Source organism: Talpa europaea, assembly GCF_964194135.1.
Source record: "Talpa europaea genome assembly, chromosome: 2".
Lineage (NCBI taxonomy): Eukaryota > Metazoa > Chordata > Mammalia > Eulipotyphla > Talpidae > Talpa > Talpa europaea.
In genome coordinates this window covers 82,229,280-82,373,458 of record NC_140068.1, presented here as the reverse complement: position 1 = coordinate 82,373,458, position 144,179 = coordinate 82,229,280, and the positions used below count along the sequence as shown (strand labels likewise).

At 38.9% G+C, this 144,179-nt stretch overlaps 1 protein-coding gene and 1 pseudogene across 3 annotated transcripts; one reads left to right on the top strand and one right to left on the bottom strand.

The window, feature by feature from the left end:
• Positions 1 to 445: 445 nt before the first annotated feature.
• LOC311167269 (ATP synthase subunit g, mitochondrial-like) lies at positions 446 to 758 on the bottom strand (annotated as a pseudogene). The gene has a single exon. The product of its transcript is annotated as an ATP synthase subunit g, mitochondrial-like (transcript).
• Positions 759 to 52,686: 51,928 nt separating this feature from the next.
• TFAP2D (transcription factor AP-2 delta) lies at positions 52,687 to 107,252 on the top strand (the record flags this gene model as incomplete). Of its 2 annotated transcripts, XM_084227970.1 has the most annotated exons (8): positions 52,687 to 52,725; positions 53,739 to 54,236; positions 57,688 to 57,748; positions 67,858 to 68,023; positions 68,187 to 68,305; positions 83,819 to 83,960; positions 90,077 to 90,190; positions 106,732 to 107,252. In XM_084227970.1, the coding sequence occupies 8 exons, from the start codon at positions 52,687 to 52,689 to the stop codon at positions 106,949 to 106,951; spliced, it is 1,359 nt and encodes a 452-aa protein (XP_084084096.1). In that variant the 3' UTR covers positions 106,952 to 107,252. The 2 variants fall into 2 exon arrangements, with proteins under 2 accessions (XP_084084096.1, XP_084084095.1); XM_084227969.1 differs by lacking the exon at positions 52,687 to 52,725 and having other exon boundaries at positions 53,688 to 54,236.
• Positions 107,253 to 144,179: the final 36,927 nt, after the last annotated feature.

Below are 144,179 nucleotides of genomic sequence, written 5' to 3'. Positions count from 1 at the left end.
AGTGCAAGTGTGAAAGAAGAATCAGAGTACAAATGTGTCAGGACAGAAGTCAAGTCTTTAATAACCTAATCTCAAAAAAAAAAAAAACCCACAGGTTTTTCCATATTCTATTCTCAAGTCATTGGGTCTTAAGTCACACTTAGTGGGAGAGGATTACACAAAGAACTTCAGGGGCCATGCCATGATGCTGACCCCAGGTCTCAGGGAAGAGCCTAAAAACAAGCTGACTGGTGTATTGCTGCCAACTGCCTTTCTCAAAGCCACACATGAAAAGATGAACTCACTTTTGTAAAAGCAGGAATAAGAAAAGATCAGAATACTGGGGACTCTTTTTTTTTTTTTTTCATTTTGACACATTCATTTATTCAAACACCCTTCTGATCACCCATGGTCCAAGAATACACAAATAGTAACCCAAATATAATCATATGTTAAAGATTGGTCTTCAAACATTATAGCCAATGAGCCCACGCTTGCCTATGATCTCACCAACATAGAACCACATCCACACCTCAGTGGCCACCAAACTATTCAGCAGAGCTTTCTTAACCGTGAGCTGTTTGAAGCTACCAGGTTTAGCACTATTGATTATTTTTTTTCAGGCTCTGAATAGCTGCAGGGATCTCAGCAGGGGTTGCAGGAATCAGCTCAACCTTGGCATAGCTCCAAAACGTGGTCAGTCAAGGTTTCAAGTAAGTCATAGCAGCATTTACAAGCACCGGGTCCTTCTCCATGAGGTTACAGACAAATTGGGCCATGGGTCTAGAATAGAAAGTCTGTGGCCCCAAATAGCCCACTGAATGTCACCCTGGAGACTCTATGTTTTGAGAGATAAAAACGGAAACTGAAAAATCTTGGACAAGAAGAACGGAATAAAGCAAGGAATAAAATCACAAAGAAGACAAACAACATGGCAAATACAGATGCCAACATATCAATATTAACTCTAAATGTAAATGGATTAAACTCATCAATAAAAAGACACAGAGTAGCAGCCTGGATTAAAAAACAAAATCCAACCTTCTGCTGTCTACAGGAAGCACATTTAACAAAAAAGATAAAAATGGACTGAAAGTAAAAGGTTGGAAAACATTCATACGAGCAAATGGACCAAAAAAGAAGGCAGGCACAGCCACATTTATGTAAAATGAAATAGACTTCAAATTCAAAAAGGTAAAAAGAGATATAGATGGACACTGTATTATGATTAAGGGGACAATACATCAGGAAGATATAACACTTATCAACATATACTCACCAAAGGAAGGAGCACCAAAATATATTAGACAGTTATTATCAGCTCTGAAAATGGACATTAAAGAAAATACATATATAGTGGGAGACTGTACAAAACCAAACAAAGACAGCACAAAAATAGAAAATTACAGGCCAATCTCCCTAATGAACACTGTGCAAAAATCCTCAACAAAATCCTTGCCAACAGACTCCAACAATGCATCAAAGGGATAATACACCACAATCAAATGGGTTCATCCCAGGGGCACAGGGATGGTTCAACATACGAAAATTGATCAGTATAATCCAACACATCAACAAAAAAATACATTAAAAACCATATGATCATATCAATAGATGCTGAGAAAGCATTCAAAAAAGTCCAACATCCATTTTTGATGAAGGCCCTTGAAATTCTCAGGATAGAAGGAACATATCTTAACATGAAAAAAGCCATGTATGACAAACCCACTGCCAGTATTATTTTCAATGGTAAAAAGCTGAAGGCCTTTCCTTTAAGATCAAGAACAAGACAAGGATGTCCTCACTCACCACTGTTCTTCAATATAATACTGGAGGTCCTAGCCAGGGCATTATGACAAGAGAAAGACATACAAGGAATCCAAATAGGGAAAGAAGAAGTAAAACTATCACTATTTGAAGATGATATGATAATATATGTAGATAACCCTAAAAACTCCACAGAAAAACTACTTGAAATAATCACCCAGTTCAGTTAGGTAGCAGGATACAAAATCAACATACAAAAATCAGTAGCCTTCCTATGCACAAACTATCAATCTGAAAAAGAAGAAAATCAAGAAAACCATCCCTTTTATAATTGAATAAAAAAAATCAAATACTTGGGAATAAACCTAACAAAATAGGTGAAAGACCTATGCAAAGAAAACTAAAACTCTGTTAAAAGAAATAGAAGAAGATACAAAGAAATGGAAAGATATCCCCTGCTCATGGATTGGAAGAATTAACATTATTAAAATGTCCATACTACCAAAAGCAATACACAGATTCAATGCTATTCCAATAAAAATCTCAATGACCCCAATCCCATTGGGGTCAAAATGGGGGGTTGAAATTGTATGGGGAATATATAAAAATAAAATGTATTATTAAAAAAAAATCTCAATGACATTCTTCAAAGATATAGAACAAATATTGATGAAATTCATATGGAACCACAAAAAACCATGACTAAGCCAAAGCCCTCCTGATGAAAACAAAGGAGAAAAGAGATATCACACTTCCGAACTTCAAGCTATACTACAAAGCCATAATAATTAAAACAGTTTGGTATTGGAACAAAAACAGAAACACGGAGCAATGGAACTGAATAGAGAGAGAGTCCAGAAATAAAACCACACTTATAAGGACAACTGATCTTTGACATAGGAGCAAAGAACATACAATAGAACATGGACAGTTTGTTCAATAAATGGTGCTGGGAAAACTGGACCACCACATGCAAAAAAATAAAACTAGACCACTACCTCTCACTGTGCATAAAAATCAACTCAAAATGGATAAAAGAACTTAACATAGGGCCTCCCCGGTGTTGCAAAGCTGCCCGCAGCCTCTGCAGCACCGGTTCAATCTCCGGCTGCACCCTGGCCACCGGAGGAGGGTCCCACATGGTGCGCAGACCTCGCCTGCTGCCCGCTGCTCCCCTCAGCAGTGTACTTCAGTCTGACTGCTCTGCTCCCCGCTCTGGCTCTGATGAATTCTCTCACCCTCCTGCGCTTCTGACTGTACCCAGTATTTATATAAATAAATAAAAATAAATCTTTTTTAAAAAAAAGAACTGAACATAAGACCTGAAACTATAAAATATATAAAAGAAAATAGAGGTAAAACACTACATCACAATAACATCTTTAAAGACTCATCACCCAAAGCAAAGATAGTCAAGGAAAAGATAAACACCTGGGATTACATCAAACCGAAAAGCTTCTGTACAGCAAAAGAGATATTAACCAAAACAGAGAGACACCCCACTGATTGGGAAAAAAAATCTTTGCACACCATTCAACTGATAAGGGACTGATCACAAAGATATACAAAAAATTTACATGGCTCAACAAAAACAAAATAAACAATCCAGTCAAGAAATGGACAGAAGAACTTAAAAGACATTTCTCCAAAGAGGATATGCAAATGGCCAACAGGCATATGAAAAATGTTCAATATCCCTTATCATCAGGGAAATGCAAATCAAACCACACTGAGATACCACCTTACACCAGTAAGAATGGCATATATCAAAAAATCAAGAAACAACAAATGTTGGCGAGGATGTGGAGAAAAAGGAACTCTCCTGTATTGCTGGTGGGAGTGCAAACTGATCCAACCACTATGGCAAGCTGTCTGGAGTTTCCTCAGTCTTCTAAAAATAGAGGTACCATATGACCCAGCAATTCCATTACTAGGGATCTACCCAAAGGACACAGAAACATTGATTCAAAAGACCACCTGTACCCCTATGTTTATTGCAGCACTACTTACAATGGGTAAAACCTGGAAACAACCTAAATGCCCAAAAATAGATGACTGGATCATGATGTGGTGTATATACACAATGGAATATTATTCAGCAATCAAAAAAGATAAAATCATGCCATTCATAGCAAAATGGATGAAGCTAGAAGGAATTATGCTCAGTGAAATAAGCCAGAAGGAAAAAGAAAAATATCAGATGGTTTCACTTATAGCAGGAATATGCAGGAATCAAATAAGACATCAGTGTAAAAAATAATAACAGTACAAAACACAACAAAGCAAAAATGAACAATTATAAATCAGAGACATACTGCCGGGGAGAAGAAGGGAGAGGGATCAGAGGGATGGAGGGAGGAGCACAGGGGACTGAGGTGATGGTGCAAGGATGAAGGAAACTCTATCGGGACTACACCTGAGGGGGTGGGGGGAAGCAAATGTTGTTTAAAAATGAACAATGATGTAAAAAAATTTTAAAAACTAATAAAAAACAAAATTGGAAAAAATAATAAAATAAAATAGAAATAAAAAATAAATAAAAACAAACAGATATGGTATCACAATATTGTGTATTTCCTTCCTTTTTAAAATTTAATTGCCACATCTATTTTCCTTCAATCTGGAACAATTCAGCCAACAAGAAATAAATCTTTAAAACACTTTGGGTTAATTCCATATAATCATGTAATCATAGAATAGATTGTAAATTATTTCAACTGTAAGTAATGCTCTGGTTATTAATTAGTATTTTTCAGAGGTACTCACAAATTAATTTGGGAGAAAATTCCCACAATTTTCCTCACTGCCAAGTGAATGGAAAATTATTTTAAGTAAACATTTCTGCCCTATTTTATATACAAGCACATCATATTGCTTGTTTTTCAGTCCAAACTAATTTTCTCTTAAGGGAGATTTGGTAGTGTGTTAAAATAATCCATTACCCCAGATCATTTTTACTAACAATGTGGGAAGCAAGTACAATTAGAATAGACACATTAAAATATTTATTCTTATTAAATAATAGTATTCAAATAATTTATGTTAGAGTAGATGATCTAATATCATCCCATTTGGCTCTACTTTCAAACATGTAAAATTAATTCCTAACTATGACCTAGAAAAAGACATATAATTTTTTTTGAAGATTTATTTATTTATGTATACAAGAACTGGGATACAGACCAGAGGCGTGGGGGGTAAGAGGATTCACCAGAGACAGAGTGGGGAACAGAACAGGTAGATTGACTGAAATACACAGCCGAGGGGAGCAGCAGCGAGTCAGGAGAGGTATGCTGCACCATGTGGGTAGCTCCCTGGCTGGCTGAGGATTGAACTCATGCTGTAGTGGTTGTGGACAGCTCCATAGGCTGCGTCTTAACCCCTTGCACCACCAGGGAGGCCCAAAGACATAAAATTTAATCATCCTGGTAAGTCTAACTTAAAGGAAAAAATAAGATCATAGCTTCAAATACTATTTAAATTTTACTGTCAAACTCCTACATACTAAATAGCTGTAGTGTGATTTCTCTCTCATTTTCCATAGATAGCTCCAAGAATTTCCAAGGTATTTTCCTAAGTAGATCTTTTGTAGTACTTTCATATTATAATCAATTTTTCTTTGGTCCTGGGAGGTTACTATTGCATTGGTCTTAGCAATTCCACATTGATACATACATTTGCTACTGTACTCTGTCTTAGGGAAAAGAGGGATGCTCTTTTCTCTTTTACTACTCCTCCATACCAAGCTTGACTTAGACCTGTGTCTCAATTCCTCTATTAGGAGAGACTAGGTAAAATTTTGGTAGCAACCCAAAATTCTAATGGTTTAAAAGAGAAAGGAGCAAAGTACAGTCCATAGAACAAATATGGTCACCTGTCTGTTTTTGCATATAACATTTCTTTGGAACAGGTATAACAGCTTACTTTTGTATTTTATCTATATCTGCTTTCATACAAAAATAGTAAAGTTGAATAGTTATAATGGAAATCCCAAAGCCTAAAAGATTTACCATCAGAACTTCAGGGGAAAAAAAATACTGAAGCCCGGCTTAAAACAACAAAGCTTGATATTTCATCAAACCTATATGTCACACAACAGACTCAGTAGAAATCAAAAGAATAATAAGAGATTACTATGAACACTTATACCAAACAAATTTAACAACCTAGAAGAGATGGACAAATTCCTAGAACGATATAATCATCCAAAGCTGGACAAAGAAGAAATAGAACAACTAAACAGACCAATTACAAGCAGGAAAATTGAAGTAGTAATCAAAGCACTCCCCAAAAACAAAAGCCCAGACCCAGACAGCTTCACAAATGAATTCTACCAAATGTTCAGCAGTGAATTAGTGCCCATCCTACACAAACTCTTTTAAAAAATTGAAAAAGAAGGAATACTACCAAAAACGTTCTACAAAGCCAACATTACACTAATACCAAAACCCAACAAAGACAGCACAAAAAAAGAAAATTACAGGCCAATCTCCCTAATGAACACTGATGCAAAAATCCTCAACAAAATCCTTGCCAACAGAATTCAACAATGCATCCATAAGATAATTCACCACGACCAAGTAGGATTTATTCCAGGGACACAAGGATGGTTCAACATCCGGAAATCAATCAATGTAATCTAACACATCAACAAAAAGAAATATAAAAACCATATGATAATATCCATAGATGCTGAGAAAGCATTCGACAAAGTACAACACCCATTTATGATAAAGGCCTTTGAAATTCTCAGGATACAAGGAACATACCTCAACATCATAAAGGCCATCTATGACAAGCCCACAGCCAATATCATTCTCAATGGTGAAAAGCTGAAAGCATTCCCATTAAGATCTGGAACAAGACAAGGATGTCCACTCTCACCACTGCTTTTCAACATAATACTGGAAGTCCTAGCCAGAGCAATAAGACAAGAGAAAGACATATAAGGAATCCAAATAGGCAAGGAATAAGTCAAACTATCACTATTTGCGGATGATATGATAATATACATAGAGAACCCCAAAAGCTCCACAGAAAAACTAATTAAACTAATCAGTTTAGTAAAGTGGCAGGATACAAAATCAATGAACAAAAATAAGTAGCCTTCCTATACACAAACAATAAAGAAGAAGAAGAAATCAAGAAAACCATTCCTTTTATTATTGAAACAAAAAAAAATCAAATACTTGGGAATAAACCTAACAAAACAAGTAAAGTATCTACACAAAGAAAACTATAAAACACTGTTAAAAGAAATAGAAGTAGACACAAAGAAATGGAAAGACATTCCCTGCTCATGGATCGGAAGAATTAACCTTGTCAAAATGGCCATCCTACCAAAAGCAATTTACAGATTCGATGCTATTCCAATTAAAATTTCAATGTCATTCTTCAAAGAAATAGAAAAAATATTGATGAAATTCATATGGAGCCACCAAAAACCCTGAATAGCCAAAACCCTCCTGGAAAAAAAAAAGGGGGAATGGAGGCATCACGCTCCCAGATTTGAAACTATACTACAAAGCCATAATAATCAAAACTGCATGGTATTGGAATCAGAACAGACACATGGACCAATGGAATCAAATAGAAAACCCAGAAATAAACCCACAGACCTATGGTCAACTAATCTTTGACAAAGAAGCAAAGAATATGCACTGGAGCAAAGAAAGTTTGTTCAATAAATGGTGTTGGGAAAACTGGGTCACTATATGCAAAAGAATGAAGCTTGACTACTACCTCACACCATACACAAAAACCAACTCAAAATGGATTAAAGAACTAGACATAAGATCTGAAACCATAAATATATAGAAGGAAATATAGGCAAAACACTATATGACATGCACCTCAAAGACATCTTTACTGACGTATCACCCCAAAGCAGTGATAGTGAAGGCAAAGATCAACAGCTGGGACTACATCAAATTAAAGAACTTCTGCACAACAAAAGAGACAACAACCAAAACAAAGAGAAACCCCACCGACTGGGAGAACATTTTTGCACCCAACACTAACGATAAAGGACTGATTACAAAAATCTACAAAGAGCTGATGACATGCAACAAAAACAAAGAAAATAATCCAGTCAACAAATGGGCAGAAGAGCTAAAAAGAAACTTCTCCAAAGAAGAAATACAAATGGCCAACAGGCATATGAAAAAATGTTCAACATCACTTGTAATCAGGGAAATGCAAATCAAAACTACAATGAGATACCATCTCACACCAGTGAGAATGGAACATATTAAAAAAACTAGCAACAACAAATGTTGGCAAGGATGTGGAGAGAAATGAACTCTCCTGCACTGCTGGTGGGAGTGCAAACTGGTCCAACCACTATGGAAAGCTGTGTGGTGATTCCTCAACCTACCAAAGATAGAGCTTCCATATGATCCAGCAATTCCACTCCTAGGTATTTACCCAAAGGACACAGAAACATTAATTCCAAAGAGCACCTGCACCCCTATGTTTATAGCAGCACAATTTACAATATCTAAGCTTTGGAAACAACCCAAATGCCCAAAAATAGATTACTGGATCAAGAAGATGTGGTACATAAACACAATGGAATATTACTCAGCATTCAAAAAAGATAAACACATGCAATTTGCAGCAACATGGATGGAGCTGGAAGGGATCATGCCCAGTGAAATAAGCCAGAAAAATACTGGATGGTCTCACTCATAACAGGAATCTAGAAAACCAAAATATGGACCATGAAAAAGAATAACTATAAGAAAGAAAAAAATCAAAATCAACAAACAACTATGAACCAGAGACACTCTTTGGGCAGGGGGGAAGGATGAATTGGGGTCAAAATTGGGTTTGCAATTGTATGGGGAATATAAAAATAAATAAATAAATAAAAAGATTTGAAATTCAGGATACCAAAAACAAAACAAACAAACAAACAAACAAACAAAAAACCTATATGTCAATAACAAGTCATTTGACAATTCAGGTGCTCCACACCATCCACACTGCTGGGGTTGGTGCAGTTGAGCAGTATCTTCCTGGAGGCCCAGGATGTTTCTGACAGGTAAGAAAAAAGAAAAAGTTGGTAGTCAGGATGCAGCTCTCATCACCTCTGCTTGTACATACCTTCCAGTAAGATAAAAAGAGTAACACTATTTAAATTTGATTCATCTGTGTGTATCTATCCCTTGAAATAAAATTCTAGCAACAATAGTCAGTTATTCTTTTAAGAAACACAAAAGCATCAAAATTCTTGATGACACAGATGTCAGTGCTGTTTGAAAAAAATACTAACACTGGCAAGCCTAAGTTCAAAAGTGAGCCCAACTAGAATAACCTCTGAGAGTGAAACAACTTTAAGAATATCTGGAACAATTCATTTTATTTATTTATTTTTCTTATATGTTGTTCAAGTGTGATAAAATATAAAATTTATGTCTAAATAGATATCAAAACCTATTTTCAATATGTATAAATTAAGAATTTAACTAGTAAGAAAGCATTGTATCATCTATAATCAGCATCATTTTATTTTCTTTCTTTACCATACATAAAATGAAGGGGCATCTTATCAAAAGCATTTCAGATACAATGAGATATGGTATATGTAGGGTAAGCAAAGTATCAAGCTTTTTTGCCCTCCCACCATCAGCATTGATGATGGATCCCTGTGGCCCTGAATGCATGCCTGACGGCGGGCACCTGGAGTAGGGTGTGGGCATGTGTAGGTGGGTACACCTGGGTGGCGTCATGGGGATGCCAGTAGAGCAGAATGGAGCCACGAGAAAGAGAACCAGCAGAGAAGCAGAGGCCATGAGAGAACGCCAGAAAGCCCAGAAAGAGTAAAGCCCGCGAGTCTCCTGGCCCCCCCAGGCATCCCTGCCTGCCCTGTACTTGGTAAACTCAATAAAAGCCTGAAAAGCCACTGAGGGCTCCAGGACTCCTCCTTCACCCGTCTGCTCGGGTCATAGAGAAACCTGCCCTATGGCCTTCCTGCCGCTGCAGTGTATTACTGGATAACCCATGTCTATTGAGATATTTTCCTAAAATGTTGATATGCATGCCTTCTGAAAAGGGACACATTTTCTCAAGATGAAGATTCAAGACTAGGATTGGTCTAGAAATGGCTGAATTAGGAGTCTCAAACTTGACTTCACTAGTATTATACTCACCAGTGATAAAAATCTTTGCTTCTCACATAAAAAGCTGCTCTACCAAATTTATTGTTTTTATTTTATTCTTCTCGGTGACCTTTAAAGCAAGGAAAACATGTGGACCAGGCTACTTAAATAATTGATAAAATGACTCCTTTGCCTTGCCAGCAAACCCCTTAAGCATAAAATTTTGCAAAGTGAGAAGAAAAGAGAGAGAGAGAAAAAAAACAAAACAGTTAAATGCAATGCCTCAAATAAATACCTAACAGTGAAATGAAGCTAGGTCTTTCTCTTTTTTCCCATCAAAATAGTCATCTTTTTATTACTGAGTTGACTTCTATAGGGTAAAGTATCAGGCTTTTCTGCCCTCTCGCCATTAGGATAGATGCTGGATCTCTGCGGCCCTGAATGCATGCCTGATGGCGGGCACGTGGAGTAGGGTGTGGGCATACATTGGGTACACCTGGGCTGAGAGACTGGGCCCATAAAGGCAGTGTCATGGGGACACCAGGGGAACAGCGGAGTGAAAGGAGCAGAGGAGCAAAGGCCACGAGAGAACGTCAGAGAGCCCAGAGAAGGTGAAGAATTGCTGGGGGCTGGGAGGCCAGCCAGCCTCCTGGCCCCCCAGTATCCCTGCCTGCCATGTACCTGGTAAACACAATAAAGCCTGCAAAAGCCACTGAGGGCTCCAGGACTCCTTCTTTACCCATCTGCTCCAATCATAGAAATCTGTCCTGTGGCCTTCCTGCCTCTACAACTTCCCAATAATATACCTCAATATTTCTTGAGACACCAGCTGTGATTATTAACAGTATGTCAATGGAGAGTGGGGGTGGGGATGCAAATGGTGAAGTCTGGGTACCAGCAGTAAGAGATTATGTTGCTATAGGGGGCAGGACTGGACCAGTGCAGGTTTTCTGATTCCATGCAGACTGGGTAAAGGAGGAGTCAGAGCCCTCAGTGGCTTTTTGCAGGTCTTTTATTGGGGTTCAGCGGGTACGTGGCAGGCAGGGGGGCTGGGAGGCTGGCAGTCCTTCCAGCCCCCAGCAAATCCTCACTCTATCTGGGCTCTCTGGTGTTCTCTGCTTCTGCTTTGGGCTTCTTCTCTTTCGGCTTCTACTGGCATCCCTGTGACGCCGCCCTTAAAAGCACAGTCTTAGCCCAGGTGTACCCACTTCAGGTGCCCGCCATCAGGCATGCATTCAGGATCACAGGGTTCCCTCATCTATCCTGATGGCGGGAGGGCAGAAAAGCCTGATTTTTGACCTGACCCTACAGTTGCCTATAGAAAATCTTAAAACAGTGATAAAACCAACTAAGATTTGGCCTGCTCTTCTTATAGGCATGGACCAACACTTCTGAAAAACGTAAGTAATACTCTCCCGACGAGTGGGTTACACATTGTTTTTCCTTGATTCCAGGATTATTAGAGGGGGGAGAAAACGAAGTTCATGTGAAGAAGTATGGTATGGTAAACGATGTTGGAGAAGGAGCTTTTCTCATTCCAGGGGCATTAACTTTTCAGGATATAGAACTTCAAATATTCATAGAGCTACAGCTTCCTACAGAAGCTTACTTTAAAGGTTTCCCTACCCACCCCCAATACAATAAGACAATCATGAGAACAATTTTGTATAATTAATGAATCAAATTAAAATTGGCATTAGCACACTTCCTTCTTGTTCTTTTCTGTCATACACCCCACCCTAAGGCGGACGGGAACGTCACAAAACAACAGTCTCCATAGCCTGCAGGACCGTTTGGCCTGGTTTGGATAATGAGGCAAAAGCAGTACCATCCAAGCTTTTTGAAGCTATACAAAGTGAAGAGTAACAAAATCATTGCTCAGAAACCAAGACTAGTGGATAAGTGGTGATCTTTACACATCGTTTGTGTTCTTCTGGTCACTGGGGTTAGGTACACAGTAGGCAGTTGGTGTCCCAGGGTCTTGTGTGCTGGTTGCATAGGAATACATGTGGGCTTTATTGTTTTACTTGAAATTTACCCCCCTGGAGCCATGTGGGTAGACAGGTGTTAGGGTTAAAAATTCATATGGCATGTGATAGGATTTTGGTGAGGAAATAGAGCAGAAGGGATGGGCATTCTAACAGCTTGTGAGGTTTTAGAAGTAAAAAGGGAAGGGAGAGAAGTATTTTTCTATTGAAAAAAAAAAATCACTGAAATATACAAGTGTGCATACTGAGATGTCAAAAAGGTCTAGCTCTAAAGTTAGAGAAGAAATAAGAAGTCGAAGATCGTTAATGAGTACTAAGAGACTATGTAAAATGGGGATATTTTTCTCTGGAAATTTTTTTAATTAGCCAGAGGACAGGTTAATTCCATTATTAATCAATAAGTCAATGTGAGACACCGAGAGAAAGAAAGAAACGGATTCCTGTTGTAATTCTATTTCTTAAGAGTCTGACTGAATCTTTTCTTTTATTCAACAAGCAATTATTGTGCTCTTAATAGGTGCAAAATAACTCCACTAGCAGATGTGAAGAGATTTTTTAAAAGACTAGTGATACCTTCACATAATTTATAAGTAGAAATTGATACAATAATAACTATATATTACATATATACTTTTTTAAAAAGATTTATTATTTATACAAACACTGGGTACAGTCAGAAGCACAGGTAGGTGAGAGAATTCACCAGAGCCAGAGAGGGGAACAGAACAGGCAGACTGACAAAGTACACTGCTAAGGGGAGCAGCGGGCATGGCAGGAGGTCTGCCCACCATGAGGGACCCTCGCCAGTGGCCAGGGATGGATCCGGAGCTGCAGAGGCTGCAGGCAGCCTCACAGCCCAGTTCTCAATCGCTGTGCCATCAGGGAGACCCTACATGTATATTTTTGGGTAGGTGTTTCACATTGGTTATTTATAATACTAATAATAAGGACATAGCAACACAGTATTTTTAAATAACCCCCATTTTAAAGGAAATTGATGCTCAGAGAGTCTTAAAGATCATAGGATAGGTGCATAGTGGAATCAAGATTTGAACCCAAATGCATTTTAAAATATGAAAACCCATGTAGAAAATACCAATATCAGAATATGAAATAATTAACAGTGTAAAGAAAAGAAAGAAGCTCTTTTTCTCTTTAAGATTTATTTTTATTTATGCATACAAGAATTGGGGTGTAGGCCAGAGGTTCAGGGGGTGAGAAGATTCACCAGAGACAGAGTGGGGAGCAGGATAGGCAGATCTACTGAAATACACTGCTGAGGGGAGCAGCAGGCAAGACAGGAGAGGTTTGCTGCACCATTTGGGTTAACTCCCTGGTCAGGGATCAAACTCATGCCTCAGTGGCTGGCGATAGCTTGGTAGCACTGAGACTTTAACCCCTGCGCCACCAGGGAGGCCTGAGAAGTACATTTGCAACCCTTCTCTTCTGTCTGTATCCTTTCACAACTCTCCATATCATTGACATCAATTGGTTTTTCCCTTAATTTAATATTGAGTAGTTACTGTATATCTGTACTATTGTTGGGACTTAAAACTTACATTCTAATGTGGGAGTCAGATTGGCAATAAACAGATAGTGAAATGTGCCATGAATTTTAACAAAGCAGGGTGAGAATAGACCAACGATACTATTATGAACCATTTAGAACAATTGCTCAAGGGAGGCTTCTCTGGGAAGAGGATACTGTGATAGAGTAAATCACGCAAACACCTGGAGATGGGCATAATGAGTAGAGGGAAACTGTAGCTTAAAGGCCTGTGCAGAACACACTTAGAGAGGTCAAGGGACAGCAGGGGGCCGGTGTATTGTGGCTATAGTAGAATGATTAAGGAAAATAATCACCAAAGATGAGGACAAAGATGAAGTCAGGTTATACATGAACCAGATAATGTAGGTTCTTGTGGGTTGTGGGTCCTTTAATTTTATTTAGAATGTGATGGGAAGGGCCTCCCTGGTGGCGCAGCGTTTGAGCGCTGGGCTGCGAAGCTGCCCGCAGCCTCTGCAGCGCCAGTTCAATCCCCGGCTGCTCCCCGGCCACTGGAGGAGGGTCCCACATGGCACGCAGACCTCTCCTGACACCTGCTGCTCCCCTGAGCAGTGTACTTTGGTCCTTCTGCCTGCTCTGCTCCCCCCTCTGGCTTTGGTGAATTCTCTCACCCTCCCGCGCTTCTGACTGTACCCAGTGCTTGTATAAATAAATAAATAAATCTTTTTTTTTAAAAAAAAAAGAAACTCTTTAATCAAAACTACCATGAGATACCATCTTACACCAGTGAGAATGGCACATATTAAAAAAACTAGCAACAACAAATGTTGGCGAGGGTGTGGAGAAAAAGGAATTCTCCTGCACTGTTGGTGGGAGTGCAAACTGTTCCAACCACTATGGAGAGCTGTGTGGAGATTTCTGGACCTACTAAACATAGAGCTTCCATATGATCCAGCAATTCCACTCCTAGGTATTTACCCAAAGGACACAGAAACATCAATTCCAAAGAACACCTGCACCCCTATGTTTATAGCAGCACTGTTTACAATAGCTAAGCTTTGGAAACAACCCAAATGCCCAAAAAAAGATGACTGGATCAAGAAGATGTGGTACATATATACCATGGAATATTACTCAGCATTCAAAAAAGATAAGCACATGCAATTTGCAGCAACATGGATGGAGCCGGAAGGGATCATGCTCAGCAAAATAAGCCAGAAAGAAAAAGAAAAATACCGGATGGTCTCACTCATAGCAGGAATCTAGAAAACTTAAATAAGGGACCAGGAAAAAGAATAACTATAAGAAAGTGAAAATCAAAACCAATAAAAAACTATGAACCAGAGACACTTTTTGGGGGGTGGGGGCCGGGAGGGGAGGGATTGGGGTCAGAATGGGGCATGTGCAGTTGTATGGGGGAATATAAAAATAAAATTTATTATTTAATGAAAAAAAAAACTCTTTAAAAAAAAAAGAATGTGGTAGGAAGCTATCTGAGAGTTTTCAGCATGAAAATACTGCTATACAATGCAAAAATTTTTTTTAATTACCCTAGCTGTTACATGGACATCAGACGCTACAGGTGACAAACTGGAGGAAGATTGTTTCAGTGTAATTGGGAAAGGATGACCTTTCAATCCGTCACTGTGTACATGGGCATAGGAAATACTGACTCAATCTCTAATTCACATCATACACAAAACTTAATTTGGGAAGGTTCATAAATCTAAATGTGCAAGCTAGAAATATAAATGTCCACAAGAAAACATGAGAATACATTCATAACCCTGAGATAGTAAACAATTTCTTTAAAAGAACACACACACACACACAAACCACTAGCCATTAAAAAAATCAATAAATTGTTCTTAATTAAAATTAAGAACATTCATCAAAAAGGAAAAAATAAGTAAAAAGCATATGTATACATAATTCAGAAAATATAAAAAAATCCTATACATTAATAAGGCAAAGAAAAATAATAAAATTGTAGATGGCATTCCATTATCTTTGTCCTAATCTATTAATTATAAACCAGAAGAAACAGTGGAAAAACAGATTCTATTAACAATGGCAAAATGAAAATATCTAAGCAAGAAGTGGGTAAAAACTATTATCAAAAACTATAAGATATTCTTAAATAACCTAGAAAGTATATGTGAAGAAGGAGAAAGTTATCCCTTTCTACTGTATAAAACTACTCAACATTTAAGGACATCCTTAACTGACAAATGTGAAGCAAAATATAAAAATGATTTCAATTTTGTTTCTTTTATTTTGGCAGATAATTTTATTAAAAAGTTCATCTGGTTATAATTTGAATATATGTATGCTAATAAATTTAAAATATTCTTAAATTCTATTTTAGTGAATTATCTTATTTTTGTAGTGTTTTTATTATTTTTATTTTTCCAGATAATTATATTTATATTCAAAAGCATTTTATTTCTGTTCCCATTTATATGATACTGTTTTTCTTATCTAATTTTATTCACTAATTCTGACTTTAATAGCAGATAGTAGACATTCTTGTCCTTTAACTTCAGCAGACAAGAAAAGCCTCAAGAGCTATTCCATTAAAAAAGAGGCTGACTCCCTTGGGCTAAAGTATGTATGTATATATATCATCTGAATATAAATTAGATATATAGCCAGGTTAAGAAAGTAACTACTTACAATTGATTTTGTATTTTTAATATTGACAACTGTTGGATTTTGTCAGATTTTTTTTTACTTGTGAAACATGGTTTTTCTCCTTCACTCTATTAGTATATTGAATTATATTGATGATGTTCACATTTTGGAACAAAACTTGTGCTCCTGATCTCCAGGAGGATAATTAGCTTTGGGATAATTTTATCTTTATGTGTTTCTAGATTTTTGTATTGTGCAACTTATACCTAGATTGGAAACTATTAAGATGTGGTAGAAAATATAAAGTTAGATTTCGCTAGCTACATTGGTAGGGGGTTTCAAAAAAGGAAGACATTTCAAACTGATATATCCCTTGAAAAGAAAGAAGGTAACAGAAAGAATCTTTGCACTATTTATAATAGGTAAAATCTGGAAACAACTCAAATGCCCAAAAATAGATGACTGGCTCAAGAGGGTGTGGTATATATACACAGTGGAATATTACTCAGCATTCAAAAAAGATAAACTCATGCCATTCACAGAAACATGGATGGAGCTAGAAGGAATTATGCTCAGTGAAATAAGTCAGAAGGAAAAAGAAAAATATTGGATGGTTTCACTTGTAGGAAGAATTTGGGGGAACCAAATAAGACATCAGTGTAAAAAAATAACAGTACAAAACACAACTAAACAAAAACACACAATTATAAATCAGAGACATCCTGCAGGAGAGGAGGAAGGAGAGGAATTGGAGGGAGGGAGGGAGGAGCACAGGTGACTGAGGTGATGGTGCATAGGTGCATTGGGGAAGGAAATTCTATGGGGGCTACACTTCAAAGGGGTGGAAGCAAATATTGTTTAAAAATGAACAATGATGTAAAAAATAAATAAAAAGATCTTTTCATCAAGAGTAAGAAATCTAAAATTGCTAAGGATCATGTTAATTGCCCATTAAACCCATTGAGCAATGCATACCAAATAAGTAGTAAACAAAAGCTAAGTGTGGAAAGGATAACTTGGAGAAAATTAAGTTGCGGTGTGGAAAGAGCCAGCGTATGGAGGGAGTATGATTCAACAGACCTTCTCAAGAACCCCCCTGCTAAGTGCTCCAGCCTGACAAAAGTAATAATTATCTATGTTACAAGCATCATCTATGCAGACCGAGAAAGACAAATACTATGTGATATCACTAGTAGGAAGAATCCTAAAAAAGCCAGACTCCTAAAAACAAAGAGTAGAATGGTTGTTTCCAGGAGATGAGTGGGTAGGGAACCATAGGAGAGCTATTGCTTAAGGGTACAAACATGTGACTAATAGATAAGTTGGTCTTGGAGCTCTCGGGCACATTTTAGTGAACATAGACAATAATATTATTATAATCATTAAACTTGCTGAGTCTGGGTCTTAAGTATTCCAACCACAAAAAAGAAATAAATTATATGATTGAAGTGCTAACTATCACTACAATGGCAATCATATTACAATATATAAATGTGTCAAATCAACATGTTTACACCTTAAATTTATGCAATGCTATATGCAAAGTAGTTCTCAAATAATAACACCATCCAAAGAGAAAAAGCGTAAAGGCATGCACTGCAGCTCTGTTCTTTCCTGTTGATCTAAGAAACAAGCAAAATCTAAAGCCTTTACTGGGAGGATTAGGGAAATAGGCAAAGTTCTGAAGTCAGTTGCTAAGAAACAGAAACTGTTAAGGGAGCTAAGGGGGGGGGGATTTTGATGGTAGTCTATATTCAAGGGGGCTAGATGAGAATACAGTGGATAGCTGACAGCATAGGAAAGAAATTCAATAAAAGAGAAGTTAGTGTTTTACAGGGTTTGCATTGTCAAAAAAGTCCAGGTCCATCAAAGAGAGACTTGTCATTGTTTATTCCCCGATCCTAGATAATTAATTCTCTGTGTTGCCCCACACCTCAACCCCACCCCAGCAACCAACCACACTCAACAGTGGGTGAGACTCTAAAGTGGTACGGCTCTGGAAAAGAAATCCCTCTCTATCCACTTCAGTTGTAGTCATGGAAAATGGTGAACAAGGCAGAGTCCTGTTCACCAGGGAACAATTTACCCGGGCAAGCAGAGATTCCTTGTCCTACCCAAGACAGAGTTTGAGACAGTTACATTTGTAATTTATTCAATGTCAAACCATGTGGCTACATCTGGACCCAGCCTCTAGGAAAACTTATCTCTGGAATCGGGACAGGACAAAGTAGCTAGATACTACCATCAACCACTTTGATAAGTAGTGACAATATGTGACACCCACTGAAAGGAATGAATACATTTTTTAGCTGTAACTAGAAAGATTAAAATCATAAATGGGAAAAAGCACACATGTATCCCAACATATGATTTAGGAAACCACTGTCTACTGTTATTTTTGACTGTCTAGGAACTCTTAACTCTCAGAAAAATTTTTTCCCCAATGGGGATTCTATTGTGCATTGTTCAAATAGGGCTTACCTCACCTTTTCTCTGGCCATGGTTCTGGGTACTGGGGATACAACAGTCCACAAAACAGATTGAAGCCCCATGGAGCTCTCCAAGCACCCCATGGAGCTCTCATTCTAGTCATTAAAGAAAATAGAAAAAACACATATTAAAGTGTCTGAAAATGACAAATGCAAAAAAAATAGGTATTAAAAGGATGGAAGTGCCTATTTATGAATTAATAACTGTTTTAAAAATAATTTTATTGAAATGTTATGCACAATATGCTCAATAATTTTGAAATGTAGAGAAACTCGAATGAAAACACCAACCACCCATGAGAAACTTTTGAAAATTTGTTTCTTTTCTCTTTATCAAAAACCTTATACTAAAGTTTTCTCCTGTATCTAAAGTTTATCTTGTCAGTACTGAAAATTTGAAGCTGATAAAATATAAGCACAAAAATACACCTTTTATTTCACTTATCAGATGTTAAAGGAATGTGCAAGTATTCCAAAACTCACTTTTCTTTGAGAGGAACTGCCAAAGCAGCATAAGTGACTTTAAAGTATTTTAAATCCATCACTGCAGACTATTTCTACTTTTTCAGAAATATACCATCATGCACAATCATTTGTCTATAACATGTGCAGAAGAAACAACAGAAGGAAGGGTTTGCCATGTAATCTTTTCTAAAGAACACATTTTAAACCATATCCACAGAAATTCATGAAGAAAAAAAGATTGTCATCAGCTTAGCCATACCAAATAAGAAAACTCATGCATTAAACATTGCAAAAGGAGTAATACAGCTTTAGTTCAATCTGTAATTTGTGAGCTATCACAGAAATTCTGGCTTGGCACTACTCAGAAATGTTCACTGAATGTCATTGTAAAGGTTTGAGAGGACTCTCCAAGGACCAATTAAAGGAATGGAGAACTAGGAAAGATTGTTCACCAGTAGGAAAAAAGCAAGAATAATGGTGTGCAATGGATGTGGTTTTCCAATTTTCCAGTTTTGTTTGTAAATAGTGAAATGTAAGTCAAAAATATATAGTAATAATTTGTTTATGGTCATTAAGAAAGGTTTTTTGTATATCCGTTCTGGCCTTGTTTCCTCTGATTTTCAGCAGCTTCAACTAAACTAAGTCATTGACTACACTGTTATTTCTCTTTCTGTTTATGTGCATGTGTGTGCACATGTGTGCGTATATGCACGCTTGCACAGCAATTGCAACTAATGTTTATTTCCTTCACAAGCAGTATGTGACTAAAAAGTTAGAAATCAAATATTTTTTTGTTTAAAGAATTTCTTTTTCAACTTAAAGTCATTACCAATGATCAGTTGTCATGTTTTGTGTGTGATGTATTACACATGAGTAACTGATACATGTATTTTAGCTGCTACAGTCAGGGCATATAAGAGACATTCAAATATTGATATAATAATTAGTTAGCTAATTGAATAATTGGACTGGTAGACTGTGTTGCTTGTCATGCCCTTTAGAAAAGAACCTTTCCTCTTTTACATATGTACTGTTGACTCAAATCTACTTGATATTTCAGAAATATAAGAAAAATGTTACTGAGTTCATTGCCTATAAAGTTTCTGTTCACTTAAGGAATTTCTATTAATCTTGAAAATGAATGGAGGAGAAAAATACAATAGAAAAGACAGAATGGGGAGATAAGTGGGCTCTCTCACTTTTCTCAAAACTGAAGAACTTACATATTTTTCTGTATTCTAACCCTGTCTGATGAACAACAGTAAATCTTTACTAATACATCTTTAAAAAGCAGAAATTTAGAGAAAATTTAAATCCCCTACAAGGACTATATCCCTTCTTTCTTTTTTCTTTGCCTCTTTTTCACCTCTGTGTTACATTAGTTTTTCTCATTTAATCTCAAATAAACCAAAGTAATTTCTGTTCTCAGGGTGGATAACCTTGAAAAGTAGAAAAGTCTAGTACTCAGTCCAGACAGAACAAGTAAGAATTAGAGAGTTTGGGGCTGGGTGAAGTCCTGGCCTGGAGATAGTGGGGCGGTAGAGCAGAAATAGCCGGGGTGGAGGGGAACTGAGCACGTCCTTCCAAGCAATTCACCTTCCCGCTCAGAGACCCAGGTTTTTTTACTTGTAAAATTAAAGTTTGAATTATGTGTTTCATTCCAGCTCTGGATTTCTATGACGCTACCAGTTTCCCTAAAGCATATATTTCACAGGCATTTACAAATACTACAGATGCATTTCACGTAGACACACCAAATACCAACATAAATAAGCATGCCCTGAAGGTCTTTTTTTAATTTTGCTATGACCAATTGGTACGTATTAAGTACTATTCAGTGTAAATACACTTTGTACAATTATTAGAGAAATTGTCACAATACTTTTTCTATTATCAGCTTATAGGCCCTTCAAATTCAGTAGACCATGATGTCCTTTGGGGCAGGTCGTATTTCTCAGTCATTTTTATAACCCCAGTGTGTGATATTTAACATGAAAAAAAAATTAACCTAAACAATCTTATCCAGGTTGGAGAAAAGCACTAGGAAGAAAGCATACTGACTTGGTCTTCCTCCCAATGAGTGACCACAAGCCTCAAAAGTATCCCTTGGAGCTGCCTAGATGTCACACTGCATTTCTCTGGTTCATCCAGACATTAGTAGATGTCTACTTCAGATTTCATTTTCTAGCCTCAATCCACCTACCTCAATCCTCCTTGATTTCAAACAAAACATTCCAGACCTCCATAGGCATTCCTGTTAGCTCCTGTACCCATATGATATGTCCTTCTGCTCTTATTAAGAATGAATTGGGGCCTCCCTGGTGGTGCAAGGGGTTAAGCACCACACTATGAAGCTCTCCACAGCCTCTGCAACATGAGTTCAATTCCCGGCTGGCCAGAGAGAAACCCACATGGCGCAGCAGACCTCTCCTGTCTTGCCTGCTGCTCCCCTCAGTAGTGTATTTCAGTCAGTCTGCCTATTCTGTTCCCCACTCTGTCTCTGGTGAATCCTCTCACCCACTCTCATCTCTGGCCTGTACCCCAGCTCTTGTATGCATAAATAAATAAATCTTTTTTTAAAAAAAAATGAATTGGCTATGGTAATGGGCAAGTCAATTCCTCTGCTGGCACAATAGATCCTGTGCTCTCACACCAACACAATCATTTCCCCCACTCTGTTGGATCATTTCCCATCAGTGCGAAGACATGTTATTACTTTTCTCATCTTATGAAGAAAATTCTCTCTGACCCACCTTTTACCTCTAACTGCACCCCTATTTCATTTTTTTGGAATACACTCCTATCAGACCTCCAACTTTTCTACTGAGTCTATTCTTACCAAAGTCACCAAGGACCTCCACGTGCTAAGTTACTGTTACCAACTCTCAGTCCTGACCCTGCTTTTCTGTCTGCAGCAAGAAGCTTGTTCCATCATTCTGTCCTTCTTAAAAAACTCTGCTTATTTATCTTCCAAGACACAGAACTCTGCCAGTTCTCTTCCTATATCACTGCATTCCTTTGCATATTTTCACTGATCTCATCTTCCCAAACTCTGAAATAATGGGGGACTCCAGGGACTGGGCATTGGAACTTCTCTTTTACAATCTCTTGCTGTCGGAGCCAGCTTCATCAGTTTTTAAATCATCAAAATGCTGAGAATTCCAAAATTTATACCTCCCTATATCCAAGCTTGTATACACAGTTGCCTACTAAACATCTCCACTTTGAAACCAGATTGTCTTCTCAAACTCAATACATTCCCAAGTCAAAGTCATAAACTTCTTCTTCATCTGTCCTTCTCTCAGGCTCTTCCATCACAAATAATGACAATAAATCCAGTTACTCAAGTTCAAACTTTGGAGTCATTCTTGATTTCTCTTTCTCTCTTTTTTTTTTAAAGATTTATTTATTTTTGCATATAAGAGCTGGGGTACAAATCAGAGCTGTGGTGGGGTGGGTAAGAGGATTCACCAGAGTGGGAAACAGAACAGGCAGATTGACCAAAGTACACTGCTTAGGGGAGCAGCGGGCAAGTCAGGAGAGGTCTGCTACTCCATGTGGGTTGCTCTCTGGCCAGTCAGGGGTCTAATGTGTGCTGAGGTGGCTGCGGACAGCTTTGTAGGTTACATCATAACCACTTGCGCCACCAGGGAGGCCTTGATTTCTCTTTTTCTCTCTCATCCCAATCTGTAATCAAATTCTATCAGATATACCCATAAAATATATACAGAATCAAAACACTTTTTCCCACCTCTGGCCCAAGCCATCACCATCTGTCACCTAAATGATTGCAATAGCTAATTTCTTTTGCCTGTGCTTGTCCAAAGAAAATCATCAGCACAGGAGCCAAAATGATCTACTATATCAAATTTGGGCAAACTGCAATTTTTTATCAATTTACTCAAAGGAAAAACACAGGAGAGATATCTTCATCAAAATTAGCAGGACTTTTATGGATTCTCTGATTCCTGCATTCACCTTGCCATCACTGCTCCAGCTACAGTCCTTGACTACCCATGATATATTCTTATTTCAGTCATTACACTTGCTGTTTTCTTTGCCTATGAAATACCTCTCCCAAGAGGCCTCCCCTGGTGGCGCAGCGGTTGAGCACTGGGCTGCGAAGCTGCCCGCAGCCTCTGCAGCGCTGGTTTGATCCCCAGACCCCAGCAAGGGTCCCACATGGTGCGCAGACCTCTCCTGCTGCCCGCTGCTCCCCTCAGCAGTGTATTTCATCAGTCTGCCTGTTCTGTTCCTTGCTCTGGCTCTGGTGAATTCTCTCACCCTCCCGCGCTTCTGACTGTACCCAGTGCCTGTATAAATAAATAAATAAATCTTGAAAAAAAAAAAAACAAAAAAAAAGAAATTCCTCTCCAAAGAGATCTTTACTCAAATCTGATTTCAATGTCCTGTCTTCCCTATATAAAATGTCAATCCCTCTTCATTAACTTCCAGTAATCTTTGTTGTTTTCATTCCTTAATGTTATTCTTTTTAAAATTAATTTTTTTTATTTTCTTAAATTATTGTTCATTATTGTACAGTAACTGATTTTCCCCTTCAGGGGTAGACACCCTAATTCTCCTGCCACCATATCACCAATGCACCATCACCATATTCTCTTGTGTCCTTCCCTCCCCTGTTTCGATCCCTCTCCCTCCTGTCCCCTGCTGTATGCCTCAGATCTATTGTTCCAAGAATCTTTATCCCCCTTCTCTGCTCTATTCTGGAACATTGTAAGATGTCGATGAATATATGATTAATGAATGAACTGAGATAAATGGAGTAACCATAATACAAAATCTATACTAGAGATAACTTTCTAAAAATGAAACTTATTTCAAATAAATCCATGAAGCATTACATAAGGGAGTCCTCTAAAGTGTTTTGTTTTGTTTTTTAATAAGCACTATTGTGATCAGTATATAAATCTTTTGGGAACAATTGAATGTTACTAATATACTTAAAATTGTTTTTATTTATTTATTTTTAGATTTATTTATTTATGCAAGAACCAGGGTACAGGCCAGATGTGCGGGAGGGTGAGAGGATTCACTAGAGACAGAACAGGGAGCAGAACAGGCAGATTGAGTGAAATACACTGCCGAGAGGAGCAGCGGGCAAGACTGGAGAAGTCTGCTTCACCATGTGGAATTCCCTCTGGCCAGCCAGGATTGAACCGGTGCTGCAGAGACTGAGGACAGCTTTACAGTGCGACGCTAAACTGCCTGCCTACCAGAGAGGCCCAAAATTGTTTTTTTAAAAAAAAAATGCATAAAAGAGCTGGGGCACAGGCCAAAGATGCGGGGTGGGGGGTGAGAGGATTCACCAGAGACAGTGGGAAGCAGAGCAGGCAGACTGACTGAAATACACTGCTGAGGGAAGAAGCGGCGAGTCAGGAGAGGTCTGCCGCGCCATGTGGGTAGCTCCCTGGCCAGCCAGAGAGCAGATGTTCAACATGTTAAATGTTGATGGCCTAAAAAACACAAGTCATTAACACAGTAATAGTTGAATTTAAAATTTATACTTCACCCTAGATATTAAGGGGTGAGAGGGTGGTAACTTGCTTGGCAGCTTCATCAGACAATGTAAGTAAACACTCATCATATAATGTAAGTAAATGCTAAATGAAAAGAAATGAAATCATTATTTTTTGAGGGAAGAAGATGCTTGGCCACCTTCTGATGATTTCTTAGCCTGGAGGGAAGCTTCCGAATATAAGCTGCTAGAATGACAGTGGAGAACTGAAGTTCAGGAAAGTCTGGAGAGATTTAGGAAAACAAAGAAATAGGGTTTTTTTAAAAAGAGAACTATAAAATTAGTTCTTAATCCAGAGGGCCAAACTCTCCTGGTTTCAAGTGAGCTCTTGAACTACAGTCGCTCAAAATGGGGTTGATTGAAATTTGGGAGAAGCAAAAAGTGGCTTTCTGCTTCTGTGTGTTTCAGTGATTCACCCTTCCTCCGGACATTATATCACTTTCTTTCAAAGATGCTGCTGAATCTATTGTTTAGTAGGCTGTTTGTTTTTGCTTTTTTTTTTTTTTCATTTACCCATCAAAGCAACCTCCCTCCTTCTTTTCAGAGTATTGTCCAGGGGTGTGTTCAGCAAGATGAAAGGAAGGATAGAAGGTCGATGGTCACAGGCAGAAATTAGCTACAGTTATAAAAATAAGTAGTAGATATCCAGTGGTTTTGACTTTCTACTCTTTGAAGGTCTCCCTGGAGAGAAGGGAAAGGGAGAAGAATGTCCCTTCAGTTCCTACAGAGTTTTCTTCTCTAGTTAGTCATAAACCTGAGTGACAAAGAAAAGATGATCCAAGGCCCCTGCTGTTCCTAGAAAAAGAAATCAGTATAAAAATGCTTTTACATAACCTTGCACAAAACCCTTCATTATCGCCGCATAACCTTAGCTCCACTAAAACCAATCCGCAATTAAAGTGCCAATTAAGTCATACTGACAGTCATTTCCTCAACCTCTGCAGAACTCCTTTCTCTGCATAGCAGAAATATAATTTCTTCCTTCTTTATTTGGTTATTTGCCTTTGCATTTCCATTAGTGGTTGTGGTAAAAGACGAGCTACTGTACAAGTCTCCATTCTATGGCAAACTGTAACATCCCCTGTATTTTCATAGGAAGTTGTAAGCTTTTCTTAAGAATGTAAAATAAGAAAAAAACAAGAATATAAAATAGGGCCTCCCTGATGGCCCAAGGGGTTAAAACACAGCTTATGAAGCTATCCCACAGCCACTGTAGCATGAGTTCGATCTCCAGCCAGAGAGCTACCCACACAGTACAGCAGACCTCTCCTGACTCACCAGCTGCTCCCCTCAGCGGTGTATTTCAGTCAATCAGCCTGTTCTGTTCCCCATTCTGTCTCTGGTGAATCCTCTCACCCGCCTTCCCCCCCCCCCAACACACCTCTGGCCTGTACTCCAGTTCTTGCATGCATAAATAAATAAATCTTAAAAAATATATATAAAATATTAAACATAAAATATGTGCCATTAAGATGGATGAAATTTTATTCTTCTTATCTGATAAGTCTGTTCTGTTTGTGATAAACCAAGAAAGGGGATAAAAATAAAACCTATCAAGAGTGGTATTATCACACAACTGGTCTTGATCTCTCAGACCCCAACTCAAAAGCTTGTAACTATTTGACTCAGGGAAAGAAACACCTACAGTTCTGTTGGCAGGTAACAGAGGCCAGCTATGCATTTGTGCATGTTTAAAAATATGTGTGCCTGTCTGTCTGTATCTTGCTACTTTCTACTCATACAATTTGGAAGGCCAGTTCATCAGTATGCAGACTATCCAAGGCTTCCCTGCTAAATGAATACAAAATCAAATAAATCATAATTAACATCAGATCCTATCCTGATCCAAATCCCAGTCTCAACATGATCAATAGGTTAAATATTATTCTGCTTTACATTTCATATAGTTGCTTTTAATTGTCCTGCATCTGACCACTTGGCATTTATCAGTCAGGTAAAAGCCTAGCACACTTTTTACTTTCACTCTACAACTCACTATCTTCACCAAATGTACACTCTGGCAACAAGCTAACAATCTTCTTATTACAGCTTCCCCCGCTTTTCTGCAGTTTCACTTTCCATAGTTTCATTTATCTGCATACATATTCCAGAATGTTACATACAATATTTTTTTAAAGATTTATTTTATTATGCACACAAGAACTGGGGTACAGGCCAGAGGTGTGTACCTCTGGGGTGAGATGGGTGAGAGGATTCACCAGAGACAAGTGGGGAACAAAACAGGTAGATCTACTGAAATGCACTGCTGAGGGGAGCAGTGGGTGAGACAGAGGGTCTGCTGCACCATGTGGGTAGCTCCCTGGCCGGGGATTGAACTCATGCTGCAGTGGCTGTGGAGAGCTTCACAGTTTGCGTCTTAACCCCTTGCACCACAAGGGAGGCCCTAATAAAGTATTTTGACAGGAAAGAGAGTGAAAAAGACCACATAACTTTTATTACAGTATGTTGTTACAAATGCTCTTTGTTATTACTAGCTATTCTTTAAATATTTTTTATTTATGCATACAAGAACTGGGGTGTAAACCAGAGGTACGGGGTGATGAAAGGATTCAACAGAGAGAGTAGAAAATCAGAACAGGGATACTGACTGGAAAACACTGCTGTGGGGAGCAGCGGGCAAGACAAGAGAGGTCTGCTGTACCGTGTAGGCCAATGGATCAGATCATACTCATGCTACAATGGCTGGCGATAGCTTGATAGTGCTGTGTCTTTAACCCCTGCAACACCAGGGAAGCCCTGTTATTACTAGTTATTGTTGTTAATCTCTCTCTGTACTTAATTTATGTGTTAATTGTTATGATAGGTATGTTTGTATAGGAAAAACATAGTATCTATAGGGTGTAGTACCATGCACAATTTCAGGCATCCACTGGGGGTCTTGGAATGTATGGTCTGTGGATGAGGGAGGACCACTGTAGGTGGCATATATCAGCAGTGCTTCAAAAGGAATATATAGATACTCTCAATATTTCCATTATGAAACCAACAAAATCTTATTATCTGATCATCTTTACCAGAGATGATATCAAGGCTATATTTTGATAGGAAATTTATTTTAGGAAAAATAAAGTATTACTGGTGAAACAAGGCCTAAGTGCTGTTGAATACTTTAGAAGGTCAGTTGAAGCCCCTCTGGAGAGTGCACATCCCTAAAGATAATAAGGGTCAAGGTCTGAAGGTTCAGAACACTTCTGAAGATCTTTCAGAAAGATAGTTAAGACAAATAGGAATTCTGGGCCCTTCCCTTACAAGTTAAGTACCTGCAGTCAAGTCATTTCCTTTCCTCTAAAATCACAATGGGTCTTCCCCTGGTGGCACAGGCTGTTGAACACCGCGCTGTGAAGCTGTCCGCAGCCTCTGCAGCGCCAATTCGATCTGGGCTGGCTGGTGAGAATCCCACATGGTGCGGCAGACCTCTCCTGTCTCGCCTGCTGCTCCCCTCAGCAGTGTATTTCGTCAGTCTGCCTGTTCTGTTCCCCACTCTGTCTCTGGGGAATCCTCTCACTCTCCCATGCATCTGGCCTGTACCCTGGTTCTTGTATAAATAAATGAATGAATGAATGAATAAATATTTTTTTAAATAAAATAAAATAAAATAAAATAGCAATGACTTGACTTACCTCTCAGAGTTAATGTGAAGATTAAATGAGATACAGCATTCAAAAAAGATAAACACATGCAATTTGCAGCAACATGGATGGCGCTGGAAGGGATCATGCTCAGCAAAATAAGCCAGAAAGAAAAAGAAAAATACCGGATGGTCTCACTCATAGGAGGAATCTAGAAAACTTAAATAAGGGACCAGGAAAAAGAATAACTATAAGAAAGAAAAAATCAAAATCAACAAACAACTATAAACCAGAGACACTCTATGGGGGGTGGGGGGCGGGGAAAGGAGGGCTTGGGGTCAAAATAAGGGGGTTGTAATTGTATGGGGAATATAAAAAATAAAATTTAAATTAAAAAAACAAATTGGAATGAAGCTAAGAAATATTGAAATATATAATTTTTTCACAGTAAAACAAAAAGATTAAATGAGATAAGACTTTTAAATCATTTAGCACAGTTCAGTCTCTCCAGTATTGAAGTCATTTAAGTATCTTCCAGAACACTGTAAAATCAGTTATTCACTCTCAAAATAATAGAGTGCTAGGCTCAGTGACTTCTTAATGATTTAATTATACCCTGGAAATTATACCCTGGAAATTCTTTATTCCTGTCTTGATTAACTATTACAAATTCTCGGATTAATGACTTTTTCATCTATGTAATAAGCTATTGCCACAATAGTTCTGAATAGCATATAACCTCATAATTTTGGTGACTTACATGAACAAATACTCATATTTCTTGTTCACAGGACTTGAAGTTTCACTGCTTTCATACAGACTCAGTCAGATCTGACTCTGGTACAAGGACTAGATCAGCCTGGTCTCACAGGTCTACTTCTGGGTAGGCTGAAGGGACAGTGGCCACCAAGGTGTGTTGTCATGATAATGTAAGAAAGAAGAGCAAGAGCAAAGTATTAAGTGTGAAAACAGTTTAGACTTCTATAACAATCCACGGGCGGGGGCCTCCCTGGAGGCCTACCATTTAAGTTTCAGCACTATCACCCCTAAGGCTTGCATTTGATCTCTGGCCAGGGAGCTATCCCACATACGGCACAACAGACCTCTCCTGTCTTGCCCACTGCTCCCCTCAGCAGTGTATTTCAGTAAATGCACCTTTTCTGCTCCCCACTCTGTCTCTGGTGAATCCTCTCACACACATACATCCCAACCTCTGAATTACAGTGCAGTTCTTCTACATACACACACACACACACACACAGAGAGAGAGAGAAAAATTGAATGGGCCAATGCAGGACACATGACTACAACCAACAACTGGGATAGTAAAGCACACCCTTGCTTCAGGGGGAGGAAAAGGGAGTGAATTGTATTGAGTAATAATCCTATCACAACTGTACTGAAGTTAAGCAAATAATGTTAAAAGAAAGAAGAGTGTAGGGATTGCCATTTGCAACAACACGGATGGACCTTCAGGGCATCAGGCAAAATGAAATAAGCCAGACAGAAAACAGCAAATACTATATGATATCAATGTGGAATCTTAAAGAGCCCAACTCATAAAAACAGAGCATAGAATGTTAATAGACGCATAGTGATTATAGTCAACAGTACTGTATTAATAAACTTCAAAGTTACTAAAATGCTAAATTTTAATTGTTCTCACTACAAAAGAGAAATGATAATTATGTGACAGGATAGAGGTGTATGCTAACACTACAATAGTAATCTCATTTCAATATATACATATATTGTCTATAAAATAACATTGTAGAATTGTATATAAACAATGGGGGAAAAAGTCCTTAATATGCTGTCATTTAAAAAAAAATAGAAAGAAGCAAAATTCTGACGGTGATAAAAAGAAACCAGGATCCTGTGTCCAGAAGCCAATGCATTGCCAGGGGTGCTGGTCAGTGACACCAGTTACTTTGTAAGTGAATTGGAAGCACTAATTTAGCTTTTGCTTAGAAATCTGATTATCCTAGTGCTTGTAAGAAATCAGCTTTAATCCTCTTTTAAATGTCATTCAACAGTTTCTCTGCTGTACATGGGATGCAAATGAATTTTCCCTTATCTGATCCTTTCTAATTCATTTTCCTTCCACAGGACATTCTCAGAAATAATTTAAGACCGGACTGTGAAAATTGTTCCAATCTTGAATAACATATGTTTGAAGCATATTGTCTCTCTAACCAGCAAATCACTCCTGAATCATTATTCAAAAGCTGAGCTCCTTGTTATTCCACATCAAAATTAAACATGAAAATTTTCCTACATATTATGCCCACATCTAAGCCATTCTTTGTATATTTCCGTGTCAGTTCAAAATGAAATCTTAAAACCTGAACATTGTCTACCTACAATTATTATGTGTTCAGAGCCTAGATTGCAGGCAGCTGAGAAAATAACTCACATCATGTCTTCTTCAGATAGAGAAAAATAGTAGATCAAATGCAAAATAAACATTGAAATGGAATCTAAGTGCTGATTTCAGTCCCAAATTTGTAGGATAAGATGGAAGAAGTTACAACTTCATAAATTATTTTGAACTGGAAAACAAATGAAATTCTGCTGGCATATTATCTCTTTGCTCAGATGTGAATATTCAGATAAATGCTGAACAATTTCATTTGCTTAATGCTACTATTCCTTTCTGGTCTTTTAGAAAGTTTTCTGATTATTGACAGATCAATATTATGTTCAGAGCTGTCTTCTTCCCTGAGACAGTTGTTTTATGTCATTTGGACATTATAAATACACACACACACACACATACACATATCTAGAACCCATGTGAATGTAACATGTATGACTTCTCAGTATTTTCATATCATTCCTATATCTTAAGAATTCTTTACTGTGTAGGTAGGAAAAAGGACCTGTCTCCCAAGGGGAGGGAAAACCTAGGTACCCAGACTTTTCTTTAGGATGATTGTTTTTGCCATCTCTTTAATAGCTTAAAATGACATTTGAACTAGGATTGGCCCATCTGCTACTCCAGATTTGATTCCCAGAGCTAGTAGAACCAAACTCAGAATTGGCAGAGGCCCCATGTGGGAGGCAGTGACAGTGGTCCATGCTAGCCTCCAGTGTTCAATCAGCAGAGGCAGTCACAGCCTCACCGGTATGGTTCATAGTATGACTTACATTTGAGTTTTACACTTCTTGGTCCCTTTACCCTGCCTGTTGTTCAAGCCAATTTATCCAATCTCCTGGCAATTCAGTGAGCCACTCAAAATCCTTTTAATAACTCCTTTGCATAATCAGCTAAAATCAGTTCAGATTGCTTATAGAAGGAGTCTTGACTAGTCACCATTCTGTGAGTGATAGAAACCCAGTGTTTTGCAGAAAGATATCAAGGTATGAAATAAGCTAGCTTTGGTATAGGGTGATCTTTGAAGGAAACATGGCACCCAATTTTCTACTTACCCTTGACTAGTTTATTTCACAGTCATTGACTCACACACTTCAACAGACAACCTGGAGCTTGCCTACCTCTTCTATTCAGTAAGGAGTGTAGATTTTAGGTAAATTAGCAGACTGAAATACATTCCTAAATTTATAGTCTGTCTACCCACACATATACATGATCATTGCCCCTCTGTTGCCTACCAAATAGATTCTGAAATCATTTATTATTTTCACTTGGTTTCCTGTGGGAACAAGATTATTTTCCACACTGCTGTGCCTGTCTCTATATCCCGGTAAGCTTACCTTACAGCCTGTATTGGTTGGTCTCGCCAGCCGCTTATTTTTTACATTTGGATTGGTTAAATGGATGGCAACAGAGGCACAATGTCTTTGGCAGAAGTTTTATCTCACCTTATCCTCGGCTCCTGCTTAGAGACACCTTCTATCTACTCGGCTCTCAACAAATTCTAATAATACCACTACATTGATTTACCCCTTTGGTTGATATTTGATGCAGATTTATTTATGCATATAAGAACTGGGGTACAGGCCAGAGGTGTAGGGGGCTGAGAGGATTCACCAGAAACAGAATGGGGAGCAGGCAGATTGACTGAAATACACTGCTGAGGGGAGCAGCAGGTGATACAGGACAGGTCTGCTGCACCATGTGGGCAGCTCCCTGGGGGATTGAACTCATGCTGCATTGGCTGGCCATAGCTTGATAGTGCTGAGATTTAACCCCTTGAGCCACCAGGGAAGCCCTGGGGTGCATTTGAAACTGTACTAGCTATTAAGTCTGGGAAGGTGGGGTTAGCTTGTGGGGGCAAAATAAAACACTCCATATTGGACCCATTTTTTCTATTTTTGACAGTACAACAAGCTAAATTGATCATCAAACCTGTGTTTGCTTATTGTGATTCCCATAAGCAAGAGGTACCATTTTCCTAATGTTCCACCTTTCCTCATGGAACAGCAGCAGCCAAGGCTCTGATGACATCAGCACAGGGCAGATGAATCATCATTGCCAAGAAGCCCCAAACAAAGGAGGAACCTGTATCCTTGACAAGAACTCCCTCTAGAAAATTGCATTGGCTGCACACCAAATCTGGTGTGGGGCAATGTCTTTCATCTTTAAGGTCTGCTAGTGATCAGGTCTGAAAGATCAAACAGCATTTTTGTCTGAAACTGGACCTCTCAATAAGTATATAAAAATTTTGGAAAGATGATACTCCAATAACTGAAATTTGGAAAATGATCTACTGATAGTGAATTATTTTGAATAACAAGATTGATACATGAAATCTCTGCCTAAAACTTTTGCTTGATGCCAAAGTCTCCAAGATTAACTGTACTTCTCTTGACATATTTTTTATACCATTCTAATTGAGATTCGTATTTCTAGTCTCATAGGCAGTAACCTCCACTTGTGCAACAACATTCTCCATGATAGCCATGTTAAATTACTGAAGAGGAAATGTGCTATATTTTCTTCTTCATGAATTTCCTCATGTGTTTTTCTTAACCTAGACTGTAATTCATTACATTTCTCAACCTCCCTTGGAGATAGATGTATTCATTGACCATGCTCTGGCCAGAGAGGTGTAAGCAAAAATACTGTTTCCTGATAGTGCTCTTAAAATGTAGAATATGTCTGCCTCTTCACTTTTCCCATGACTGAAATGTAGTTGAAGGTGAAGGTGGAGCATCCAATTTAGACCAAATGCATTTTAAAGATGACAGAGCATTACAAAGACTCTCTTTGATGAAATTTAGAGAGGATTCCCCCAAGTCCTTATTTTCAGTCTGCTTACCCTTTGTATGCCTTATGCTTTGACTGTGTCCTTGGCCTATCTAGTTCCAGTTATAGCAAGAATCATGCAGTCAGTTTAGCAAAATTCCCTCACCTTTGACGTCTGATCACACTTGCTATCTGACTACTCCTAATTTTTGATCAAATTTTTTGTTTCTATTACTGCCGATGTCACCTCTTTGTAATTTTTATCTGTTTATCTCTTCACTCTGTTCATTGGCTAAAATCCTCAACTGACTTCTCTATATTTGGAATTAGGCTTGGTCTTACTGAAGTCTCTCACCTAGTACAATAGTACTTTATAAAATTTGTCTTTACCCCCTTTAAATAGTGTCTGGCTCTACTTTTTTTCAACATTTTTTTATTTATGCATACAAGAACTGGGGTACAGGTCAGAGGTGCGGGGGGTTAGAGGATTCATCAGAGACAGAGTGGGAGCAGAAGGTGAGACAGGAGAGGTCTGCTGTGCCATGGGGGTTAGCTCCCTGGCCAGGGATTGAACTCATGCTGCAGTGGCTGCTGATAGCTTGATAGTGCTGAGACTGTAACCCTTGCACCACCAGGGAGGCCCTGGATTTATTTTTTTTTTTTTGACAAGCAATGACATATAAAGAGTTTGTTCCCTTGTGAATGAGACCACCATATCGATCTTGAACTGCTGAAACTTACCTAGAATTACTAAGTAAGAGAGAAATAAAATTTTACCTTGTTTAAGCCATTGTAATTGTGGTCTTTGTCACACTGGTTAGATCATTACCTTAATCAATGTTCTATTTTTAGCATTAATGATAATGATAAGAACAACTAAATTTTCTGTAAAAAATCACATTGACTATTCATAATTGAAATAAATATTTGGTTTTGAAGAAGTGTTTTATTGAAGTCATCTTCCATTTTAGATCCAGTCAGTTCATTTTAAAAGATGACAGTAGGGGGCCTCCATGGTGGTGCAAGGGGTTAAGAAGCAACCTATGAAGCTATCTGCAGCCACTGCAGCATGAGTTTGATCCCCGGCCAGGAGCTACCCACATGGTACAGGAGACCTCTCCTGACTTGCCCGCTGCTGCCCTTAGCAGTTTATTTCAGTCATTCCACCTGTTCTGACCCCACTTTGTTTCTAGTGAATCCTCTCACTCCCCACACCTCTGGCCTCTACCCCAGTTCTTGTATGCATAAATAAATTAATCTTTTTTTTAAAAAAGATGACAGTAGTGTAAGATCTCTTTGCAAGATTACTCCCACACACAAAGACTTGATTATAGAGTTCATCACTAGTCCTTTTTTCAAACCTCAAAGAAAAACCACGCACAGTGATCACTCAGTAATCATTTGAAATTCCTAATCTTGCCTCCTAAGATCAAAGTCATGAAATACCATATGAACTTGAAATTACTATGGAGTGTGTGTGTGTGTGTGTGTGTATTGCTTGACAAGACTCTAAGAAAATGAAACACAGGCAGTATCTGACTCTAGAATAAGATATTTAAGTTTGATTCCTGGCTCCTGACCCTTACTCTATATAGGTTACATTGAACAACTGACTCAACCTTTTTAAGCCAGTTTCCTCATCTACAAATTATGAGCAATAATGAGTTGAATTTTGAACTTTGGTATTATACAAATAAGAAAAAATATGTAAAGTATTTAGCACAATATCTGGAACATAATTTGTGTCGATTGATCATTTTTTTTTCTTTCAAACTGATCATTATTAAGGGCTAAATTTCTGTGGAACCTAAGTCAGACAAAGAATGGTCTGTTTATTTCTCAAGAAAGGCAGGTGACAGGGCCTCCCTGGTGGCGCAGCGGTTGAGCGCTGGGTTCTGAAGCTGCCCGCAGCCTCTGCAGCATCGGTTCGATCCCCGGCTGCTCCCCGGCCACCAGAGGAGGGTCCCACATGGCGCGCAGACTTCTCCTGCCGCCCGCTGCTCCCCTCAGCAGTGTACTTCGGTCCTTCTGCCTGCTCTGCTCCCCGCTCTGGCTCTGGTGAATTCTCTCACCCTCCCGCGCTTCTGACTGTACCGTGTTTGTATGAATAAGTAAATAAATAAATCTTTTAAAAAAAAAAAAAAGAAAGGCAGGTGACAGCGACACATGATTGTGGGCATCACCATGACCAGATATTGGACAGAATAGCTTCAAAGCATATTGAAGTCATAAAGATAGTCACATTCTTTTGTTAGCTCTCACTAACAGAGAATTATATCAGGAACTTTAATATTTCTAATGGAGAGCATCAATGAAAATTCAGAGACAGAAATATAAAAATAGGAATAAACAAAAGTGAAATGATTGCCTTGAGTCACTTTAAAATGTTGCCTAGAGAACATTATAAATATAGCTACCATTCATTGTTTCTTCTTGACTTAAAAAACTGTGGACACTGTAAGAATTCTTGGGACAAGACAATAAAAATCTCTAAAATGAGTATCCTAGTCCATAAGTTAGAAATTTTGCCAGTTTGGGAAATCATGCAGCATCACTTCCACAGCATCCTACTAATTAAAAAAAAATCACTAAAATCAACCTAGAGTCAAAGATAAGCAACACACACACACACACACATACTTCTTGATGGAAAGAGTGTAAAAGATTTTGCAGACAAGTTTTAAAACCTCCACATGCTCTGTATAATTATATTTTTGGATACAGATTCTAAGTTTTTATATGTATTATGAGAATGCAATACATATTTTGAAATCTAAGACTACAGCTTAAACATTATTTAAACAAAGTTATTATATAGCACATAGTAAATAATATTTTTTAAAATTGTGTAACAATTTAACCTAAATTCTCTTTTCAAGAGTTTGTAAATATGTATCAAATGTAACAGACAGAATATATTAGCAAAAAACAGTTTGTCATCACAAGAACTTTCTCAAAATAATTGTAAAAATACAAATTAGATGTAAATGCCATGTATTTTTGTAGACAACAGATGATATTAAATAGTCTTGTAGATAAGTTTCTCCCAAACTTCCCTCCCTAAAGTTACCAATGCATTAGAAATGATGTACTTGTTAAAAAGCAGTATCCTTAGACTAAAAGTTCATATAATCAGTTTTATTATTTATATATATCGATCATTATTATTTTATTTTATTTATTTTTTAAAGATTTAGTTATTTATTAATTTATTTATACAAGCACTGGGTACAGTCGGAAGCGCGGGAGGGTGAGAGAATTCACCAGAGCCAGAGCGGGGAGCAGAGCAGGCAGAAGGACCAAAGTACACTGCTGAGGGGAGCAGCGGGTGGCAGGAGAGGTCTGCGCGCCATGTGGGACCCTCCTCTGGTGGCCGGGGAGCAGGTGGGGATAGAACCGGTGCTGCAGAGGCTGCAGGCAGCTTCGCAACCCAGCGCTCAACCGCTGCACTACCGGGGAGGCCCTCAATCATTGTTATTTTAATTAGGAGTTATTTATCTCAATTTGTTTCAGATCAATTCTTATTTTGGAGTCTATAATACTCTAATTTATTACTTTAAATGAAACTCAATTTCTTTTCAAATTGACAAAAAAATATTATTCTTATGATCACATACAAAGAAAATTCACTACACTAGATTGTGGACTCATGTTTTTAGTTTGATATGATGTGACCTACACTTCTGCTCTAATGGAATTCTCTTTTCCAGTTACCAAACACACAGTCCTGTGGAAAGGCTCACATTATGCTTTGAATATATCATTTCTTTCTTTAGAGCAAAGAAAATATGAGCATTTTCTGAAAGAAAAAGACTATATGAAAGACAAAATGATCACCATGTTTTGGAATAAAATGGGAAATAAAATATCTATTAAAGAAGAGATAGAAATTGACAATATGAATAAATTGATATGATTCTGCAATTTTGATTTTTAATGCCCCATATCAATGCCTAGGCTAAGACCATGTTGTTTTAGTATGTCCCTCCCCACCAACTCTTAGAAGAGTAACGTACACTGCTTGCTGTTCCACATCATGACATTTTTGTAAACAACAGATGATATTAAACAGTCTTGTAGATAAGTTTCTCCGAAACTTCCCTCCCAAAAATTACCAGTACTTTAAAAATTATTAGAAATTAGACTGAAATTTCCCCAAAGACTGAAAATTATGTTTTTCCTATGTTTTAATGCCTCCCTCACTATCAAATAAAGTATTAGGAAAAAAATAATAGGAACCTATTTGTTCCTTAATTGTTTTAACTTGAATTTAAATAAAGTATTTGGAATTGACATGTTAAAACAAAACTTGGGTGATAAATAAATCAAGTTATGACCTGCTATTAAGAAAGCAACACAAATATTTATGTTTTGATAAAATTAATTATTCAGCAATGATAGAAGGGTGAAATGAGTAAAAAAAAAACTATAAATAGTAAGCTGTAAAAGCACAAACTATAAAAAGTAAACCCTAAATAGTCAGAGAATATAAATGTAAACTGAAATAATTCTGTTTAGCTTTGCTTATTAACTAAAATTTCCATACTATTTATCTCTAAATAAAAACAAAACAAGGGCTTCCTTGGTGGCACATGGGTTAAAGTCTCAGTTCTATCAAGCTATCAGCAGCTACTGAGGCATGAGTTTGATCCCAGGCCAGGGACATGACCCACATGGCACAGCAGACCTCTCCTGTCTCACCTGCTGCTCCCCTCAGCAGTGTATTTCAGTTCTGCTCCCACTCTGTCTCTTTTGAATCCTCTCACCCTCCATACCTCTGACCTACATACACCCAGTTCTTGTACACATGAATAAATAAAAATAAATCTTTTTTTAAAAAGTGACAAGGAAGGGCCTCCCCTCCTGGCGCAGGCAGTTGAGCGCCATGCTGTGAAGCAGTCCGCAGCCTCTGCAGCACAGTTCTTTCCTGGCCGACCCGAGGGTCCCACATGGTGCGCAGACCTCTCCTGTCCCGCCCACTGCTCCCCTCAGCAGTGTATTTCATCACTCTGCCTGTTCTGCTCCCCACTCTGTCTCTGGTAAATCCTCTCACCCTCCCGTGCTTCTGGTCTGTACCCCGGTTCTTGTATAAATAAATAAATAAATCTTTTAAAAAAAAACATTAAAAAGTGACAAAGAAGACAACCTTTAACTTGGACACAAATGTCCTGATAAGACTTAGAATGAAAAATTCAGGATTTGAAAATGAACATGTTCACCATCATGACTAGACTCATAAAAGTTGTGAGCATGAACTTGTCATCATAAGTGGACATTATGCATCATCATAACTTACAAAAAGAAAGTTATTTAAACCCGATATAGATGCATAATACACACAGTGTCTGTTCTAATTAATGGAAGGAGATTCACTGGGGTGGAAGAGAAGGTCAGGGAATGAATGGCTTCTCTAACTGAGTTGGATGTAGCTCTTCCCATGGAAACTCCTAAGATGAAAATAAGAATGAATTTGCAATTAAATCCTTTGAAGAGTTGTTTCACTGTTTCCATATAGACTGCTTTTGAATGTGGTATGTAGGACAGCATACCCAACTGAAGAGCAAAAAGTCCTTTTCAAAAAACGCATCTTCCTTATTACCGTAGGATCAAATAATAAATAATAATAATAAATGCAGCTTCAGGAGGAAAAGCCGCACTCCTACTTATTCTTTTTTGTGTTTTACCTTAAAAGAAGCTTTGATATTTTTATACATCAGTCAGCATCCAGTTCATTTCTGTGCTAGTGTGTTAAACTTCTCCCTCTGGACACTTGGGATATTAATATTATCCTCTGTAACAATCAGCAGAAGAAATAAAGCATTTACGCAAATACTGCAAATTAGATTAAACTGCAGTTCTGGTGTAACCCTGTGACATACAGTTTCTTGTGAATTAAGCCAAATGTATAAGCATTTAATGACTAATCCTTTTAGGTATTTTAATGCCCACATGAAGATTTATTGAGGAGAAAGGGAAAGCATATGCGGTTTTCCTTTAGAGCCTGCCTGCGGGCGGAGGATTGAGCAGATTGGCTTTTTTTAATTAATATTTCAGTTCTTTGTGTTTTGGCGGGCACGTTGCACGTGGCCATGGTACTGAACGGACAGCTCCTTTCTCTTAGGCTGTGTGCTGGGGGCGAGCTATCTAGCAGGGCAAGGGCAGACCCTGGAGAGGGAAGAGAGAAAGAAAGAGCGGGAGAGGGTTATCTGGTGGTGACTCCCCCCTCTTCTTTCTGCCCCACACAGCCATAGGCTTGGCTTCTTCAGAAATTAACCTACTGATCTATATTGGTTAAATTAGTCATACTAGAATCCTTCTCAGTTCAGCCACAAAAGGGGAGGAGAAAGCTTGTCAGACCCTCCTCCCTCCCGTGGGCTTACTACAAACAACTTTTCAGAGGCTAGGAGGAGACCTTTGAAGATAAGAAAAGCAAGTTCGCCTACATTTTAGGAATCCCTCCTGCAGATGGGAGGATTCTAACTAATGAAATCTCCAGGATCTCCCTTTGTTTAAATGTTATGAAAGCCTGTTGATTAAAGTGATACATGCATGGGTGGGTTTGTGTATTATATATACACACACACACACACATATATGTATACACACTATATAAGTGTGCATATATATGTAATATATATAGTGTATATATATATATATACACACACATATATACACATTGTATATAGCTGTAGATGTAGCTGTAGATATAGCTACAAATACAGACAGATAAAGGTAGGATAGAGCCTCATCAACCAACTTCAGAATCAATGATCTTGAAAAGTTTCTTTCTATTTAATCCAATTACATACTGTGTTTAAGCAAAGTTTGTACTTTGTTTTAAAATTATCTCAGTATGAGAATAAGATGTAAGGAAAGTGATTTGTTGGTAACCACACATTGCTAAGCACTTTGAAATATTAAAATATTATCAGAGAAATATAACTTAGGAGATTTAAGGATCTTTTTAACTGCTTGCTGGGCACTAGTACTGATGTCATAAGTTCCCTGAGTTCACTCACTGAATCCAGATGTCCTAAATAAAATACATTTGATATATATATGAAATCTGTGATACCTTTATGTTAGCTTAAGAGCTAAAACATGCATTTCTATTGACATTTCTGCCCTCAAGTGGATACTACTATTGTCTCCCATTTTCATTTTACATTTCTTCAAGATATGTGGGAAGATGACATTCTCTTCCTGCTCTGTAGTTAGGCAGAATCACATGATTTAATCAGGCCAACAATTTTCTGAAACAAAGGACTTGGTTACTTGTTCAAGACCCTTCAGCCCTCTTTTCAGCCTGCACCTTGAGATAATGGGGCTATAAAGATCTCTCTATTTCCCTGATCTTCCAGTAGGAGGATGGTGATCCTGGAGTATAAATGAAATTTCAAATTCCACAATGGATTGCATGTTTGAGAGAAAGAAACTTTCATTGTTTTAAGTAATAGAGATTTGAGGTTTGTTACCACAGTGCAACCTGTCCTAATCTGAGTAATAAAATCTTTTAAAAGAAAAATTAGTAAGTTGCTCTTGGTCAGAATTGTTAATGATCAATTATTCTTGGAACACGATAAACCAATGCTATTCAACCAAAGCAAATTGCAAACTACACACATAATTTTAAATGTTGCAGTAGTCACACTTAAAAAAAAGTTAGAAAATGTAAAATCCTGAATATTATCATTATAATAAACATAAATTTTACATTTTCTTTTCATACAAACTGTTTGAAAATCAGGTGTGTATTTTATATTTAAAGGACATCTCAATTTAGACTAACTTCTTTTGAAACTGTCAGTGTGTTTTAGTCAAAAACTACCAAACACATGCCTGCAATTGAAGAAACTGGGTCTAGATATTGTCACAGCAAGGAAGGATGCTCAACATGGGAAATCATGGGACATCTCAATAAAGAGTGTTAGAAAAAACTTATTATAATATTTGAACTTTGGTTAGGTAACTAGGGATTTTCCAGGGAAGCAAAGGCTCACACTTGATTGTGAACTCTCAAAAAGAGGGGGACAACTCTGTCTGGGTATCCAAATAAACTCCTTACTGGGAGGAAAGACTAAAGCTAAAGTTATTAGTGGTAAAGAAGAAACAGTCACTCATATTAGCTCAAAGTGGATTATGGCTAATATTTGGAGATTTAAACAATGTGCATATTCTGTCTGTGTTCAGACATGATTACAGAGTGGTCTTGTTTTCATGTTGCTCCATCATGGTCACAGAATGGCCCTGTTTGATGTTGATATTCTGCAGGGTTCTTGGTGTATAACAGAACACCCAGACCTCACCGTGAGCAACAGGTCAGCTGTTGCTACCCCTTGGCCACACTGACAATGCAAATCCAAATCCTGGTTGCCAGGGATTGTTTTATTTATTATTTTTTTCTCAAACTGCTTGTATTAGTCTTCTAGGGCTTACATAACAAACTCAGACTACATGGCCTAAAAAATAAAAATTTATTTTCTTATATTTCTAGAAGCTAGAAGTCCAAGATTGAGCTGTCCATAAGTTTGTTTTCTCCTGATGTCTGCAAGGCCTCTTGACTTCAAGATGGCCTCTTTCTCGTGGTGTCTTCACATGAGTTTTCCTCTCTAGACACACATTCCTGATATGTGTGCACATTTCTGAGGCTCTTCTTCTTCTTATAAGGACAGGTATATTCCTGGAGCTCTTCCTTCTCTTACAAGGTCAGGCATTATATAGGATAAAGGCCCCACCCTTATAGCCTCACTTAACCTTAATGACCTAAAAGACCCATCACCAGTTTAAGTCATATTAGGGATTAATGCTTTAAAATATGAATTTTGAAAGTATACAATTCTGTCCATAGTCATGCTCAATAACCACATATCGTTATAGCATAAGACAGCACAGTTTTGGACAATCTGAAATTATGTCTACTTGCCAGAGATTCCCATTGACTGGAAAAATTTCTCAGTAAACTCAAACAGTAAAGATGCTCTGAATTTTCTTTGGTCTTTCTTTTCATTATCTCCTTTCCCTAGGATTCAATGTATATTCTACTAACTAAGAGAGGGGTATGGTTAGTATTTTGGCGGTAGGGCAGCAAGGAGTTTTGTAATTGGGTGTTAAAATGAGACAATTTTCTGTATTGGAGTAGAGTTGCACAAACAGTTGAATAAACTGGATGAAATCTCTCTCTCCCTTTATCATGTTTTTTATGTCCAGTCAGTAAATCACTTCTTGAGAATAGATTTTATGGGAGGCCTTCCTGGTGGTGCAAGGGGTTAAGTTTCAGCACTGTCAAGATATAAGTAGCCACTGCAGCATGAGTTAAATTCCCAGCCAGGGAGCTAACACACATGGTGCAACAGATTTCTCCTGTCTTGCCTGCTGCTCCCCTCAGCAGTGTATTTCAGTTGATGTGCCTGTTCTGCTCCCCACTCTTTCTGGTGAATCCTCTCACCACCACCACCACCACCACCCCCTGTACCTCTTGTCTACACCCCAGTTCTTATGTGCATGAACAAATGAAACTTTGGAAAAAAATAGATGTTATGGAATCATAAGAACAATAACTCTGTCATTCCAAACCACCCACTGGCATTCCTTCCAAACTAATAAGCATTCTAAACATAGCCTGTCTTCATGTTAGATAAAACCATCTTGGGGGAGAACAGGTTAAACAGTCCATTCTTATTTTCTGATAAACTAGAAGTCATATTAATCTATGTGCATAAAAGCAGGTCCAAATTCTCTGGGAAAACACAGATTCTTTTAGTGATCATAGTTTTGTTGATTTTGAAAAAGCAGAAAAGAATGTTAGAGTGAACAATTTGAAATGTAAGTGCTCCCTAAAGCTTGAGTTATATTTAAGTCACCACAATCTACACAATGATGGTAAGCAAGCACATTGTCAAGGTATACAATTCCTACTTCTGGATTTTGAAATTTGTTGTCAACTCTAACATTCTGCCATACTCCTCCTCCTCCACTGCCAGAGTCCAGATAATTAATGGAAGAGCTTCTTCTTCTAAGTCAAAATTGAAGGTGCCAGGGAAGCGTATGTATATATGCTTAGTTTTGTCACCATCTAAATCTTAGTATTCAGGTTGAAACACACTCCTGAAAGACAAATGTGGTTTTAATGTATTTAACTAGGAAAAGAAACCTGTTCTCTGTAACTGCTGGCACATAAATATATAAGAGGTAGATAGTGTTCAATCATACAAAGAACCTTACACTGTATTATTTATCAAAATGTCTGCATTCATTACAGATATTTCTAATATATAGTACATATTTAATACATCACAGTCTATACATGCTTCCAGTGTCTTGTAATAAAGAGAAAACTCAATGCTAAATTTAGTCTCTAATTCCACCAAAAAGGCCCTGTTAGAAGTGTCATTTTCACATCTGAAGAAGGCAAAGCACAGATGCATACTCCCCTACCTCACTGAATTTCTATAAAGGGACACCCCATAAGATGACCTATTCCTAGTCAGTCTGGCATGATACCCCAAAGGGGAAAAGATTTCAAGACTCACTAGAGTGGGTTGCCTTCTTCTCTGTGGTAATTTCTTCAGTAAATAATATCTACAGAACACAGAGAAGGGAGAAAGTAGGTAGTTGAGTAAAGCAAAGGAAATTAATGGAGAAAAAATAACCAAAGGGCATGAGTGGTGATAGAATATCTGTGGGATTACAACTCCCATCCTTTGCAGAGAACATTGAGAGAAGAGAATCCAGAGGGTAACTTTGGGTTTCCTCAAGGTTTTTAATGGCACCTGAATGGAGAAGTCTGAACAAAAGCTTTCCCCTTCTGAAGCCTAGGCTTCCAGAACACAGTCCTCTCACATGAAAATCACTAAGAATGTCAACAGTGAAAATAGACAAACCAGACTTTGATGTCGGAAAAGATAGGTCATGGAGGAGAAGCAATATCATCACCACTACTAAGGGTGATGCAAACCCAATAAAGAGGCTTGACCTACTAGCAGGAAGATGATTTGCATAAAAAAATCTTAAAGTACATCAACAATTACAATGATGTTTAATCTATATTTACCTCCATTTACTGCACTGAGAGAGACAGAATGGTTTAGTGAGTTGTGTGAAGCCACAAAACCAAACAATGACAGAATAAGTGCATTCTTCACTATCATCCACTTACTCAAAGAGAAATAATAAGAGAGAAATACATCCTAGCAATTGTCTAATGCCCACATGATGCCTACAATCACAATTGACCTGGGAGGAAGGGGCATTGCCACAGGCCACCAAAAATGGTAGGGCCAAAGTAGGAAAAATTTTTGTAATGAAATATCTTGTTGGGTAATATGTATAATAAAGCAGAACTGATACAAATTTCTGGACAATATCCCTGTGCATTCCAAGCTGCAAATAGTAGGAAACAAAGGAATAAGGTAAATATAGATGGACCAGGAGTTTCAAAACAAAACTATTCAAGGGTAAGTAAAAGACAGACGTGAGGTCTAAACAGCATGCACAGAGCGTGGAGATTCGTCAAGATTACATAATGAAGTCAAGAAAGTGTAAAGGCAAACACTAGCACAGCCAAGTTGAAGAATAAAGGGACGATTGCACCAGAGATTAAGATAAATAAAATAATAAGGCATTGTTCCAGTACATAAGGAAGAAAAGGTCAATGGAAAAATAAAGGGGACCTCTGAGAGACTGCTGGGGTAATTGACAGAAGAGGCAGACAAAGCTCTTTTACTTTAAAAAAAAAAAAAAAAGAGTAACTGGAGGCCTTGGTTGCCTCAAAGCTCCCCAAGGCTATGAGGAAGGAGAAGTGCAGGGGCTTAGGGTCAGTAACCAGAGAGATCTACAGGGGTTACTTGGAAGGGAGGAGATGGATATGTACAAGGGTGACCAAAAGCTGAACTAATACAGATGGAGAAGTACACACTTCCCCATGTCTCTGAGAAGACCCTAGGATATTGTAGTAAATGTCAGACAGAAACCTCTGGAGATTTGAAGGGAGGGAGCTAAATCAGAGCAGAATCCCAGGAAGGCTTTTAGGGATCCTGGGGCAAAAGTGGGTGGAAAAAGAGAGAAAGAGGGGGAGAGAGGGAGGGAAATAAGGAAGGAGGAAGCGTAGGGGGATGGCTACAGAGAAAGAAAATATGAGAAGACATGAAATTCAAAAACTTGAAATAGTAAAATGTTCATTAATACTGGAGGAAATTAGCCATAAACAGAAAGATGGAGATTTGGGGGTGAGCTGCCCATTCTCTGGCTCCATGAGGAGAGTTTTTGAACAGAGGCAAGCATCTGGGCTCTAGCTCCAGCACTGATCTTGTCTCCTGCTCAGCTGTGTGTCTTTATCGTACCTCAGTAAAGAGTAGCATCTGATGGCCTCTGACATCTCCCCAACAGGATTTTCTTAGACACCATCTGTCCAAAGGAGACGAGGGACTCCAGGGGAAGCAAGGATGTCCTACTAAAGTGGATGTCCTTCTTCAACCTCCTTATCTATTTCCCCCCTTCCAAATACAATTGCCCAACATTAATTAAATGCAACCTTCAGTCCAGGCTGATCACAGTGTACTTCTGAGTGTTAGGTATTATTTTTCCTAACTAACAGAGAAAACTAACTTGCTCAAGTAGACTCAGGATTGAAGGCCAGGCCCTGTGGCTGAAGAGGCAGCCCTCGGTTACCAGAAGGTAACCAGGTTACCAGGCAGCCCTCAGTTCCCTGGAGGCCAGCACTGGATCCAGAAAATGGCAGTAGCTACCCAACTTGGGAGCACACAGGAGAGAAAAGCAGGTTCTGCGGCTCTCCCCTACAGCCAGGCTCCCCGTTGCTTGCAGCAGCCTCAGACCATCCAGCCGGCAGAAGCCAGAGTCACTGAATCTGGGATACAGGTAGAGACTGACCGGCCAGGGAAGGGACATGTTCTGGAAGCTGGAACTCTGTCAGGGAGGTTGGATTTGCAGTCAGAGGGAGTCTGGGAGACTTCCACTGGCTAGAAGGTGTCAAAATGACATGCCCCTTACAGAGGAAACCTGGACCTGGCCTCCAAGTCGGTCTTTTCTGTTATGCATCTGGAAAAGAATGGCAACATGGGATACAGGGGAAAATTAAAAACCTGATTGGAAAAGTTTAAATGCCATAGCGGAGACCAGAAAACATAGTAAGGAGCGGGGCGGGGGCTGGGAAGGTGAGGGTGAGGGGAATCTGGATTTGAAGTAAAAAAAAATCATTGAGTTCAAGGCACCCTGTGCCCTTGGCCATCCTTCTTACCTCCAAGTTTCTCACTTTCACAGCTCCCCGACCTGCTGTTGGGGCCTGAGGGAGGGAAGGAGCAATTGCCAAGTGCTTCAGTTTCCTCCTTTGCACTAATACCTACCTCCCAATAATCCCAATAATCCTTATCTTCTGGGGTTGTAAGGATAAATAAAATAATGTTTGCTAAGAATGAGTTTGCACGTCATCTTAGTTGTTACTGTTATTTTGCAGTCACTTTTTGCCCTGCAAAAAGAGAGTGATAATTATACACCTCCTCCCTGCTTAAGTTGTGGGGAAGGAGAGTGTTCTTAGGATCAAATGAGTCAATACTTGAAAAAAATGCTTAAACTGACGCGCGCTGCGCTCCCAGTTCAGACCGGAATGCCGCCAGCCAGGCGCACTATCAAAAACCCCTAGTGCGCTCCAAGGTTAGAAAGAGAGAGGACGGAGCACAGCCCTTTCTGAACTCACACATTTTCTTGACTGAAAGGGGCGCGTTTCCCAAGGGAGAGCGAGGCCTTAACCGGAGAGGCCGCTTCAGGCCTCAAAGCGCGCAGCCAGCTGTGAGCCCCACGGGGCGCCCTGCCCTCCGCGGCCGGCGCAGCTGCCAGGAGGTGAGCGCCCTCTGAGAGGGTCTGGCCCGGCAGGCCCCGCCAGCGCCAGGCTGCGGGGAAAGAGAGTCGGCGCCCGGGCTGAGCCCAGCTCAGCAGCTGTGACAGGCAGAAGGGCGAGGAGTCTGCCCTCTCAGATGAGGGCCTCCGCTTCAAGTTCCACTGTTATCAAAGAGAAGACTTCAGACGCAAGAGTTCTTCTATTTAATTTTCGACTAATACGTTCGCAAGGCTTTTTAATTGCTTGCAAATGCATTTTCTCTGTACGATTATGGAATCCGTGTTGCCTGTCGGCGGCAAGGCTAAGGCGGAATACAGATCCGCATTAGGCTTTTGACAAACAGCCCAGAGGGCGGGGTAGGGTCGTGCTGGAGGAGATTTAAAAAAAAAAATAGAAGAAGAAGAAGAGAAAGAAAAAGGAGTTTAAAAAATCAATGACATCCCTTAAACTGAAATGACTGGAGAGTCTGTCAGAAATGTTAATTTCCCCTAAATATCCCAAAGCTCTTTTAAAAGATGGTCTGCCTTTTCTCCTTTGCAATTAGGTATCGTTTTATGCAAAGTGGCCCTTCTGTTGTTGAAGGTGGAACGGGAGTGGGAAATGGAATACGGAGAAGAGGTAGCAGCGTTCTCACATCCTCACTGGAAAGGCAGAGAAAGACATCCAGGATAGGCATCAGCTAAGGCTATTCATTCTTGCTTTGTGGGTTCTGACCTAAAGTACCTGTGCATGAATATTCACGCCGCCAAACCCTTTCTCCAAATATTCTGGTCCTTGTAACTGGGTCAACAAGATTTAGATCCCTGGCTGCTGCCCAGAATGTGGGTATTTGGAGCACCCTTCTTTGTCCACCTCACCTAATGAGAAACAACGAATGAACCAGGAAAAGCAGACCGAACACGGTTGCCTTTCCACCACCTGAAGGGTTGCCCTCATCCACCCACCCACCAACAGTGGCAATAACTGGGAGAGGTTAGAAGAAGCTCACTAGAATAGGTCCTTGAGTAAGAAGAACTTTTCAGGTCATTCAAATCGTAAGTTACTGAAAATCTCTCTAGTTGGCTCTTGGAGACCCCAGACTGGGTTCCTTTTAGAAGCTTGTACAAGGTAGAGGCACTCAAAAAGCAGGGGGTTCACAAAGAGGTGGAGGGGTGCCTGAGGACAGGTAGATGCAGAGTACTACTAAGGTAGGACAGGTAGTCATGGCTTTCTTTGGATTCTCTAAAGGCTTTTCTGCTTTGTATATGGTCCTAATAAGGAATAGAAGAAAAGAAAGCTTGGGGCCTCCCTGGTGGTGCAGGGGCTAAGTTTCAGCACTGTGAAGCTATTGGCTGCCACTGCAGCACAAGTTCATTCGAATTGCAGCACCAGTTCGATCCCCAACCAGGGAGCTGATCCACATGATGTGCACTGCAGACCTCTCCTATATTGCCTGCTGCTCCCCTCAGCAGTGTATTTCAGTAGATCCACCTGTTCTGCTCCCCACTCTGTCTCTGGTGAATCTTCAGTCCTCCACTATTTTCCTGTATAAGTATCCTTCCAAGCCAGGGTTTTTACGTTCATGAAAATTTTGTCATACTGTGCAAATTCATGTCTGGATTATAGAACTGTACACCCCACTGAAGTAGAATTTCATTCTTTGACTGCGCACATGGGTTCTCTTAAAGTTTCATGGTTAAATCTCACCTCTAAGTTCCTCTAAAGAGGAAGGAAAGGATGAGAAAGGCAGATGCTATGGTTGATTAATGGGTGTGAATATATCAAAGGAAATGTTTTGGGTTGAAATACCTAAATAATTACAATCCTTAACAAATCCATTTGGAGGAGCAAGGAAATCCCAAGTGGAAATAGGAAGAAAAATAAGCAGGGTAGGAGGAGGAAGAAACATACACATGTAATACAGCTAGAAACAGGTGTTTGTTCACTGATAATTTTCCATGAAACTCAGTCATCCAGTTGATGGCAGACCCTTTAAATGGAGATGTTTGGGATTGGATAAAAACTAGGGTGAGTTTTATGGGACCATTTTAGAAGCTCAGGAAGGGACCTGATTTTCCCACATTAGCATCTGAGCTGTAGGAAATAATTCAGAATCCCTTTTCACTATCTCTGGATTCTAACCAAAATAGTACATATGTGTGTGGTTGTGTGTGTGTGTGTGCTGCATGTGGGCCATCTCTCAGGCAGGGACAAACACTAAGGGGTGTATGTGTGTGTGTGTGATTCTTAAAGTGACTGTGGCAGAACAATCCCTCCTGGAGTGAGGAGCATGGAATCAGAAGAAAGAACAGAAGCTCTGGGTGCTAAGGAAGACCTCCAGCATGCTGGGTTTCTCTGGTGATTGTATGAGTTATCTCAAGTGATTGGGAATCCTCCTGGCCTCTAGCTCAGGCTGGAATACTCATGACAGGGTTCCCAAGGGAGGGAGCCCCAGGCAATTGTCACTGTATCTCCAACTTGCCTTGGCCAGTTAATTCAATTAGCTGCCGCTAGAGAATGTGTGGCCAATCGCTCTCCGGGACAGGGGCTACGCAGAGAAAGAGGAATTAGCTTTGCTGAAAAGCCCAGCCTTTGGGTCAAGCAGGATGGCACTTATTAATTGCTCAAGACTATTAATTGGATGGGAAGGGGAGATGGTGGGGGGACTGTCTGACAGAAACAAATTCTGTGCATGTGGGCACATCACACACACACACACACACACCAAGCACAACACACACCTGCCTTGAGGAGTTTCTTTAGAAAAGGGGCGCGCTGAGCAACCCCAGAGCAGATGGAAGGGAGTGCTGACCAGTATGTGCATATGGCATGGATGATTTCCCCAACTTCTCTTTCAGGGACAAACAGCTTTTCCTATTTTTTTTAAGTTGGGATGAGGCAAGGGAAAGCAGTTGGCTAAATGGAGGTTTCCCTACAGTTCAAACACTGGTGTGAGAAGCTGGGACACAGCGGGGTAAGAGAAGAGCTTTCCAAAGCGGCTGCCTAGATTACTCACTTGAGACAGAATTTACCCTTCCACTTCATCTCATTTAAATACAAATACAACAATGGGTTTTTTTTTTTCCTCTCTCATCCTGCATGATCTTTAGTTTCCTCTAATTCCATAGGGGCTCAAGCAGCACCGTAAATGAAACCCTGGATGTCTTTTGTCTGGGTAGCGTGAAACCACAAGGGAAAATGAGGCATGGGTAGGAAGTGGAATGGAAAGGTCCCATGGCCAGTTCTTCTGGTGATATCCTCAAGTATTCATTGTGAGGAGACAAATGAAGGTCATCTGGGACAGGTACTCAGCTCAAAGAGTTTCTATTGGTGGGGGGAGGGGTGCTGCATGTGGGCCATCTCCCAGGCTGGGACAAACACTAAGGCCAAACTGTCAGTGCGCAGGCAGAGCAGGCATCCACGATGTCCTGAGCCTCTGGTTATTCCCAGGCGAGAAGGTTTTGGGTATGCTGACCTAAGTTGAAGAAAAAAGGGTCCCTTCGCCTTCACTGAAGTTGTATCTGACAGTGGGGCATTAAGGAAGGGTTTGCAGCTTGCCTGAGAAGAGGCCATCCTTTGCCATTTGACTTGACTAACTGGAAAACCAACATCATCCATTAGGGGGAGAAAACAGTCTGGTCATACCCATTCCTTGGGTCCCATCACATTCTTCTGGGGGAAGGGAGAGGATTGCACCTTGTCAGGAGCATAGGTTCCTAGTGTAAGGTCAAAGACAAGGGATGAACTCCCATCTAGAGTTATTTATTTCATCTGTGAGTAGAGCACAGAAGCCTCGCTAAGTCTTGGCAAACAAAAGATTCTGCGGCAATCATTTTGGGATTCAGTCCCTCAGTACCAAAGGCACTCATCTTACCCCTCCTATTTAAAGATCAAGTTGGAATTCTTCCTTTTCATCTTCTTTGGGGTCTCAGCCTCCTGTCTTCATTAGAACAAAATATGGAATTTCAAAAATTGGGGTGGGGTGGGGGTGGGGTGGGGGTGGGTGCACACCTTGAAAAAGGAAGCAAGTGTTGGCCGAGGACCCTTGCACTGGGCTGAAGCATCACAGATCTCCATTTCAGACAGTGCATTTCAATTCTTGTCATGTGCCTTTGTCCATTTATATAAAGCAAAGAGTGCTGAGTGACAGCCCCAGTTAGCCTGCATGAGCAGATCCTAATAAACCCTCCCAAACCCCGACCTAAAAAAAAGCCACATGCCTGTTTGCCTGCGGCTTATTATTAAGACACCTTCTCAGCTTAAACACTTAAAAGCTAACCAAATGAAATGGCAATTAAGACTAAATTACCCCTTCTATCTCTGAGATGAATCTGTGGGGCCAGCCAGTTCTTAGGAGATAGACAAGGTGGGAGAGTGGACAACGCAGAGACTCAGTATTGCCGGCATGTAGTCACCACCACCCGCTTCAGGCACTAGACCACTGATTGTGGGGAGCCACATTTTGAACAAAGTAGGGCTCAAATGCTGTTTGAAAGTGAAAAATCCACTGAAAAGATAGAAATAGCTGTGTGCTGCCTCCTTTCTCTCCTCTTTTTGTAAAATATTACTTTCAAACAGTCAAGGGTTATTTTGGGGTGATGGTACTCAAATACCTGGTGCCACTGCTAAGTGGTCTACCTCCTCCACCCCCATCCAGCACAATTTCTTGAAAGGGATGAAGTAAAACACAAAAGAGAGAGAAAATGGGTTGGGTTGGGGAGTGAAAGGCAACGTTTTACCTAAATGTAGAATCTTGTCACTCGTCTTTATTCTCTTGTATTTTTCTTAAATACATTGTCAGTTACACCATTTCTTTATGATGGTGACTTGGGACTGTCCATCATGGTTATTTATTTTAAAAAGCTGCTGAAAGTGTAAGCCACCACCGGGTGTTGCCTTTCAAAAAAGGGAAAAGAACCCAAATTTGATGTAAATATGGAAAGAGCAGTATTGTTTCCACTGGGGCAAAGGCAGACACCCCAATCTAGGTGAAATTGATTTGGGTGCTTGTTGGAATAAGCAGCTTTCAGCATCCAGGGACTGGAACCAATAGGAATGAACACTTACTCGTGTAAAAGGAAGCTTTAATTAATATATATTTGTCTCTAATATACACATATGGGACTAGATCTTTATCTTCACGATAAAATGTGTGCAAATGCTCTCTGCAGAGATGAGTCCCCACCTCAGTCGGTATAGAAAAGCATGATAAAGGTTGGAAAAAATGGATAAAAATGTTGAAAGAACCTCCAGTTCCTTATTAGGCGAAGATACAATATTTATTCCTTGTCTCCTGGGATAAATCTCTTCTGCCTATTGTCCTCCCAGTTCTCAGTGCTGATGCTTAATTTTCAAAACTTCTATATTACCAAGGGACCTACGACATCAGCCAAAGAAATACTCAGCAAGTACAAAATCTGTTCCAGGGAGCTGCTTTTGTGCAGAGGGAAAATTTTGTTCCTACAGGTTTTTAAGTGGGTACGAGGCAAGGAGCTATCTGATCCGGGCAAAGCCATTACCATTTAGATCTCTATCTATAGAACATTTTTTTTCCTTAAAAAAAATTGGAAAATACGAGAAGTTTGGATTTTTTCCCGATTCTTTTTTTGGAGGGGGAAATTGCATCGTAAGCTTTCGGAGAAACCCAACATGTCAACTACCTTTCCGGGACTAGTCCACGATGCCGAGGTATTATTACTTTTTTTTTTTTTTTTTGAGCGCGCGTGTGTGTGTCGGCAGCGGCGGTGGCAGCTTCTCCTGTCTCTAATCTATATTGGACCGTTACGTTTAATTATAAGCTGGCTTTCGGGGGAAGTTAAGGAAGAAAAGGGGAGAAAGTTCGTTATGACATCTGTCGCCAGGAAGGGCAACTCTCCGCCACGTTAAGAAACATTAGCCATAATGAGGGGGAAAACATAATCCTAATAATAAAGAATGGAAGGAGGGGGTGAGGAGAAAGAGATAGAGATGGAAGAAAGATACTCAGAAAGGCAAAGTAAAGAGATTGGGGGGGGGGCGGAAGGTGGACAAGGGGGGGTGGGGAACAGCGCACCCCTTTTAGAATAAGGTTTGTTCAAGGAAAGTGAAGTAGAAAGGGGGTTCATATTCCTTACCCCAAACGGTTAAGGGAGTGAGCAATCTGAGCGATTTGCACAGACTTGATTTTTTTTAATATATGAACAATGGTTTTGAGCAACTCCGACCGAAGATCTCAGGCTGAACAGCCGCGGAATCTCGGGGTTCGCATCTGGTTAGAACGGCTTGGCGTGGGCCCGCGCCCGGGACGCGTGGACCCTCGTCCCACTGATCGCGGCCCCGGAGTCAGTCGCAAACCTGGCTGCAGACACCCAGCTCCCTGCGCAAGTTGGGCAGGGGCTCTGTGTGTGCGCGTGTGTGTGTTTGTGTGCGCGCGCGTGTGTGTGTGTATGTGTGTGTGTGGTGTCACCCGCACCTATATAGGGTGGGGGATTTTTTTCCCCTTGTCTAGACTGTGAGGATGAGGCTCCCCACCCCCAGTTCGCCTGCTCGGGAAGGCTTTCTGGCCAAGGCGCTGAGCAAGAACTGAGTCTCGGTCCGAACCCCGCGCGCTCGCTCTCCTTGGAGAGCCGGAGAAAGCTTCTGGCTCCGGGGAGTGGCGCCTTGGTTGCAAAATGACAAACCTCAAGTTTTTCTGCTCTCCCTTTTCCCCCTCTTCCTTCCAGATACGTCACGACGGATCAAACAGCTACCGTTTGATGCAGCTTGGCTGTCTGGAGTCCGTAGCCAATTCCACTGTCGCCTATTCCTCCTCCTCTCCTTTAACTTACTCTACTACCGGCACCGAGTTTGCATCTCCCTACTTCTCCACTAACCACCAGTACACCCCGCTCCACCACCAGTCCTTCCATTACGAGTTTCAGCACAGCCACCCGGCCGTCACTCCCGACGCCTACTCTCTGAACTCGCTCCACCACTCGCAACAGTACTACCAGCAGATCCACCACGGGGAGCCCACCGACTTTATTAACCTGCACAATGCGCGGGCGCTCAAGTCGTCCTGCCTGGACGAGCAGAGGCGAGAGCTGGGCTGCCTCGATGCCTACCGCCGACACGACCTGTCCCTCATGAGCCATGGCTCTCAGTATGGAATGCACCCAGATCAAAGACTCCTGCCAGGGCCCAGCCTGGGGCTGGCCGCCGCGGGAGCAGACGACTTGCAGGTAAATAAGCATGCTGCGAATTTGTCTGCGCCCTCCCCTCTTATCCCTCCCCCTCCCGCTCCGTTAATGCTGGGTGAGCCTCTCTCTCTCTCTCTCTCTCTCTCTCTCTCTCTCTCTCTCTCTCTCTCTCTCTCACACACACACACACACACACACACACACGCACGCACGCACCACTAATGGAAAGTTATCAAAAACAATTAACAGGCGTGTGCCATTCTGTCCCTCTCATTGGATCAATTTCACCTGGACGCTCGGGAGTCCTGCTAACTGCCAACTGCCGGGGCCCCACTTTCAGTAGGTCTGCGCACAAGTCTTTGTGAATCCACATTTTTTGTCCCTGAGGGGATGGGACCGGGGAGATCAAGGATCCTGGGGTTGAGCCAACTGGACTCAGAGTAAGACCCGATAAGCTGATGACCAATCGCACTGGCAGTCTAGGAACGTGGCAGAGTCTCACTGCCTGACCCGGGCGTTTGTCCCGGGCTGAGCTTGCAGGGAGCTTCCTGTGAACGAGGGGCTTGTTTGTTCTGCTGACACTGTTGGCACCCTGAACGCTAGCAAAAGTTTCACTAAATATACTAGATTTCTGTGGATGTAAAAAATCACAAACGAAAAACCTGAAAAAATTCTACAATGAAAGGATCTGACTATATATATGCATTTCTCCAGGGTGTGGGGTTGAGCTGAATTCTCTCTGCCTGGGGAGTGTCCAGTCCCGCAACCTGCGAGAATGAATCACGACTTAGTGTTTCCTCTCCTGGTTATTAACTTTTACATAAGATTCAACTCCTTCAAACAGAAGGAAATGAAGAGAGTGTGGGAGAAAGAAATAGTAAAGAGGGGGAGGAAAAGAAAGGAAAGAAGGAAGGAACAAGTTGATTCAAATACAGTGGAAGCCATCACTCAGCCAGATGATCGCTCTCCTGCTTTCTTTCTTACTACGTTCTTTTTGCACATTCTTTGCCAATAATAGGATTTAAAATGATGTAAACATGTTGTCACAGCCACATTTCAAACAAATGAGCCCCCAAATGTCCAAAAAAGAACTCGGAAGACATAAATGTGTGACTTCTTTTGGCTGAAAGCGCAGCTTTACCTGTGGGTCCCTGCTTTTTTGAGTTTGCACAAAGCTGGCCACCTTCTCCACAGTATCCCCAACGAAAAGGAAGATACTCCAAGAGCACAAGTTGGAGATGAAGGAGATCCCTTGTTGCGCACAGAAAATCTTTTCCCCTCACTTACCTCTAAGCAAGGGATCATTTTAAAATTAAAGTAAAAGCCCTTACAGTCCCAACAAAGAACCAAAGCCACAAGATCAGCACACAAGAAAAAAGATTTGGCTCCACAAACCTTGACTTTCTACATTTATATTCACGAAATAATTTTATACGCTCAGGGTATTTTTACATTTTTCACAAGGATCCCTTATGTCTCAAGGGGGGGGAAATCTGCCATTCAATGCTTAGTTCAACTAAAACCTATTTACTCCTTTTAATAGCCGCGTCTGCTGCTGATTTTTTTGTATCTGTACAAATTTTTTTTCTGTGCTAGGCACAAAGCCGGGCATTTTTCAAAAGAGGGGATTAGAACATTTGCAAGCACCAGACAAAGAGCGAATCCCGTGCAAAAGAACACCGTAGTTTATCCAATTTTCAACTTAGTGCCATTCAACTGGTCATTTATGCAATGTCATCTGACCAAACAACATGTTTTACTTATAAGGGGGAAAAGTTTGTTAAGTGAAGAGACTAAGATTCATTTCTTCTAAGAAAATAAACATTTTAACAGTGCGCCAGAGAAGGGGAGGGAAGCAGTTCTCTCCCTAGGAGAGCTGTAATGTCCTTTACCTTCTACATTTCAGATATATTGGGATATTTTCTTCAGCCTATGTCTTTTTTATCTTCCTCATCACTTTTTCCCCCCATTAATCACTCATACTGATGGAATATTCATGCTAAGACAAATACTCCGAGACACTAGAAGAAATGAAGTATGGTATGCTATATATTTATGTATCTATATCTATAGAGATATATGTGTGTGTGCGCGTGTGCGTGTGTGTGCATGTGTGTGTGTGTGTGTGTGTGTGTGTAGCAAATCTGGCCAGTTATTTTCTTCCACTCCTCTTGGACTTAGTTGGCAGAGTGAAAAAGAAATAGAAAAAAAGTCATAGCTACTTTTAAAAAGAGAAATGGGGAGGGGATGTGTGGGAGAAACCCGTCTCTCTCCTTTTATTTCTTTCTTTTTAAAACATTCATCAGCATATGCCTCATTTCAAATGCAACAAATGTAAATATACTTTTCCCTGCACAGAATTTTAAGTGAAAGTCCAATGGTTTGGAGGGCGGTCTAAGTCTGCCTAACAGATGCAAACAGTCTTGTGGCTTCAGTTCCATCTTTGAGTCCCCTAAAAAGATTTGCTATGGCCAACAAAGGAAACTGTCACACCTTTTCCCATCACCGCTTTAATTTATGCTCAGTCTCCAAGTTTTTTTTTTCATATTGATTTGATAATCACTTTAAGGCAGAACATTTAAAATAAGAAAGAGCTTGTGAGTAGGTTGAAAAGGGGGGTCTTACAGGCCTGCCTCAATATGGTGAAAATGGGGAAGCAAAAGGGAGCCAGGGCTGTAAAGGTTGTTTTGTAAAGTGGGTTTTTATTATGCACCGACTCTCTCCGCATTTACTTAACTCTTCACGGGCTGTTGGGTAGGTTAACACCCTTCAAGGCCTCTTTCATGTCCAATACCTCGTTTGTTTGTAAAGGAAAATGAGCCTTTAACACATTTCAACTCAGGGGAAAAAAGACCGAGAGAGAGAAATTTTTATTTTTCTTTACCAAAAATCAGCAAACCCTTTCCATATTCCAAGCTCAAATGAGCCCTCCATCCATTAGGGGCCTGAAGATCTACTAAGAGTAGTCTGGCCCTGAAGGTGTGTTCCTCTAGGCCCATTTTGGGTAGCATTATGGGATGCTCCTACATTTGGAGTAAAACAGGACACTTATAAGATGTCTGGACTCTTCCATTTGAAATGGCTCCTCTGAGCTTCCAATAAAACCACAGTGCCACACTTGGCACTTTTGGTGTAATTTGCTCCAGGCAGAAAGTGCTGTGGATACTGTCCTTATATGTGTTATATACCTGAATGGGGACTCAAAGTGTTTCTCATTCTCTTATGCCAAGATGAAAGTCACTCAGGTGCTTTGAAGTATAATATTGTATGGTGTTGTGAAATGTTCAGATTTATACAACTTTTAGATTGTGGTTTTTTTGCCTTAAAATCATGTGTACTATCAAACTTGCTCCTGCTCATCATTGTTTTTAATGTCTATAAGAAGTTATAGGGATATATGGTTCAAGAATGGGGCAGATTGAAAGATTTAACTCATGTGGTCATACCTACTAGTATCTACTTGAGTGATTTTGTTTCCTTTTCTATTATTAAGGGCTCAGTGGAAGCCCAGTGTGGGCTTGTTCTCAATGGCCAAGGTGGAGTGATAAGAAGAGGTAAGTAACAACATGTTCAATGTAAACATATTCTCTCTGTTACTTCTATTTGGAAGTTGTGGTGATACATTTAAATATCAGATCTCTTGTCTGATGATTAAGAAAATAATTACTCTTGGTCATTACTCTTGTCACATACAGGCATATCCACATTAAAAGGTCTCCTTTCCTCCATTGAGTTTGAACCCAGCCTATCCTGAAGACTGTGATAGAAGATTTGCTGCTCCTCAAGGAGTAGTGACAGAATCAAAGTTAGAGGCAAATAAAGAAGGAGAGAGAGAGAGAGAGAGAAAAAAAAAAAAAACTTCTCACACACCCTTCCCCCATCACCACATCCACAAGCAGGATTTCTGATCTCTTTTAGTCCTAAATGTGCCAGCCACAGCCTGGGTGTTTGAGGTGATGGTGTTAGCTTGAGGCTTTGAAGGATTCTGTGAAAGGCTAGATTAGTTGAGGCTGTAGGAAAGGCTAATGAAACACCAATATTGTAGCTGCCCTTATTTTTCTAAGTGTCCAGAACATTTCTTTCTTTGAGGGAGGGTGGGAGGAGGAGGTGGTGTTAACTGTACCAGATAAAGCTTTCTTGTTCCCATCTGTTGAGGAAAACATCTGAATCCAGAGTTGTCCATGGAATTGGAAGGTGGGGGAAAGGCAAGAGTTGAGAGCTGTTGATTTTGGCTCAGACACTGAAGGGGGGCTGCATCTCAGATGTTTCATTTTGACAAAAGGTTTTGAACTATGACATTCTCAGGGCCTCAAGGCAGTGCAGATTTGCTGGCTTCCCCACTTAACTGTACTCAGAGCCTCTGAAGCTTATTTTCCTAGCAAGCTGAGTAACCCGAGGAACACACAAGGCAAGAGAGACCAGCTGTTATCCTAACTTCATATGAATTAATAAGACATGGCCTATTCACCGGACTAATTCCAGCTCCAGGGCTGTAGTTGTCTTTACTAACTGAACCACTAAAGATTGAGTCACTTCTGATGGCACCAAATAAATGTTCTCAGTCCTTCTCTATCCTTTTCAAAGTTTGTTGAAAGATGTCTATGCCTTTCCAGAGAAATAAATGCATTGATAGAAATAAATAGATTTTTTTCATGTTTAAGCTGCAGGTGTTACAACCCAATATCCAACGTGAAACTCCACCTAAATTGAGGAGTGCTTCCTTTTGGAACGAAACTATTGTCATGATGGATAACTGGAATTTTTATTAAATGTGAAATAGCTATTCAAACTTTCCTAAAAAATGAAATAACATCTGCGTACTGTTCGGGGGAGGGGTCTAAAAGTACACCGTGAAAGAGGGGTCAGGTTAGACGTGCTGATCCGTGCTTCTCGGGGCGGTCACCGGAAAGGTGAGACCGAGCACTCAAGGCGCACGGATATAACGGTGGTGCTGAAGGACAGCGCCACTAATTAGCGCCCAGAGAAGGCTCCTCCCAGAGCCGGGCTCGCGCTACTGCGGCCTTTGCGTTCAGTTCTGCATTTGATCTAAGATCACCTTCTCAAATGCTTGGAAATTGCATCCGATCGTACAGTAGCTGACAGGGGATGGGAATTATTCTTGACCGAGGGCAGAAACTGGCTACGGAGACGACTGTCTAATCTGTTGAATTTTCGGAGAGAGATTTAGGGGCACCCCTTCACCATACTCCCAAGAAAGGAGTTACCCAACGTTCTTGGGTAACTGTAAGAAGCAAGTTGCAGTTCTATTCCATGAGAGAAAGAGAAATTATGTTCCTCAGGTGATGTTTTATTGTTCTTGTAGAATTCGACGGCAGTTCCTCTCACCTAAAAATAAATCACCTAATCTTCTTTTGTAAATCAAATATTGATCTTTCAGGAGAAGGGTGTGACTCGAAAAAGAAGGGGGAGTTAACTTGGGGTTTGTTTGTATTGTTTGATTAAAATCTAATCTTCTAACCCTTTCCACACCAAACCACCTCACTCGCTAAGGAATTCAGAATTTAACTGCTGGGTGTATTCTATTTCCACGTGTTTTAGAAAAAGGCCAATTAACTTAGTTAAGCCCAGGAGACCAGGGTGTGCCTGTGTGTCTGTTTACTCTGAAATGATTGATGGTTCACAACAATTTACGAATAGAGAGTAAGAATAGCAAAGAAGTATTGTATTAAATTGTGGTGTATATCCTGCCAGCGCTCTTCCAGTCCCTTATTTCAAAACTCCCTATATTTTAAGAAATGCTGGGGTGGGGGGAGCCCCTTCTGTCTTTTGTTATGGTCATGCACAGGATACCCCATAATATCAGTTGGTCAAGTCATCTTTGTTTGTCAAAAATCGGGAGCAGGTTAATCCAAATGCTCTTTCTTATCGCCATTTTGTAATAGCTTAGTGAAAAGGGGGTCAGTCGAGATAGGCTGATCTGGGTTTGTTGGGTCAGATGTCTGTTTCTCTCCAAATCCGTGTTCGCCACATGAAACATGATTTCTTGAAAAGCACAACTATTAGCCATTTTCCCTCTCCTACTAGGTTCCTGGACAAACTTATATTTCTAATAATTTCCGGAATTTACTATGGGAGAAAAGAAATAGATTCCACTTCCAAAGACCAATTGAGTGTTCTAGAAGAAAGGCAGGTCCGTAAATAGCCTATAGGAGTTCACCAGGGAAAGGCTGTCCTAGTTCTAGATGGTGTGTATATTGAGGGGTGGGGGAAAAAGATTGGTTTAAATTTGGCCACTTCTATTTGCAAAGAGCAAAACATTTCTATGATTCACTTCGGTAAGTGGCAGTTACATTGTTTTTGCCTTTAATGAAGGTCCAATAGTCAAAGAAAGCACGGAAGAGGGGCCAGTGGTGAGGTAATTACCACCTAGATAAAATATTTGCCACCGCCTCGGAGGTGCAGCTCCCCGCGCGCTCACTCCCGGTTAATGGTGTGCGCGATTTTGCCCGCAGCTCCTCCACTCCAGCCATCAGAACCAATAATCTTTACTTTACCCTGTGCTCTCGTATCGATAGCTTCTCTCGCCTCCGGCGTGGGCTTTGATATGTTAATATTTCTGAGTAGCAAATTCTGCAGAGATCATATTAATGTTGTACGTACAGAGTGGAGCTTTGCCTTCGTTGAATATTCAGATACTGGGTTTCAAAAGGCATCTCTTGAAGAAATGAGGCTTCTATTTACAGGAGTCGTCTGTGTTTTTAATCATTAAAAAAAGAAAAGAAAACCCACTCTTCTTTTCCCCATGAATCTTCTGAGGCTCCCTCAAGGCCCCCGACCTTTTGTCAGACGCAGGTCCCTTTCATTTCTCGCTCTGAGAATTTAATAGTAGAAGAACAATGTTGATGACGAAGACGATGAAGATGATAAAGCTGATAATGAGTGGACCTAGATTGCAATTGTGGGGGTAGGGGCTCAATTAGGTATGGGGCTGAGACATTTGCACAGGATGGAGGTGAGACAAGACCCAGATTTTCCATATTTCGGTGGGAAGTGACACTTGACCCTAGTCTTTCTTTCTTTTTTTTTTTTTTTTTTTTTTTTGCGAAATGGGGATGGCAAACTCAAAAAAAAAAAAAAAAAAAAGGAAGAAAGAAAAAAAATGAAGAAAGTGGAGAGGGGTAGCGCCCTTGTTTCGCTTTGTGATCACTCTGCCTTGCAGCCCCAGGCTAATTTCAGAAGCTTAAATACCGCCATAGCCTCTGGGCCACGCGGAGAGGGAGCGGACCCGGCCACTGGCAGGCAGGAGCGCTTTCCGGATTGCCCGTGGCTACACAAAATACAAACTACTTTGAATCAAAACATTTTTGGGGAATTAATATGATCTGAACTCTGCACATTTTAAGAGAACTGGAGTTTGTCAGATCGCTTAGAGGTGACTGGCACGCCAAGGCGGAGGCATTGACGCTGCAGTACAAACATTGTCAGATCTGATTTAATTTTTAAAAATTGCTTTTGTGAAACAGAGCTTAGCTTTAATCACCCAGTCTGCCAATAACAGGGCAGGTGGGCCTGATCGCTCACCCCCCTTCTGCTGTCCTCTAGCTGCCCACACCCTCAGAAGGATGCTTTCCAGGCATTTTCGGTTTTCAGGAGGGCCCAGAGCCTTGGAATCCGATGAGTGAGTCTTCAGCTATTTTGCAGCTCCTTGAAGAAATAAGGTGGGGTGAGGGCAGGTGGGACTTGTTTCTCTTCTTTTGTCAGAGCCCCAGAATCTTATTTTTTCCCCAATCACCAAAACCCATCTCTTTGATTCTTCCATTATGAAAACAGGCAGAAATACAACTGGAGGATGCTTGCCTCCTTAATGGAAATTCTGCAGGTTCTGAAGTCAATCTCCTTTTTATGAAGTCTAAAATTCATATACCAAAGGACCTAGAAGTAAGGGACGTTGGAAACCTATTTTCCTGCAGCCTACTGCCTTCTCTCTAATTTCTTCCTTGCTTTAAAAATCACTTACTTGATGAGAAATTAGGGTATAACTTCCCTCACCCACACACTCCATTACACCCTCACAGCCACAGTCAACTAGAGGGTCTCCCAGTGCAGAGATCCTTTTCTTTTGTGCTTCCTGGAATCTGCATCGCAAGGAGTGTATTCAGACCTGATAATCCAGTTTAACCTAGAATGGTATATCTCTCCCCCAAAACCCAGTTTGATGTTATCACATGATCTGAGGCCTGAATGATTGCATTTGTGCCCCTATCTCTGCCATTAGATAACAATTAATATCTCCTGTCATGAGAGGCGCGAATTACAGGGGCCGTTTGGGATTGGAAGTTAGAGAGGCTAGAGAGAAACCAGTGGTGAATAATCCAACCCCCACCCAGTTTACACGCACACCTCCTAGAGAAGCAACTACAAGAACAAAAAGGGACAGGAAACTCCTGTAATCGCTTACACATTTTAATGTGTCAGGAAAAAAAGCAGGATCGCTGGAGATGAAGAAGTGGAGGGAAAAAATCCTGCCGTTTGTATTTCTTTCATTTGAATTGTAAACATCTGTTTGGCTATAAGGCGAACAGAACATTTATTTTGCTCTCAAGATTGGGTCTAATTATGTCAACACCGAAGCGGCGGCGGGCGGGGCGGCGCTACGGCTTTGGAGAGGCTGAGCGCACGAGTCCCGCGCCCGGAAGCCCTCCAGGAAGTATCGATCGCACCTGGAGAGCGCGCGGGGCCTCTAGGCATCACTCGCTTCTTTCTTAAAGGCGGGAGACACCCAGAGGAGCCACGTGGCTTAGAGGCAGCTTTGGGGGAGCTAGGGAGCCGCAGTACCTTCGAGAGGGCCGAGACTGTTTCCTCTGCCCTAATTGCCTGGAATGAGAAGAGGCAAAGTGCGGCTAGGGATTGGCACTTGGCTTGCGGATCCAGCTACAGCGCATAAGGTGGTGGGGTCTTCTTATGCTCCACAGCTCGCTCTTTGCCACGTCGTAGTTGCGCAACACAATGGTGAGTCTGGGTAGCCTTTACTCAAGTTTCAGAGCACGTCTGCATCCGTTTCTCGTTGCATTTCTTCACAAGTTGGAAAGATAAGTAGAGCGGGTTTTAGCATCCCCATTTTTCAGATGGACAGATTGAGACCTAGTGCTACTCTCCTAAGATCCCATGAGTCTCTAGTTGGTCAAACTCTTACTTGCAACCGCTACTCTTTCCAATTCCCCCAGACCCCCACCCAGACCCTTGACCCCCACTCCGTGCCTGCGGACACTGTGTCAGACATACGAAGAAACACAGAGCCTCAAGCTCATGATTCTTTCAGTTGCATGGGATCAAACAATTTCTGGGAGCTGAAGGTTCTGCTTCTATGTATTTTGTATCTGGTTTTCTTCCCCATACCTTCAGTATTTGACTATTTCCTGTAGCTCTAGCACAATTATTCCATTTGATAGTCCTGTCCTAGACAAGTGACCTTAAGTAGATAATCCCTGATTTCTTATGCTGTTACTATAGCTACCATTGGAGTTTTTAATATCACTGGAAATAAGCCCTGGCTCCAAATTTCATTTTTGAAAATAGTGACCTCCATGAAATTATTGTGTCTGTGCATTAGAAGTGGAAAGGAAATATATTATGGGGGACTTCTGCATGAGTACCCTATGATGGCAACAGAGACACCCCTAACTGGGGTGCTGGATGTAGAATACACATTGCGTAATTTCAGTAAGAGCAGACATGCAACACAGGTTCTGTGGGGAGCTTTACTAACACTGGGGATTAATACTGCAGATGACTTGGCATAGTTGACTCTTTCATGACTTTCCTTCTTTGAAATCTCATCATTGCATGTATAATCCAGATCTCCTTGAAGAAACCCCAATACCTTGAAACCTTCTTTCCAAACACAGAACACTGACCTGTTACTCTTTTCTTCCTCCCTGACAAATAAACAGCTGGGAAGAAAGATATCGGGTTCCCCATGCTGGTGTAAACTTTATAAGTTGCCAAATCTTTAGCCAGGACAAGAGTTCCCCAAGGCTGCAGCAATGCCAAGTATCAAAGCAACAGAAATTCCCTTTAAAGATGCTGTGACATAAAAAATAAAAGACTCTAGAGTTGATGGCTAATCCTGAATACAAAATAAATCCTCCAGGCAATTTGTGTGTGCATAAAGCATACTCTTAATATATAGCCTTCTAATTTTTCCTAATAAATGCTTATTTGAGCATAAGCTTGAAGCCCAACCTGGATGTAGGAGAGACCAGGGGAATTAGCACTTGGCTTGGTAGCAGACCAGTGACTTCTCAGTGGGGGGGCAGCATAGGGAGCTCACTTTGCCAAAAGAGAGCAGTTGGAGAATGCCTGTCTTAATTCCTTCCTTGACAAAAAATAATTTTCTTCTGCATCTCCCTAAATTATTTTTCTGGGGCACTGTGGAATAGTAAAGATACAAAAGGTCAAAATTCTGTTCTTCCTTTCCACTATGAGTTCAGGAAATCAGCAAATACACAAGCCCTTTTCTCTCATTCATAATAAACTTGACACTTAGTGTGTGAAAGTACCTTAAATTATGTGCAAAACAAGTACCTTAAATAATGTGCAAAACAAGGGGGGTTATGAAGAATATATAATTGATTCATTGTGACTGTGAGTGGAGACCCATTTTCAGGAGAGAGCTGTGTGAATTTTGATTATAGTCATAATGACTTCTTTCATAGTTTTGCTTCAGATGACTTCACAATTACTTAAATCCTAAATTGATCAAGGTCACGATTCTCACACTATGACACTAAAACCCAAATTCATTGATATCTAGCTAACTCTCCTGTTTATTTCCACTTTTGAGAAGGCACTTAGGAATTTATTTTTCAAATGCTTATTGCACTTATAGGTACAAAGTGAGAGCATAATGGAAATATAACGGTAGTCTCTGACCCAGAAATCTGGGAAAACTTTTATCATCTCATCATCATCATTGTTTAAAATTCTCTTTGAGAATGTGAGGTGGGAAAGCACAAATCAATGTGCACTTCTAGCTCCTGTGGCAGGTATTGCATGGTTTTCCACTAGGTTGGCCACAAACTTAACACCAAGAAAGGATTTTAACTTGATAGTTGAGATTATGACCTTTCAGATTTCAAGTTGAGGGCAGGTTCTCCGGCACTTGTTTAGGGAATTTATCTGAGTGTACAGGAGCTACCTTCCTCTCTGAAGATGGCTGGTTCTTTGAATTTCTCACATCCTCACTCCTTGCTTCTGTTTTTTGTTTGTTTGTTTGATTTTTATTTGTTTTGTTTTGTTTTGTCCGTTGGGGCATTCGGTATAATCACCAGCTTCAGAATGCTTAGCAGGAAAGACCTTGGTCCCGGCACTATCTGGGGCTATGTGGATGATTGCAAGATAGCCAGGAAGAATTCTCCAAGTACAGGTGTAGAAACACTAACAATGAGACAAGATTATTAGCCTGTTCTCTTACCCAGGGGCAGAAAGATAGCAATCTCCCAGGCTCCTGAGCCACATGCCCAGAGAACACACATGTATCTGAGTGTCATTGACTAGACTGACCTAATGTTCCATCTGAGCTATTTAGGAGGGGAGGAGCCACATGACAGCCAAGTGAAGAGTCCTTGACCAGTGATTCTCAGTCTTAAACATGCATGTGAGCTACTTGAGGGTTTTGTAGAAATTCAGGTTCTGACTCAGAAGGTCTAGGATTAGTCCTAAGATCATGCATTTCTAACAAGTTCCTAGGAGATTCCAGTATGAGTAGCTGAGGAGCACCCTTTCAGTTAAAAAAATTTTGGACAATACCCTCCTACCCAGATTTCTTCCTCCACCTAAATTTTTCTTTCATTTTGCTCATAGAACTTTACCCTTTCCTGGAAATGGGTCTTAGGATTGCTCATAACTGAAGCAATCAAAAATATGCTTAGAAAAGCAAAGTTTAAATTTGAACTTCCCCTGAACCTCCAAAGCTCTTTTTTTTAAAAAAAATATTTATTTAAATCTTTATTAAATTTAGCATACAAGATCTGGGGTACAGGCCAGAGACATGGGGGGTGAGAGGATTCACCGGAGACAGAGCGGGGAACACAACAGGCAGATTGACCGAAGTGCACTGCTGAGGGGGTCAGTGGGCGAGTCAGGAGAGGTCTGCTGTGTTGTGTGGGTTGCTCCCTGGCCAGCCAGGGATCAAACTTGTGCTGCAGAGGCTGCTGATTGCTTCATAGTGAGGTGCTTTAACCCCTTGCACCACTAGGAAGACCCCAAAGCTCTTTTTTAAAAAATGTATTTATTTATGCATACAAGAGCTGGGGTACAGGCCAAAGGTGTGGGGGCGTGAGGGGATTCACCAGAGACAGAGTGGGGAACAGAACAGGCAGATTGACTGAAGTATACTGCTGAGGGGAGCAGCGGGAGAGTCAGGAGAGGTCTGCTGCTCCATGTGGGTTGCTCCCTGGCAGGCCGGGGATTGAACTCATGCTGCAGTGTCTGCACATAGCTTCATAGGTTGCATCTTAATCCCTGTGCCACCAGGGAGGCCCAAGAACCTCCAAAGCTCTTGACATCAGGAGGTGGCCTCGGATTCTGCGTGTGTAGCTACCATATTAGTAGTGTAGGTGGGATTTTTGCTGTAGGGGAGGAACAGGGCAGCAGAAAAGTCTCCCCATTGGTGATCACCTATGGTTCTCAAGTCTACTTTAGTTGCCTGAGATTAGGGAATATGCACTGTTGTTCTTGGAGGAAGCAAAGCTCCAGGGATTTCTGGACCTTTGAGACCTTTCAGGCTTCTGGTCCAGGAGCCCCAGCCTGGAAAAATTTCTTTGATGACTTTGTTTTTGTTTTTTAATTAAATTATTTATTTACATTTTTGATGATTTTGTTATTAGCAGTTATCTTTGCTTTGTTCTCTGATAGTAATAATGATAATCACAACACACAATAATAACAATGATAATCACAATGATAATCACAATGATAATCACAATTGGTCATTAGTATTTTAGATGTTGCTCTATTGTTCAGGTGTTGTTGTGTTGTGCTAGATTATGTGTGCTGATTCTGAGGCTAGCATTGGGTAGGAAAATTTGCTCTACCATCCACCCACATTGGTTGGACATTTCTAGAAAAGGGAAAGTTATTTTTAGTAGCAGAATGAGTGACTTTGGTACCTGTAATTGTTATATGGCTAAGGGAAAGAAGGTGGTAATTCTCAAACATTTAAAAAAGAACTTTCAAGATGTTTATGTAAACAGCAAGTCCTGGGCAAAACATATCTACCCATTGTGTATATGTATACAGATACATACTCAGGAATACACACAGTCATGTGTAAGTAATATCTACTCATTTTGAGGTAAATAGTGGAGTTTGGAGGGTCAATTAATTGAGGTGTTTCTTGGTAGGGATGATCTCAAAATGAGCAATGGTGGGCCAGTGTTAATCCATTCCATAAGATGCTAATTTTCACTAAAAGTAAAATCAAACCCTCACAAATATTTCTGCATGATATTTGAAAAACCTTGTATGTCATTTGAAAGGACATCTTCACAGCAGCTTTCTGAGCTGAGCCAGGTGATATATGTGTATGTACAGCTGTTGCTGTGTATTCCCAAACCCAGAGTAGTTTCTTACTAGTAACTGTGTTTCATGCATTTGTCTTCTCCCACTGTCACTAATATGTAATATGCTTATTCCTCCAAAGGTGGCACCTGTGTGGTCAACCCCACAGACTTGTTTTGCTCTGTGCCTGGCCGTTTGTCTCTTCTCAGTTCTACTTCCAAATACAAGGTGACCATCGCAGAAGTGAAGAGGCGTCTCTCACCACCTGAATGCCTCAATGCGTCACTCTTAGGAGGCATTTTGAGAAGGTGAGAAGCTGTTTTCTGGCATGGTCAGTCTCTTAGCGATAACTCCTGATATCACAGCCCTGTGTCTCTTTCTGTTGTGGAATTCCCCATGTGATCGTGTCTTATCATCATTTCCCTCAGAATGAAAGCTTTCAAAATCTAGTTTATATTTCTTTTTGGACAGAGCAAAATCCAAGAATGGGGGCCGCTGCCTGAGAGAGAAACTGGATAGACTTGGCCTGAACTTGCCGGCAGGAAGACGGAAGGCCGCTAATGTTACCCTCCTCACTTCCTTAGTTGAAGGTATGACTTTTCAGCTCTGCCAAGTTCTGATGAAAGGTTAGAAATTCCTTGAAACTCAGGTGTGTTAGATTATGCTGTTCATTTTTGCCTATACGATTAAGTAAGAGAGTTAATGGTGATGCAAATTAATTATTTCCAATTGATCATGACAATGGTGGTTAAATAAGACTTAATAAATGCTAAGATAATACATAAAACACCAGTTAAATTACTAATCTTGGCAATAACAGGGAAGGAGACAGTAGGAGATTTTGGCACTTTACTAAGGAGTCCCTAAACAGGACATAGAAAAAAAACTGGCTGTGTACTGTCATTTTTATGATTGTTTATTTTAGTCACAGAAGTGACTAAATAAATCAGATTTATCTAGATAAGTCTGACTTTCCTCATTGTAATTCAGTGCAGCATGATCTTCAGAATAAATAATCAAACTTCATGAAGAGTTCAGAAGACTCCAGTCTTGATGTGCAGTCAGGGAGTAAATTATAAACCTAGACACATTGCTTCCAGAGCATTGAAGGCCCACCACTTTATGGATAGACAAGATCGGTCACAGAAACCAGCAGTATAGAAACAGGGGTGGAAATACATCTCCAGAAATTTTAGGTTCAAGTTAACAAGTGGTATAGAAACGAAGGTAAAAATATATTTCCAGAGGTTATTTTTTCCAGTTTACCTGTTGTTTCTTCTATAAGTAATTTTACATATTAGTCACATATTACTTATGCATTCAGTCCTCTTTTAAGAAGACATATTATTGGAGACTTATTTTTAACTTTGTAGGGAAACTTTTGAATGTTAAACCCATAGTGCTATTGTTTTAAACATGAATAAAGGGGCTTTTTGGCCAAGATTCACCTGAACATATCTATGACATTTTTCTCACTTGGGTTACTTTCTTGTCGCTAAGGCACTGTAGGACATGAAAAGTAAGTGAAACACAAACACAGACATCTTGGTTTCTTCCAGTTTGTCAATACATACAATTTACCATACAACCTTGTGAAGTAGTGTGTTCTTGATATTTGTCTTGCAAAATTGCTTTGGTGATTCTTTTTCTTTAACTGAAGTGACATTGGTTTCTAACACTATATGTAATTCAGGTGTATGTAAATTCTAAGGTGATCGCCATGATTTTGCCATCTACTTTTTTTTTAAAGATTTATTTATTTTTATACAAGAATTGGGGTACAGGCCAGAGATATAGGGGGTGGGGTGGGTGAGAAGACCCACCAGAGAAAGAGCAGGGAACAGAACAGGCAGATGGACCGAAGTATACTGCCGGGGGGAGCAGTAGACGAGACAGGAGAGGTCTGTCCCACCATGTGGGTTTCTCCCTGGCTGGCTGGGAATTGAACTTGTGCTGTAGTGGCTGTGGATTTCCTGAAAGGTTGCGTCTTAACCCCTGTACCACCAGGGAGGCCTGCTATCTACTTTTTCAGCAGCCCTCACCCATCTCAGAAGCACCCAACTTACATACTATTTGGCCTTTGCTCACAGAAGAATCACATCATCTTTGGCTGATGAATTATAAGATTTTATTCTTCCCAGGTACATTTTACTTTAATTGAGTGCCCTTGAAATCTTCCAGATCTTTATGATTTCACTTAGATAAATTCATCTTTTTGTTGTTGTTGAATTAACGCACTTTGTTTGAACTAACAAAAAGAAATTTAAAGGCAAAGAGACATTTTCCCTACCTTAACTCCCCATATGTTGCTTTATGATCCTCAAACACAAGCTAACACGCATGTTTTAAAGATGTATTATTCAAAAAAAAAGATGTATTATTCATAGCAGAATACTTTTCAGCCATAAAGATGGAATGTTACTATTTACAGTAAAATGGAAGGAGTCTGAGGGAATTATGTACAGTGAAGCAAGTCAGACAAATAGTGGATGTTTATATAGCAGATGATTTAACAAAACAAAATACTTAAAAACTAGTGGGCACTAATAAATGAAGTTAGGTTTCTGAGATTAAGAAGAGGTGGGAGGGGCACAGAGATGGTAGTGGGAAAAATGCAAGTTGAAAGATGAATATAGTGGCTAACTCTAATGTGTGTGATTAGTAATTAGAATCTTAAATTGTCCCCACATAATAAAAAAGTCATTAAAAAGTTTTATTACTATGTGCTTCCCACTCACATTTTTATTCTATTCCACATTTTGTGGTCTTTTTAAATTCCTGATTTTAAAGCCACCAAATTTATTTCAAAACTCACATTGACTCCTGAGTCATGATCTACAGTTTCCAAAACTCTCAAGTTGTCTTAGGACATGAGAATCTCTTGTTTGAAAAACAAGGATATCCCATCCAAATTGAAATGGAATTCATTTAACCCTAAGCTTACGAGAAAAGTGGTTTCATTGTTGAGATCTTTCCTCTCTATATATATATTCTTATGATTTATTTTATTTGTATATGAATACAAGAACTAGGGTGTAGGCCAGAGGTGAGGGGGTGAGAGGATTCACCAGAGACAGAGTGGGGAGCAGAACAGGCAGATCTAGTGAAATATACTGCTGCGGAGAGCAACGGATGGAACAGGAGAGGTTTACTGTGCCATGTGGGTCACTTCCCTGGCTGGGGATCAAACTCATGCTGCAGTGGCTGCCAATAGCTTCATAGTGCTGACGCTCAACCCCTTGCGCCACCAGGGAGCTACCAAAGGTCAATCTTCTATGATTTTATAGTACTTGTCTCTGTCCCTTTCTGGGGGAAGATTTGTATACAGATTTGGATTTGTGCTATTTTGACAGAATCTCAAAGAAAGAGTCGTTAATGGAGATCCTGCTAGGCATTCAATGCGGAGATATTTAAACTTTGTAAAGACCTAATCAGTGAAATTCTCCTATCACTGGCATAACAGGGTTTCATCATGATATTCCTAGATTTCCATGCTTGCCTTGGTTTTCAATTATTTTGTTTTTAATTGTTTTAAAGTCATTTCTCCCTCTATCTCTTTTAAATGGAGACACTCCTAATTGCTCTAATTTAGTTTGGTTCTCATTATCAACATATTAGAATTATTTAATGTATTATTTTAAGTATTTAGAAGAGAGTTCTAATGCAAATGTATAGTGTACTTAAATAATCACAACATTTCTCATACAAATGTCATTGCATGTGGAACCAGCTGGGATGAGTGATAAATATCTTTTTATCTGAAAAGGTTGTTTGTAAAGTGCACATTTTTGTAAGGCCTGGACTTAAGACTTAGACTTAATGTATGTGCATATCTATAGGAAAGGCAAATATAAAAATAGGAAGATTTTGGTTCATATAATATAGATGTATTTGACCTAGAATAAGAACTTTAGAATCCAGAGACCCATGCATGCAATATTAGATTGTATTCATTTTTTACCCATCTGTCCTCATCTAATAAGGCTTAAGTATCTAACCAACGGTTAGCACAATTTCTTGTATCTCACTCTATCATAAGTCTTTTTCTTTGTGAACCACATCGATATGCCTTCTCCATTGTCCATTCTGATAACTATAACATCACTCTCTGGGAAATATGATAGATTAAAGTTCCATAATCCCATCCTCTGATCATCCTGAGGAGATCTTGGGATAACCCAGATTTGTCTACAATGGAAAGAACTCTACCTCTGGAAAACATTAAGAGAATGTGTCCAACATTATTGTTATAGTTCTCATGCTCTTGCTGTACGTTTTTATATGTCAGTCACTTCTGCAGTTGCCTTCTCTGTATTTTACTCCAGAATAATCATTATAACTGGTGGTTGATATGACCAATATGAAGAGTCAATGATGTAGTCATTTCCACCCCTCTCCCCGACCTTAGACTTTCCAAAAAGTCTAGCCAAAGTTGCAGAGTGTTGCTGCAGGGAAGTTTTGTTCACTTGAGTGGTGTGCTTTCTGGGACAATTCTGCTAAATTTGTAAAAGGTCATATAACATTCTCAGGAAATGCCAGGAGTTTGAAAACAGTTTAAGTTCTTAAATATAAATGCTTTGGCTTGTAGTTTGTTGTGACAGGAGGTCAAGTTCTGTTATTATATATGTGTTTTTTAAAGTTGTGTAGGGTATAAATTTACAAATATAGTATGTGTGCATCTTTCACTCTTTTCAATTTTAAACCCTTTGTCATGTTTTTTCCTTCTCTAGTTTCAAAAATATAAGTTCCAAGACCGTGCCTTGTACTATCACCTCATGTGAATCAATGTGAATCAGTGGAGCCACTTGCAAAATTTAGTACCCTTTGACTTAGTACCACCATCCCCATCCCATATTATTTTTGAAATTTTGCCTGACTTTGAGCTGGTTACTTAATCTGACTGAGCCTCATTTTTTTAATATATAATCAGGATCATGATATCAATAATAGAAAAGGTAATGCTCGCTATTATAACAGTTATGCCCCATATTTTCAGTGACTTAACACAATAGAAGTTTATTTCTCACAGGTCACATTCGGATGTGGGAGTTCCTCATCAGGAGCCTGCCTGTCTCTCACTGTCTCATTCAAGGACCTTGAGTCCATCCATCTGTAGTTATTCCTTTCTCTGTAGAGGCCCTAGGAGACCTACTGACAGTAAGGAAAGACATGATGGTGAAAATATATGACTTCGCCCTCACGTGGCCATAGAGTGACCCACCTTACTGCACGTTCATGAGGATTTGTCACATAGTCACACATAATTCCAGAGGAGGATGAGGGTTTACTAGAAAATGTAATGTTTGGTAGGGCAGAGTCCTCATGGCAACAACTCTATAGTATGTAAAGACCATCTTTGATGGTCTAGCATCCATTTCTACCATAACATTTTCCTTGTGTATCCTTTTTTTTTTTTAAAGATTTATTTATTTATGCATAGAAGAGCTGGGGTAGAGGCCAGAAGTATGGGGGTAAGAGGATTCACCAGAGACAGAGTGAGGAGCAGAACAGGCAGATTGACCGAAATACACTGCTGAGGGGAACAGTGGGTGAGACAGGAGAGGCCTGCTGTGCCATGTGTGGGTTAGCTCGCTGGCCAGGGATGGAACTCATGCTGCAGTGGCTGCAGATAGCTTCATAGTGCTGAGATTTAACCTCTTGCGCCACCAGGGTGGCCCTGCCTTGTATATCCTTTATTGAATTAAATATATTCACATAGATTAAACACTTGGCGCCTTCTGATCCCAAAGCACTAATGAAGATTTAGTACCTGTCCTCTATCTTCCCCCTCACCAAACAACAATGTTGACTCAGAATCATAAAAGTTTAACCCCGGGGGGAAAATGAAAGATTGAGTAGACTATAAACACTAAGACACGGTAGTTAATCGTGCACTTCTGGAATCAAATAATTGTGTTTGAACTCACCTCTTTTGTGGAATTATTGTCAGGGGTGTCCCTTGTACTTTCAAAAGGGTGCCAATTTGATTAGTTATACTATAAAGCATTTACTTTCCACCCCAGTCAAACCAACTTAAGGTAGGAAAAAAGAACGCTATCACTTAGTCCTATTTCTATTTTGTCTTTAATTCTGAGCCTGTATGATTGCATTTCCAGGTAACAGGGAAAGAGAACAAACAACTTGGGATGAAATTCTTTCCTATAAATAAGGTATAGGGAGCATGCTTTCTCAATGTGATTAGTCCATGAATTTTTACTGTAGGCTTGCAAGTTCAAACAGCAAAATCCTTTTCCAACTATAAGTGATAATATGCATGCAAGGCACGCTCGACATGACTTGCTCTTCCCACTGAACCTAGGACTAAGCTGATAATGCCATTGCCCTCAGATACTACTGTGGGGTTTTATGAGCCTGTGGAGCTTAAGGTCAGCTTCCAGGGACTCATGGCATGATGTAGGTCTGAAAGCACCATCATACCAAAATAATTTCTTCACTGGACATTCAGATATCATATTCTCACATTAGTTCCACCTTTGGGATAAAGGTTTCCAGCTTTTGTCTAAAACTGTGTATGATATATTTTTAAAATGGTAATAAATTGTCTCCTTGTCATAATAACTCTAATTGGTGCTCACTTTAGTCAGTCACCTGGAAGAGCCAACTCACCAGGGGACCTGGTCTTCTCTTTCATACATGCACTCTGGCATTCACAGTGTCTTCTTGGGCACAGATTTGCATTTCAGAACTGCCAGTAGAATTGTGCTCATTAAAATAAATGTTAGCAGAGCCCATGCTAGTCATTCACTTTAATGTCTCTTTTGAAAAAAAAAAAAGTGGCTTTTTTTTGGTCAGACTAACAGGTATTGTCTTATTTGTCCATTTATTATTCTAAGTCATAGAAATTCTATCTGAGAGACTCTGCTTTAACAATTGGTAATTACAAATGAATTACATACTGTTGTCTTGTATCTAAGAGCTAGTGTTTATCAGGATTTTCAATAGCTGATCTCAATGAACCAAGAGATTATATCATACAACATTATGGAAAGATAAAAGCCATCATAGAGGATAGCTTCCTAATTTATTTATTTACTTCCTAGTGTTACTCCCCTACCTGACCTGCATCTTATGATTCCATTCATTTTTAGGATAAAGAGGATTATATGTAAAAGCAGAGAAAATAGACTACTACACATATACCTTTGGTCTGACAGTGTATTAGCCCGTCCTTGAGCTCCTGTTCTTCATGGTGACTATGGCACAAAAGGCAAATTTATCCAAGCCCATTTAGCTCTCATGCCCTCTGCCCTTTGGACCAGCTTATTACTCATTCTCTCAAATTGTAATGCCCACTTGAAGTCACATCTCTACATTACTTTCTTGGTGATTTCTCCCCCTTACTCTCTTTTTTAAAAATTTATGTGTCAACTAGCATGCTTTTTTTTTTTAAGGATTTATTTATTTATGTAAGAGCTGGGGTACAGGTCAGAGGCATGGGAGGGTGAGTGGATTCACCAGAGACAGAGCAGGGAGCAGAACAGGCAGAAGAACCAAAAGCAAGCACTACTGAGGGGAGCAGCGGGCGAGGCAAGTTAAGTCTGCCACGCCATGTGGCTATATCCCTGGCTGGCTGGGAATCGAATCCACGCTGCAGAGGCTGTGGACAGCTTAACGGCACTGCATTCAACCAGCTGTGCCACTAGGGAGGCCCTAATGTGATTTTTAAACACTTCGTTTCTACATTTCTCCCTTGTTTACATTTATCAAAATTCGTAGGTATTCTAGGGCCCCCCAGGTGGTGCAGCAGTTGAGCGCTGGGTTGCGAAGCTGCCCGCGGCCTCTGCCGCACAGGTTCAATCCCCGGCTGCTCCCGGCCACCAGAGGAGGGTCCCACATGGCATGCAGACCTCTCCTGCCACCCGCTGCTCCCCTCAGCAGTGTACCTCGGTCCTTCTGTCTGTTCTGTTCCCCGCTCTGGCTCTGGTGAATTCTCTCACTCTCCTGCGCTTCTGACTGTACCCAGTGCTTGCATAAATAAATAAATAAATAAATCTTTAAAAAAAAATTCATAGGTATTCTAATAAGATTGTAGGCTATAATTATTCCTGTTGATATCTAATTCCTACTGACTAGCAGTGGAAGTTTTGGAATTGCTATATTCTAATTTATGACAAATATTTGAGTTTATAATTAAATCTTTCTAAAGATGGGGATTTTTACTTTTTAATTGATATAATTTTAAATAGCTACTTTATAGAAATGATAAAAATATTACAAAAGAATATAGAGTGAAATATCACCTTTTTACTTTATTCTCCATTCAGTTCCCCTCCTAGAAGAAAACAAATATTATTGATTTCTCTATTTCCTACCAAGGACGTATTTGTATGCATATGTTTTTTTTTTTTTTTTTCAGTTTTTGAAAGACACTATAGTATTCTGTACACACTATTCTGCATTTTGGGGTTTTTTCCTCCTGCCTTATCTTAATGCTTTTTCCCACAAGTTGCTCATTCTTACATTCATGGTCTTTCATTGTTTGAGTGTATCATAATTTATTTAACCAATCCCCTAATGATAAAGATATTTTCAGACGTTGGCTATCACAAATAGTGCTACAATGAGTAACCTCACACTTACATAAATAATTCTGCAACTGTGCAAGTACCTCTATTCCTGGGCATATGTTGCAAGGTCAAAAGATATTTGCACTTGTAATTTTAGCAGACTATTGACAAATTGTTCTCCATGGTGATTGTAAATTTATCTCAAATTCCATATCTCATCAGTAATGAGGGAAAGAAGCATTGATGTGGTAGTATTTTCCTATACTCTAGCCCAATCAGGGTGTTATCAACTTTTTGATCTTTGTTAAATTGATTGGTTAATAAAACAACTATGTCTATTATGCAGGAGACCTAGTATATTCTTAGGAGAATTTTATGAGATTTTTCTGTCTGTTCATTTACTTTGTACATATGGGGTAATTTTTGATTTTGTTCTCATTGATTGTAAGTGCTCGTTATATATTAGAAAAATTGGCTGTATGTTTCTCGGTCAGTTGCTAAGTCTCCCCATGCCTGGCTTTAGTTTGTCTATTTAGTGTAAAGACAATTGTTTTGTTTGCTTATTTGTATAGGTGTGTCATGCAGAATTTTTTTATATTGATATGATCCTATATTTTGTTTAATCACATTTAGTTTCTTTTTTACAAGGTTTATGAAGGTCTTTTTAATACCAAGGTTATAAAAAATATTCTCCCATGTTATCTTCTAATTACTTTGTGGGTTCTATTTCTTAGGCTTACATCTTTGATCCATCTGGATTTTGTTTCGTTGTTGTATATATGTTAAATATCCAATCTTATTTGTCATTTTCCAGATGGCCACCCAGTTGTCCCAACACCTTTTATTGATAATGTCTTTTTCTTACTAGTATTAAAAGCAGCCTTCATCCAACACTAAATCTCCCTCTATAAATATCTTTCATTAGCCTAATGACTTTACTTCTCTTTTAATGATATCTCTACTTCTATCCCACATTTCCTTTTTGTTTCTGGAGTGTATATTTATTAGCCAAAAAAGGCAGAACTCATTATGTGAGAGCCCAAATCGACAGAGTCCTTTATAGTTTAATATCAACTCTACCTCACCTTGGCACGGTGGTTCTAAATTGTGGCTTGAGATTACTTCAAGAGCTCACAAAAATGCAGATGCCCTACCTCCAGAGAGTAATTGGTATATAGTAGAAGCCATAGAGATTTAAAAAAATAATAAAACTCCCAGGTTATGAGATTAGTATGGGTTGAAAAATACTACCTTCAAGTATAGTTTATTAAATGGTTCCTCTGATAAAATGATATTGTTTTTTTAATGGGTTTTCTGTATATGACATTTTCTTTATGGTAATGTCTTTTGCTGTAGCTTTTCACTATATTCTTTGGAGCAATTCTCTATCTCTTTTTAAATTTTTAAAAAAGATTTATTTATTTATGCATACAAGAATTAGGGTACAGGCCAGAGATGCAGGTGTGAGAAGATTCACCAGAATCAGAGTGGGGAACAGAACAGGCAGACTGACTGAAAATACAGTGCTGAGGGGAGCAGCAGGCAAGACAGGAGATGTCTGCTGCACCATGTGGGTAGCTCCCTGGCAGGGATTGAACTCGTGCTCCTGAGGCTATGGACAGCTTCACAGTGCTTTGCTTAACCCCTTGTGCCGCCAGGGAGGCCACAGAAATTCTCTTTTTCTCTAGTTTCCCCACCATATTCTCATGACCACTGTCTTAATTAATGATATTTAAAAGCTTTTCATTTAACAGTGTTTACTAATCACTTATTAAGAATTAGTTGCTATGCTAAGTGCAACATATGGACTGGGAAACAAAATTATTGCTTTGGAAAATAAAATGTTGATATTTAAAGAAAATTATCACTATACTAGGGTACTGTCACATAAGATTCTTGTCTAGCTCATACATTTATAATAGATTTTATAATAGATGATGCTGTGGAGCACATTCATTTCACAATAGTTGGGGAAATCTTTTTTTTTTTTTTTTTTAGTAACAAGGTAAGGGGTGGGGAAAGTAACTCTTTTATTTTATTTTATTTTTTTAAAGATTTATTTATTTATTTATACAAGCACTGGGTACAGTCAGAAGCACGGGAGGGTGAGAGAATTCACCAGAGCCAGAGCGGGGAGCAGAGCAGGCAGAAGGACCGAAGTACACTGCTGAGGGGAGCAGCGGGCGGCAGGAGAGGTCTGCGAGGCAGGAGAGGTCTGCGCACCATGCCACTGGGGAGGCCCAGTTGGGAAAATCTTTAAGAAATATCTTAACTTGGTGCTTCTCTTTAAACTATTCTGTAGCTTGACATTATGTGATGATTTATTTAATATAATATCTAAGCTTGAAATTATTCTCAAATTTGCTTTCTAATAGATACTTCTTAGAATAATCCCAGAGATAGATTTGAATGTGCTATTTCCTCATATAGCTAAGTAAAGTTGAAATCATAGATGTGTGACTGGAATTTAGCATAAATGAATTGTTGTTTTTGTTTAAGAGCATTTAGTATTGCAATACTTAGTTAAACCTAAATTGTTTTTAAGGCAATATAGTTACAGTAACATTTGGTTAGAATCATCTAGGGAACAACAAGTAGAAGTTTCTTTTAGTACAATTTAGTATTAATATTGAGTTTTAGTTGTCCAAAGTACATTTTTCTCCTAAAATACATTAATTTTAAAGGTAGGAAAAATTCCCTCTTTTAAAAAAGATTTATTTATTTATTTGTTTGTTTGTTTTGCATAGAAGAGCAGGGATCTACTAGGCCAGAGATGCAGGGGGTAAGAAGATTCTCCAGACACAGAGTGGGGCACAGAAAAGGTGGATTTACTGAAATACACTGCTAAGGGGAGCAACAGGTGAGACAGGAGAGGTCTGCTGCACCATGTGTGGGATAGCTCCCTGACCTGGGATTGAACTCAGGCCTCAGTGGTGGTAATGCTGAGACTTATCCCCAAGGTCACCAGGAGACCCCATACAGGAAAAATTCTTAATGACTGTATAAATGCTTGAAAATTTAGTTTACTTGCATTAAGATCCCCTTTTTGGGCCTCCCCGGTGGCGCAGCGGTTGAGGGCTGGGTTGAGAAGCTGCCCGCAGCCTCTGCAGCGCTGGTTCGATCCCCAGCTGCTCCCCGGCCACCAGAGAAGGGTCCCACATGGCACGCAGACCTCTCCTGCCGCCTGCTGCTCCCCTCAGCAGTGTACTTCGGTCCTTCTGCCTGCTCTGCTCCCCGCTCTGGCTCTGGTGAATTCTCTCACCCTCCCGCGCTTCTGACTGTACCCAATGCTTGTATAAATAAATTAATAAATAAATCTTTTAAAAAAAGAAGAAGCTCAATTGAAAAAAAAAAGATCCCCTTCTTTTAAAATAATGTAGGAACACAGATTTCAAGAATGATTAACTATCTTTTGAAAATATTTTCCCATTAACTTTCTATTTTGGTACTACATGATAATTACCATTTAAATTTTTCCTAATATTCCCCCCCTAGTTTTATATATTTTGCTTTTGAGTATGAAAAATGAGCACACAAAAATCAGGGAGTATATTCGCTTTCATTTATTTTATGTATTTTTATGTAATTTTACTTGTGCCAATCTTTTGAGATTTTCTCAGTGTAAGTTATCAGCTGTTACTGTTGAAAAATTGAATATCCCTTAGCTTTTCTACTTTTTTAGGAAAGGGCAGTCATACTACTTGGCTTATAGAGCCCAAAACTTTACATGTAGAATATTCCTGTGAAACACCAACCCCACTCCTCAAAACTTGCATGGATCTTACTTCTAAAATACTAATATTGAAATGGCATGAAATAAAGTGGATATATGTGCCAAGTTGGTGTGTTGCCTCAGTTTTGCATAAAAAGGGGTGAGGCAGGGCCTCCCTGGTGGCACAAGGGGTTAAGCATATCACTGTGAAGCTATCCGCAGCCTCTGAGCATGAGTTTGTTCCCTGGTCCACCAGAAAGCTACCTACATGGTGCAGCAGACCTCTCCTGTCTCACTGGCTGCTCCCCTCAGTAGTGTATTTTAGTGAGTCTGCCTGTCTGCTCCCCACTTTGTCTCTGGTGAATCCTCTCACCTCCCCCCAGCCTCTGGCTTATACCCCAGTTCTTGCATGCATAAATAAATAAATCTTTAAAAAAGGGGTGGGGGAGGTAGAGCCTATTTGTCAAATGGAATAATACACTAAAATAAAGGAATAGCTTAAACTTTTTCTGGGGGAAAAAAAAATCCGGGCATCCTACCTGATCCCTCACAGAAAGGAGGTAACAGCAGTCATATTTGCTATATGAGAACAGAAGACCCAATGTTCTCAGTACTTCCAGAATCACTCCTTCTACCATAATTGCTATACCTAGTTTTGTTCACATGGCCATTTTATCCCACCAGAGACAGAGAAGCCACTAGATTTTTATTTCACAAATCAGTATTATTCACACAATTTTTCTGCTTCCAAAGTCTCTATTTTTCTTAAACCTGTTGACCCTAAGATATCTGTTGTTAGAGTTTTACTCTACCTTTGTCATTGTTACTGAATATCATGTGTATTTTAGTTCATGGATCCATTAATCATTCATTTTGGGTCCTCACACACAAAGCTTTTGTGGAGTGTTATACACATTCTAACTACATATCAGAGTGTCTTCACTTGCCAGTTCTTTTGATGTAGCATCGCTATACATCCAATAACAATGTTACATTGCACGCAGGAGAAAGCAGTAAACAGAACTAAGGGAAGGAAGGAGCTGGTTGTCAGTGTAATGTAAATAGCAGCTGTTCAATTCAAACTGTTTTTAAAACTACCACACGGTGAGAGCTTTGCATAAAATGGGCCAGATCCTCAAGAATCAGGTTTTAGCACCAAATTTAAGAGGCATGCTGCCACCCTCCTGTTTATACTGTTTCACTTCTCTCACAATTGCCCAAATAGTATAGGAGCGCATATATAGATAGACAGATAGATATAGATATAATTTAAATACTATATCATATATAGCATATATATTATAAATAGATAGATATATATGAGTGTGTGTCTGTCTGTCTCTGTGTGTGTATGTGTGTGTATTCCAGAATCACTCTTTCTACCCATAGTTGCTATACCTCGTTTTGTTCACATGGTCATTTTGTCCCCCCACCACATATATATAGTATTTATTTTTTTTTAAAGATTTATTTATTTATTTTATACAAGACCCTTGGTACAGGCCAGATGCATGGGATGGTGAGAGGATTCACCAGAAACAGAGTGGGGAACAGAACAGGCAGACTGACGAAATGCACTCCTGAGGGGAGCAGCGGGCGAGACAGGAGAGGTCTGCAACACCTTATGGGAGGGACCCTCACCAGCTGGACAGGATTGAACTGGCGCTGCAGAGGCTGTGGAGAGCTTCACAGCACGGCACTCAACCACCTGCGCTACCAGGGGAGACCCATATATATAATATTTAAATATGTATTGTATTTAAATATCTGTTTTTCTGTGATTATGGCAATATGCAGATATACCAATATATATAACTCAACCTAGTATATACAGATGACTTCTATAAATGATGATTTGTATTAGCTGCAGGAGACTTGAGGTTATATGAGTATATCCTTTGGTAGAGTGCAGTAGCCACGATTTTGTGGGTCAACTTTATGACTTTTACAACTAAATTTGTGATTTCAAATTTGAAACTTGTCATTTTTTTTAGCAAATGTGACCATCCTATGTGACATTGCAATATCTAACTTTATCCCCCTAATTTTAGATCATTTCCAACATCCCCAAAAGAAACCTTTGGGTTGTTTAGAATAAAAGTCCTTTTAAAAAAGTTTTTATGCCATTTCTTTTACAAATGTACACGCATTTTCTTTCCTAATTAATTAAGGTCATAAACTGCTTCTAATAAGCCCTTTAAAAATATAGTTTTTACATTGAAACTTTATACAAAATTGTGAATCTCCAATAACTAGAACTACACAGACTAACCAATACAGAGAACCTTTCCATTTAGTTATATCATTCTTTAACTTGAAGTGAAGGAAAATGATAACATTTTATACTACATGCACATAAAAATCTTAACTAAAAACCTCCTGTCACTTCTTTGGAACAAAATGTTTGAGTGTATAGGGGGACCATGATCAGACAGTTCACTAATCTAACCTATATTACTTATTTATTTGTATGTCTATACACTGTTCCTCCTCTATACTATTATCCATTTTTCTTTCTTTCTGCTATTAATTCATTGACTGTTCTGTTAAACTATGAGCATAGAACAGGATCAAATCTGCCCCTTCTTAGACTGATACTTTGACCAAATAAGTAGCTACTACACCAAATAAGCATCACATGATTTGGCTATTAATAATGATTTTTTATTTCTTCATAACAAAATTTGACCAACTTTGTGGCTGTTGGAACTCTTCACCATGATTACCATCTTCCCCTCTTTTGAACTCATGTACAATGCTTTATCTGTAGCCTTTATCTGATACTTATGATACAATAGCTTTTATTATATGTATTTTCAGCATAATATCAATGAACACGTACAGATGTAAATAATGCTTACACATACACAATATAAATTACAAAGCACTATTAAGGTATTTTTGCTGTTGTCACTGCTATTGTTGACACAATTGTCATTTTACTAGAAACAGAGGTGATCTTTGGTGCCCTTTTATATACCCCCCTTTACTCCTACATAGCACTATTCTTTGAACAAAGTAGGTGCTTAGTAAATATGCAGACCAAGCTTGGTGTTCTAAAGTTTTAAAACTCAGGTAAGATTTGGCTTGGTCGAGTTTTTAAAATACTATTGTTTCCAGATTGAAACACATCACCAAGTCTTACTTTTTGCCAATTAGCCATTTTAAACCCCATTTCTTAAAATGTTGTACAGATTTAAGATTTTGTGAAAGAACAAAATTCATTCATAACTTTATTATATTTAAGAAGAATTATGGTTTTATAACACACTTAAGAAATATTATACATAGTGCTAAAATGTACTAAGCCTACCATAGAACCTGGTAATGCTAATACTATAATCATGCAGTATATTCTCTTTAGTAACATAATGTTATGAAAATATTTTTTCCCTTCAATGTGTTCTACTCCTTAAAAAGTTATTTGGGTTGACATTTTGATAGATCTCATGGAAAACACATCTAAATATTGATTTGCTGAGGGTAGATTGTGGGTTGACCAGCAACAAAATCACAAGTCTATGGAGGTTAATGCCAAGGGTATTAACATGCAGGATCTCAGAATCACTCTCGTGTAATGGCCAGAACCATGAGTGGAATCAGAATTCCTAGATTGTGGGTCTGGTGGTGCCATTCAATTTTCTACCTACCCCTGCCTGGTAAGTAGCTTCTCTGTTGCCCAGTTTCTTTTCATCCTTCCCTACCCTATCCCTGAAAAAGTCTTTCGCCTTGCAGTGTTTAGAATAAAAGGGAAAATAACTCACCTGACCACAATCAGGAATGAGACTTAAGGAAAATAGAGGGTGTTACTCTTACTGAGTTTGGACATTGGTGAGAAACTGACTTTTATTTTCTGCCAACAGGGGAGGCTTTACACTTGGCTCGGGATTTTGGCTATACATGTGAAACAGAGTTTCCAGCCAAAGCAGTAGGAGAACATCTTGCCAGACAACATATGGAACAGAAAGAACAGACAGCAAGAAAAAAGATGATCCTAGCAACCAAGTAAGCAGAATGGGAAAGCCTCTATGTGCCCTCCTCCTGAGGGCATCCATTCCTTGGAAAGATAGTAATAGTCTGGAAAGCACCAATTCTCTAAAACAAAGGAGTCTCACACACCAGTGGGTAGATATATGAAACAATGATCCTGCACCATCCTCTGTGCCAATAGCAAGATTTGTAAGTTGCTTTTGGTTAGTAATGGGCTATCATTGACATTAAAGTTCTTGCATAGCCTCTCCAGAATATGTAAGAATCCCTAGGAGGGAAAAACATGTATCAAAGATATAGATTCGGGGCAAATATGCCATTGGTTGAGAAGTACTTTTGACTAATCACTCACTGTGCATTCATAACTGAGGATAAAGATCTCAAAACACTATTTGTGTTTGGGGAATGTGACAAAAGATGAAGGCCCAGATCCATGGGGACCCCATCTTTTCTTGTATATAATGAAGCAAATGATCCCTGCCCCCGCCATGATAATGTTGATAAGGAAAATATGTAAGGTATGAAAAAACTTCTGAAAATTGTAAAAAAAAAAAAAAGTCCAATTAAAATAACAAGGGAAATGATGCAGGAAAGTGGAAGCTTGCATAGAATGATCTTTAAATTCCCTTAAACTTGAACATTCTTTGGTAGGAAAACCACCTTTTCTTGGGTGAAAACCCAGCAAAACCATACTGTTGCCAGTCATATTCAAATTGCTAGAGGAAAATCTTTCAGGTGGTAGCTAATTCTTACTATCTTCTCTTTATTAAAATAAATGATTAAAATATTAAAATAAATGATTGTTATCTGTAAGCCATTAATTTTCTTAGTTTCCTAATTCTACATGCAGATTTTAGAAATATTGGCTCTAGGTGGAAAGTACTCATTTATAAATCAGCTTCTTATTTGGGAAAATCTTTTAAAGAGATGATACAAGGTAGTGTTAAAAACATTGCTTCTTAGAAACTGATGGAAAAATGACTTTATAAGACATTGACAAAAATTTAAATAAGTTCAAAACGCATAAAATCAAAACTAACTACTACTTCTTTCACCAACTGTAATGTCATGTAAGTCATTTCGCAAATGTAGGGAATTATATGGAATACCTACCACCCAAAAGGCATGCCAAAGACTCTTGAATCCCTTATTTGTGATTTGCTCTGCTTATAGCAATCACACACATATATCATAATATCAAACCCACAGCATGTATTTAGGATACATTTATCCTTGCTCTTCTGAGAGTACTAGATGATGTTTTCATCTTACCTCCAAGAGAAGGGAAAAAAAAGGGTGATGACAGAAGAAGAAGTAAAAGGGCAGAACAAGGGGGTAAAGGGGAAGGAAGACCAAGAGTTAGGGAAGGAAAATGATAAGACAGGTATGAATTTTGTACTTGAATTTGGGGCATAAACTTTGTGTGGTGCAAACTCCTGAGAACTTGCTTGCAGAAAGCCCTAAACCTGTACTTTTTGCATGGTGTGTCTCCTGGGAATCTACTCTTCTACTTTGCTTGTATTCTTTCCTCTTTCAAATAATTTATTGATCCAAAAGGGACTTTATCAGTCATATTCAGTTTCTTCAGAATGAAGAAGTACATGTAGTTAGTTTCAATCCTCATACAATCTCAGGAGAAATGTGAAGACTTATTATAGATCAAGAGAGAGATATGGTGCTAGAAGTCAGGTAGTATCCTCCAGGGGTGCCCAAAGCATAATATGATTCTAGCTGAGAGGATCATATGGATTTCTCAATATGCATTCCCATGTGATGAGTCTGAATGACATAATCATCCCAAAATACAAATTACCCACGAGGACACCTTCATATTTTCTACTTCAAACTTTCTTGGTTATGATTTCATCACACATATTCTAAAACTTTTACCCCATAATCCAGAGAAATCCTTCTTCTTGTCCTCCCCTCAGGAATAGTTCTATAACATCCCACTACCCCCACAGAAATGCCATCATTAGCATTTGAAATGCTGAGTTACTGTTTTCTTAGGTGCTCCCATCATTCATTTTAAATGCTTCAGAGTCTGAGTACATTCACATCGATGCTGAGATTTCTTTTTCACAGAAGACTTAGAAGAAATTGAGGGGAATAAGAGAAATACTTCCATATTTGTCAAAGTTATGCTGAGACCTCTATTTTAGAGTAATTGTTTCAACTAGGGAGTAGTATTTTCCTTTTACTTGGGATCTAAGTAATGTATATTATTTTATTTTTTTTAAGATTTATTTATTTTATTTATATAAGCACTGGGTACAGTCAGAAGCGCAGGAGGGTGAAAGAATTCACCAGAGCCAGAGCAAGGAGCAGAACAGGCAGAGGGACCAAGGTACACTGCGGAGGGGAGCAGCGGACAGCAGGAGGAGTCTGCGTGCCAAATGGGACCCTCACCCGGTGGCCGGGGATTGAACCGGCGCTGCAGAGGCTGCAGGCAGCTTCACAACCCAGCGCTCAACCGCTGCACCACCGGGGAGGCCCAATGTATATTATTTTAGATGATATTTTGAACTTTGATTTCATAAAATATCAAAAGAACATGTAATTTTCTTTGGTTCCTCTGGGCATTTGTAGATCATTGAGTGTGAAGCAAGAATTAAGTTCACTAGTTCCAATTACCTTATATTATATAACAGTAATAAACATCTAGAAATTAAGAGACTGCTTTTATAATTTTTTTGTCTTTTTGTTATTTATATCCATCTCACCTTATTAGACAATGTAAAGCAAGAATTAAAATATCAAAGACTACAAAGTCATTGTAAGCAAGCACCATAAAAGCAGACAAGTTAAGAGATGTGTAGGAATAGCATGTTTTTTTTCTGAAATTTATGAATGGATTTAACACATGCTCTTAGCAGTTTCTAATTTTCCAAAGGTGAAGCCCTGGATATTTTCAATTAAAATGCTCAAAGGTGAAATTAAGTAGATGCTATACATATTTATCATATCCCAGTCAGCTCAGCTTTGTGACAATTGTTATCAAATACACACACCACACACATGTAAAATCTAAAGTTTTTTGGATGAGAGAACCAGTTACTGCTCTGTTTTGTTAGATTTGCTTACATATTTTTCTTTTCTTTTACTTCTAGCAATAACAGATCCAATTCTATTTAATTATATTGTCAATTATACAATAGTATGGATGATGCCATTGATTAAGTGCTTCCTAATTCCTCTTTATTCCTAATGTTTTGTTGATTAAGCAAATATTTTGTTGTTATTAGGTAATTAGGAGAGAGAATAGAACTGACTAAGAATTTTTTGTTCTAAAAATGTACTAAAAAAACATTTATTTGATTTACTGTAAACACATTTAAACCTCTTCATTGAATTCAGAACTAAATTTGCTTAATATTTGTTCTGCATTAGGGTAAAGCAGAATAGTTAACAAGTTTTAATTGTCTCCATAACATTGTCAAAAGGAGACACATAAAACTTTAAATTCAGACATCAGCTAAAAAATTTTGTCCTTAAAGACTATGACGTAAGTGATAAAGTTAGAATTTATGATTCATCGAACATCATCTTGTGTTACATAATTCATAATGTCACATTTTGTTTTGAGAAGTAAAAGTATTTCTTACTGTAGCCTCATAAATAAAAATTTAAATAAGAATAAAATTAGTTATGAAAATAATAACTCACTGTCATGACGAGGTGATGATGATAATTGCCTAAGGGGAGCTGTAGACTTGTCATCTGTTTTGATGCCTAAAAGTTGTCCTAAGTCAATGAGTTAAGAAATAGAATCAAATATCAAAGGTTGAGAACTCCGAAACCTGACAGTTTCATGTGTGGTACATATGAATTGTTTAGCATGAGTTAATTTTTTCCACACTTTTCTTTATTTCTTCATCATTAAGTTTATTATTCCTTGTATTGTTTTCACAGAATGGGATCTTACAAATTAGTTTATTTAGTTATATCAATAACTTTTGTTATCTTACCACAAAAATTAAAGAATGTTTCACATTTATTTTAATAGTATATTTTACTACCCTAGGTATAATGTTAGAAAGATAGATAAAATGATGAATGATAGCTCTAATGATAGAAAATTAAAAGACTAACCTGTGAACAACTCTAATGTTCCTTTGTAATAACTAGATCACATTGATGACCTACCACGTAGAAATTTATATTGATAGCTGAAAATGATAGCATGAGACTGTATTCATTTTTTGAGCTAGAAATTTCTTAAAAACAAAGATGGCAATATTACATTATTACAAACCCACATCACAGGAAATAAATAACAATGCCCACAAAATGGTATTGAACGCATACTTTAAATCACTATTCATCTCTTAAGATATAGACAAAACACCTGAAAGTTAGCCAACATCTATCTAACTCAGATCAGAACAGGAAAAGAAAGAAGTTCACATGAAATATTCTCAATGAAAGTACGTACATGGAGTTGTTAAAAGCATGCATTTAGATGCCACATCTCAGAGATTCAACAGAAACATTAGCAGGGCCACGTGGAGTATACTGTTGATATAAGCAGGTAAGGTTTTTTTTTTTAATTTAAATTTTATTTTCATATTCCCCATACAATTACAACCCCTTATTTTGACCCCAATCCCTCCTTTCCCTGCCCCCCCACCCCCCATAGAGTGTCTTATCTCTGTCTTTCCTCTCCAGACCACCCTCTTTGGCTTTAACCTGTGTTTAAAATGATTAAGGCAAATTCTTTAAAATGACACAATATTTCAACACTAGCAATAAACTTGAGGCTCAATGATCATGAAAGGAAATCACAAATGATTTTGTAATACATTTTAAACAAACTAATAATAAATGAGTCTCCAATGACTTTAACTTAGTAATAAACTATTTGTGCCCCTAGACATTTATGCACTTTTTAGTAGTTAATGGTTAAGATACAAATGTTTTAGAGAGGAATTCGTGGCTCAGTCTATGAAGTGACATTCCCTTAGAATAATTTGTATCTTCTGTCCTTGTTTTGATTGCGTTGATAGTTATAGACAGGGTCACGTGTTTGCATTTTGTGACTTTCTATTATAAATCTGGACAAAAACCTAATCACTATCACATTATCCCTTGAGTATGGAGTGTTCTTACTTTAGATAATGGATTCTTTTAAGCAATTCCTTGGTAGTCCTTTGCTTTATTCTTCAGCTCTGAGTCACCTTAGTGTTTGCTGTTTTTCAAAAAAATGGTCTTCAGATGTTTTGCTTTTTTAGAATTACATTGTTTGGTCTGTGTACCACAAGTGCTTTGCTGTTATCCAAACATCCACAAACATGCACAATAATGTGACAATTAGAACTGAAATCAATGACCAGAAATATAATTGTTTAACTTAAGAAAAGCAGCTGAAAAAATGTTGTTAAGGGGATTTTTTGTAAGAGACCATCTTACAAATAATGTAATTACTTTGTGAGGCTAGGGGCTAAATTGTGGGTGATTGTTTCAAATATCAAACTGCATATTTAGTCCACAATAGTCAGAATTATAGTAAACTATTGGGGAAAGGAATTTCCCACAGTCTATTTGACTTATGGCTCTAAAGTAAGCCTTTAATTTAAACTTGTTTATAAATATATCTCCCCTTTAAAAATCACATTTTAATTTTAAGGTTATTATTAGTTGTGATCTTTTCCTATGGATTATTCCCTTTTCCTGAATCATTGAATAATTACCTTAAAAATGAACATTGTTTTTGTGAGTGCTGATGGATGTTATTCATGTGTAAGTTTGAGAATGACTTTCTAGTAGTGGAGAGCAAAGTTGGCATTGTGAACTTTATGTGAAACTTTGGAGTTTGCTTACAAAATTTTATCTAACCCTGTTTTATTTTTTATTAATATTTTATTTTATATAATTCTTACATCATTTTTCATTTTTGCAAATGTATGCATTTTCATTTTGGTTATATCCCCCATACAATTGCACCGCCCCCTTATTTTGACCCTAGTCCTTCCTTTCCCCTACCCACTCCTCACCCCATAGTGTGTCTCTGGTTTATAGTGCTTGTCTAACCCTGTTTTAAAAGAGAAAACAAGTATTTGGAAAAATGCCCTGGGATGATATTAAAGCCCCATTTCAAGAGTACAACTTCAATTTTGAATCTTTTATTTTAGACAAATTTGTAAAGAATTCCAGGACCTCTTGAGCCAAGATAGATCACCACTGGGATCCTCCAGACCCACTCCAATTCTAGACCTTGACATCCAGAGACATTTAACACATTTCAGGTAAGACTGATTTTCCAATTTGCTTGATTTTTTTTTTTTAATTTTTAGGCTGTCTTTGCTAATCCAGAATTTTTTTTATCACATATTCATTTACAGATGACCTTTACATATCCATATAATGTTTTTTAAAAAACTGGAGATTTTGAAATTCCAGTTATCTAAGACCAAATTGTAAAAATAATTAAGGCATGAAGCATTTTAGAGGAGAAAATTGTCATATCTTTTTGTGGTTAACAGAGATTAGTGATTTTGAAAGTAAACCCTGTGATTTCCAACAATAGCATTTTTGGATGGGGATTCTGAAATCTTTTATTTTGGTGAAGTAAACTGTTGAACATCAGAAATGGATTATATTACAGAAATTAATGGGATATCATAAACTAATTTTCCAGGTGTGTGTTAATTATTTCTACCTTATTAGAAACTGCAAATGGTCCTTTAAGTTATTTCACACAACATATTTTATAGAGAATCTAGACTGTACTACTGAAAGCATATTTAAATTTCATTTTCTGAGATATTTGAGAGAACCCAGTTTTTTTTTTTTATTAATTTATGCCTTAGATGCAATGTGGAAGATTAGGTGATAATTACTCAGGCATCTTCTAGTTTTAAGATTCTAGAAATCAATGGCTACACAATAATTCTCATTAGTATAAAAATATTTTTTCCTTTTAAAATTATTATCATTCTGTTTAAAACACAAGGCTAAGGAAAGATAAATATACATTAAATTTAAAAATATTTTCAGTATCTCTCAGTGACTGTAATGCTGTTGAGTTTACTCCATTATATAAAACAATGGTATTTAAAATATTCTGAATTTTATCAGCAACATCAGAGACTTTTAAATAGAATATTTTATTTTCCAAAATGTTGCAGGGCTCCTCAAAATGTAATAGACATATCTCTAAAGACTAAACTTCTGATTTATTTTCTAAAATGTAAGATACATATTTATTTCACAGGACTTTTCTCTAACACCCAACTGGGTGATGGTGAGTGTAATAAAGCTCAGAGAAAACATATACCCAGAAGTTGAGTGGAAGACTCTGAAGTAAATAGACCTATTTTCATACTTAGACCCTCTCACATGAGCTGGGTTATTTGGAGTAATGTGCGTGCTTCTAAGCCTCTATATCCCCAGCTTTAAGTGGAATAAGAACTTCTCCATTATAGAGTGGTCATGAGCTAAAATGTGATAATATAAGTAATATGAATGAGTAAGCATTCAGTAGATTATGTATTGTTTACCACAGATCCAAGTTTAAAAGGTATGAATGGCTTAACTATCATAGCTATACAAATATTTTCCACATTTTAATTCTTTTATGAAAGTTACCTGCAACCAGCTAAAATTTTCCAGGCAGTTTTTTAAATTATAAGGCATTAATAGCTCAATCATTGTGCTACCTTTTCAAGAGTCACAGCAATTAGGTAAACCATATTTTCATTTGTATACACATTAAAGAGATATAATTATTCTAGTGTTCAACTCAGAATTTACTAATATTTATGTAAATTCAATTCTGGATTTAAGGGCATTGGTTAAGTTACAAATTTACTCAAGGGGAAACATAACTTAAAATACAGAGCACTGTCATGTATACTAGGTTTATTTCCAATTACAGATGCTGCAGCCTTTGTTGGACAATGAGCTGTCCTTTTTCAGGCTCAGAACGAAATAAAGCATCAATGTGTAAAGTGAATATCAACACAGTGTGAAATAAATAGGCAAACCATTTGTTTGTTCAGCATAGGCACAATTTGCTAAGTTGTTGATACGTTAGCTAGTTGCCAACTTAATGCCATAAAACTCCATAAAAGTTTTGGAGAAAACTTTCTAAATTTGAAGTGTATGTTGCCTCCATAGGCTTCAGAAGCTCTTATTTATATCCTACCTGCCCCTGCAGAATATGATAACAAGATTATACCTGGCTATAGATACCTAATCACAACAATTGGAAGCAAATAACCATATCTTAAAACATTTTAAAGTACTTCATTGTTTATCTACCTATACAATTTTTGTAGAATTATGTATGTATTGAGATTATATTTTGATATCAGAAACTTATGCCTTCCCATTTATTTTGTTTTTTTTAATGTTTGCCACATTTTTCTTTTATTGTACTTGAACTATATTATAGATTATCCTGGTGAAATCTGGTTTCCCAATATAAAGTAATAAAATAATTGAAATTACTTAGCCAAAATTCATTTTATAGCAAATCCCCTAACATCTTTTTTTTTTTTAAAGATTTATTTTTTATTTATTTATTTATTTATTTATTTATTTATACAAGCACTGGGTACAGTCAGAAGCGCGGGTGGGTGAGAGAATTCACCAGAGCCAGAGCAGGGAGCAGAGCAGGCAGAAGGACCGAAGTACACTGCTGAGGGGAGCAGCGGGCGGCAGGAGAGGTCTGCGCGCCATGTGGGACCCTCCTCCGGTGACCGGGGAGCAGCCGGGGATCGAACCGGCGTTGCAGAGGCCGCGGGCAGCTTCGCAACCCAGCACTCAACCACTGCGCCACTGGGGAGGCCCCCTAACATCTTTTTTTATTGTGGCAAATAAAACACTTAGCATAAAATGTACCTTTCTAATCATTTCTAAATATACAGTTCAGTAGTGTTAAGTATATTTACACTGTTGTGCAGGGTATCTTCAGCATTTTTTCATTTAGCAAACCTGAAATTTCATAATTACTAAACAATTCCCTATATCCAACCCTCCCAACCCTGGCAACTACCATTCTTTCTAACAATATGAATTTGCCTACTCTACATAGCTCATAGAACAGAATCATGCAGTATTTGTCTTTTTGTGACTGCTTATTTCTCTTAGCATAATGTCAACAGGTTGATTTGTATGGCAGTGTGTTACACTTTCCTCCTTTTTATTTATTTATTTATTTGTTTGTTTATTTATTTATTTATTTAGATTTAACAGCATTTTTATTTTTTTAATTACACTTTCATCCTTTTAACATTGAATAAAATGTGGTGTATATACCACCTCTTTCTTACTCTGGTTATTTGCAATTTTGATGTTGAGTTGTGGGAGTTCTATATAAATTCTGACTGATAACCCAATGTTAGACATATGACTTGCAGACATGTCTCCCATTCTGTAGGTTGCCTTTTTATTCTGCTGATTGTGTCTTTTGATGCACAGAAGTGTTGATGTGGTTCAGTTTGCCAATTATACTTATTGTTGACTGTGCTTACCAAATCCAATATCATGAAACTTTCCCCCTCTGTTTTCTTCTAAGTGTTTTATAGTTTTTGGTCTTGTGTTTTAGGTCTTTAATACATTTTGAATTAATTTTTGTACATGGTGTAAGTGCCTGACTTTATTCTTTTGTATGTCTTAAACTATATTCTTTTATTTAAAGATACATCATTGATACTTCCAATTAAATCTCATATTGAAGCCTTCTGATAAAGATCAAATATAATTATTTGTTTTTGCTTCTATCATACATTTATTAGAAGAGGGCTTGATAGAACATCTTAATAGGGCAGTCAAAAAAAATTAGCTTGTTGCCTGGCTTTGAAAAAGACCCTACACAATATAAATTTGCGCAACAATCTCTCTTAGAATGTTTTTAAAATCTCAAGTACAGCAGTACACTCTTGAAGATCTGATTCAATAGGTCAAGTCCAGGATTAGACTTGGGCATCTGTATTTATTTGCAAAACTCTGAAGTTGATTCTGACAAGTAGCTTAGGATTTTCCCAGACTATTAGGGTTTTTTTTCCATTTTAGAAAATAAACAGTTCTAATTCATTTTTTTAAAAGATTTATTTATTTGTACAAGAACTGGGGTACAGTCAGAGGCGTGAGAAGGTGAGAGAATTCACCACAGACAGAGCGGGGAGCAGAACAGGCAGACTGACTAAAGACACAGCTAAGGGGTGCAGCAGGCAAGGCAGGAGAGGTCTGCTGTGCCATGTGGGTTTCTCCCTGGCCGGCTGGGAATCGAACCTGTGCTGCAGAGCCTGTGGACAGCTTCACAGCTCAGCACTCAACCCTCTGCGCCACCAGGGAGACCCATAGGGCCACCAGGGAGGCCCATTTTTAAAGTGACAGGATTATGTAAAGTTTTGTCTTGCACACTAACATAATTAAAAGATTCTCCATCTATTTTTCTGGTGATAATCTAGGTAAAGTGTGTTACTTTGATGTGTGTCTCTTTCATAATTTCCTACTGACAGAGCTAACTTTAATTTTGACAGATGCATAAGCTCAAGAGAAAAATGAGTTAGAAAGGAAGCAGATCACATAAGACTTCGAAAACAGTCAGTCGGCACAATCTGATTTTCCATCATTTTTTTTACTGAGTGTTGACTGGAAACGAAGGAGAGATTATAATTGGCTAGACCTAGAGAATATACTTAATTGCTAGCATCGACTTGTGCTAACATTTCCTTTAGTCAAAATCTCCTTTCCAATGCAGACTACTTGAATTATACTTTATAGGGTGGCTGATTTAGTGCCTCAAAAACTGTGGCTTACAGATTGAATATGTGCAAGTAATGATATGGCCTTACAAAGCACAGATAACTACTCCCAGTTTCCTGTGGCAGCTGACAGATCAGGGTGCTCTGGGAGACCATGTTGTTCATAGCAGTGACCCTCCCCAAGCATCACAGCCTGAAAGCTGCTTTTTTCCATCAAAATGACAGGAGGCAGACTTATTCATTATTTATAATTTTCTGAGTACCATCAATAGTGTATATTGCTGTAGAGAACAGAGCAGACACCAAAACACCTTCTGGATGGGGAAGAGAAATTGATTGAAATCTGCAGAAGACCTGAGGACACTCTTCCCAGAAACAACTATGGCAATTAGATCTAGGTAGCATGGAGTTTCGTGGACAGAAATGACTCAGCTCAGATAGAAACTCAGAGCCCAATTTTCTGAAATGTTTGGAATTTTCCTGTTTGAGAATTTCAGGAAATCATGACAACTTTTTCTTTCTTTTTTTCATGTTCTTATAATGACCTTGAATCTGAAGTCAAGCAAAAGCATATCAGAAAATATAAATAAGGGGAGTAAGTTAATTATCATTAATGCTCAGTTCAGAGAAGAGTCTAACAGAAAAATGAGAAAGTTTTCTTTCTCAGCATCTACCAGAGGAGACTGAAATTTTATTGTTTCTTGCATTTTAGTCTGCTAATAGCAGCAGCATGAAGTAAAATGTTGTCCTGATCCTTAGAAACTTCAAATGTGGAGCACAGTTATATACAAAGACTTATAATCCAGGAGAGAGATTTTATCATAGAAGGTAATTAGATTACAGGTAATGACATGGAGTGACTGACAAAGACTTTTGCTTTTCTATTCACAATACTCATCACCTTATGTGCCCAATAAATATATGTTCATAAATATAGATTATTATAATATCTCTAGCAGGTGTTGGATGTATCCTTCACTGGCTTATTCCCAAGACTGTGATATTTTTATTAGATTTTGAGCTGGGGAAGTGTAACAATCAATGTGCTTAATTCTTCTAGTTGAGTCAAAAAGTATAACGATGCCAAACCTTACAAACAGATACTCCTACTACTCCCATAATGCTTTGTAAGGAAGAAATGTATAGGTTGAAAAAAAGAAAGAAAGAAATGTAAAGACAGTCCAGATATCTGTGTGTTTGTCAGTGATTAAATTTTCTTCACTGATTCTCAGTGTTGGGAGGCCTATTACATTTCCCTTCAATATTTAGATCTTCTCTCCAACATCCCTGTCAAGTTGTCATCCATTCCAGGCTTGAAAACTTTCAGTGATAGACTGCTCTTTTCTTGCTGAGGCCTCCCTTCTATCTCTGACAACTCTATTAGAAATGCCTTCCTTCCATTGAGGTAGCATCTGTCTCCCTAACATCCCACTCGTTGGGGAGCCTTACAGAGTTGGTTTAATCCCAGTTGCTAAAAGCAGCTCTTGTGGCTCTGAGTTTTGTCTTTCTGGGCTAATCCCCCCCCATTTTCTTTTATGTTCCACATATGACAAGCATTCCAGTCCATTCACCAAATACCTGCTGGGTGGTGTGCTCTTGGCTACATCCTGCAAAGAGGATGTGTCTTTTTTTTTAAGATTATTTATTTATGCATACAAGAATTGGGGTACAGGCCAGAGGTGCGGGGGATGAGAGGATTCACCAGACACAGAGTGGGGAACAGAACAGGTGGATTGACTGAAATACACTGCTGAGGGGAGCAGTGGGTGAGACAGGAGAGGTCTGCTGCGCCATGTGGGTCACCTCCCTAGCCGGGGATCCAGCTCCTGCTGCAGTGGCTACAGATAGCTTCATAACGCTGAGACTTATCCCCTTGTGCCACCAGGGACACCCCAAAGAGGATGTGTCTTTACTTAAATGTGAGCCTGTTTGTTTTTCTCCAAGGAGCCTAAAGTTTGTATAACTTTTGTTTGTGTTTATTTTGTGTTTATTTTCTTGGTCTGGGTAAGTAGTGGCGGAGGTAATCAGCAGTGGATGATTTGGATGATTTTCAAATTTTGAAAATTTGTTATAAAATTTGCTGATTGTTATAAAAGCATTTTTAGTGTTAGAAGATAAATTAAGAAATTTCAATGAAGTCCCTAATTCCAAGTGACACATCATGGATAAATTACACAACTAGGCTTAGCATTTACGATATGAAATGATTAAACAAACCTCCTTTAGGATGTACTACCAGTTCAAGAGGCCATCTAAGTACATTTTTCTAAGAATGTTGGAAATACCAGGCATGGATTGTGAATAACAAAAAAAAAAAATTCTGCATTTCCCAAACTTACATCCTTTCTGTAAGAGCAAAATTAAACTATAAAACTTACACTTAAACTCCAAAATTGAATGACATTGCTAGGGGCAAAGAAAAACATACCTATAAGTGATCATGTCTTATTCACTAGTTAGTAAGAAAGGATAACTATACTTACATAGGGGTAAAAAAGTTTTCCTAGAAGTAAAACTTTCAATAGTAAAAATGTAGACTGAAAACAGGGAATATTTTTCACTTCCTTTGCAGACAAGTGATGAACCGCTTGTATGACTCTACATTAAATTATACTTATTTAACATTAAACAGGAAATTAAAACAGTTGCACAAGTTACATAGCACCAAACCCAAATACTGCAGCAAATATATAAATAAAAGTTTCCTCTGCAGGTCATAGATGAATCTTTAATGCTCTCTCAGCTCAGTACTTAGGAGACTTGTACAGTAAGTCCTGACTCAGTGTCATTGATAAATTCTTGGAACTTCAAGCCAAAGGATTTATGCTAAAACTTATTTTAGCACAGGCTAGTTAATATAAAGAACTAAGTCCCTATGGTATATTTCTGCTCACAAAAACATCATCAAACTTCTAAATAAAGACCAAACCATTTCAAATACCAGACAATAATTTGTATCCATTCATTTTCCAACCACTTAATCCAGCTCAGGAGAACCTGGTGGTCTGAGCCCAGCCTGGCAGCCAGACCACAAGGAGGGAACCAGTCCCATACCAGACAATCTTCCAACTTCTGTCTCAAGGCATGTCTCACAGACACACGTTCAGACTGGGAGGATAAACACTGGATGAGTAACTTAATGTGTGAGTGTTCGGGATGTAGGAGGAAACTGGAGAACCTGGAAAAATCTCACGCAGACGTGGGGAGAACATATAAACTACACAGACAGTTCCCTGTTCAGAAATTGACTTTTTTAAATCAACATTATAAGAAAATGTTGAACTGAATGATGCTATCCAAGGACTTGCTGTAATTCAAATAACAATAAAAGCAGGGACAACTCTTTTCTAATAACAAATTGTATAGATGGGCTGGCATAACCCATGTGTGAGTAATTGACTTTGGAGAATGCAATAGTTTGGGAAAGAAAATTGGTAAATTTTCTAAAAAGTAATCTCCTCTATGATTAGAGGAGAGTCTTAGGGAGACAGTACAGAATCATGGAAGTACTGGGGATGGATGTTGAAGGGCTTACTTCAATCTTCTCTTGGTTGCCAGCTGGAAGTGTGGATTTAAAACAGACAATTCACATCCAGCTCTGCATGTTCATCCTCAAGTCAACACAGTCAAAATGCAGAATCTGTAAGGGTCCTCTAGAGTAGAAATACTTTCCCTCATTCTCAATTTACTGCTCCACTTTAAGCAATTATTTTTTCTGTGTTTCCATGTGAACTGATTTTTTTTGAATTGTTATCAACTTGTTCATTTATAAAAATCAATGATTTATATCAAACTTATCTAAAAAAATAAGAGTCCTAACTTTAACATTTCCATTGCCCTATTCCAAATAGAAAATACAAATTGTCTAATAGAAAGACATATAAGATGATTAATTTATTCCCCAAAACTATCCCCATATGTAAAAAATAGGGTGCAGTTGTCAAAAAATGACTTTTGCTTCAAAAAGTTGACTTGGATGTAATTGATTTTGTTCTCTCCTAATGTGTATGCAATGATTTTATCCTTAGCCTCTTTGTAATGAGCTGGATTGAAGTAAAATGGAATCACAAGGACCTATTCCCCTCTGGGACTCAAAATAAGTGGTAGAGAAAGAGCAGGAGGAATGTGACCTTAGGGCAGCACATCTTCCAATCTGACAGATATTCAGGGCAGTCATAAACACTTCTCCAAAATGAGTGTTGTAGAGCACTATCCCCTCAAGGTACACCTTGAAAATCTTTCTTGGTCAAATGCTTTGTTTCAAGAAACCATGATGATTAAACTCTTCTTGAAGTATGGGGGGTGCACATTAGCATATCAAAGGTTCCCAGAACCCTTTTTGAATGGAAAGAATCCTTAGTCCCATGTTTCAAAAATTTGATCACAGAAACTTTTTTCTCAGAATACCTCATAACATCCCAGGGAACTAAGGTTCTACAGAAGTTCTTGGGGGAAATGCTGAAAAAGTTCATCATCCTCCTTTTCCCCAACAGGATATCAGACATGGTAGTTAGATGTTATTTCTTGATCCCAAGGGAATGCATCCAGCTCCCTAGCCACATTTGGACCAAGTATGAACTGTTTTAAAAATACTGATATTTTGAACCTGTTACAGGGCAGGGTGAGGAGCACCCCAGAACCCCAAACCTGCTCGCTCTAAATAGGTTTTGCCATCTGCCACATCAAGACAAGATATGTTTTAGTGCATAAGAACCTTAGTGCATAAGGAACTTTAATACAATTAGTGTGCAACAAAGAAAAGGGAAAAATACAGTTTCCAAATCAAGCACTCGAAGTTACCCATCCCCTCATGGCTAAATGCCCAGCAAAACAGGGTTGCCCACAAGCAGAGCTACAGGGACGCGAAAGCCCACCACAAATCTAAAGTACTTCCTGGTGGGGACCCATAAGAAAGGGGCAGAAAGTGCTAGACAAATTTGGAAGGAAAAGAACAAAATCAGTATAAAAGCTGCCATTGTTAACCTCCCGAAGGGTCTCTCACCCACATTTGTTTTAACCAGTCCAAGGCCAAGAAAAAAAGTGCTGCTTCTTAACAGGTCTTTCTGCTCCATGTGCCTCCTCCAGGTGTCCTTCTGGCTCCATCCTGCTTCCTTCCTTCTCCAGTCTCCTCTCCATCTTCTTCTCCCTGCTCAGCTCCACCCTTCCTTGGGTAGGGTCAGGGACCTGGAACCTCCCCTTTAGTTGGGGAATCACCTTTACAAACCCATCCCAAACCAATTAAATCAGGATCTCTGGACTGGTACCCACACATTGCTATTTTTTAATAAGCTCCCACAGTGATTCAATAGATATCTGGGACTGAGAACCACCAGCTAAAGGTACCATGAAGTATTTGTCACTGCTGCCAAAGCCTTGCTAATGAATAGAGTTCAATGATTCCATGCCACCAGAGAACTATATACCGTAATTATGTGCTTTAATTAAATTCCATTTTAAAAGTGCTTGGGACCATGAAATAGTATAATCTATGTAGAATAAAACACATTCAGCCAGTTCCCTTTTTCTCTATTTCCCATCCAGTTAGTCTACAAAGAGTAGATGCCATCAAATTCTGGGTGGATAATCCCCAGATACATTCCTCAGGGTGAGGTCTCTCTCTCCATGGCCTGCATTCTGGGGTTGTGAAGCTTCAGAGAGATGAAGTGCCTTATCTTCACAATAAGGAAGGTAAGGTTTTGCAGAGAAGCTCCATAATCCTTTGCTGGTATTCTCCTGGGTCTCTCCCCAGCCTTCTGCCCCATGACTGTTCTCATGTGTGAAAGAAGGCATTTTTTCAGGCTGCCACCTAAAACTCTTGGAGGAATACAGAATGAGCCTCAGGCTACATTTGGACCTAAGAGCCTGTAGTAGCTGGAGGAAGGAAAAGGAGACCCATCTTCTCTTTAAATTTTGCAGCCTGCATGCCTCCCAGAGGCCAAAAGGCAGAACTGAAGCTAGTGACATTAGTATCTGTATGCAGTTTGAGAAACCGAAGATGCATGATAGCAAACACCCACTGGAATGATGTAATATAACAAAATAATAGAAATAATAGCCCAAGCTATTTAAACCTCATACACTTAACAAAGTAGGAGAAAAAAAAGTTTGATTATAAAATGTTTCAAAGGTAGAAAGTTGAAATTGACAAAATGAAATCAGCTTTAACTTTAATTACCCAAATGATAATGACAGGATATTTTTCTTGATTTTCAGTCATTTAGTTTGAAGCATAATCGTTTGTATTATTTTCAGCTCTTTATATCCCAAAAGAAAGCTAGAAAAATTCCTCCATGGTTAGCAGAAACTACTGAGTATCCCAATCATCAGTGTCAAATACTAATAAGACTTCTGTTTTCTTTTCAATACATAATAAACCAGTGTTTGTTTAGTAGGTGGAAACGATGTGCAGAACCAACCCTTGCCAAGATAGGAAGAATCCAGGGGAAAATTCCGTAGGAGTTAGCTTTAGGCTGTGTTTTAGAAAAACCGCTCTAGTGGTTTAATTTAAATGAGTTTAGATGAATCAATTAAAGTAATGAAAAAGCATCTCTGAAGGACTAGAACAATGTGAAAATAGCTTTGTAACATCTCTCTACCATACACAAAGCTAGTGAAATGTAAACCATATTTGCTTAGATTAAGGAACTAAATGTTCCTTGGGTAGATGTTCATTTAGAACCCTTTGTGAATTTGTATTCCAAGTAAGCATGAAGCTTTAGAGATTTTAAAGATAAACATGTAAGGACTTGGCCACAAACAGAAAAAAAGGACTTAACCAAGTATCACAGGGTGAGAACAGAAGTTTGTGAAATTCCTACTATGTAGACATTTCCTACTGGGTAAGCAATGTTAAGTGTTTTATAAGTGTAAGCCATCTGCTAATATTTAATAGCAAAACAAGAAAGGATTATAATTTATTCTCTTTCAAATAGTTGTCTCTTCTCTTCCATCCTCTATTACTGCTTTCATTTTTGGCCTCGATTTCTTCATTTCTAACCCTACTGATAGATTTCCTGTTTCTAATTTCACACAAGGAGCAGAAGTTTCTAATAACTAAAAGAGAATAGAGTTAGAACTGTTAAAATATGTTTTCCTTTTAAATGTTATAGGCTATGTCACTAGACCTTATACAGTTCAAGTCCATTGATTAAGGTTAGGTTGCTACCTTGTAGAAAAGATAGTAAAATCAATATACACACACAAACACACACACAAGCACACAAACGCATGCACAGGCACACACAATCTCCCTAGAAAGATTGAGTCTACCCTGTGGTATCTCCCCAATTGTGATTATATCCTCGCGCCAAGGTGGCAAGTCAAAAAATAGACATTCACTTTGTTAGGAGAGTGGATGCTGATGGGTCCGGGTGCGTACACCGATTGAAGAAACATGCCACACCAAACATGAGAGCAAGCAAGTGTGGATTTATTGAAGCAAGAGGAAAGAACTCCTGACAGCAGGAGAGGTCTAAGGGAGAATGTCCATTTACTCCAGCCCTGTCTATGACTATATCCTGTCAGGCTCCTGTTGTCCAGTGTACCAGATTATTGATTAGGCACTAGGTGGTCAGGAAGTTTCGTGGTGGTTGTTCTGCTGTTCCCTAATTATCCTCTAGCTGGATCTTACTCTAGGTGGTAGCTAGCTCTAGACAGTTCAGTAAAACACTATTTTCCCAGGGGCTCTTTTTTTTTCCCTCTGTTCCTATGTTGTTTAAAATCACTGTCCTGTGTCCCAGCCTTTCCTGTTCCCCAAGTCCTCCTGGCTCAGTTTCTCTCAACTTCAGGATCCAGCAAAGGGTTACTACCTTCCTAAAATGAATCAATTTGAAGAGATAGTTTATGTTGCACAAAGATCCTCTAGAGAATGTTAATTGGGAGGTCTAACAGAATAGGAGTTTTTAAAACCATGAATAAAATTAAGAAGATGCATGTTAAATATAACTTACATTTCCTCTAACATCAGGTACCATAAACTATAACTGTCTGGATTTTCTCAGCAGGTGATTAGATTGCTCACAATCAGTTGTTACAACCTTCCTGCTCTTCAGTGTGAAATTAGTAAAAAGAAAATGAAATCAGTGAGCTGGAATCTAGTTAAAGGAGAAGGGGTGGAAAGAGAGTTAGCTCAAGGTAAATAGAGCTTCTAAGCCTGACTAGCTATAAGCCAAACTAAAATTTTGGTCTTTGCTCCTTTTAGTTTCAACTTAACTGACTTGGTAAGCCTTTTGCCTAAGAATTGCTCTTGAGTCAGATCACTCAGTGTGTTGCAAGTGGACATGTTTTTCTTAGTCTCCCCTAAATTTCTCATCATTGATACTGGCCCACAACTGAGCTTTCTTCCACATTATGGTAGATCCAAACTTTGGTTCTGTTAGCCAATGTAGGAATTTTCCTTTCTATGTTGATGCCAGCCATTAAGTTACAAATGCATGATGCCTTCAGTCTCATTGTCATTAACATGCTGAGCACATTAACATGCCTTGCAGCTCTGCATTTGAGGTGGTCTTCACAATTGACGACTGCCTGAAATTCACACTCCCAGTACCCTTGCTCAACTGTGAGGCTACTCAACTGCTGTTGTCTAACTTACCTTATCCTCTAATAAGGGATAGGAGTTTCGTTCAAATGTGTTTCTAAAATTCTACACCAAATTGCATTGTTACTGCTTTAGTAACTCCTGGCTCTAGTTTTATATTTTTGAGTGGACTGTTGCTCATTTCTTCTTAGTATTCTAGTCATTTGCCCTTAATGACTGGAATATATTCTGAGAAATGCATTGACAGATGACTTCAGCAATGTGCAAATGTCATAGATTGTCTACACACCTTACTCACACTAACCTACACACCTTACTAAACACCTATGATACAGCTAATTGGGACCACTGTCATATGGTAGCCAGTCATTGACCTAAGCATATTTATGTGACAAATGACTATATTACATGATCTCATCACTTTTACAAGTTTCTGTCCTTTGACAGGATCATATCTTTTTCAAAACCATAATCAAGGGAACAAGAGAATAGTTTCTTTCTACATTATCCAAGGAGCTTTGAAGGGTGAATGGACTTTAGACTGGCTGAAAAGATTAGGGAGGGACAAACAAAGATATGCAAACATAGGAATTACTATCATAGGTTTGGGAATAGAAAAGAAGGAAGCCTGAGATAAGCCTTACCAAAATAAAATAATAGAACACACCATTACAAATAAAAATGAATAAAGGACACCTGGGAAATGCAAATACAATAAGATATCTAACATGACATTTGTATCCTCTGTCAGTGTTCTACAAAAATTTTCAAAATGTGGTATGGAGATGACACATCTAGCACAGGGCCAGTTGTCTCTTTTACTTATTTCCTTGAGGATAAATTTTAGATGTATTTGAATATAGAAGAACTTCTAGATTTCTACTATCTACTTCAAACCACCTTGACAACTATTTAACTATTTAACCCAGGTAAATAGTAGACCCTATTATTATCATAAGCAATTATGAAATGCTGTCTGATGTTAATCTAATGAAAATCTTTGCAAATGCTAAATATAACTTGAGTATTGAATCAGGAACTAAAACTAAAATATTTCTAAAGGCAAAAGTGATCACCATTATGAAATATAGAGATTTGATTCTAGTTTGTTATCTTGCAATGACTTTAGCTTATTTTCCATCTAGGACTGACAGTCAGCCTTATCATTTCTGTTATTCTTTTACTTTTCTGTAGACTCTACATTATTCTTTGTCTCCTTCCTATATGTCACTATGAATGAGATATATACCTTTTTTGTTGATGTTGTTTTATTTTTTGAATGATTGGGGTTTCCCAGAATAGCATGATGTCCCCAGAAATTATTTTTAATTACCCTGTGATTTCATACTTTTTTCTGTGTCATACTGATATTAGATTAATTATTTGGATTATGACCTCATTGAAAACTGCTAAAATAGGGCCTCCCTGATGATGCAAGGGGTTAAGACGCAACTTATGAAGCTATCTGCAGCCAACTGCAGCACAAGTTCGATCCCCCAGCTGGCCAGGGAGCAACCCACATGGCGCAGCAGACCTTTCTTTCCTGACTCACCCACTGCTCCCCTCAGCAGTGTATTTCAGTCAGTCTGCCTGTTCTGTTCCCTACTTTGTCTCTGGTGAATCCTCTCAACCTCCGCACCTCTGGCCTGTACCCCAGTTCTTGTATAAATAAATAAATCTTAAAAAAAAAAAGAAAACTGCTAAAATAGAGGCTATTCCTTGAAGTTAGTATCATCCTATGTAACAGGTCATGCATGTTTTTTGATATGCAGTAATGTTAAGAAAATTAAAATTTACATAAAAGGTATCATAGTTACTTACTGTTAAGTATGACCTAGGTATAGGGTAAGCTTTGTAAGATGAAAAACATTAGCAACCTGTAGTGTATAAATGAGGGACATTATGAAAATGCTAATCTTCCACAGTCAATGATAACTACCAAATATTCAGCACTTACTATAATCTGGCATCATCCTAAACCCTTTACATGGATTAATATAAACAACAACTGCATATGGTAGATTCTATTATTATCACTACTGCATTGTTTTAAAATCTCATTATGTGGGGCCTTCCTGGTGGCGCAGCGGTTGAGCGCTGGGTTGCAAAGCTGCTTGCAGCCTCTGCAGTGCCGGTTCGATCCCCGGCTGCCGGGTGAGGGTCCCACATGGCGTGCAGACTTCCTGCCGCCCACTGCTCACCTCAGCAGTGTACTTCGTCAGTCCGCCTGCTCTGCTGTCCACTCTGACTTTGGTGAATTCTCTCACCCTCCCGCGCTTCTGACTATACCCAGTGCTTGTATAAATAAATAAATAAATCTTTAAAAAAATAAAATTAAATAAATAAAATCTCATTATGTCTACCCTATAGATTTTGTACCCTAATAGTGGTAACTGGTTAGTTAACATATTTTGGAGGATAGTACTATCCAACATTGCTATCCAAAGTTGCTAATGTCATAACAACTATAATAACCTAGACTCTGTAAGCAGTTAATGGCTTCATTTATTAAATGCACAACATATATACCAAGTTGTACATATATATATATCAAGCATGTTTTTCTATATTATTATAAGACATTAGTTCTATAGAACAACCTGTAAAATGTCACTTCACTGACAGAGTGATACAAATGAACAACCTGGGCAGTTTCTGCTCACAAGAAAAGTGAATCTACGCTTGGGGATTAGTCCTTTAGAGATGATATTTGTCATGGTTGAAATGGTCACCTATGCTGAGTTTTCCACAACTCTCCCTACACTTGCTTATTAGTTATGATTAGCCATTAGTTATCTGTTGAAACCCAAGCACAGGGAGCTTACCTAAGAAAGAATTTTCTTTTTTTATTATTAAATAGACTAGAGGTAAGTAGGCTCCTCCATCTGTTTCTGTTCTCACCATCAAGGTAACTATCTTTATCTACATAGAAGCATGACTGTTTGGAGTAGAAGAAAAGGCTCGCAGGTTCTTTAAAGCAGGTGGGAATCATTAACATCGCTTTCCCTCATCTTCTATTATGGAGGTCAAACCCCATGTCCAATCCTAGATTCCTACTAGTGGGAAGTGGAAATGTAATCTCCAGCTGCATTGTTCTATGTCCAGATGAAACTCCAACACTATGACGAAGGAAAAATGAAGTTAGAAGAACAGCCAGCCATTAAGCACACCCAACCAATCCTGACTTCTCCCTGCCATCCTTAAAGAAATGATTCCCACACATAGAGAATGTATTTTCTAATTTTCATAATGAGATAGAGAATCAGGGTCATGTGCTAGGCACTCATCCTTGTTAATAATTAGTGCATATCAAGTCTACCAATAACAAATCTTCTTCCAAGTCAATCTTAAATTTCTTATGGTCAAAAGCAATAACCTGAATTGTGTTTCATCTTCTACAATGCTTGGTGCCACTTAGGAATATAATGAATGCTGTTTGGTTGAATGTTCTGGACGAAATGGGGTGGGGGAGAGGGGTTGTTCTACATCATACTACACATAGTTCATCCTTTTCCCTACCACTTCTCATTTCCAGTTTGATCACCCATGGCTTTGGGACTCCAGCAATATGTGCAGCCCTAAGCACTTTCCAAACAGTCCTCAGTGAAATGCTGAACTACTTGGAAAAACATACTACCCACAAAAATGGTGGAGCGGCAGATTCTGGCCAAGGACATGCCAACTCGGAGAAAGCCCCCCTGCGGAAAACTTCAGAGGCTGCTGTGAAAGAGGGCAAAACAGAAAAGACAGACTAGCTACATCAAACAGAATCTATTTCCAGAGAGTCTTGCTGCTGATATTTTTTCTAATATATATATCATTGAGGGTGATTAATCTTCAGTGGACCAAATCTCTACCCTCCCCAACCCTCCATAAAAAAAAAAAACAAAAATGGAAATGAAAAATGAAACAAAAAAGGACAAAACCAAAAAAAAAAAAAAAAGAAAAAAAAGGAAAACAGCAGTGTAACTGTGTGATGAAACTGTCACTTTTTAATTTTATGTTATGATAAACTCCTTTTGTGCACGTAATTTATTGTTCTGAATTCTATACATCACAGTTTTTAAGCACTTCTGGACTTTGGAGAGGCAACACATGTTTTTCACATCTAACTGACGCACTTTCTTATCCAACTATGTAGTTAGGGATCAGAAAGCATGACCAAACTGGAATCCACCACCAGTGCTTATAACTCCCCCTTTTCTGATTTAACTCCCTGTAAAAAAAAGAAAGAAAGAGAGAAAGTGTCTCTTTCCATTAGATAGACCAATTTGGCAATCACTCCATCAATAAATGCTTTGAGAACTGAAAAGAGCAGTCCTGAATCTTTGTGCCATGAATTGACAGCAATTCAAAAATTTTGGTCATCCCTAGCTCACTTCACTACCAGTGCCTTGGTGGTATTTAAAGATTCCAGAAACTCTGTTTCCTCTATCTATGATGATTCCCACCCCACCCTAGGTTCATTTTGTTTTTCCCAATAGCTAAGAAGAGACTCAGCATAATATTGAAGAGATAAGAGATGAACTCTCTATCCTTTCTCCTCACACCCCCAATCTAACAGAAGAAACAGACTGCACTCAGTGTGTTGGCAGGATGAATACAGGAAGGGGTAGCTTTGCTACTCTTCGGTGTCCAAGGGCTAGAAGTGGTATTGTCTTGTGTGGAAAAGCATGGGGATGGGAACCATGGTGGTTCCAGGAAGCCCTGCATGTCAGAGGCAGGAGAAGACCCAGAGGATGAGTGGAGGCCCCCAGAAGCATTGGTGGTCATGTTTGTCCAGTTAAAACGAGAGCTGTTCTTTTTTTCACCTTTGTACTTCTTCCACCTTCCCAATAGCTATGTTCTAAATCTTTCGAGGCACAGAGACATTCAGGTCTGTGTTCAATAAAGAAAACAAAAACAGAATGATCAGAGAAAATTTTTGCTTTTAAGATGCTTTCTTTTTCATAGCTAGTTCTTACAGTTCCATTTTCCTTTCGTTAAGATGCTGAAAACAAGAAGTTCCTGGCTGCAGAGACCAGGGGCTAATTGAATGAAAAGTTGGTCCATTTAAACCTGAATATGTCAAAAACACCTATTGGTAACACATTATTATAACCTTTCTACTGTTAACAGCTTTCAAACTTCTAGGCAAATAAAAATGTAGGTTATCATCTATGAGAAAAAACATTTTAAGATAAGTAGACTTCCAACACTAACTTTAGCATGAAAATATTTTCTCATCAGCATATTGCAATTACTTTGTATAAGTCAATGTCATACTATAACTCCTTGGAGAACATTGGTATTATTTTTAATTGAGAGGAAATTGCCCATGAATTTTCATGTAAAGATTGCACACTCATGAAGATTTTTACCTAATAACAAGTCTTAAAATTGTTTGACCTTTATCTTCCATCTTTTACAGAAAAAAAATTAAAATATAAATATTTTAGAATGAATTCAAGTAACAGAAGACACTATTAAGGAATTCAGTAATAAAGGGACATTATAGTCATACAGTAGAAGAGTTTAAAGAAATATAAAAGTATTGAATTGTGATTTCATGTGTTAACCTAGTTCCATTTTTAAACTTTACCATTATTCATGACTTTATGATCTTATGAAACAAAACAGAATAAAGCTGAGACTCAGCTGCAGTGCCAGATTTCATCACAAAATAAACTGATAACATTTTACATGAAAGTTTGTGTATTATAAAATATACACATAAAACAAAAAAGATGAATATTTCAGTTTAATGAGTAGTAGGGAAACTATTTACAAATAATGTTGGCTACTCATATTTCTTTAATGAAATTTCCACATTAACTTTCTTTTATTCTTTTTATTATTAACAATGCTTATGTATTTAATGTGGCATTTATGATATACATATCTGCAAAGTACCTAATGTAGTTATATACCAAGTCAAATATTCACCAATAATCAGATGAAAAATTAGATCTGGCGTATAGTACCAGCTTTCTTCTCCACCCATTGTTGCGACTAGTTGGGGTTCTTAACACCTCAATGGGGTATTATTATTAGCCTTGAAAACAAAAGTATTACTATAACTACAGTGCATATTATGTACCAGGATTCTGGGTGTCCTAAGTTTCTTAAATGGACAGGACCCATCATTTAACTTAACCAGCCATTAGGACATAAATGAAGGAATAGACTGGACATGTTTAGAGTCATTATTTATTATCATATTCTAATAGACATTGTTAACATACCAACTTTTGCCTTGTATATAATAGGTACTCAACACTTTTTAAATAAATGAGTAAATGAATGCGTGTGTGTTCTTTGTCCAAAATGGGTCAAAGGACATTTTACTTTTGATTTTTTGTCAATTCTTAGTGCTTCCATCTGCTATGTTTATTCTATGATAATTATGGATAATTCTTTTTATTTGAAAAATGGAACATGTTCACTCTAGCACATTAGTTGCATATAAACATATTTAATACAGAGCAATAAAGAAAATCAGGTAGGTGTCAGAATTTCAATACATGTTAATCATCATTAGTATCATAACTATAATCATCATTAGTATCATAAGTTATAGTTAAGGAAGGTATCTCACAAAAATTGACCTAATTTTGAGTATTAGGATAAGTAACACGACAAAAACTTTTGAGATTAGTACTTGCTCAGAAAAAAAGTCTAAATCTCTCCTATTTACCCAAAATTAATGTAAAATTTATATCTATGAAAGACTGAGTCCAATTCCTCGAAAAAGAAATAACCAATTTAAATGCCACCGCCAGCCTGTGTTATTAAAGTTATCATTTAAGTTCAGTGGCTCCAAAAAAAAAATGAAAACTCTGAATTACTCTGTTTTTTCCGTCTCTGAAAAGATCAGAGCAAGGGTCCAATTTCTCATCTATGTTACTGCTCTATTATTTTCAGATAATTTAAAACTAGGGATAATTCTTTCTGGCCTTGCATTTCCTTTTTCCTTTCCCTTTTTTGGGGGGTATGTTCTCTTCAATGTCCAAGAGAGAACACGACCCTTTAGCATCCATGAACATCCTGCCCACACTCTGACAGTGATATGTCACCTGATGCTTTTAAGGAAAATGTGTCAATAAATTACTCTTCTAAATAATGAATAAAACAGTGCAATTCCATTTTCCTAAAGCTTTTCCTTTTTATACCCCTTTTGAAACATTTTAGACCAGTGCAATTAAAAATATATATGAGTTCTTTATATAATGAGAGTGCCTTCTCCTTACAAAAGCCACCTCAGTATGTGAGAGGTGGCATGGTCTGCTGACTAAGAGCAGTGGCTCAAATGTCAAATTACCTAACTTCAAATTATTATAACTTCAAATTATCTTTCACTTACTGCTGTGAGACCTGAAACAAGTTGCTGAAGCTCTCCAAACCTCTGTTACACTATCTATAAAATTAGGATAATAATAGATACCTACTCCTAGGATGACTGTCAGAATCAGTGAATTGATGTATCTAAATTGCTAAGAGCAGAACAGGGGCACAGTTAGTGCTATAGGAACATTCATTGCTGCCTTTAAAACTTGCCTTTAAAACAAAAGTTTGGACAAATCATTTTTAAAATCTAGATATTAGTTTCTGCTCAGTTTATCGAACCTTTTCTATATGCAAGTTTCTTTCCTAGACATTGAAGATACAGAGTGGAACACAACATGTTTCGAGCAGGTTTCTCACAGTTTCCAAGGAAGATCACAGTCTAGAACATGGTAAGTGTCATAAAAATGTGCACGAGTTCCCCCAACACTAACCAGACCAGGGTCAGGGAACTGGGGGAGAAAGGGTTGGAGATTGGAGGGAGGATAGAAAATCAAGGAAGGGTGTTGAGATCAGGGAGAGGGAAAGACAGAAAACAGGGAAAAAAGGACTTTATGGTACCAAAAACATTGGGGCAGGATACTATTTTGAAAATGAACAGATGCACCTCATAATTCTGGTTATTCCTTCTTTTATTCCCCCTCCCCCTTTGGGTGCAGTTAACATTTTATCTGAACTGCCTCGGGGCAGTAATGTGACCCAACAGAGTGCAGGCAACAAAAGAATTGAATTCTGTAAGTTTTGGGTTTCAAAATCCTAGGCCCTAAAGAGGTCTCGAGGGTTAAAAACATATTAGTTAGGAGCTTATTTCTTTCTCCCTACACACATACACACACACACACTCAAAACCAGAAAATAGCCATTAGGTTGGGGAAAGTAGGAGAGGATAAAAGATTAAGGAAAACTTAATTACAATTGCAACTTTGAGACAAGTGATATCCTGGGATGAGGTTGGCGACAGAGGAGGAAGAACTGTCAACATAGCAGAAGTAGAACTGTCTCTGGCATGTGTCTAAGCAGAGGATTCTCAGCCTCACAGGGTTTCTCCCAAGAAGTTTCTCTCAACTTGACACAGGCAGATCAGGATGGTGTGGGTACACGTAGAAGACAAAGAAGCAGCAATTCCAGAAATCCGGAGGGATGTGGCAGCGAAAATCTATCTCAAGTGCACCCAGGAGCAGCTTAAGTAGTAGGCAAGAGGCAGATTGAAAACATAAAGAAACCAGAGACTGTGTCAATGAAAAAAAAAAAAAAAAACAAACAGATGGAACTCAAATATAGGTATATCAGATAGAGTCTAGTCGACAGATTAGAAATTTCTCTAGGGATTTCAAAAGGAAAGTTTAGTAAAGAGAACAGGCTAAACAGATGTGAGAGGATTCACAGCAAAAATGAGATCTAGATTACTAAAATATTAGCAATTTGAAAAAGTAACTATGGTCCCAATGAATAGGATAAGCAAGGGAAGGAGGTGAGGTTACCTGAAGGTGGGAGATTGAAGGAGGGCACCTTCTCCTTACAGCCTGAGATTGGCTGGACATCTGAGGGTGGAGAGCATGGCAAATGCTGGGAACACAAGAGACATTGGAAACTGGAACTTCCACCTTCTTCTGCTGCTCAGAAGACATTGACAAGAACTGGACATATGCGAGGGCATCATTTCCCCCTCCTTTCTTCAAATTCCCAAATATCTCCCTTGTCCTCACCTAATTAGAAGACAATTGGCAAATATGTTAATGTGAAATACAGTCTACACACTTCTGGCCCCAGCATCACATGTCACAGGACGCTATGTAACTCTCGCCACCCAACTCTGGGACAGAGATACAACTCAGAAAAGATCTTAAATAGACCGAGATCAATTTTCTACCACATAATAACAGGAAGGTTCAAATATAGAAATGATGTCACATTATAGAAAACAGTGACTTTTCGCATATATCCAAAATCAAACTCACATTCATGCCTACTATATTTAAAAAGTATATTTCACTACTCTTTACCTCCATCAAAGAAGATATAAAAAGACCAAGATTCTTAAGAAAATTTGTAAGAACTCAATAACCCCCATAAAAGACAGAAAAGAATAATAATAAATCTTTGTAAACATGTGAGTTATTAACAGTTAAAGCTTAATGTAGGTTTTCAGATCTATTCTCTTTTTGACATTTCATTCCCTTAATTATTTCTTTTATATCATGAGCTATTTGGAAAAAGGGCTGCAAAGATGAAATCTAAGTTTATGTTTAGTCTTCCTTTCAAGTCCAATTATGATGTTCTCACTGCTTATAAAAGCTAACTCTGTACATAAATACTAGGATCCTTTCTCTCATCACCCCACCCATTCCCCCTGGGCAATGTCATCTTCTATAATAACTTCAACTACCATATTTTTTTCTTGTGGCAAAAAACAAAAGTCATTTAACGAATACATTTTACCTTTGTCCTGGGCATGAGTATATATACATGCCTGTACCACAGGTTGGCATACGTTTAAAGAGTCAGATAGTAAATATTTTAGGCTATGCTGGCCAATATAGTGTCTATGGCAAATGCTCAACTCTGCCATTGTAGCATGAAAGTAACTATAGGCACTATATAAATAAGTGGACATGACTGCTCTAATAAATCTTTATTTACAAAAATAAGCCTTGGACTGGATTGGTATTGAGGGCTAGAAATTGATAAACTCTGACTTTGATTAAATTTCTCAGCATTCCTTGGTGTTTGTAGTTATGTGATTGATTTCTCTTTAGTGGGGGAGTGGAATGATAATTGCCATTTCCAGATTTTACCAAGAAAAATCAGCAGTACACTTTCTCCATTTTCTTTCTGATGAACTTCATGAGAGGGTGACAATGACCTAGGGCAAGGATTCTCAGTCTTGGCATTATTGCCATTTTGGGCCAGATAATTCTTTCTTGTGAGGGGTTGTCCTGCATATTGTGGGATGTTTAGCAGATTCTTGGCTTCTATGTACCAGATTCCAGTAGCATCTTTCATAGTTGTGACAATGAAAATTGTCTCCAGACATTGCTAAATGTCTTCTGGGATGCAAAATAACTCTTATTTAAGGACCACTGTCCTAGAAATGCTGGAAACACATGAGAGACAGGATAGAAAGTACCCGGATCCCTGAATGCACACATGGAAAAGAAGTGCACGTTACTCCCATCTAAACATTATGTTCAAACCCCTGAAATTGTGTGTGAGGGAGATAGGGAGTAGGAGTGTCTATTTGCTACTATGTATTAGCCTCGCCTAACATAATGCTGATGAATCTCAAGTCCACATTTTTTTAAAGATGCATTTCTTTATACATACAAAGACTGGGGTACAGGCCAAAGGTATGGGGAGTGAGAGGATTCACCAGAGACAGAGTGGGGAACAGAACAGGTGGATTGACTGAAATACACTGCTGAGGGGAGCAGCGGGCGAGACAGGAGAGGTCTGCTGCACCATGTGGGTAGCTCCCTGGCTGGGCAGTGCTGCAGTGGCTGCAAATAGCTTCAAAGTGTTGAGACTTAACCCGTTGTGTCACCAGGGAGGCCCCTCAAGTCCACATTTCCATCCCAGAGCATTCTCTTGTGCTCCCAGATCCATGTAATCAACTTGCACTGGGTACCTCTGTATGAAAAACAGCATTTTAAAATTCAATATATATCAAAATAGGGACTCCTAAATATGGATTCCCTCCCTCATCTAACTCTTCCTTCTCTAACTTTACTATTTCTGTTAATGATGTCTTCATACAGTCGCCCAGGACAGAAACTTTTGAGTCATCTTAGATGGTTCTCTATCTCTCTCCTTCCTACAGTCAGTCACAATAATATAATATTACTATAATATTATAGTAAGTTAATTTGTCAATATCTAGTGATTGACTATAAGAAGTGGCCGTATTCTTAGTCAGCACCATCAACTCATGATTGCATTGCAGCACTAACTTCCTAACATGTTTTCCTGCCTCCAGTGATTTCACTCTCCATACTGCAGAAAATAATTCAGAAAAGGAAATCTACTTTGCATGTTCCAAATAAATTTATGGCTTGCTATTGCACTACAATATGGTCAAACTCTTCTACAGGTCTTATAATAGCCTGCAGATTTCGCCTTTGCTCTCCTCTCCATCCTCCTTCCACTTTATTTTGTATCACTGCTTCCCTGTCACATCCCCTCTCCTAAACCCCACTTACATGCTCCATGGTCCAGCTACACTGTTTTTGAATTCCTAAAACTCTAGAGTGTAAGACTTGCCTATATAGTTCTCTTATCTTACCACATTATGTCCTACCTAAATCTTCACTCAGCCAGCTCCTGCTTATCTTTCAGGTCTCAAATTCTGTGTAACTACAGGAACTTTCTGTTGCTACATATTACCACAAATATAGTGGATTAAATGAGAATCCATTTATTAGAGCACACTTCGTCTGTAATTCAAAGGCCAGCCAGGATTGACTGTGCTCTCTGCTTGCACTCTCATGTTGCTAACCTCAATATAGCATCTCTAGGGAAAAGTCCACTTCCAGGCACAATCAGATAGTTGGCAAAGTTCATTTTCTCATGTTGGTAGAATGAATGTCCCCAATATCTTGCTGACTGTTAAGCACTGATTACTCAGAACTCCCAGAGGCCCCTCTCAGGCCTTTATCTTGTGGGCCCCTTCATATACATAGTCAATGACAGTGCATGGAACAAGATTCAACAAGAATCTCTGACTTTCCCTGATGCTACTAACTGGAGAAAACGCTCTACTATCTTTTTTTTATTATTATTACTACTTATCTTTTAATTGAGAGAATGCTGGTTTATAGCACTGTATTTAATTTAGGGGTATACAAAGGACACAGAAACATCAATTCCAAAGAGCACCTGCACCCCTATGTTTATAGCAGCACTATTTACAATAGCTAAGCTTTGGAAAAAACCCAAAGGCCAAAAATAGATGACTGGATCAAGAAGATGTGGTACATATGCACCATGGAATATTACTCAGCATTCAAAAAAGATAAACACATGCAATTTGCAGCAACATGGATGGCACTGGAAGGGATCATGCTCAGCAAAATAAGCCAGAAAGAAAAAGAAAAATACCGGATGGTCTCACTCATAGCAGGAATCTAGAAAACTTAAATAAGGGACCAGGAAAATGAATAACTATAAGAAAGTGAAAATTAAAATCAACAAAAAACTATGAACCAGAGACACTCTATGGGGGGTAGAGGGCGGGAGGGGAGAGATTGGGGTCAAAATAAGGGGGTTGCAGTTGTATGGGGAATATAAAAATAAAATTTATTATATAAATAAATAAATAAATAACATTGAACTAAAAAAAATAACTTAGGGGTATATATTCACACATCTTCAATGAATCTTGCCACACTGCACCCACCACTAAAGTATCAATAACCCTCCACCACAGTCCATTGGACATCCCTCTACCCTTTTTCCCTCTGGTAGCCTCAGTTCTGCAGTCAGATTCCAAGGATGTGTTTTGGTGGGGGTTTTTGTGTTGTTTCTTTACTTATTTTTTTAAATATTCCACATATGAGTGAAATCATTAAGTATTTGTCATCTTCCTTCTGATTTATTCCACTTACCTTTATTCCCTCCAATTCTATTGTGTTGCCACACATGGCAAAATTTCATCTTTCTATTTTGTTTTTTTTTTAAGATTTATTTCTTTATGCATACAAGAACTGGGGTACCGGCCAGAGGTGTGGGGGTGGGGTGAGAGGATCCACCAGACACAGAGTGGGGAACAATAGTCAGACTGACTGAAATACACTGCTGAGGGGAGCAGCAGGCAAGTCAGGAGAGGTCTGCTGTGCCATGTGTGTAGTTCCCTGGCTGGGGATTGAACTGGTGCTGCAGTGGCTGCAGATTGCTTCATAGGTTGCATCTTAACCCCTTGCACCACCAAGGAGGCCCTAAAATTCTATTTTGTATATGTGCCATATCTTCTGTGTCCACTCATCTGTCACAGGGCACTTAGGTTGATTCCATAATTTTGGCTGCAATGAACACAATAGAGTCTATATAATTTCTATTTAGTATTTTTTATATTTATCTGATAGATACATAGGAGTGAAATTGACAGATCTATTTTTAATATTTTGGGAAATGCCTATACTGTTTCCGACAGAAACTTGACCAGTCTACCTTCATACCAATTGTGTACTAGGGTTTCTTTCTTCCACAACTTCACCAACACTTGTTTCTGGCCTTTTTGAAATGGGTCAGTCTCACAGATATGAAGTGATAACTCATTGTGGTTTTGATTTGTGTTTCTCTTATAACAAGTGATAATGGGCAAATTTTTTTCCATGTGACTTTGGAAGAGTGACTATTCAGATCTTCTGCCCAGTTTTTGATTCAGTTATTTGGTTTTGGTTTTGTTTGCTATTTGTTGTCTGAATGCTTTGTAGATTGTGAATATTTACCCCTTACCAGATGTATGATACACAATTTTTTTCTCCCATTCATTAAGATGTTTTCTCACCTTACTGTCAGTTTCTTTAACTGTGCAGAAACTTTTTAGTCTAATACAGTTCCATTCATTTATTTTTGCTTTTATGTTCCTAGGTATTGTAGCTGAACCCCAAAATATCATTGAGGGTTTTGCCTGTATTTCCCGCATATATATTTATGATTTACATCTCACATCCAAGTCTAGGATCCATGTTGAATTAATTTTTGTGTGTCATGTGCGGCAATGACCTAGTTTTATTATTTTGCATGTGGTTTTCCAGCTTACCCAACTTTATCCATTGTATGTTTGTGGTTCCTTTGTCATAAATTACCTCCACATAAGTGTGGGTTTATTCTGAGCTCTTGTATTCCATTAATTGTATTTCATTAATTTGTGTGTGTGTCTTTATTCCAATACTATACTGTTTTGATTACTATAGCTTTGTAGTAAAAATATGTTGTTTAGTCTGTACACATTCAAGGTTATTCCAGCTTTCTTTTAGTGGTTGATTTCTAGTTTTTTATCATATTAATCATATATACCATCTTAATAAAAAATATACTTCATATGATTTTGATCTTCATGAATTTATTGACAATTGTCTTGTAACCCAATCCATGGTCTATACTCAAGACTGTTCTAGATGCACTTGAGAAGAATGTATACCCAAATTTTAGAGGATGGAGTGCCCTATAGATGTCCATTAAGACCACCTGGCCTAATTTCTCATTAAGGCTGTTGTTTCCTTGTGCTCTTCTGCCTGGTTGATCTATCCATTGAGGTGTTGAAGTCCCCTACTATTGTGTTATTGTTGATATATCTTTTAACATTGGTTAATTGTTCTCAATATATTTTTTAAGTTTTGTTTATTTATGCATATAAGAACTGGGGTACAGGCCAGAGGTGTGGGAGGTGAGAGGATTCACCAGAGACAGAGTGGGGATCAGAACAGGCAGATCCACTGAAATACACTGCTGACAGGAGCAGCAGGCGAGACAGGAGAGGTCTGCTATGCCATGTGAGTCACCACCCTGGCTGGCTGGAGATTGAATTCATGCTGCAGAGGTTGCAGATAGCTTCACAGTGCTGTGCTTAACACTTCGCATCACCAGGGAGGCCCAGTTGTCAATATATTTTAGTTGTCCTTCATTTGTTGCATATATATTAATGAATGTTATGTCTTTTTGACAGATTGATCCCTTAACCATTATACGGTATCCATTCTAATCTTGTATTTCCTTTGTAGTTTTAAGTCTTTTTTATCGTATGACTGCCCATACCTTTTTAGGGTACCATTTGTTGGTAAAATTACCTTCCAAACTTTTTCTCTGGGTCTATGCTTACCTCTGGAGTTCAAATGTAGACAATAGAAATTTGAGTTTTGTCTTATGATCCAACCATCCACTCTGTGCTTTTTTGACTGGTGATTCAGGCCATAGACAGTTAGGGAAATTATTGATAAATAAGCATTTATTGACATTTTGCATTTTGGACAAAACTCTCTTAAATGTCTCACATAATTAAATTATTCCCACCAGAAAATCTTCCTTTTGATCAATTCAAAGTCAACTGATTGGTGGTGATAATTATGTCTGCAAAATTCCTTTACCACCTAAGGGAACATAATTACAAATGTGGTAACATATAATGTTCACAGTCCCAGGGGTGGGTGGGAAATCTTGGGAGGTCATCTTTAAAATTTTACCTACCACAGAGACCTCTGATTTCTTAAACTAGGTTGCTTTTCTCAACTTTGTGCTTTCATAACATCATTTATCCTTGTCATGTCACTTATTAAAGACTTTTTTATAACCATTTGCTTAATTATCTTTCCTTCTAGACAGATGATCCCCTGTTCTACCACTGTAAAATGAAGATAATTATAGCATTTTACATCATTAGAATGTTATAGGGATTAAATAAAATTTTCCATGTAAAGCAATAATAACAGTGCCTGAGACATAGTAAGAGTCCAAACAATGTCAGCTATTAATATTACTGCAAATATTGGCATTGTTTGTATTAAATATCATTAGGGTTTTGAAGAAGGAATCCATGGATCTTGCCTGTCATTATATCTCCAGCAACTTTCCCAATATTTACCAGGCATATGTGTGTCATGAAGAATGGGCAAATGATTGAATGAGTGAATGTGGAATTTGAGGGCTAATCCAAGGTCAGTCAAGAAAATATGTAAAATACACTGGAATAAATAGGGACAACTATAAACTACTGTAAGCTCTACAAGTGTGTTCAGATTTACAGTGCCAGGATGGAAAGTGGTGTGGACAAAATATCTCATGCATTAACACAGAAGTCATTATTGCACTCAGTCTTCAATATATAAATCCCATAAGCATATTGTTAAAATCAAGAATTTGAATGTAACAGAAATGCAAAATAAAACTTACAATTCATTGCCTCATCTACAGCAAAGTATTCTTTGTACAAATTATTATATCCCCAAACAGCACTGAAATGGGTATAAATGCTTATTTTCCCTAATTAACCTAATTATCTATTTGAAGTCTGTTTACTAGCATAGTTGAGATTTTCTTTTCTGGCAGTGGCAGAGAGAATATGAAAAGCTCCATTTCCTTTTTGGCTTCATAAATGTTTTCCTCTAATTAGTTAACTTCCATTTTATAGTGGATAAGTTTTGTTTTCTTAATGAATGACAGAATTCCACTGAAAATTAGTCTTATCCTAGAGTTTACAAAGCTATTATAATGTCTCTAAGACAAACACTGTTGTTATGGTTTTATTGAAAGTGTTTTGGAGAAGATTACCTCCTTAGAATATAGAGGAAAAGGCAGTACTATGCTTGGAGAATGCTATGTATAAGTTTCCCCCCTATTGTCTAGCTTAACCTCCCAATGTGGAATCATACATTTGTTATATATGATACCTTAGTGTCAGCTTTTCAAACCTAGTCTCCCAGCCAGGAACGGATCCCAGGCTGCAGGGGCAGTGCTGAATCCCAGCCACTTGACCACCATGGGTTAGTGTCTCACGAAGCCACAGCAGGAACTTCACAGTCGCTTACGCAAGCAAGCGAGAAGAGGCAGATTTGTTTAGAGAAAGAAAAAGTTTATTAAGGAGAAAAGAAACAGAAATAAAGTGGAACTCCCAGGCTGGGGGCGGGGGAGGGGGGGTTGGTAGGAGGGCTGGGGAACCAGGCCAGGGAGGGGCAAGGCAGCAAAAGTGGAGTCATGCCTCAGGGAATATAGACCTTCTTTCCCTAATTATTCTAAAGCTCCACCAGTCTCTGTGATTGGTTAGTTCTCACTCACTGCCTAAATGTCTCTCCCTCCTCCTCCCCTGTGGTATGTCTCTGATTTGTAATTGTCCATTTTTGCTTTGTTGTGTTTTGTACTGCTATTATTTTTTTGTACACTGATGTCTTATTGGGTTTCCCTATATTCCTGCTATAAGCGAAACCATCTGATTTTTCTTTTTCCTTCTGGCTTATTTCACTGAGCATAATTCCTTCTAGCTACATTCACATTGCTGGGAATGGCATGAGTTTATCTTTTTTTGATTGCTGAATAGTATTCCATTGTGTATATATACACAACATCTTTTTTTTAATATTTTATTTTATATAATTCTTACATCATTTTTCATTTTTGTACAAGGTATACATACCACATCTTCTTGATCCAGTCATCTATTTTTGGGCATTTGGGTTGTTTCCAGGTTTTACCTATTGTAAATAGTGCTACAATAAACATAGGTGTACAGGTGTTCTTTTGAATCAGTGTTTTTCTGTCCTTTGGGTAGATCACTAGTAGTGGAATTGACGGGTCTTATGGTAGCTCCATTTTTAGTAGACTGAGGAACCTCCTGACAGCTTTCCATAGTGGTTGGACCAGTTTGCACTCCCACCAGCTATGTTGGAGAGTTCCTTTTTTACCACATCCTCACCAACATTTGTTGTTGCTTGTTTTTTTGATATGTGCCATTCTTACTGGTGTAAGGTGGTATCTCAGTGTGGCTTTAATTTGCATTTCCCCGATTATATGGGATGGTGAACATTTTTTCATGTGCCTGTTGGCGATTCAAAAATAAGATTTAATACAGCTTTCAGTAATTTATACAAATAAAAAAACACTGCAAGTTAGAAACAGTTGAGAAAGAAAAAGGCAATAGCAAAGGGATAAATTAGGGCTGGAAATGGAGTCAATAAAAAATAGTTACAAGTATTCGCTACAGGTAGGTAACAAATTTGACTGAGATTTTTTTTTTTAAGATTGATTTATTTATGCATGCAAGAGCTGGGGTACAGGCCAGAGATGTGGGGGTCAGGGGGAGGGAAGGTGAGAGGATTCACCAGAGACAGAGTGGGAAGCAGAATAGGCAGATGGACCAAAATACACTGCTGAGGGGAACAGTGAGCGAGACAGGAGAGATCTGCCTCGCCATGTGGGTTTCTCTCTGGCCAGCCGGGGATCGAACTTGTACTGCAGAGGCTGTGGATTGCTTCATAGTGTGATGTTTAATCCCTTGAGCCACCAGGGAGGCCCTGACTGTGAGAATTCTAACAGTGTTTGCAGTGTTTGCAAAATGTAAAAGTTCCCCATTTACTCAATTTACTATGTATGTGTCTAAGACAGCCACAATTGCTCAGCAGAAATGCAACTATTTCTGACACTTAGATTTAGTGGAGGGGGTGGGGGTGGGGAGGGGGAAGTTTCATCAAAAAAATCTTTGCAAAAAGAACTTTGAATGACATTCTTTCAGCAGATTAGTTTCTTAACCTCATCACCTTTGACATTTTAGCTGGATAATTCTTTAAGGCAGGGGATTGTCCTGTGCATTATAGGGAATTTAGCAACAATTCCAGCCTTAATCCACTAGATGACAGTAACACTCCTCCCCCAGCCATGACAAACAAAAGTGTCCCCAGGCATTGCCTAATGTTCCCTGGGGCCTAAACCCTTATACCCTGTCCCTTAAAACCACTATAGTAGTTCCAAAAAGGAAAAAAGACTGTTTCTTAGATAAATTGCATCATATCAAAGCACAGTTTAGTCAAAACAAGACCCTTTTTTGTCAGAACAATAGTTCAGTTATTCAGCCCTTTATGGGCCTGACTTAGTCCAGGCTTAGATTCAGAGTAACTAACTGCTATAGGTCAGTCAAGACTTGAAGAAGATTGTTTCTCTCAGCTGAACTTCTGGTAGATAACTGGGTTGTAGTGACTTCCATGTTGTGATTTTTGATTGCACTGATGGCCCTGATATCCCCACCTTCCAGTAACCATACCTTTTAGCAGTGCCCTCCCACAACCACTCTGGGCGTCTGTCTTTAGCCAAAAAGAAAGTAACAAATTTCCTGCAAGCAGAAGCTTAAAAAACACTTGGTTGTTACTGCTCTCTTTTTCTGTGTTGAATTCCTGCCTGTCCAGAGGACAAATCCAGATGAACCTGCTGGGAGAGAAGGGACTTTGTGTAAGAGGTGAGTTACCAAACACCCTGCCAGGCGGACAGCTGCATATGCCAACCTGCCCACACCAGATGCATGAGCAAGATCAACCAAGTCCTGGGCCTCCCCGGTGGCGCAGCGGTTGAGCGTTGGGTTGCGAAGCTGCCAGCAGATTCTGCACCGCAGATTCGATCCCCGGCTGTTCCCCAACCACCAGAGGAGGGTCCCACGTGGCGTGCAGACCTCTCCTGCCGCCGGCTGCTCCCCTCAGCAGTGTACTTCGGTCCTTCTGCCTGCTCTGCTCCCTGCTCTGGCTCTGGAGAATTCTCTCACCCTCCAGCGCTTCTGACTGTACCCAGTACTTGTATAAATAAATAAATCTTAAAAAACAAAACAAAACAAAACAGATCTATAAAAAAAAAAAAAAAAAAAAAGGTCAACCAAGTCCAGCAGGTCAAGACCCAGATCAGTGGGAGGACCAGGCAACCCTTTGACTTAAAAGGAATAAATGATTACTGCTTACATCCTCTAAATTTGGGGGTGTTTTGTTACCCAGCAGTCTGTAACTAACACAGCTTCAAATTAAAAGCTGTTCTACTGGAAACAGATTGACATCCTCTTTGAAAAATGGAGGGCTTCATTCTATCAGTTCCTTTGTTTTGTTTGTCTATATTCCCCACACGAGTGGAATCATCTGGTATTTGTCTTTCTCCTTCAGGCCTCCAGGGAAGAAAGGAGTGGGAATAAGGTGAGGAGGGCGCTCCACTGTTTATAACAAAGGGATACGAATGCTCTGGGGTGGGTGGGGGTGGTGATGCCCATCTGAGGAGGTATGAAACTGTTCCTCTGAATCACATACAGCACTGTAAACCAACGTTACCTCTAATCAATCAATTAGAAAGAAAAAGAAAAACTGAAGGACCCATGAAGTCCAATGAAAAACTTCCCACATTTGCTCTGAGTGAGCTGATAATGTATCCGCTGGAAAGATTCCACATAGTCCTCAAAAGCTTGGACCAATGATCAAAGTTATTTCACAACTTAATATAGCAACTTTTTTATACTTTTTAGAAAATAATTTTTGATAATAACATAGGTGTTTATTTGAGCTAACAAGTTTTTCAGCCATGTTTGAAAAGACCAACACTGTCTTTTCATTCATTCAACAAATAGATATTGGTATGCTCCTCTGAGCTTAATATTCTGCTGGATATGAGGTACTGAAGAAAATAGACCCATGGAGACAGAGAGGGAGAAAAGCCCCGCGGCCATGGACAAGACTAGGTAGAGCAGGCGCTGGTGGCCCTCTTTCCATGTGGTCCCTTGGTCGTGCAAATATGTGCTTTCAAATTGAGTATAGCCTTAGACAAATTCTTCTCCAAGTCTGTGTCTCTTATTTGTAAAATAAGGATGGCAGTATTGTTACAGGGCAGGGAGAGGGGCACCCCAGACCCCGTAAACCTGCCTGCTCTAAATAGGTTCTGCCACCCGCCGCATTAACACAAAACATGAGACTTTAACGAAAAGGAACTTTAATACAATTAAACAATTATATTACAGGAAAGGCAAAGAATATAGTTTCTAAATCAAGCACCAAATCTACCCGTCCCCTCGTGGGTAAAAGTTCATCTAAATGGGATAGGCCCAGAGCAAGGCCCCAAAGCCTGCCATGAGTCTAAAGCACCTTCCAGCAGGGACCAACAGAAAACAATCAGAAACAACCAGACAAGCCTGGAGGGAAAAGAGCAAAATCAAAATAAAGACAAGAACCGCCATGGTCACCTCCCCACGGGTCTCTCACCCACATCTGTGTCACCCAGTCCACGACCAAAAGGCAAGCGCAGTTTCTTCACGTGTCTCTCGGCTCCATGTGCCTCCTCCAGGTCTCCTGGCTCTCCATTCGGCTGGCTTCTTCCCTTTTTCAGTCTCCTCTGCAGCTTCTTCTCTCCCTGCTCAGCTCCACCCTCCCTTGGGTGGGGCAGGAAAACTGGAACCGCCCCCTTTCCTGGGGACCACCTGGTTACAGTATAACCTTTTGAGATTTTTGTGAGATTTCCTTAAATGAGCGCATGTAACTACTTACCAGAGAGCCTAGCACAAAAAATCCTTTTGGAGGCAGTTATGCAAAGAGTTTGGAAAGAAGAGAATGCTAGAGTCATGCTGCTTCAGTTGTAATCTGGGTTCACCACTCTCCTATGTGCCCGGGGCCTTCCATCACCCTTTTATATCTTGTGTAAGGTGGTATAAATAATGGAGAAAGATTTAATGGAGTTAAATGATGTAAAATACTTAGCACAATCCTGACTCACAGTAAATACTCGTTTATCTATAATTGTGTTAAAACTAATTAGCAAATATACAAATTATGCAAAGAGGTATTATGAAGACAAAATAACAGAGATTCAATTTAGACAAAGAGAGGAAGGGAGAATGACCTGAAGGATGAATAGTGGTTACCCAGTGCTGGGAGGAAGGGTAGAGTTTTTCTGGTGGTGGAACAGGAAACCCCTGAGGGGGGTGAGAGCTTGAAGTCTATAGTTCAGTCAAGTTTCCTGGGGTTGTTATTAAGTGAGCCAGGAGCAGGGCAGCTAGTAATAGGGGTGGAGATGCGGCTGCAGTAATGTGCGGCCCGTCTAAAGATCTCATATTTCATTGTAAGTGCAATAGGGAGCAAGTGAGGATTTTTTTTTTTAAGATTTATTTATGTATGTGTATGAAAACTGGGGTATAGGCAGATGTGCGGAAGGATGAGAGAAATCAGCAGAAATAGAGTGAGGAAAAGAACAGGCATACTGTCTGAAATACACCGCTGAGGGGAGCAGCTGGCGAGTCAGGAGAGGTCTGCTGCACCATGTGGGTATCTTCCTGGCCAGGAATCAAACTCGTGCTGCAGTGGCTGCGGATAGCTTCATAGTGCTGTGTCTCAACCCCTTGTGCCACCAGGGAGGCCCATGCCAGTGACGATCTTAATCCATGAAATGGTGAAACTCAATTGGGCTTCTCAATCCTTAAAGCCTCTTTACATCTACCTTAGACCTTTTATCCCCACACTTTTTTTTTTTCCCAGGCTCCCTTCTAGTTGGAAAAGTGGTTGGTGATTTGGGGAGCTTGAAAATAAATGTTTTAAAATCACTTAGGTAAGCTGTGTGCTCGGGGGAAGAGGTGAATAAAGAGCATGGAAATGATCCCAAGGGGAGGTTCTAGTACTTGCCAGCCCCCAGTAGACAACCTTCTCCTCAGACTCAGATATGAGCAAAATGATTATTACCTTCAAACACCAGGGTGATAAGGCTCTCAGTATATACAACCAGTCAAAGAGCATTATGGAGACTCTTTTCATGTCCAAAGTTTCTAATTGTCTGGGAGGAAGATAATTGATACTGGAAATGACATCTAGTCACTCTACAGGTATTAGCTGCATCATGTTTTAATTTTAGTGTTGATTCCTTAGAATGCAAATTTGACATTTTAGATATATTCCAAGTATATTAGTTTCAGGTATATACAATATGATTTGATATTTGTAAATATTGTATAATGATCATCATAATAAGTGTAGAACATCTATCACCAGACATAATCTAGTGTTTTGAACATGCCTGTGAACAGAACTTAATTTTCCATGTAAACAAGGGTGAATTTCTCATGAAATATTACTCAGCATTCAAAAAAGATAAACATGCAATTTGCAGCAACATGGATGGCGCTGGAAGGGATCATGCTCAGCGAAATAAGCCAGAAAGAAAAAGAAAAATACTGGATGGTCTCACTCATAGCAGGAATCTAGAGAACTTAAATAAGGGACCAGGAAAATGAATAACTATAAGAAAGAAAATATCAAAATCAACAAATAACTATGAACAAGAGATACTCTATGGGGGTGGGGGCAGGGAAAGGAGGGCTTGGGGTAAAAATAAGGGGGTTGTAATTGAATGGGGAATATAAAAATAAAATTTAAAAAATTAAAATAAAAATAAAAATAAATAAAATTAAAATTAAAAATTAAATAAATAAATAAAATGATTCCTAAAAAAAGAAAAAAGAAACAAGGGTGAATTTCCTTGCAAAGCCGCAAAAAGAACAGTATTGGAGGGCCTCCCTTGTGGCGCAGGAGTTCAAGACAGGGGTATCAAGCTATCACCAGCCACAGCAGCATGAGTTCAATCCCCAGCTAGCTGGGGAGCAACCCACATGGGGAAGCAGACCTCTCCTGTCTCGCCCGCTGCTCCCCTCAGCAGTGTATTTCAATAGATCTGCCTGTTCTGCTCCCCACTCTCTCTGGTGCATCTATCACCCCCTGCATGTCTAGCTTACACCCCAGTTCTTGTATGCATAAATAAATGAATCTTTAAAAAAAAAAAGAACAGTATTGGAGACCAAACCTGTTAACTGAAAACTAATGTGAATGTAGGTAAGGAAAAAATGCACTCAAAGGTATTGTTGCAAGGATGGGGGGCATATTCCCAGAGAGAGAACACTCCAACTATAAGGCCCATGGAGACTCAAAGGCCAAGCAGAATGGCCTTTTCTCTCCATGGATTAGTCAACAAGCTAGAAGGAATCCGGCATGGGGGAGTGAGCACAATGGGACAGTTAATCCAGGAACCTCTTTCCTTTAGTCAGCTGATTCTCAGAGAGCCTGTGAAGGAGGGGCTGGAGCTGCCTCAGGATGAGAGTAAGTCAAAGTTCAGGGCCCTAAAAGAAGGAGAGAAGCTTTACCAGTTTGGTCAAATCAGTTATTTATTCAGATTGTCAGTGGGTACAAATAATTTAACTGTTCATTTCTACAATATGGGAATTAGGAGGAAATGTGTCTGGTAATGTTATAGGTCAGCAAAGGAGTTTTATCTAAGTCTTAGGGAGGGTATTTCTTTGTAGTAAGCCATTTTTGTGGACTCAAGAGTGGGAAGACTAATTAACCATTGCTGTTTCCTGAGAACATGAAGGCTCACATAGAGTTTAAACTCATATACAATAAGAAGAAAGACTCTGAGACAGACCTAAGAACTCCAGTCCTTGATGTAGTCATTATTTTTTTTTTTTGTATTTTGAGTAATAGTCTTTTTTTTTTAAGATTTATTTATTTATTTGTTTATACAAGCACTGGGGTACAGTCAGAGCACGGGAGGGTGAGAGAATTCAGCAGAGCCAGAGTGGAGAGCAGAGCAGGCACACTGATGAAGTACACTGCTGAGGGGAGCAGCCGGCGGCAGGAGAGGTCTGTGCGCCATGTGGGACCCTCCTCCAGTGGCCGGGTTGCAGCCGGGGATCGAATTGGCGCTGCAGAGGCTGTGGGCAGCTTTATATATGGGGACTCCCTGGTGGCACAAGGGGTTAAGCACTGCACTATGAAGCAATCCACAGCTTCTGCAGAATGAGTTTGATCCCTTGGCCGGCCAGGGAGCTACCCACATGGCGCAGCAGACCTCACCTGACTTACCCGCTGCTCCCCTCAGCAATGTATTTCAGTCAGTCTGCCTGTTCTGTTCCCTGCTCTGTCTCTGGTGAATCCTCTCACCCCCCACATCTCTGGCCTGTACCCCAGCTCTTGTATGCATAAATAAATAAATCTTTAAAAAAACAGAACACTGTATATGATTGACAGGTATGGGATCACCCCCTTCAGGTGATGTATTCATTTTTAAACTATGTCTATTCCTATGATACCAAGAAACATAAATACTGCTGACATCAGTATAAAAATGCCAACTCTATTTTCTTTTAGGGAAAAATGAAAAAGCTACTACCATTTGAATCCTTCTACCTAAGGTCCTACAGGACCTTATCTCATATAGCATTTGGAGAATAGTTTTATCTATGCAACTTCACAAAAATGTATGTTTTTATATGCCTGATGTTTTTTAAATTCATGATAATTATTTCATAAACAATAAACTATATGTTGTATTAAAACATTATGAATTTGAAAGGAATTTTGAGTTAACTTGCTTTCTAGAATTAAATGCAATAATTAAAATATTACTGGGCCTCCCTGGTGGCACAAGGGGTTAAGACGCACTTCTGAAGCTATCCACAGCCACTACAGCATGAGTTCGATCCCCAGCGGGAGATATCCAGAGACGGCACAGCAGACTCACCCACTGCTCCCCTCAGCAGTGCATTTAGTCACTCTGCATGTTCTGTTTCCTGCTCTGTCTCTGGTGAGTCCTCTCACCTCCCACGTCTCTGGCCTGTACCCCAGTTCTTGTATACATAAATAAATAAATCTTTAAAAAAATTACCAATATGCTTGAGAACCACTTAGGGACAATGGAAAACAGTCATCAAACAACATCCCCAATCTTACATTTCTCTTAAAAATTTGGCCAGAAAGTTCTTCATAATTATCTCTTAAGAGCTACTGCCTAGGGGGGCCTCCCTGGTGGTACAAGCGATTAAGTCTCAGCGTTATGAAACTATCAGCAGCCACTGCAGCACAAATTCCATCCCTGGCTGGCCAGAGAGCTACCCACATGGTGCAGCAGACCTCTCCTGTCTCACCTGCTGCTCCGCTTAGCAGTGTATTTCAGTAGATCTGCCTGTTCTGTTTCCCACTCTGTCTCTGGTGAATCCTCTCACACCCCACACCTCTGGCCTATACCCCAGTTCTTGTATACATAAATAAATAATTTATTTATTTTTTTAAAAAAAGAGCTACTACCTAGTTAATTTTACAAATTGATTTTTGAGGACAAATTATTTCTGAGTATATTTTCTCATACTTAGTTCTTACCTTTTTCATAAGCATATAAATTCAACATAAACAGAAAAAGCAGAGTTGGAGAGTTCTGAAATATTTTTACATATCTTTTACAATAACTGCTTTGGCCTGAACTATCTCTTCATGGATACTTGTATTGTGAACAGTCATGGAAGGCAGAGATGATATCTTCCCATACAGTTGGGGATAATTATGCTTTTGTTTCTTAATATTTATAAAAGACTCATTGATATTCCATAGGCTTAGCTTTCTTCTCTTATAACACAACTCATTGCATGTATAGGTATCAAATGACCTTTTTCATATTGTCCTGAGGGAGCTGAGAATTGGTGCAAATGTTTACACTATGATTTCCACAAATAATAAAGACCTTTGTTTCTTCTCTAGGAGCCTCATGTCTTTGGCCAGATTATGTGAATCTATACCAGGCTAACTTGTTAGCCTGAAAGTAAGGTATGATCTTAGATCATTCATAGTTCTAGATAAAGCAATTCCCTGAGGAATTCTCTTCTAATACATGCCTTTAAATTAACCTCCAGGTATGGGGAAATTTAATGTTCTGTTCACTGATATATATCCCACCCAAAACTGTTCCTGGCATGAGTGCTCACCAAAGTATTGGTGAATATATGAATGAAATTAAAAGTATTCTTTGGAAAAGGCAAGTTTAATACAGGGCCCTCAAAAAAAATATTTCTGCCTTCTCAAAGTTAAGCTCATGAAGTTGAAAATGGTACTCTGTACCAAAGCATATTTGAAAAATATCCCTTAAAACTTTAAGTAATCCCATTTTAAAAATATTAGTTTCCCTGCTCTTCTGGTGACAAAGTCCGGGTACCTTAACAAGGCATAGGGACCTTCATTTGTTTTGCCCTGTCAGTCTCTACACCTCACCTCACTCCATATTTACTCAGAACTCCTGGGAAGATAGTCAACATTTAAAGCAACTGGAAAGGATAACTCATACCACCTAGAGCTTGTACATCCTGGAATGCTGTCCACCACCCCTTCCACTTGATCTCTCACACTATGAATCCTTTGCGTCTTAGTTTGCATATCACCAAGGTTAGATGTAATCAGAGCAAATGCTTCTCTCACTCCATATTATATTACCTTGCTTTTTTCCTAACCTTTACCATTATCTGAAATTAACTTATCTGTCTAGTGATAGATTTCCTGTCTGTGTGGGAGTAGTATACCTGATATGAAGTAGGTCATCAATAAATAGTAGCCAAATAAATGAAAGCTAAATGGAGGGCCAATGCAATAATTCTTTACTACATTTGTCTATGCATGTATGAGCCCTACTAGTCTGTAGAGTCCGTGAGAAAGCAGCGACCTCATCTATCTTATTTCCACAGTGCCAGGAACAACAGTAAAAACTGTTGATGAAGATTGTTGCATCAAACCACTCAGACGAACACTAAGGTAAGAGAAACTATTTAAAGAATTGGAGTTGAAATGAATCGTAGATGTAATACCAGTCTCTTAGCCATATAAAATATAAGAATGAATGCAGTATTTAAGATATTTTTAAAGATTTATTTATTTATTCATACAAGAACTGGGGTGTAGGCCCGAGGTGTGGAGGGGGTGGTGAGAGGATTCACCAGAGACAGAGTGAGGAGCAGAACAGGTGGATTCAATGACATACACTGCTGAGGGGAATAGCAGGGAGACAGGAGAGGTCTGCTGTGTCATGTGGGTTAGCTCCCTGCCCTGGGGTAGAAGTCAGTCAGCAGTGGCTGGAAATAGCTTGATAACACTGAGACTTTAATACCTTCGCCACCAGAGAGGCCCCTAAGAGAATATATTTTTTAAAGATTTATTTATTTATGTATACAATTACTGGGGTACAAGCCAGAGGTGTGGGGTATGAGAGGATTCACCAGAGACAGAGTGGGGAACAGAACAGGCAGACTGACTGAAATACACTGTTGAGGGGAGCAGTGGGAGAGTCAGGAGAGGTCTGCTGCGCCATGTGGGTAGCTCCTGGCTGGGGATTGAACTCATGATGCAGAGGTGGCGGAATGCTTCACATTGCTGTGCTCAACACCTTGCGCCACCAGGGAAGCCCATAAGATGATATATTTTTTAATCTCATCCAGGACTGCTACCAAAAACCATTATGGGTTCGCTTAGCAAATCCTTTCTTTCTCTGTTGTGATCCATTTTCTTCCTTACCCATTACTTCTCCAAGTTCCACTTTCACCTTTGTTGTAATTAAGAAGTAACTGAGTTTTCCAAACACCAGAATACCTCCAGGAGTTGTTATGTGGGGGAACATTTGGAGTTGCTTACTCCCTTTACTTTCTGTCTTCCCCTAACTGAAAATTGGCACAAACAGTGATAACCACAGTGAAAGGAGGGGCTGGGGTGGTGTGGATATCTGTGGGTGATAGAGATGTGTACATATAAGTAACAGGGTATGAAAATATCAAGCAGGTAATAAGATCAAAGGGTGAAGACTGGGAAAACTTCTCGCATGTTCTAACAAGTTTACAGATCTGGCATGAACAAACAAGATTTGGAAAATAATACAAGTGGGGCTGTGGAAAAGGATCTCTGCCATGAAAACTTTTGAAAGTGTTGCTTTTTATATGCTTCTTGAACAACTAATAAATAAACTAACACTTACAGGGCACAGATTTAGCTGCTTACTTAATATTTTAGTAACAATAACACACAGATTTACTTAAGTAAATAAGCTAGTAACCACAGGAGAGATTTACATTCCCTGGGTTCACAAAGAAATACAATATAGTTGAATATTATTTAAAAATAGAAAAGAATTAATGGAGATAATTGAAAAGTGGGATTAAGTGGTGAAGAACACTCTTGAGTCATGCACCAATTACTAATTCCCTGAAGAAGAAAAGTTACAAAGAGAATTTTTTTACTGACTTATAACAGGAATTTATGTAGCCCTCACTTTACCTCTGAATTTTTTCACCAAAAACTCTCATCTTACTCTTTATCCAAACATCTAAATACAATACTTAAAACAGTTCCCAAGCACTTGCTAAGCTAGACAGTGTGTTCTACTGCCCTCTGCTGGATAATGGAGTGAGTTATCACCTATGTACTGTATCACTAGAGCAAATGGAGAAATGAGTGCCTTTTCTGTAATTCATTCTCTATCTAGCTATTTATCATCTGCCAGCTAATGTATCCCTTAATATAGATGTCATGAGAGAGTGAGAGAGATAGAGAGCTATAGATTACATAGGTAGAATATTATTCAAAGATAAGACTATTTCTGCAGCTATATTAGATCTTTTTGCAGAGCTAAGTTGAACTACAAACATGCAAAATAAAACTAGAATAACATTTTTTAAATGGAAAGCATTTAACAGTATGGAACGTGGAAGGAGAGGATCCTAATCAATGTGAAGAAGACTGGGAACTGGAACTGCCGTGTAGAAGGAAAAGATTTCTGTTGCAACACAGGAACATTTTGTGCCAGATAAACAAAGAATAAGTGGATGGGTAGGCAAGACCTTATATATAATTTTTATTACATTTCTTTATTTACTAATGAACCCTAATGGAACTATAAAGACTATGATATCACTTATTCCAAACATTCAGGAAGTAATTGTGCAGCAAAAGTTTTTACTCTAGCATTATAAGCACACTAAGGGTGACAAATAGCCAGTGTGTGTGTTTGCGTGTGTGTATTTTCTTAAAATAGGGATGTTATGTGAAATCTTACAATTTTATTTGAACCATGGATTTAATCCAAAATTTCCAGAAGGTTCACATGAAATACAATGGCTTAAAATTTTAATGACTTCTAGTTTGGGAACATGTTGTCTCCTCCTTTTCCAGGTACTAGTGCTACTCACTTTTAATTCTGAATGATACATCTTGACTCACTGGGGCTGTGTTTGGGCTGGAACACTGGCCCAGATTTGTTATTCCCATTGCTGGACAAAGAACTGGCTTGGGTTTCAGATTCAGAGATACTCTAACAAAATATTTAATAACTATTAGGGCAAACACTTACATGACATGAGCCATGTTTGAGAGCCCATGAAGAAGGCACTAATGAGGAAACTAAGGCATGGAGAATCTGAGGTAACTCTCCTGCACTTAAATCTCAGCAAGTGGGAGTCAGCATCAAGTCCAGGGCTCATGAGTCCAGATTCTTGACTTTTAAACCCTAGCATGAAGGAGATGCCACCTCTCTCTATTATAATTGTATTTTCCTTGTTTATAAGATGCTGGAAAGAAAGCCAGCTTTCTAGATTTGGGGGCGAATTAGAGAAAATTCATATAAAATGTGAAATACAGATCCTAGCACCTAGTAGGCACTGAATTGTATGTTTCCCCGTTACAACTTGGTGCATACAGATTCCTGACATTTATCCTGATTTTAACAGCAACAAATCACTTTCTAAGACCACTGCAAAGTCTTCCTGCAGTTCTCAGCACCAGAAGAGAAGCAAAAGACCAACTTTCCCAGATGGTTCACTTTAGAGTTAGGACTGGTGATGCCTAGGGAACTTAAAAGTTTTGTCCCAAGTAGCACCAAAACTGGACCCAAGAATTCTCAAAATCATATTGGTTTGTTTTTCCATCACTCAGTTTTCTTTTTTTTAATAAAGCTTTACTTATTTATGCATATGAGACCTGGGGTACAGGCCAGAGGTGTGGGCGGTGAGAGGATTCACCAGAGACAGAGTGGGGAGCAGAACAGGCAGACTGACGAAATACACTGCTGAGGGGAGCAGCGGACAAGACAGGAAAGGTCTGCTGCACCATGTGGGTAGGTTCGTGGCTGGGGATCAAACTCATGCTGCAGTGGCTGCAAATAGCTTCACAGTGCTGTGTCTTAACCCCTTGCGCCACCAGGGAGGCCCCCTCATCACTCAGTTTTGTCCTCATTAGCTTGCTGTCTGGATAATCTCACCTCCTAAAACTTTCGTGAGGGATTCTAGACTGCCTTTTTGTAACTTTACACCAGACTTACTCAAATCACATCTCAGTTGAAAAGGTGCAGCAGCAAAAACAATCAAAGTATATCTCCCTGACTAGATTATCAGACCTTGAGGCATCTGATAAGAAGGTTCCCCCTTTCCTTGCTTGATTCAGACACATCCTTTTCCCCTCCTTTTTCAAAATAACTTAACTCTGAATTTCCTGTTTTGTCACATTTATTCAAAAGGAAGTTACACACACACACATACACACCACCCCTAAAAAAAATTCATAGGACCATCTGAATCTGAATTTTCTGGTCTTTTTTAAAGGGAAAATCCCTAGGTCCCACTCCTGACTTATAGAATCCATACTTAAGGTAAAGCTTAAGAATTAGGATGAAGTTTGCACTTCCTATTAAAGCCCTTAAAATTTGAAGATTTAGAGCAGGGAGCTAAGGTAGAATATAGGGGGCAGCAGAGCACACCTCTGAAGCTTGCATTCCCGGGACCCAGGCTCTGTTCAGGTTCCCTGATGCTTCCACCCCACACTCAACCCTACTTCAAAGGTCAACTAATCTTTCTTTCTCTCTCTCCCTCTCTCCCTTCCTCCCTTTCTTCCTGCTCCCTCCTACTCCCATCACTCTCTCCTCTTTGCTTTTTCTTTTCTTGGTAAAAATAGGATCTGTGTAGGCTAGGAGATGCTTATGAATTTTAGGGCATTATTTATGGATATTATTTATGGATGTGCCTAAATGTGTGCTAGGGATTGTTCCTTTAATCATGTTTCTTAATTTATTGCAGCCTATTTAGGTGCAGTAGCATAAATCCCCTCTGACACTGGCAAAATCTTCATGGAAATCATGAGGCAGTTTGGGATGAGTATCATGCAAAATGAGGTAATCTCAGAACTTTGTAGAGCCAGTGGGTTTCAAGGACTTCTGTCTGGTAAGGAAATGAATTAGTGGAGAGAAAGTATAGAAGAGCATACCTATCTCCCTCAAGTAGCTGAAATACTGCCAGAGAATCTAGGCTAAAGCAAAGATGGGGCGGAGAGATAGAGAGGCTAATTGAGGGAGTGTTAGATATCCATGAGAATGAAACCCGCTGGGAGACCACACAGCACTGGAAAGGAATGAAAACAACTCATCTCCTTCCCTGTGCCTTGGCTTCCCCAGCTCTTCTTTGTCGGTGTCTGTCCATGCCCATGTCAGTGCAGTCCCAAGATGGTTTCCCCTTCTACCTAACTGAAATCTTGTATATATCCAGAGTGAGCATGAGGGTGAAGGCTTCCTACCTCCAGCACTCACATCTTAACTGAGGGGGCAAGCCTATGACTTCCCTAAGTTTTTTTTTTCTAAAAAATATTTATTTATTTATTTATTTATTTATACAAGCACTGGGTACAGTCAGAAGCAAGGGAGGGCGAGAGAATTCACCAGAGTCAGAGCGGAGAGCAGAGCAGGCAGACTGACGAAGTACATTGCTGAGGGGAGCAGCGGGCGGCAGGAGAGGTCTGCGCGCCATGTGGGACCCTCACCTGGAGGCCAAGGGATCAAACCAGGGCTGCAGAGGCTGCAGACAGCTTCGCAACCCAGTGCTCAACCGCTGCGCCACCGGGGAGGCCCCGACTTCCCTAAGTTTTAATTAGACCACTCTATTTGAACTTACCATATTTACTAGAGGAATCTGCAAGTCCCAAATGCATAGAAGAGGTGAACATCAATTGACTCCCTTGAGTCATTACTCAGAAGCAATGTAATATCTGGAGACTACAGCAGAGATGTGTTAGAGTTGTCATTCTTGACTCACAGAACGCTCTTGGGCAATACAAGTGTCCTTCCTGCAGTTTCAATGGTATCAGGAGAAATGTCTTTTGTTTCCCTGTGGCATGTTTTGGGCTCTGATTACTCCATTAAGCATCCCATAATGCCTCCTCCTGTAGAGCATGTTTATACTCCTTGTTGACTGGACCATTTGATGTGGTTCCTCCAGAGGATCAAAATGTTATTCTTCAGATGTTTCCTCATGCATCTGCTGCTCCAACCTGTATAAGTAAATAACATATGGGAAGATATCATTACTACACCTTACTTGTGAGCCACAAAATTATACGCTTCATTCATAAACCCTCTGGTGAAATAAGATTTTATGACTCTAAGTTGGAAAATCTGAGGGGATTTCCCTTTAACCTCAGTCAAGTTAGTTTCCATGGTATAAATCAGGGCATTCCAACTTCATGTCCTAGGCCTATTTTTATTTTTAAAAATAAACTCTAAATTCCTACTCCTAAGCCTCCCTGGTGGAACAAGGGATTAAATCTTGGCACTATGAAGCTATTGGCAGCCACTGCAGCATGAGTTCTATCCTCCAGCCAGGGAGCTGCCCACAGCCAGGGTGCAGCAGACCTCTCCTGTCTTGCCTGCTGCTCCCCTCAGCAGTGTATTTCAGTCAGCCTGCCTGTTCTGCTCCCTACTCTGTCTGGTGAATCCTCCCACCGGCCCCCTACCTCTGGCCTATACCCCAGTTCTTATATCTCTAAAAATAAATAAACAAATAAATTCCTGCTCCTACAACTATTTCCATCCAGGGTCTCACCATTTCTCAATAGTAAAGGTCACTATAAGCATACTGTTTTTAGAAGGTTGATAGATAAAAGAATGTGGTTCCCACTTCCCCATTATTAGTATGCCACTTCAAGCAAATCTGTGAATACACAAATTTATATATCAGTAAAGTCACATTTATAGAGAATCTTCACTTCTCAAAACAAATGATATTTCCTTTTTCATAAACGATGTCTTTTAGTGTTTTAAAAATAATGCTTTGTTACACAAGCACACAGAAAAACAATTTTGTTAACCTATTTATTGAAGACTCATTTTATCAGCTAAGAAGCTGAAAGAAATAGGTACTTCATATATATTTATGCATATTTTTCTTTTTTGTGAAAATCTTTTATTTTTATTTGCTTTCTGCAGGCAATTAGACTAAACTCTGACACCTTCTTGAAAAGACAGAAAAATCAACTTACATATCAATGGTCCTTTCAAATTATTAAGTAAGCTCAAATTTCCCATTTACCTAATCAATAAATGTTTATTGAAGACCTACAATGTGTCAGGCATTCTTTGAAGCACTAATATAACTAAATTAGCTCTCCAAGAGCTTATATCCTAATTTGTGTCACCTAATGAAGAGGGAGATCTAGAAAACAAGAAGATTTGGGTTCAATTCTTATTTCCCAATCCATTCTCTATACATTATCTTTCTTATCTTAACCTCATAATTTTCCTCCTTATTAAATTATTAGGTTTTTTATGCCTTCACTCACTTCATCCAGATCTTTTGGAATATAGTCAAACAGTATAGATATAGAAAGCCAGGTACACAAAATCATGGAAGAGACATTTGTGGGGTGTGCTGATGTAAAAGTCATATAGTCTACCCTCATGGAAGTGTCACACTTTTCCAGGGAGATGGGTATGCCCTGAAATATAAAATGATGACTAATTAAGAAACTGTATGCTCTTGGCACTAAATGCAGTTAGAGAAAGCAATGAACATTGTACTAACAGGGAGATGACTCAAGGAGAAGGTAAAATTTGGGCTGATCCCTAAATTAGAATTAAATTAATTTTATTTATTTAATTATATATTAAATTATATTAAATTAGAGACTAAGAAGAAAGTCTGGAGATAGGAGTTCTAATGATATATATAATGATGAAAATTGATTCATAAAGATTGAGAGAAAAAAATCAGTTGAATAAAGGACAGAGAAATACTTTGAAGGCTTTAAAATCCAGTCAGAGAATGTAATACATTAAAGAGCAAGTAGAGGGCCTCCCTGGTGGCACAATGTGTTAAGCTCCACACTGTGGAGCAATTCCACAGCATCTGCAGCACGAGTTCAATCCCCAGCCAGCCAAGGAGCAATCCACATGGCAAGGCAGACCTCTCCTGGCTTGCCTGCTGCTCCCCACAACAGTGTATTTCAGTCAGTCTGCCTGTTCTGTTCCCCACTCTGTCTCTGGTGGGTCCTCTCACCCCTCACCTCTCTGGCCTGTATCCCAGCTCTTGTAAGCATAAATATATAAATATTTAAAAGAAGAAAAAAACTTTAAAATTTTTTTAAAACAAAGAGCAAGTGAAAATCTCAAGCATGAAGGAGAATGTCAACAATGCTTTCTTAGTAGGGCCTGTGCCCGATGATGATTGACTGTAAGTTTCTCTTAAGAGTAGGCATGTCCCAGGGGCCTCCCTGGTGGTGCAAGGGTTAAGACACAACCTATGAAGCTGTTCATAACCTCTACAGTAAAAGTTCGATTCCCAACCCCCACTGGCCAGGGAGCAACCCACGTGGCACTGCAGACCTCTCTGACTTGCCTGCTGCTCCCCTTAGCAGTGTGCTTCGGTTAGTCTGCCTGTTCTGTTCCCCATTCTGTCTCTGGTGAATCCTCTCGCCACCTCCCCCTCCACCCCTGACACCTCTGGCCTGTACCCCAGCTCTTATATGTATAAATAAATAAATCTTTAAAAAAAAAAAAGAGTAGGCATGTCCTGACATTGTCAACCATGCCTGATGATTGATAACCTCGCCTTTCCAGATCTAATGAATTTCTGAAATCATAGAAGAGAAGCTTATATGTCTTGCACACCAGGAGAAACTTGTCATCATTATACTTCTGGGTCTGCCACCTGTACCTGTTTGTGAAGATCCAAAAGATGAAGCAAAAGTTTTGACTCAACCTTCCTCTATCAAGCTAAAGAAGCAAAGCCTAGTCTTCAATCATCTATCCATTCCATAAAGTGTGCAAAACTTGAAATACTGGGGAAAATGTAATTAAACTTAGGTTTGATAGCTGAATATAGTAATATAGTAATATGCCTAGAAAAATCTGTCTCATCGGGAATCTCAACATCATGTTGTCAATCATTCAGAAAAAGGATTAAGTAAGATAAAAATTCACTTCTCTCTTATGTCAGAGAAATCCAGAAGAAGGCAATGCAGGTTTGGTGTAGAGACTACAGCTATTAATAGTGCAGGTTCTTTCCATCTTGGAGCTACACTATCTGAGCCCTGGTTTCCATTTTTAAGATTCAATACATGGTGGAAGATCAAACCCCATTTCAGATAAGAGGAATGAAGAAGAGAGAAAAGACTAAACTGTAGCCTTCCCACCTGTTTCTCCTCTCTTTTATCTTCCTTCCTGAAGTCTGTACTTAGGGTTCACGGGTCATACGACTCTATGACCATCAGAGGTTGGGAAAGACAGACTTTCAGCAAGGTTTATTCCTACTAAAACTAAGTTCACTGAGGTTATAAAGTAACTACATTTGAAAGTCTGAATATAAACTATTTACAAGCATGAATAGAACAAAGAGAAAAATAATGAAAGTGATAATTGAGGTAGTTAAAGAACAATATGTCTAAGATTACCAAAAAATCCAAACAAAGAGCAACTGCAAGAACTGGGCCTTTCCTTCTGCTTTATCTAAGTGTTAAGATACATACTTCACTCAAATTCTCCCAAATATTAACATTCTGTCTCATTTGCTTTATTTATATCCATTTGAGAATAAATTACAGACATAATGTTGCTTTATTCTGAAATGCTTCAGTGTATAGTTCCTAAATGTAAGATATTCCCTGATGTAGCCGCAATCCAGTTTTCAAAATCAAAAACTTAGCATTGCTAGAACACTATTTATATTCTACAACCTTATTTAAATTTTCCCAATTATACCGATAACATCTTTCATTGTCAAAGAAAATGTCAGAAAATGCATTGCATTCAGTTCAGAGCTCTTGAGTCTCCTTTTATATGGAACAGTTTCTTTGTCTTTCTTTTATGATATTAGCAATTATTTTGTAGTATATCTCTCAAGCTGCATTTGTCCAATGTTCCCTCCTTGTAAGAGAAAAAAGAATGAGTTTACAATGGAGACAACTGACAGACAAAAATTTGAACTGAGTGGTCACCATTGATATCACTAGCCATGACAGAAATGGATATCAACTGCTTTCTGATGTGATGCAGTGAGAAAATATAATTTCTATTACTCCTGTACAAAATGTGTAACCTGAATCTAATTTCATTTTTTAATTTCTTATACTATGCTAAATTCATTCAAGAAAAATGAATCCTTTTCCATGCTTTCCTTGTCTATATGTTGAAATTTCAGAATCAACCAGAAGTGATTATATTAGTACTGAGTTCAATCACCTTATTTACTTCAAGATCTAGATAATTTACAAATAAAGGGTGAGTGCTATGAAGAGAAAGCCAAGTTTTGTTTTTTTTTTTTCACTCATGTTCACATCTGGCCTCCTAGACTTCCATAATTTCCTGCTCTCTTTGCATCTAACCAATTATGTTCTAACTATTTCAATGTATGTAAATATGTAGACCTAGAGTCTGGAAAAGTTGGCTCCTATCCAATGTTCCAGAATTTGAAAAAGAGAACACTGTGCATTGTGTTATTTTTGAATCAATTCCTAACTGTGGTTTAGGCTTCTTCACTGGGATCAAAAGACCAAGAAAAATTTTTAAAGCATTTTTTAAAATGGGTTTTCTATCTCTTTCCCCATGAATGCCCAAAGTATAAATATTGCTATTTTTGCATAAAGAATGAAAGCTATATTTTCCCCATTGTCTAATAACAAACTATGCCAAAATTCAAATTTTCAGAGCCATATGAAGTTTCATTCCTCATGAAACCCAAGCTACATGGTAATGAAAAGAAACATGTTTTCTTTATCAGCATTTGTTATTTATCTTCCTTCACCATATTTCATTCATTTTATTTGTTTCATTTTGTATCAAGGATTAATCTGGAATGTCTGATTTTAATTATAAATCCCCTTTATACAAAACTTTTTAAATATGATTCTTAATAAAATTTATTCCTAACTTCAAATCCCGTGGATGGGGAATGTCAACAGCTTCTAATAACTTCCTTTTAAAGATTATGTGAGTAATGATCCAGGGAATGGGGCAAATGAGAACCACTGGAAAAAAAATCAAAGCAGTAAAAGCAAACATAAATCAGTAAGTAAAAATAGAGCCAGATTTTCTTTCAAAACAGCATAGTCTACTCCCTAATGACAGAAGTGATGCCTCTCACTTACTACATGAACTCAGTATCGTCCCTTAACTCTGTCATTCTTCCCATTTTCAAAACAACAGAGATGACAAGGAGGTCTCTCTTGTTCAACTAGAGGAAGAACTCATTGAAATTAGGATTTGAACATATTTTTAATGAACCGCAATAATGAAATTTCATATCTAGGCTTTAGGATTTTGTTATAATTGTTCTTTTTTATATATAAAGATTTATTTATTTATGCATACAAGAGCTGGTGTGTAGGCCAGAGGTGCAGGGCTGGGGAGGGGGTGGTGTGTGAGAGGATTCACCAGAGACAGAGCAGGGAGCAGAACAGGCAGATTAACTGAAATACACTGCTGAGGGGAGCAGCGTGAGAGACAGGAGAGGTTTGCTGCGCCCTGTGGGCCAGCTCCCTGGCGGCGGATCAAACTTGTGCTGCAGTAGCTGCCGATAGCTTCATAGTGCTGAGACTCTATCCCTTGGGCTACCAGGGAAGCCCTTATTATAATTTTTCTAAAATATTATTTTAATGTCATTAAGTGGTATTATTAAAATAAAGGGGATGTTACTGATACTTTTGAAAAGTCACCTCATTTAATATAATATTGGAGCGAATTATTCCTCTGAATGAAAACATCAGTGATTCAATTAGTAACTCATCCTATGTGTTTTTCTGATCAGGAAACTGAATGTTTCTTTTCTTTTTTCCTCCCACCGAGTGGGATTGTTGGCTGGGTAAAGAAACAAATTACTAGATGCACTCTGGAAGGATGGACTGATGGCTTAACACCATCCTGGAAGAGAAACTGCATTCATTTCCACATCCAGGAAGAACCATAATCCCTCTGCTTGGAGTCTTGCTTAGCTCCCACTGGCTTCCCTCTGGCTTACACACAAAGGTTCCAGCTCCCAATTTCAGGGGAGTCAAGTTGAATGTGATTCACATTGAGTCACTGCATTAGGTTGAGAACTCCACCTTCAACTATACCAATGGAAAAGTATCAGTCAATCATATTCACATTCCAAAATCATTAACATGATTTCTCAGTTGCAGTTGGGAGGGGATATCTTAATATTTTCATAATGTCCATCATCCATTCATCCTATGTCTCTTTTGTGTTTTTCCTTCTTATCTGCTTCTCTGAGGCTTTAGTTGTACATTCACCTTCTTCTAGAAGTCTTCTATGATTAAAATCATGTTTTGGCTAATGTTGGTTTTCTCTCCTATCCATGTCGATTTCAGAATAGGTCAGGCATTTCCATATATAAGTAGGTTTCAGCCTCATAGGCATTACTTCCCTAATTAAATACATATTCCCAAAGGACAAAGGAATCTTACTTTGATTTGTTCTCTTTAGTTCACACAGTGACTAATACAGTATATGAGAAGACACTTATGCCCATAGAACATCGCCTGGCACAGAGACACACCTTGTAAGTGTTAGCCATCATTATCATGATCTAAGATGTGAACAGAGTAGCAGGCATCTAACAAATTTTGTATGCTGATGTGCAGTTCATTTATGCATTTGATTTTAATTGTAGAGCTTCATGATTTAGAAATGTTTACACTGATCACAGTGGTTACAAAAATCCACAAACTACTGTCATGGTAAAACTACATCTAACATGTCAATCCAATGCAGCACTTTGTTCTATTACATATCTCTTCTCAGAAGAAATAGCAAATGGTTTATCAATCATCACAAAACTTTTAAGAGAGTCTGTAAACATTAATGTGTGTTAGAGTATGTGGTTGTATTCTTGGGTGCTTTTAACCAATAGACCTGCAGAATTAAAGGGAAAGATGCTTAGTTTTTTTTAAGGTGAGAGTTAGTGGGCCAACCTGGTGGTGCAAGGGTTAAAGCCTCAGCACTATCAAGTTGTTGCCAGCCACTGCACCATTAGTTTGATCCCTGGCCAGGAAGCTAACCCACACATGGCACAGCAGACCTCTCCTTTCCCGCCCACCACTCCCCTCAGCAGTGTATTTCAGAAGATCTGCCTGTTATGTTCCCCAGTCGGTATCTGGTGAATCCTCTCACCCTCTGCTCCTGCACTCCAGCCTATACCCCAGTTCTTGTATGCATAAATAAATAAAATGAATCTTTTAAAAAAAAAGGTCAAAGTAGTGAATTGTGGTGGTGGAGAGGAAGAACTAAGAATTAGAAATAGAAGAATTGAGGTATTGTCCCAAGATAGCCACTTAAGACCTTAGGCAAGTCACTTACCTCTCTGGGACCTAACTACCTACTCTGTAAAATGATGAGCCTCACATAATGGATCTTTATGTTCCTCCCAGTTCAATGCTGGGCTTCTAAAGCCCTCACACAGAATGGTTAGAACTCACTGAATTTGAGTTGGAATTTATGCTGACCAATATTTTCTATATTTTTTTAAAGATTTATATATTCATTCATACAAGAACTAGGGTACAGGCCAGATGTGTGGGAGGGTGAGAGGATTCACCAGAGACAAAGTGGGGAACAGAACAGGCAGACTGATGGAAATACACTGCTGAGGGGAGCAGCGGGCAAGACAGGAGAGGTCTGCCCCGCCATGTGGGTATCTTGCCAGCCGGCCGGGATGGAACATGTGCTGCAGAGGCTGCAGATATCTTCACAGCGCTGTGCTCAAGCCGCTGCGCCACCAGGGAGGCCCCTTTCTATATTTATATTAAAAACATAAAACATCTCTCCAAACCTGCATTACAGAATTTTTTCTCTCAGATTTGGGGCAGGGGGTGAGAGGGTAATGGTACTAAGGTTTCTCTCAGTTTTGTGTCACCTAGTTTTGTTTATGGATTATGTTTGGAGACCTTTTAGAAAATGAAAGTTATTCCAAAACATCCCTTCTTAATAGCTACAGCAGCAAACTTTAGAATAGAGGTTCTCACATCAACACTACTGACATTTGGGTAGTGGATGTTTTTCTCTATTGTGGATGTTTTTCTATGTATGGTTTAATGTTTAGTAGCATTCCTGGTATCTACCCATTAGATCCCA